This window comes from Mesoplodon densirostris, chromosome 6 (genome assembly GCF_025265405.1).
Source record: "Mesoplodon densirostris isolate mMesDen1 chromosome 6, mMesDen1 primary haplotype, whole genome shotgun sequence".
In the NCBI taxonomy this organism is placed as follows: Eukaryota; Metazoa; Chordata; class Mammalia; order Artiodactyla; family Ziphiidae; genus Mesoplodon; species Mesoplodon densirostris.
Window position 1 is genome coordinate 121,236,317 of NC_082666.1, and position 144,179 is coordinate 121,380,495.

At 37.7% G+C, this 144,179-nt stretch overlaps 2 protein-coding genes and 1 long non-coding RNA gene across 13 annotated transcripts; 2 read left to right on the forward strand and 1 right to left on the reverse strand.

Annotated features, from left to right (window-relative positions):
* The first annotated feature begins 13,321 nt into the window (after positions 1 to 13,321).
* On the forward strand, positions 13,322 to 73,431 carry ADAM28 (ADAM metallopeptidase domain 28). Of its 7 annotated transcripts, none has more exons than XM_060102562.1 (25): positions 13,322 to 13,435; positions 21,111 to 21,214; positions 25,308 to 25,384; positions 26,883 to 26,961; positions 27,802 to 27,954; positions 28,772 to 28,848; positions 30,470 to 30,662; positions 32,407 to 32,478; positions 33,374 to 33,445; positions 38,068 to 38,237; positions 41,098 to 41,182; positions 48,178 to 48,308; positions 51,136 to 51,313; positions 52,280 to 52,369; positions 55,328 to 55,523; positions 58,424 to 58,526; positions 60,554 to 60,713; positions 61,634 to 61,714; positions 62,255 to 62,333; positions 67,860 to 67,968; positions 68,877 to 68,955; positions 69,720 to 69,776; positions 70,245 to 70,307; positions 71,183 to 71,245; positions 71,793 to 73,431. In XM_060102562.1, exons 1-25 carry the CDS (start codon positions 13,384 to 13,386, stop codon positions 71,811 to 71,813), a joined length of 2,544 nt encoding a protein of 847 aa, XP_059958545.1. In that variant the 5' UTR covers positions 13,322 to 13,383; the 3' UTR covers positions 71,814 to 73,431. The 7 variants fall into 7 exon arrangements, with proteins under 7 accessions (XP_059958545.1, XP_059958546.1, XP_059958548.1 ...); XM_060102563.1 differs by having other exon boundaries at positions 27,802 to 27,939; XM_060102565.1 differs by lacking the exon at positions 70,245 to 70,307 and having other exon boundaries at positions 69,720 to 69,784.
* LOC132492752 (uncharacterized) lies at positions 69,452 to 94,878 on the reverse strand. Its single transcript, XR_009532861.1, has 4 exons — positions 94,818 to 94,878; positions 93,468 to 93,532; positions 72,810 to 72,926; positions 69,452 to 69,569 (listed from the first exon to the last, which is right to left on the reverse strand). It is a non-coding gene; the product is annotated as an uncharacterized LOC132492752 (long non-coding RNA).
* Positions 94,879 to 99,377: 4,499 nt separating this feature from the next.
* ADAMDEC1 (ADAM like decysin 1) lies at positions 99,378 to 121,097 on the forward strand. Of its 5 annotated transcripts, XM_060101362.1 has the most exons (14): positions 99,378 to 99,685; positions 99,918 to 100,036; positions 100,594 to 100,670; positions 108,491 to 108,569; positions 109,988 to 110,064; positions 111,237 to 111,423; positions 111,602 to 111,661; positions 112,354 to 112,425; positions 112,920 to 113,089; positions 113,452 to 113,533; positions 114,248 to 114,378; positions 115,595 to 115,772; positions 118,811 to 118,894; positions 120,352 to 121,097. In XM_060101362.1, the coding sequence occupies exons 1-13, from the start codon at positions 99,598 to 99,600 to the stop codon at positions 118,889 to 118,891; spliced, it is 1,401 nt and encodes a 466-aa protein (XP_059957345.1). In that variant the 5' UTR covers positions 99,378 to 99,597; the 3' UTR covers positions 118,892 to 118,894; positions 120,352 to 121,097. The 5 variants fall into 5 exon arrangements, with proteins under 5 accessions (XP_059957345.1, XP_059957346.1, XP_059957350.1 ...); XM_060101363.1 differs by lacking the exons at positions 118,811 to 118,894; positions 120,352 to 121,097 and adding an exon at positions 117,850 to 117,981; XM_060101365.1 differs by lacking the exon at positions 99,918 to 100,036 and having other exon boundaries at positions 99,616 to 99,685.
* The last annotated feature ends 23,082 nt before the right edge of the window (positions 121,098 to 144,179 follow it).

Below are 144,179 nucleotides of genomic sequence, written 5' to 3' on the forward strand. Positions count from 1 at the left end.
AGGACCATAAGCTGGTATGAAAATTTAACCTTATTATACACTAAATTTATAGATATATTATGGTCCATTTCTGGACTATCTAGTCGATCTCATTTATCTGTCTGTTACTCTGCCTGGACAAGACTTTTAAATAGTGTAGCTTCATGATTTAAATCTGGTGAAAATTTGCCCCTCCTTGTCCTCACTTTAATGAAGGGGTGTTTACTAAAATGAATAGAGAATTATTAATCAAGGAACTCAAGAGCATGAACAGGACTGTTTAGGGACCCCTTACAAAATTTTGACAGGTAAACTTGTGATGTATTTCTCTAGGTATATGGGTCAGTGATATCATTACGACTTGTCTGCACACGTAGACAGTGTTCACCTGCAGATCAGTATTTCTCCTAATCAGCTTTTCTACTATAAATGTTCTTACTCCTTGCCACCCAGCTTCTTTCCTAGGAACAAGAAATAACAATGTAGAAACTTCAGATAACTCCTTGGGTTCTGTGAGTCATGTTTCATTCTATTCATCCTGACCCCATTCACAAGGTTGTTCCTGATAAATACCTTTCCTATATATAGTAAGACACGTGCTAAGGTTTGCACCTAACAACTCTGCTAAGTCAAGCAACCCTGGCAGTGATTCATTAGAGAATTGCATACTGGAGACATCTGAGATTGCTTCTGGAAGTCTCTGTGATCTATGAAGACAGTTCAAGACAATATTTGTACATGAAGCTCTCATCTCCCATTCTGCATTCTACTTATTCTTCCAAGTATGTTCTCCTAGAGCTGTACCTTTTTCTTTTTTTAATTTAATTTTTATTTTATATTGGAGTACACTTGATTTACAATGTTGTGTTAGTTACAGGTGTACAGCAAAGTGATTCAGATATATATATATATATATATATATATATATATATATATCTGTGTATATATATATCCATTCCTTTTCAGATTCTTTTCCCATATAGGTTATTACAGAGTATTGAGTAGAGTTCCCTGTGCTATATAATAGGTCCTTGTTGACTATCGAACTGTTCCTTTTTCTTTCAAGTCCTGCCATTTGTGGTCATCTTCCAGGTGAAAACGACTTTGGTCAATTTTTTTCTATATTCTTGTCTCGAAATTTCTCTGTGCTTCTTGTGCCACCTTGTCACTACACCACTGCTCTCTTTTCAGGCTTTCCATTGTGCCTTCCAGAATGACTGTGGCATTGTTTACAAAACCTGTGTTACTTTTGACATCACTTCACTTCATTCATCTCTAGCAAGGATAATGTACATCTGTAGCTTTTTAGTAGACAGTCCTCATTCTATTACCTCCTGAGTATGCAGGAAGCAGTGTTCAGTTTTCCTAAGTTTCCCAGCTATTGGTATCTTTCCTCTTCTACACGTGTGCAAATCTTTTTTCCTTTGAAGCTGGGCAGCACTCTATATTTACTTAGCCTCCGAGCTACTTCTGCATATTCATCTACAAGTTAGCACACTTTTCACAGATTTTCTGCTTTCAAACCCTAGTTTCTACCATCATCCAAGTGAGTACAATGTTCATGTAATCTGATAAAAAAGCTGAGCTTATCACTCAGTTCCTTGACATTCTGTTGCATTTATCTTCCCCTTATGTCATGCTCAGAAATAGCTTCATCCTCAACCTGTTCATCGCTATAAAATTCTCCAGTTTTGGAACATTAAAAAAAAGTTTTGGGCTTCCCTGGTGGTGCAGTGGTTGAGAGTCCGCCTACCGATGCAGAGGACATGGGTTCGTGCCCCGGTCCGGGAAGATCCCACATGCCGCGGAGTGGCTAGGCCCGTGAGCCATGGCCGCTGAGCCTGCGCGTCCGGAGCCTGTGCTCCATGACGGGAGAGGCCACAACAGTGAGAGGCCTGCGTATTGCAAAAAAAAAAAAAGTTTTTGATTTCTAATTTATTATATAAAATTAATAATGTTCACTTTAGAAAAATTTAAGAGAATTTAAGTATATAAAGAACATACAACTCACCAGTAAGCCCAGGATATTGATAATTTATAAGTTATATATCAATCTACCTCTATATCGATCTATCTATCTATCCGTCTCTCTATCCATCCATCCATCCATCCATTTATTGTCTATAATGTGCATGTTATCTTTATCTTAACAATTTATAATCCAGAACCTTAGTTTAATCCATTTATAAACCCTCACATAAACAATTAATATTTGACAAAGGAGCCAAGAGTACTCAGTGGAGAAGAGACAGCCTCTGCAATAAATGGTTTTAAGAAAACTGGATAATAACACACAGAAGACTGCAGTTGGACCCCTATCTTATACCGTACACAAAAAATAACTCAAAATGGATTAAAGACTTAACTATAAGACCTGAAATCACAAAACTCCTAGAATAAAACAGGAAAAAATATTCTTGGCAATGGTTCTGGCAGTGATTGTTTGGATTTGATGCCAAAAGCAAAAGCAACAAAAACAAAAATAAACAAGTAAGACTACATCAAACTAAAAAAATAAAAAATAATAAAACAAAACTGCACAACAGGTAAACAATTGACAAAATGAAAAGGCAACTACAGAATGGGAGAAAATATTTGCAAATTATATATCTGGTAAGGGGTTAATAACCAAAGTATATAGGAACTTATACAACTAAATAACTAAAAAACATACAGTCCAATTAAAAAACGGGCAAAGACCTGAAAAAACATTTTTCCAAAAAAGACATACAGACGGTCAACAGGTACATGAAATGATGTTCAACATCACTAATCATCAGGGAAATGCAGAACAAAACTACAATGAGATATATCACCTCACGCCTGTTAGAATGGCCATCATCAAACAAACAATCCATAGAAAGTGCTGGTGAGAATGTGGAGAAAAGGCAACCCTTGTGCACTGTTGGTGAGAATGTTAATTGGTGCAACAACTAAAGAAAACAGTATGATGATCCCTCAAGATATTAAAAATAGAGCTACCATATGATCCAGCAATCCCACTTGTAGGTATTTATCAAAAATAATTGAAATCAAGATCTCGAAGAGATGTCTGTACTCCCCTGTTCAGTGCAGCATTATTCACAATAGCCAAGATATGGAAACAATGTAATGTCCATTGATGGATGAGTGGATTAAAAAATTTATATATGCATACAATGGAATATTATTCAAGCTTAAAAAAGAAGAAAATCCTATCATTTATGATAACATAGGTGGACCAGGAGAAGGTTAAGCTAAATGAAATAATCTAGACATGGAAAGACAAATACAGAATGGTCTCATTTATATGTGGAATCTAAAATCATCAAATTCATAGAAGAAGAGCTTCCCTGGTGGCGCAGTGGTTGAGAGTCCGCCTGCCGATGCAGGGGACGTGGGTTCATGCCCCGGTCCGGGAAGATCCCACATGCCGCGGAGTGGCTGGGCCCGTGAGCCGTGGCCGCTGAGCCTGCATGTCCGGAGCCTGTGCTCCGCAACGGGAGAGGCCACAGCAGTGAGAGGCCCGCGTACCACCAAAAAAAAAAAAAATTCATAGAAGCAGAGAGTAGAATGGTGGGTATCAGGGGCTGGGGGGGAAGGGAAATGGGGAGTTTATGGTTAAAGGGTACAAAGTTTAAGTTTTGTGTGGTAAATAAGTTCTAGAAATCTACTGTACAGAACAGTGCCTAGATCTAACAATACTGTATTGTATACTTAAAATTTACTAAGAGGGTAGATCTTATGTTAAGTGTTTTTACCACACAAAATAATAAAAATAGTAGTAATAAACAATAATTTACAAAGGAGGTGGGGAGGAAGCTTTAGGAGGACTTGGATATATCTATGGCCTTGATAGTGGTGACGGCTTCACAGGTGTATACTTATCCCCAGACACATCAACTTGTATACTTTGAATATGTACAGCCTTTTACATGTCAATTATACCTCAGTAAAGTGGTTTAAAAAAAGAATCTGCTGACTTAAATGTTAATCAAACCTTCATAGAAACATCCAGAATAATATTTGAACAAATATCTGGGTATCATGGCTCAGCCAAGTTGCCACATAATATTAACCATCACATATTTATAAGTTAAATTCTAAATCTTAATTTCTTCAAACTGTTCTCAGTTCCTTAGCATTCAGTTGCATTTATCTTTTCTCTTCTTAAGCCACTGTCAGGAATGGCTTTATTCTTGACCTATTAAGAGGATCTGCTCAACACAAAATTAATTTATGAATAATTGGATGGTTTTAATTCATACATATAGTGCATAAATGATCACACGTTAATAAGTGCATGGGTTAGCAGCTCTGCTTGGTTAAGTCCAGAGAGAAATCAGAAAGGATCACCCAGTCCTATATTCTTATTCTATCAAGCTTACAGAGTACTTCTTCTCAACCCAGAAGCATGTGACACAGAAGTAGAGTTTGTAGAATGACTAAGTTACAAATAAATAAATGTGTTGAATGTGACTCCGGGAACAATGTGCTTCCATACAGTTTGTATAAAAGTAAGGACAATGCCTTCAGCCTCAAGGTTTTTGTTGGTCCTGGTTTTCATGTTCCCACCAGGTCAAAAGATGAACAATAGGGTCTGAGAACCTACTCAAAAAACATTTACTCAGAACTTGCGATCAGCAGCTTGCTTTCACTTCCAGGTGTTTCAAGTTCATTTTAATTAACCTGTCACAGCTTTGGGCATTATGACTCATGTGGCCATCCCTTCCTTTCTACAGTGGGCCCAAGATGTGTAATCCTGAGTTGATCCTCTTTGTCTGGCAAAGGATCTCTTGGAGGGCCCTCTTTGATATGCAAATGTAGGGCTAGCAGGAACACATTTTTCTAGGATTAGAGAATTAGTGTATAACCAGTTCTTTTTTTTCTTTTTTTCAATGATGAAATAGCTGCAGTGTGGAGTACATCTCTGTGAAGAGAGTGACAATTTAAATTAAAAGCCCTGGGCTTTCTGGAAGGAAAGTCAAATCCCAATCTGTATGCTCAGTGTATGATTAATTTTTTGTGTTAACTTGGCTAGGCCACAGTACTAAGATATTTGGTCAAACAATATCCTGTTCCTGTGAAGATATTTTTGCACATGACATTAACATGTAAATCAGCAGACTTCAGCAAAGGAGATTACCCACCTTAATATGTACAGGCCTCATTCAATTACTTGAAGGCTTTAATAGAAAAAAGAATGACCTCCCCTGAGAAAGAGAGCATTCTGCCAGTAGCCGGCCTTCAGACTTGAGCTGCAATCCTAACTCTTCTGGGTTTCCAGCCTGCTAGCATACCCTGCAGATTTTGGACTCGCCAGCCTCCACAATTGTGCGAGGCAACTCAGGGAATACTTCAGGATATGAGGACCAAAGACAGAGACCACTGAATTAAATAGCATGTGGGAAAAGGGAATTTAAGCTGGAGAACGGGCTTTAGACAAGGTTTTAAGTTTGATTGAGAAGAGTTGATTTGAAGCAATATGCAGCTGCCACTTCCTTTAAATCTAGCTATCCTTCCGTGAACAAGCAATGTGAACAATAGCTAACCAAGTCAATGTGAACTAAGAACCTTAGTGCCTTATTTGGAGCACCATCACTGTCCAGGGAGGGTTCAGAGCCTGTAAAAATACTTCTATATTATGGACCAGTTCTTCCATCCAGTGACAAAACAGTTGCAATAATAGACCAATCAGAATCCAGTTCTCAGTCTCTGCTTAATATCTTGAAAAGGCATGACGTACTTTCAACTATGTAAATCTGTAAGAGTTTTGAATGATTTGGGGAATGGAAGGGTGTATACAGAGAAATATAATGGGTTTCCTGTTAACTGTGTAATGGGGTCTCAAGTGGGTTACTAAAAACTTTTCTAAAGTTAAAATATACATCAGAATTTTATGTCAAGAGATAAAATAATTTTTGCTCCAATTTTTTACTTTTTAATTTAAATTCATCAATTTAAAAAACATTAACAAATATTTATTGGGCACTTTTTCTAAAACATGCACAGTTCTAAGTGTTAGAGCTAACTTACTGAACCATTACTTCATGGAATTTACATTCAAGTGGATGAGAGAAAGGCTTTAAAAATGAATAAACACACAAATACATAATGTAGAATGTTGGTGTGTAATAAGTGCAATGGAGAAAAATGAAACAGAAAGGGTATGAGTTGTGCTAGAAAAAAGAAAAATGGAAATTTCTGATTGTTACACCTCATTGAGAAGGCAATTTTTTTTTTTTTTTTTTTTTTTTTTTGCGGTACGCGGGCTTCTCACTGTTGTGGCCTCTCCCGTTGCGGAGCACAGTCTCCGGACGCGCAGGCTCAGCGGCCATGGCTCACGGGCCCAGCTGCTCCGCGGTATGTGGGATCTTCCCGGACCAGGGCACAAACCCGTGACCCCTGTATCAGCAGGCGGACTTTCAACCACTGTGCCACCAGGGAAGCCCAAGAAGGCAATCTTTGACCAAATACTTGAACTAATAATCCAGGTACCTATCTGAGGGAGGAGTATTTCAGGCAGAAGGAAGGGTCAAAGCAAACGCTGCGGCAAGCCTGTGCCTGATTATTCAAGGAATATGGAGTCATCCAGTGTGGCTTGATTAGCGTGAGCAAACGCTGCGGCAAGCCTGTGCCTGATTATTCAAGGAATATGGAGTCATCCAGTGTGGCTTGATTAGCGTGAGCAAGAAGATGAGCTCAGACCAGAAGGGAGTCAGAGTACAGGTCCTGTACAGCCTTGAAAGTCATTGTAATGGATGGAGTTGAGTTTAATTAGGATGGTGACGATTTTTCAGTCAGTCTGGATTTTCACGTGTAGGAAGACCATGAGGGGACGACCATAAGCAAACTTTCTCTACCTTTGATTGTAAATAAGAGGAATGAGATTTCCCTATGGGAGTTTAAATGTGAAATCAACACATAATGAATCAAAACAGATATAAGCAGAATGCCTCCCTGGTCCCTTTGGAAAGGATTACTGTTTGACTAGGGGACCTTATCCATAAAAATAGAGTAGGGAGGGAAATTTGTAGTTAGGCCAATCCAGGCTCTCTCTCTCTCTCTCTCTTTTTTTTTTTTTTTTTTTTTGCCATATCAAAGCACACATATTGGATCTGAATTTTAGTTTTTATACCAGATGAGGGGTAGGGGAGAGTGTAGGTCAGCAATGGAGCACAGAAAAACTAGAAGAATCACAAATATAAAGATGGACAATGTCTATTCTCATTCCACCTGGAAGACAGTGTTCCGACAGCCCTATCTGCTTGTTAAGATTATGCAAATGATGCATCAGTTTGATTGGACTCAATAAATCTCTGTGATGAGCTACTGCTTTTTAATTTAGATAATGTATGATGAGAGGAAAGGTCACTTCATGTTACTAAGAGCCTAATGCAATGTAGCAAGTCTTAAATAATAGCTAGTAATTCAGGGTGATTCAGGTTGAGAGGAGTTATTGGCTGATTATAACAGTTAAACTTAAGCAAGAAAGTGAAATCTTACGTAAACATAGTACCTGAAAGGAGATAACAAAAACCTCTTGGCTTTCGTATATAAAAATGTAGTTACAGGGCCTCCCTGGTGGCGCAAGTGGTTGAGAGTCCGCCTGCCGATGCAGGGGATATGGGTTCGTGCCCCGGTCTGGGAGGATCCCATATGCCGTGGAGCGGCTGGGCCCGTGAGCCATGGCCGCTGAGCCTGCGCGTCCGGAGCCTGCGCTCCGCGACGGGGGAGGCCACAACAGTGAGAGGCCCGCATACCGCAAAAAAAAAAAAAAAAATGTAGTTACAGAGCTTAAAAGCCAATAGCTTTCTTTCTTTGTGTTACACTATCTACTTAACACAGGTGGGAACATAATAAGTTAGAAGAGGAAACCTTAAGGCTTTACCTTTGTTCTGGTTTTAAAAGACTAACAGGGCTTTTCTCTCTTTTTTTCTAAGACTCAGCTGCTCATGGCTTGTAGTTCAGGGACTCTGCTTGTTTTTTGAGTGATCCTCCTTCAAATCATTAAATCAGTGTGCAAACATATATTCATTAGCTACTATTTTCTAAGCACTATGTTGGGGTCTTGAGGGTGCAATGATGACTAATATGTATCCTCAAGGAGAGCTCAATTTAGGGGAGAATAGGTCTATAGTTTTGAAAAAATATTTTGATTTTTGTGTTTACTTTATGTAATTTTTAAATTATAAAAATAATAGTAACCACTACTTAAAAATTAAGAAATACAGAAAGAAAAGAGGTAAAAACACTCATCTTCCCAGCACATACAGAAACACCTCCCTAAATATTTGGGAATTTTTTTGCTTTTTTTTTTTTTTTTTTACTCCAAATAGGTTTTTGAAATTTTTATGTAGTTCATCTTCCCAGCACATACAGAAACACCTCCCTATATATTTGGGGATTTTTTTGCTTTTTTTATTTTACTCCAAATAGGTTTTTGAAATTTTTATGTAGTTGTGACTGTTTTGTATATAAATTTGTGGCTTCAGTTTTGTTCTAATATTATAATGTTAAGATTTCCCATAATATTACATTTCATTGTAAGTGGTTTAATATGTTATTGAGTAGGTATGTAGTTGACTATATGCCCATCTTTTTATTTTTGGATATTTAGTTTTAGCTTTATTCCTTAGAGATAATGTAATTAACATCTTGAGAGATAATGTAATTAACATCTTGATGCATAAAACCCATTTTATATTTCAGACAATTTTCTTAGAATGATTCTCAGTGGTTGAATTACTTGTTTAAAATAGAAAATATTTTAAAATCTTGAATTTGATGACCAGTCTGTCTTCCTTTAAACTCTTAAGTTTGTATTTTTGTTTGTTCTGTTATAGAGATGTGATCCAATAAATTTTCAACATGTGTACAGTTTGTGTATAGAGCAGGCAGAAGGAATGTATTCAGCCGTGTTAATGCCTGAGTTCCTTATGCTCTACAACATGTCCTTTAATAGCGTCTCTGGAAGCTATTTAATTTACTCAGTGCCAGCTCTGTGTAATTCATTTCTGGGCACAGGGAAAACAAAGGTGGTGCCTCAGTATTCACTGACCCTATAGTGTGTCTTTGGGTTGAAGGAATGGTACCTCTCTGTCTGTTCCAGGAGCAATTTGTAAGAGCATAGCAGTGTAGGAATGTTTTAATTAAATAAAAACATATTGAAGAAAGATCCTACACCCAGTGGTCCCAAGATTTGTCACACGTGCTCAGAAAAGATCAATACTGGGACTTCCCTGGGGGTCCAGTGGTTAAGGCTCCACACTTCTGCTGCAGGGGACGCAGGTTCGATCCCTGGTCAGGGAAGTAAGATCCTGCAAGCCCAGCAGCCAAAAAGAAAAGATCAATATCAAGTCTTTGATAATTCAGTGACACTTCCTTCTCTAGGTTCTAGGTTGTGGTGAAGATGATTCATGTTAATACAAAGCAACTGGCACATTCTAATCACACAGTAAACATTTGCTCCTTTCTCTCTTCCTGTAAGAAAACTTTGCATCCGCTTGGTCTGAGTAGGGTCAAGTAGGTGGTGACTGAATCATCCTTTTCTCCCAGTTCCAATACTAACATCATTTGGTCTTTTTTCTGTGTGATGTTCTTTGAACTAATCAGAATGGAAAGCAGAAAGAATAGTGAGAATTCCGGGCTGAAAAGAGATTTTTGTTAAGTTCTTTTGAGGAAAAATACAGTCTTCCATGTGTGCTATTCCTCTTCGCCCTTAGTGAATAGGGACAGAGCTATAATGGTCCTGGGAGGTGAAACAGTGACAGTAAGTTCTTCCTGGAGCTTCAGTGAGAACCCATCTTGGGCAGAGTTCAAGACTTGATCTCTCATTCATATGATTCAATGATTCTAAATAATTACTGTTGAAGAAATTTTGAAAGCCTTCAATGACATAAACATACAGAGAACACAGCAGAACGATTATATTTATTAAATCAGATACAATCTATGAGTCTTAGTAACCTACCCATAATTGGGTCCTTTTCTTCCCATGATCCCACTCTCAGTTTTAGATCCATCTACTCCTAAGAGGTAAAGATAAGGTGTTTTAAACCTTGAACACCTCCCCTATCCATTTATCTATGTCTGTTTCTCCAGAAGTTTCTTTTTTGAGGTGTGCAGCAGGGAGGAAAATAAGAAGAGAGGGTATCCTATTGTGGTACAGATACTCCACTCCAAGAAACACTTCCCAAAGCATCAACGAAAAGGCAGAGCTCAAGACCAGGTCCTCCCTGATACAGTACATTGGTCCTCATTGCCTGTCTCCTGCTTGGTGCTGTGGGGTTCTTTCACTATCAACCTTTCCCAGCCAGCATCCCTAAAGGATTTTCTTTTTCTGATCATCATCTCCCAGTGAACTGTGGCCCTGAAGGATGGAGGAGGATCTGAGTAACTCCAACGCTACCAAAAAACAATCCTTCATAAGCTACACACTGCTGGAGTCCCTGCAAAAACTCCCTTAATACGTCTGGAACTCAGTTTCTGCATATGTAACTTGGAGTTGTTGATACATACATCGAAAAATTTTAATAGGAACTAGCGACACCACATACAATGAACTTCAAATGGCATCAGGCATATATTAAAGGGAAGGGGCTTTACAAGTGTCTTATACATTACCATGCATAGGAACTACACAATCTGGAACACCAGTTCAAAGTAGTAATGTTCTAACCTGTATCCAGATCAGATTTTGTTCCTCACTGTTTTTAATCAAATGATTAAAATGGATCATCTTGTTAGAACCCTCTCGTTAGGTGACATTTAACTAAGAGAAATTTGTGTAGGATAGAGGATAAACATTTTACAAGCGCTTTTCAAATATATATTATCTATCATCTGATCCTTATAAAGTCCAGTGAAGTAGAATGCTGGAAGTTATTTGCTGCATGACTTTGGAACTTAACTTTGTCCATAATCAAGATTTAAGAGAAAGTTACATTCCCAGTGTAATAAAGCAAGTGGCAGAGTAAGAACTTGAGCCTATATTTTCCCACTCAAGATCCTGTGCTGATATCACAACAACATCTTCCCATTCCCCCAGGCACTCTTTGCTCCAAAAATACCAGAACATCACCAGCCATAAACTAATGTGTTATGAGACATCCTCCTCACTTCTTCTCACAGTTGGTTCTTCACTGATCTCACTGTTCTTGCCTCCAGGAAGCCTTCCTTGCCCTGACAGGGTTTCGGCGTAGAGGTCACCTCTGACCTCTGACCTCTATGCCTAAATCTATCATAGCACTAAACACAAGGTACTGTGATCTACGGACAGTACTCACTTTGCACAACTTCATGGTAGCCGTTCTTGCCTATCTGCCTCACCAGACTGTAAGCATCTCAAAGGAAATGATTGTGTTTTCAGCCATGACCTCAGTGTCCTACGCATAAGATACTAATGAATGTGTACAGAATTAATGGAGAAGAACCATGTAATCATTTAAAAGCACATGTATTCTTTCTGTTCCCTGAAAAAAATAAACCAGTAGAACTTGGATGGAAGAGACAAGACACCTGTGAGATTCCCAATCCTGATGGCTGAAATGTTCAATAACTAGATTAAAAAATTCCCTTATGCTTGTTGGCCAATATGTGTATTATCATTTAGAGATATCCCTTTTCATTGCAATCACTAGTATAAGAATGTGCTTCAGAATCCATAAAATGATGCATAATTTTAGTGGACCAGGAATGGGTTTTGTAATAATACTTCAGGGTTTTTTAGTAGGAATTGTATATTTATTTCTCAACAGAAATATAACTGGGTGTATAAATCAGCTGCATAAGTAGGAAGCATTAGAGTCTGTGAGTAGGAGATCAGACAACACCAGGTCCAAATTCCACTCCTACCACTTACTAGCTAGGTAACTTTAGGCAAGCTGCTTACTCTTTTTATTCTATAAAATGAGGAAAACTGAGTCTTAATCTTCTGAATTTTTTATCTTTTTAAACCCCAGTTTTTTTTCATATACAAAATATGGGTAAGATGATATTTATCACACAGGAGTATCATAAGAATCAATATGATAATAAGTATAAAGGACCTGGAACTTAGTAAGCAGCTCTAATTAATATTAGCTATACTGTATGATATCTGGGCATGCCAACTTAGACTCACTACCACCTGTGACAACTCCTGAAATTTTCCTGGAAGTTACATTTTTTGAGTCTTAAAGGCTTCCCCCAACCCCCTTTTCTTGGTTGTTATTGACGATACAAATACCCTTGGGGAGCTGAGAAACCTTGAGCTAATAGAGTCCTACATTCTTATTTCATGATAGTTCAAGCTCCCTGAGATCGCCATTGTGGAAGAACAGGCTAAGGATACAAAATAATTGGAAAAGAGAGTTTTATATAATAATGGGATTGGATCAGAAATTGCTTCACTGAACCACATATATATGTGAGAGGATAACCTTCTCAATAAATTTTTGCCAACATAGCAAATACATATATAAATACATATACATGTATTTATTTATTTTGCTTTTTATTTTTTTTAATTTTTATTTAGTCTTTTTTTAATTGAAGTATAGTTGCTTTACAGTGTTGTGTTAGTTTCAGGGGTCCGCAAAGTGATTCCGCTACATATATATATATATATATATATATATATATATATATACTTTTTTTTTTTTTTTTTTTGCAGTATGCGGGCCTCTCACTGTTGTGGCCTCCCCCGTTGCGGAGCACAGGCTCCGGACGCGCAGGCTCCGGACGCGCAGGCTCAGCGGCCATGGCTCACGGGCCCAGCCGCTCCGCGGCATATGGGATCCTCCCAGACCGGGGCACGAACCCGTATCCCCTGCATCGGCAGGCGGACTCCCAACCACTTGCGCCACCAGGGAGGCCCTATATATATACTTTTATATATACATGTTTATATGTGTATATATATATTTACAAATATATATATATACTTTTTCAGATTCTTTTCCCTTAGAGGTCATTACAAAATACTGAGTATAGTTCCCTGTGCTATACAGTAGGTCCTTGCTGGTTATCTATTTTATATATAGTAGTGTGTACATACACATATATTTATTATACACATAATAAATACACACATTTATCAAGCTACATTGAAGCCATTATTGCAGTGGCTTATTGGAATATAGTATTTTATTGGAAATGTACTACTTCTGAGTGGGGAATATGGGGAAGAAAGAAAGAGGAACAATAGCGTAGGATCAAGGGACCTTAGAGCCAGACTGCAGCCAGAACTTCCGCCTGCTGTGCCATTGTCACAGGACCATAGCTCTGAGGTTGTGCAACACCTTGAGTAAACACTTCCTGAAGCAGAGACAAGAATGAACCCTGAGGTTTCATTCTGTCTCATTTTAGAGGAAGCGACAGACCCAGCAGTGCACGTCTGCTTGAGACAGGAGGACAGACAGCAGGCTCCTGGGATCACCCAGCATGTGGCGAGGGCTTCTTTTGACAGCCACTTTCCTCCTTTCTCCACTTCCAGGTAGGTGTTTAACTCCTTTGCAGGTTCTGTTAAATACCCAGGGAACTGCTTGCTTTTCTTCTTCTCCCAGTATTTTTTTTAACCAATTTTACTAACCAGTTGATCTGGTTTAATTTGTTGCTTTGGGGGGGGCTCTGACTGATTTAAACATTCAGTGTAAAGGAGAGGCAAGCAGACTTCTTGAATCAATATTTACACGTCTGATCTGAGAACACTTAGAAATCAAAGGGGAAATTTCATTCAGCATCATTTAAACAATGAATGTGATCTTTGCATCAAAGAATGGAATGCACCAAAATCAACATTGTCAGTTTTTAGAGCAGTTAAGATAAGGCAGATTTGACTGGTTATTAAGGTACAGAAGGCTTCAGAAAGTATGTTATTATTATTAGGGCCAGTTTGATTTGTCCTATTCCTTTTGATCACATTTTTATATTTAGTCCTTTCATTATTGGTGATGATAAATATGATGAATTAGAAATAAGTAGTGGACCCATTTCATGTTTATAAAGCACTGTGATATCACTTGATCAAAACAATGTTGCCCTTGAACTTATGTTGATCATTCACTTCCATTTTGCTGGTTAGATCAAACATTTGTCGACTGAAAAAAAAAAAAGCACAATGTGAGAGTTGTGAGTGAAGTTTTATTTGGGGCACAATGAGGACTATAGCCTGGGAGACAACCTCTCAGATAACGCTGAGGAACTGTTCAGAAGTAGGGCAGGGAGATCAGTTTTATGTGTTTTGTTGAAGGGGGAACCATGGAATCGAGCATACATTTTGGCAGGAGGTTGCTGCTAGTCACGGTGAGCGGATGTCTCCATTAATAATTTTAGAGCTTTTCTACATATGAGAAAATGCAAGAAATTGGGTTCATAACATCTTCTCCTAAAAGTATCGAATTATCTGAAGGTCTGTTCTGCCAGTTTTTCCCAGAGTACAGAGTGCCTCATTTCTGATCTTTGCCAGCCCTGAACTCCTGTTTCAGGCTGTGTGTTGAAGGTCAACTACTGCAGTGGCTAGTGACTTCATTCTTTTTTTTTTTTTTTTTTTTTGTGTGTGTGTGTTACACAGGCCTCTCACTGTTGTGGCCCCTCCCGTTGTGAAGCACAGGCTCCGGACGTGCAGGCTCAGTGGCCATGGCTCACGGGCCCAGCTGCTCCGCGGCATGTGGGATCCTCCCGGACCGGGGCACGAACACATGTCCCCTGCATCGACAGGCGGACCCTCAACCACTGCGCCACCAGGGAAGCCCCAAGTGACTTCATTCTTGTAGTGCCAGATGGCGAACAGCAATTTTTAGTTTAAGTTGTCAAAAGTAGAGTAATATTACTTCCTAATAATGTTATATCTAGCATATCTCTCCATCTCTGATGAATTCTCCAATTAGATTTTGGTTAAATTCGATTGGCTAACACATTTCCTTTGTTTATTTCTACTTCGAGAGCTTATTGAAATTCAGCACATTAGCTTCAGTGCGTGAGACTCCTTCCCTGGTAAACCTTTTCCTGGGCTTTAGAATGTTTGCTGGGACCTAGAAATGGGGACAAATTATCAACAAGAAGGATGGGGTTAGGTAGGGATATATTCTCCTGTGCCTTTTGCCCACTCAGTATTTTGTCACTAAAAGCGACTTTCCTTTTACGCTGGTTTCTGATTTGTTTTTCAGACTTGGGAAAGTTTTACTTAATATCTTTTGGTATAGAACTGTGCTAGGAATTTAAATTATTGACTTAAAATTCCTATTTTTTGAGTCAAAGTTAATAGAAATCTTCTTTCCCTACATTCTCCAAAAGTAGAATCACTGAACACTCTCTGGGACACTTTGCTTGGTTGAAACATAAGAATTGTTTGTGTACTAGCCTTACCCAACAGCATAAAGATCAAGCTGGATCTGTTAACAGAATAACATAGCTACCAGTGAGGTCCACCCACATTATAGCCTTTTCGGTGAATTTGGGCATACCAACTGATTCTGTTCTCTTGTCTTTGCATTCACATCATTTGCCCCAAGAGACAAAACATTTTTAGAGGTCATGTCTCAAAGTGTGACATCTCTGAATACTTGGTGAGAAGGGGACAGAGGTTCTGAAGTGGCTTTTGTGAGGATGTGGGGACGAACAGAAAGCTGCCTTCCCTTATCTTCCATCTGGAACAGAAAGCTGCCCCCTCTTTTTTATTTTCCATTGTGTATTTTCAAGAATGTCTCCATGAATCCACCTGCCAATTCAGGGGACATGGGTTCGAGCCCTGGTCCGGTAGATCCCACATGCTGCAGAGCAACTAAGCCTGTGAGCCACAACTACTGAGCCCACGTGCCACAACTACTGAGCCCGTGTGCCGCAATTACTGAAGCCCATGAGCCTAGAGCCCGTGCTCCGCAACAAGAGAAGCCACGGCAATAAGAAGGCCATGCACCACAATGGAGAGTAGCCCCTGCTCGCCACAACTGGAGAAAGCCCGTGTGCAGCAACCAAGACCCAACGCAGCCAAAAAAAAAAAAAAAAAAAGGAATGTCTCCATGGTCACTGAAACAACCCTGAAATGAAAAACCCACTGAAATGTAAGATGTAAAGCAATTTCCATTTTCCCATCTCCTCTTTTTGTTTCTCTGCCCCCATCATCCAGATAATAAGTACGTGCCCCTCCAACCATGACTTCTGCCCAGTTCTTACATACGCGAAATAAAAAAATGAGGTCAAATCAGGCCAACTGTTTGTAATGAGCTTTACAATCCCCTGAGAAAAATAACTTATAAGACTTCATTGTAGGAAAGGGAAAAAAATTTAAAGAATGTGACAGGTGCTTGGGGGTGAAGAAGTAGGGAGAAATTTCTTTACTTCAGCAGAATATTCAGGGGGTACAGTACTTTCTGAAATTATTTTATTTCAAATTGCAATTTCTTCCTGTCTTCATAAGCCGACAGGAAGACCCCAAAGAGTATACGTAATTTGATCTTTAGAGCCAAAGTGATAGACGTAATTAGGATGTGTTTTTTCCCTTAGTGTTTGTACTCACTTTTACTGCATGAAGTTTAAAATCACCAGATAGCTTGATGGGGTACAGAGAATTCCAGAACTTAAGTCCATGTCATTGCATAAGCCCTGATTCAGGGCTTAACATCATGTGTTTAGTTTGAAAAGACATTGCTTTCAACAGTTTTGAACAGATTTGAAGAAAAATGGAAATATCAGTATTATGTACAAAGGGGCTAAACTCTAAAATGGCTCCAAACACATTAAAAAATAAAGTAGCCATCCAGACTAATGTCTGGTGTATTAATCTTATCAACAAGATTTAACTTTTCTAAAGACAGAGGGAGGGAGGCAGAGAGAGAGAGGGAGATAGAGGAAGGAAGAAAGAGAAAGAAAGAAAACGGTTGGAAGGAAGGATGAAGGGAGGGAGGAAGGAAGGTGAGAAGTTTCCAGAGTAAAAGAGAGTAAAGAGGGCTTCCCTGGTGGCGCAGTGGTTGAGAGTCCGCCTGCCGATGCAGGGGACACGGGTTCGTGCCCCGGTCCGGGAGGATCCCACATGCCACGGAGCGGCTGGGCCCGTGAGCTATGGCCGCTGAGCCTGCACGTCCGGAGCCTGTGCTCCGCAACGGGAGAGGCCACAACAGTGAGAGGCCCGCGCGAAAAGAAAAAAAAAAAAAAGAGAGAGTAAAGAGACATGAAAACGAGATAAAATACCTGACCCTAGAGTGGATCCTGCACTGGAATGGGGAAAATGCTATGAAGGATATTATTTGGTCAATTGACAAAACTGGAATACTGATGGGAGATTAGATAAAAGTACTGGCTCAGTGTTAAATGTCTTAAATTTGAGAGCTGTGCTATGGCTGTGTAAGAGAAGATTCTTGTACTTAGGAAACACTCAAGTTTGTAGGGATAAAGAACCATGATGTATGTCATGTAACTCATCCTCAAATGTTTAGAAAAAAGCGTGTGTATGTGTATGTATATTTATATACATATGTATATGTAGATACACATATGTATATATGCGAGAGACTGAGAATATTCAAAATCTCAGTGACAACAACCTCAAAATATTGGTGGCTTACAAGAATACTTTGTCACTCATGAACATGTTGGCAAAAGGGTAGATCTGTGAATTAGGTAAATCTGGGTGAAGGAGATAAAGACATTATTTGTACTATTCCTATTCCTGCAATTCTTGTATACATTTGAAATTATTGCCAAATAAAAAGTGTTTAAAAGTACCCCCCCCAAAGATTTCACTTTTCTAAAACTAATAAACAGTGAAAATAACTATCTAACCCAAAGCCAAATAACAGTTTTCTTTTTCTTGATCTGGTTTTGCTAGTCAAAACTAATCCATCCTGTGAGTTCTGTGGGAGAGAGAAAAGCAAGTATTAAAGTGAATTAGTAGAAACATATTGTGTTTCATCTCAGATTTGTGTAATCCCTGGATGACAGTTAGTTGTGTTTGTTCCACAGGCCTCAAAATAATTCGTCTGCTGTTATTCAGCTGGGAGGAGACTGCACCATCACACCTTAGGATGAATGAGCCACACAACACTTAGGTCTATTGCCTCTCTTTAACTGCTGTATAATTTGTTGTATCTCAGATCTCATTCTTTCAGGGCCTTCTTGGTTTCAGAAAAAGAAGGGCCATTAAGATAACAGAAATTCTATCTGTTATCTTTAGAGAATGTACCCTGTTGCAAGAATGTGAAAAGCTGGAAATCTGTTCACTTCAAACTGAAGAAAGTGAGAGGTTGCTGGAGGCGTTTTAAAAAATATTCTGGTTTAGTTTATTCATTGATTTGTTTTGGTTGCCATTTGGAAGTGCTTGGCCATCAAACAAACAGTTGGAAAGAAATTTCTCCACTGATTTACATGTTTAGACTCCATATTTCATAGTCAGTTGGGAAACATTAGCATTTAGATACTAACTAGAGGCATGGAGATCAGTGTGTATATTAGAGAAAACTTGTGTTGGTTGGATTGGCCTGTCCCCTTCTCACCACTTCTGATGGGGGGCATGTGAGTGTTGTCCCTTTCTGCTTTTTTTTTTTTTTTTTTTTTTTTGCGGTACGCGGGCCTCTCACTGCTGTGGCCTCTCCCGTTGCGGAGCACAGGCTCCGGACGCGCAGGCTCAGCGGCCATGGCTCATGGGCCCAGCTGCTCTGCGGCATGTGGGATCTTCCCAGACCGGGGCACGAACCCGTGTCCCCTGTATCGGCAGGCGGACTCTCAACCACTGCGCCACCAGGGAAGCCCCCTTTCTGCTTTTATAAAAAGAATTAGTTGGGTAGTTATTATTTTATGAACTGAGGGCAGCTTAGACTAATATTTCCCATCAGAATAATGTGTGTTTCATACAGCATTTTTAGAAGAGTTACTCTGGTTGCAATGTTGGTGAATATATGGCTTCATGAGCTCCATATTAATGGGACTAATTGCATTGATTGAACACAGTCCACCAGACAGCATGCGGGTGCCTTATGGTGTACTCAGAGAGTAACAGGAGACTGTACGGAATTGTGTTGCTACCGTCAGTTAATTTCTGGCAAGAGTAATTTTCTTACTCTTGGCATCTTATTATTTTGAAATAATTACGATAATTAGGAAAATTTTCACTCGATGGAAAGAAAATGGCTGATTGACTGTTCCTTTAGGATCTTGAACCTCACTTATTGTTTTAAAACGAACGTTATCATTTTCCTCTACCAAAAATTAATTAAATAGAAATAAAAGATGCCCAGTGATCAGCTCTATAACAGCAAGAAGTAAGTGACTGAGGGAACTTGTGATGTAGTTCTTGAAGTGTGACTATGTAATGAGACATTTTATCACAAGGTTCTGATTAGAGCATTATTGAAATGATGGTCACCTATTCAAAGAGATCATTGGAGATTCTGTATTTATTTGCATAAAGCTGTAGACTACTTGAACTCTGCTTCAAGATCATTTAATCTGCCCCCCCTTTTCACAATTAAAAAACCCAAACTAAACCCAAAGTTAATGTAGTCTAGTGTTGATGCCATGGCTTTAAGTGTTTTTGAATTATTTTTAACAGTAAATCTTGAGCCAGTGAAAGAAACGCCATTTCATCACTTTAACATTCCATTTTTGACCCAGTGAGCTTTTAGCAAATTTAATCACTTTTTCTATTCTTCAAAGTTAGATGCAAATGGCTCTTGAATGGTCAGAAGAATGAAAGCCATCCTCAAATGATAAAAGAAAATTGATATCACTAGGAATTTTGAGAAGTTTCTACTTTAGTTTCTGAAGAAACTTTAAAAAAATAAGCATTTATTCTCTGGAGCATCACTGGGATAAGTGTACATTCATGCAAAGTGACTAATGAAAAATACTGTTTTATTTGCTAAACGATCAACCCCAGTCACATAAATTTATGTTACCATAGAATTTAGGTTTGCCTATTTTAATGAGCTAGAATTACCCTCTAGTCATTTAAAGCCTTTCCAGTTCCAGTTAGGAAACTGCTGGGTTGGGGCCATACTGTGGATCCCTGTTCCCCTGTACCTACATTCTCTGTGGATCTGCAGCCCCTTGACCTCTAAAGAGCTGGTCTGTTGACATTTCCTCAGGCACTTCTTTATACAGAGCAGGGACTGGACCATATGGGCAAATAAAAAAGAAAGTAGAAAATTCAGCATCAGCTTTGGGAAAACTGAATTTCTCTAAAAAAAATAACTTCTAGAAACAGCATTGAAATGAGAATTCAAGATGCCAATAGTAGGTTGACTCTTTCCAATTCTCTTTCAGTATAACTGCAGGTTCAGAAGTTTTCCTTCCAGGCCAGTCCTAGTGTTCTAATTGTCTGCTCCAAGTTTCATATTTTTCATGTTTTGTATTCAAAAATGAAGGTATGGGGCCTCCCTGGTGGCGCAGTGGTTGAGAGTCCGCCTGCCGATGCAGGGGATACGGGTTCGTGCCCCGGTCTGGGAGGATCCCACATGCCGCGGAGCGGCTGGGCCCGTGAGCCATGGCCGCTGAGCCTGCGCATCCGGAGCCTGTGCTCCGCAGCGGGAGAGGCCACAACAGTAAGAGGCCCGCGTACCGCAAAAAAAAAAAAAAAAAAAAAAATGAAGGTATGTCTGTACTGCAAAAGTCAGCCCATTCTATGGAGCTGATATTGGAGCCTTTTCTTACTGATTTCATTTCTTTCATTAGTGTAAAATATTGCTGTTGGAAAACCCAAGAAAAATATATTAGAATCTGAAATGGCATCCATTAGTTATTTCATTTTTATGACACTGTGTAGTTTCAGAGTGCTTAATTTGATTATTCTGACACTGATTAGGCTCTTAGAGGATTAGTTTGGCTTCTGTTCTCCTGTCCTGGCTTTTGCCTGTACTATTTGCTACCTTCCTCTAGGGGACACAAAGTGGTAAAGAGTAGCGGGAAAATTCCAAAGAAATATGTTCACTAAGCTGAGAAACACCGGTAAACTTTCAGTGGGAAAATATCTGAAGATATAGATTAAAGATCTGAGAGGAAGAGTAGGCTTCTGATTTTGTTGAACTTTTCTGGTGTCTGCACTTTTATAACTCTCTCACATAACTCAGTTAAAGCCCCTGCGTGTGGCATCATTCATCAGAAACGCTATCAAGATGACCACTACCGAAGAGCTTATGTTCTGCTTAGATGAATCTTCTCTCTTTTTTTTTTTTGCTCAGTAAATTCTATAAAAGAACTCCCTGGAGTGAAAAACTATGAAGTGGTTTATCCCAGAAGACTTCATCCACTACATAAAAGAGAAGTCAAGGATCCAGGTCAACAGGTACAGCTTTTGATTTAATAAAGAATTTTGAATACACGCACACACACACACACACACACATGCATATATATAACTATATTTAATATGTAGATACATATACATATTTTTGTATATATACATACACACATTTGTGTTTTTTAACCTGTCTTATCTTTATTAATCTTCACGATAACCCAACATTCTATTATTAGCTTTATTTTGATTTTAAAGTTCTGGCAGTTGAAATAAACTAACTGTCCAAGGTCACACAGAGGGTAAACTTTATTTATGGTAATTTATCTTATTCTGTTACTTCTAGAGAATTTGATGCAACTTCTTTTATCTATCTCTTTATATATCTCTATCTATCATCTATACATACACACATACAAACAAAACCGTGAACACTAAAATTGAAGTAAAAAGTAAAATATTGTGGGTGAATAAATGCATATATGTGTAGTAAATTAGGATTAATTACTGTAATTGAACATAAAATTTACCTCTGTTTTTTCAAAAGAGTCGGCTATTAAAGTTTGTAGAATTCTTACCACTTGACAAAACACACGTTCTCAGTCAAAAGAGGAAAGCTAAAACATGATGATTCATTCCACAGCAATTTTCTAATTACCTACACCTGGAAGTCTTCTGCTGGGAGCCAGGAAAATACAAATAAATGAGACATAAATGACAACTTTTACATCTACTACATCTACCTATTGTAAGATGAAACTCACTGGAAGCTCATATTCCCCAACTGGACAAAGTTCCTCACAAATTATTTTTTTCTAAAGCAAACACATGTGTAGCAATAGAACCCAGAGTAGACTCTGTTTCCCAAAATAATTGTCTCTCAACAAAATGTTTCTGCTAAATTTATATAGGACCCATATGCACTGGATTCCCTGTCAATATGGCTTTCTTCAAATGCTTTCTGGCAGTCTCTTAAAAATGCCAACTACATTTTTCACTGAATATTTTGAGGTGAAAGCCAAGTTCCTAGAAATTAACTTTGTGGTTTCTGTGTTGAGACTCTTGGTCTTCCTTGTGCAAGTAATTGATTAGCAATTACTTGAAACATTTAGAATTTAGAGTGCATGGGACAGAGGGGATCCCTGTATCTACACAGATCTCAGTCTGGATTGATCACTTCTCAAGGCAGTGAAGAGGAGGACTCTTGTACTTATTATACCACTGTGCCCTCTGCTGGACCAGAGAACTAAGGCACCAACATTACCTGTCAGGTATGCCAAGAGCATGGCCCATCTTTCTGACTTCATCACACCTGGACACATTACTTAAGATTTGAGCTAGAAAGAAGTAATCCTCTGAAAAATTTTCTGGAGGAGACACTAACAGCCAAGGCAGAATCTTAAAGATTTGATTCATGATTGTATTCTTGATTGTATTTTACATACATGGCATAAGGAGACCTGAATAAGCGTTTGTTGAATAAGTGAGCAAATGAGTAAGTAAACACATAGACAAATGAATGAGTGTAAGTGGAATACATTTCCTATAAACCTACATAGATGTACAGTCAACACATTCTCAGTCAAGGTCCCTAATGTTGAAACTTACATTCTAAAGGTGGTCACTATTCTTTCTAGGATTCAGTCTTCAGATCCCATGCTTCCTTAGAGGCCAAAATCATCTTGCTGTTGGTCTATGCCTTAAAACAGAATATCTGGCATCACAATGCCTCCCCTATTGGGAACAATGTCAGGCCTTAGCTAGGTTCACCAGGGCTTTCAGAGGCCTGGGATTACTGTATGTTATCACAGTAGTTGGGCTACAGGGTTTCCTTTGTGTATTCACAGGCATCATGTTGACTTTACAGTTCTGTTTCCATCTCAGAACCATACAGGACTCTAACCGTCCCAATCCACCCACTAGACCTTACCCATGGCATTTCCTGGAGGAAATTTTTATTTATATGTCCCTGTGTCCAGTCAGTCTTACTCAGTGGGCTCCAAATCATTTCCTTCTAGTGGAAGCTCTCCAAATCAAGGTGCCTATTTCCTCTCCCAACCCATAGCTCAGAACCTAGATAGAATACAAATAAGACACACTTCTTATTAGCAGGCATTGTTCTCCACCATGAGCTTCTACTTGAGAAGTACAGTTATAACATTACCCAGTGCACCCTCTTTCATATAGTCTCTGGTTTTCTTCTTTGCTGTTTTCTTTCATCCATACCCTCCATGATAGTATTGGCTAAAACTCCCATTACCCAATTATCTTTGCTGAAACAACCTCCAAATAATACTTTATCTGAAAATCTACTAAAATCCATTGCTGACGGAAAACAGATTATCTGGAAGGCTCTTCTGTATGGACGGTCATATCTGGTATCCTCCTAATATTTTCATTTTATCTGGCCTTTCTTAAGCCTGAACAAGAAGTGCTGACAACAATTCTCCATGACGTTTGTTTTCAACCCTCAGGCTTTTTTCCAGCTCCTGTTATTCATGAAAGTGAACTGAATTATAGCAGCTTCCCCTCATCTAGACCCACAGGGTAGGATATTTATAGTCTGAGATTTTTGACACCAGAGACACACTTCAATAACTGAAAATTTAAAGGAAATTTTAGCTGAAATAACTGACCTTGGAGATGGCAAATCCCTGCACAATATTCTGACCAGATGGCTCTAACTTTTTTTTTTTTTTTTTTTTTTTTTTTTTTTTTTTTTTTGCGGTACGCAGGCCTCTCACTGTTGTGGCCTCTCCCATTGCAGAGCACAGGCTCCGGACGCACAGGCTCAGCAGCCATGGCTCACGGGCCCAGCCGCTCCACGGCATGTGGGATCTTCCTGGACCGGGGCACGAACCTGTGTCCCCTGCACCGGCAGGCGGACTCTCAACCCCTGCGCCACCAGGGAAGCCCCTTTCTTTTTTTTTTTTATCAACAATTTTATTTTATTTAAAAAAATTTTATTGGAGTATAGTTGCTTTATAATATTGTGTTAGTTTATACTGTGCAGCAAAATGAATCAGCTATATGTATACATATATCCCCTCTTATATGGATTTCCTTCTCATTTGGCTCTAACTTTCTATTGTCCCTGGATGAGCTCAGGGCCTTTTCTCTCCTTCAGGAGAGGGAGGAGACAAGAAAGCTTGACCTTAGGTGCAACACAGTAGCGGAAGCATCACTGAGTCCATAATAACTGGTGCTCTATCGCGTTTGCTCTGCCATATTTGATCTCTTTAATAATAACAAGGTCCTGCTACTTCCCAGTGAATTGGTAGATATTACATGTCACCATGGCTAATAACCCTGTTTTATAGGACGAAGTCAGAATTCAGTACCTGATAACATCTTCTTTAAAATTCTGTATAGACCTATCTCCTCCTGTATATATAAATCTAAACTTAAACTAGTTCTCCTTTTCCACACAGTTTACTAGAAGGGACATTTTCTTCTCTTTCTGAACACTCGAGACTCTGTTTTCTTCCTGATGACTTCTTCCTGCCTTAGGGTACAGATTCATGTTATTTTGCCCATATTCTGCCCTCCATGTAGCAGTGAGAAGACCTCTAGACCAAATCATCAGTTGAGAGGCTTGCAGGTCTTTGGGTCTGTGTGCATAGTAGTACTTCTTCTCAAATAACTTCCCCACCCTGTGTCACCTGGCTAATTCATATTTCAGCTTACATGTTCCTTCCTCAGGAAAGTCTTTCCCTGCCCTTAAGACGTTAGACATCCTACCGTGCTTCCAGATTCATACCCCTTATCATATAACTCACTTTTATTGTCTGTCTTTCCACAATATTATAAGCTTTCTGACAGTACCAATGTTTCCTGCTCAGAGGCCAGTTTCCAGAACTTAACAGTGCCTGGCATATAACCCACACTCACATCCTCTTTGTAGAATGTGAGGCTGCCTGGATGGATAGATGGGTTTGTATAAAGGTCTCAGATAATTTGTCTCTTCAGCTGGCAGTTGTTTGACTTGTTAACAGAGGCAGAAGCAGACATCTGGAATCATAGAGACCACTGTTAAAGAAAAGCAGGCATCGCTTTCTAATGATGAGACAGGTGGACCTAGCCAAAGGAATCTGTGTGTGTATGTTTTTAATCACCAGTAAGTGTTTGTGCATCTTTACAGGAACAATTTGAAACTGAATTGAAGTATGAAATGACAGTTAATGGAAAAATCGCAGTGCTTTACTTGAAGAAAAACAAGTAAGAGTCTTTACTTCTGATACTGTCCTCACCAACAGCCAGTTAGCATGTGGCAACTGTGATAACTGAGTCTGTTACTACTTATGACGCCCACAAACCTTGGCTCATCAGCTTTTACTCTCAACTGACCCAAGGGCTTCCGCGAGCATTTGTTCGTACTGAAGTAGTAGAGACACTGAGTAAGGTAACAGTTTACTAGCGTTCTGCTAGGTGAAGTCATAAAACACAATGAATGAGGTGCGAGTAGACGTATATTTTATCAACTTCTATGAAACAGCACATAGATTTTTAAGTCTCCCCCATGCATCACTGCATTTTGTTATTTTAACACTGCAAGATTAGATATTTTAAAAAATTTGCAACTATTTTCATCAGAAAAACAAGACATACATAAGTTAAATAAACTCTAGGGCCAAAAAACAAGTCAGTGGTAAAAACTGAATCAGGGTCCCGATTGCAACGCCAATGCTGTTTCTACCTAGCCAACCACTAACCCTCCATTTTCTCATACATTACATTTTCCTGTATTCCTTCATTCTCTCCATTCAGTTCATTGAAATTCAACATTCTTTTTCAAATTTCACTACCTCAGCTCTCACCCAGATTTTGATCATCCTATATCTAGACTATATCCAAAGTAGTCTTTTCCTAATTCTATGCTTTCAAGCTTTTTTAATCCCTCAATTGTTCAATATAGGGCAATGAGATTTTTTTTTTCCCTCAAATAGACTATCACCTTTTGCAAAAAGTCACAACTGTCGAGAGTTTGGAAACAGTGTGGCACAATGGAAATAGTACAGGCTTTGAATTCAGGCAAATCTGGATAGGATTCTTTGCCACTTGAACTGTTTAATCTCCTCTGAAAAATAAGGAGAGTAATATTTATCTGGTAGGATTGTTGAAATGATTAAATGATATGTGTAATAGGTCTATCCCAGCGGCCAGGTTAGAGATGGTACAGAATACATATGAGTTACTTCCTTTTCTCCTCGCCCTGCCACTTTTAAAAATATATTCAGACTCCTATTTGCTGGTGGATCATTGAAAGCACTCTAAGAAGCTCAGTGAGAATGCTGAAAGAGCCCCAACTACCCAGTGCAAGTCAATTTTCAATACACTTTCCACTGCTGCAACTGTTAACAGTTACTGGTAACTGACACGGACTGGGTGGAAAAGGCAGTCATCCTTAGCTGCGGGGAAGAACATTGCTGTTTTCAGTCATTTTTATCAACTTCGCCCTACTTGGTTCTATTTCTTCCTCAAATCTCTCCTCAGACAAACATGCAGAGTCTGATGAGGAAACAGACATTGTTCCACAGTACTCAGGCATGTCCCTGCCCTCCCCACTCTCTCCAGTTTAAGCCTCCCTTTCACGCTTGGATTTGCCCTGAGGGGCTAAGAGGTAAAACTTTTCTCCACACCCAGGGAACGCTCTCGTTTTGATCACTGGACTTTGCAATTAGCACGAGTAAACATGACATTTCCCCCCCACCCCCAGGGGTCTCCTTGCACCAGGCTACACGGAAACATATTATAATTCCACTGGAAAGGCGGTCACCACGAGCCCACAGATCATGGTAAGACAGAGTATCCTAAATTCATTGCTAATGGGCATGTGACCCACACACTCAGAGGCAGTGTCATTGCCAATTAGTGAAAGTGAAATGGTGTTAGAGCAACGATGTTTTTTTCACAGTAGTAATTTCTTTCCTTTAATTTTTATTTTATATTGGAGTATAGTTGATTTACAATATTGTGTCAGTTTCAGGTGTACAGCAAAGTGATTCAGTTATACATGTATGTATATCTGTTCTTTTCCAGATTCTTTTCCCATATAGCTTATTATGGAATACTGAGTAGAGTTCCCTGTGCTATACAGTAGGTCCTTGCTGATTGATTATCTATTTTATATGTAGTGGTGTATATAAGATGTGGTACCTATATACTATGGAATATTACTCAGTCATAAAAAAGAATGAAAAAATCCCATTTGCAGCAACATGGATGGACCTAGAGATTATCATACTAAGTGAAGTAAGTCAGAGAAAGACAAATACCATATGATATCACTTACATGTGGAATCTAAAAAAAAATTGATACAAATGAACTTATTTACAAAACAGAAACAGTAGTAATTTCTTAATAGATCCTCTAACATTTTTACAGTTTGACAAGAACAAATGTATTCCTTGACCACCATGGTAACCCTTTAAGGACTCCTTATAGGAGAGTGAGCAGAAAGAGCTTCTTATTTTCATTTGAAAAGTAAAGAATTAAATGTATCTGGTGTTCTTACTCAGTGCCAATCGCCTCTCAGGATCATGGAGTCTCTCAAACTCAAGACTATTTCCTCAATGGTAGAATTGTAGAATTCTATGTTTTCCCTAAATAATTTCCACTCTGGACTCTTATTCAGAGAAGAAGACGGATGAAGTGGTATAAGGAGTGCTGTATCCTTGCCGTCTATTCTGAGGAAGTTTTTCAAGCGTTTTCCTCCATAGCAATGCACAGAGGTTTATGTGGGCCAATACCTCACCTGTTCCAAAGCAGAAAGGTGAATTTGACTGAAGTACGTCCATGTGAAAAAGTGCTAAGACTGAGCATTTTGCTTCGAGTGGATACAGGGATGTTAAACTAATCTAGTTAGTCTGGTGGCACTCTCTGGATAAATCAAGAAATAACAACACAAACTGAATAATCCATTCATTGGAAAGAGCTCATCAGTGTTAGGAAAATTTAATGAGCAATTAGCCAAGGGAAAGAATGAATGTCTGGCGTTTTGGGGGCTCAGGTTTTAAACTTATACCTGTGAGTTTGTTTTTTCCCAGACTGTATTCATCCCTGTTATCCTCCTTCTGCAAGAACAAAATTTACAACAGTGTTTAGTTAATGCCCCCTAAGCATTTGGGATCATTAGCTAAATAGTAAAGATTTTAACCACAAAAGGCTGCTTTAAAAAAAATTTTTTTAGGGAGATTTCCCTGGTGGTCCAGTGGTAAAGAATCTACCTTCCAATGCAGGGGATGAGGATTTGATCCCTGGCTGGGGGACTAAGATCCCACATGCCGTGTGGCAACTAAGCCTGCATGCCACAACTACTGAGCTCGCGTGCCTCAACTAGAGAGCCCACACACCACAACTAGAGAGAAGCCAGCACGCAGCAACAAAAGATCCTTCATGCCTCAACGATGATCCTGCATGCTGCAACTAAGACCCGATGCACCCCCCCAAAAAAAAAGAAATTAAAAAAAAATTTTTGTTGTTCAGCATAAAATGATTTGAAGACATTATAGATCTTGTTTCAAGATTTCAAATTCAAATTTAGTAGCGGGTCTAAAGTACGTGCACACTTTTCCTTTGTCAAACCCCTTTTCCCTTTTGTCTAGGATGACTGTTATTACCAAGGACACATCATTAATGAAAATGTTTCTGATGCTAGTATCAGCACATGTAGGGGTCTAAGGTAAGGCTTCATAATGGTTTGTATGTACCTGTGATGATGGGTGTGTGTGTGTGTGTTAATTACCTAAAGAATCTCAAATATAATAAATTATACTATAGTTGAGTATGAATTCTAAGGACTCAAAAATTTTGAAATTTGAAGGAAACATGGCTTTTCTTGGTAGTAGTTTGTAAATTACACCTCTAAATTGCTTGCAGAGTTGTTTTTGTTTGTTTGCTTGTTTTCAAAATATAGGTTTTTGAGTCCCAGTTTTAGAGTCAGAATCTTTAGGGAATGGGAGCGCCTCTCGTCACTCTAAACTCTCTCTAGTGTGTCCAATCCATGCCTATGACGTCCATTTCTTTTGGAATGTTAATGACTTGTCATGTATTTGTCTACAGTAAGATATCTCTTCTGATGCCCAGACTTCATTATCTCACTTCCTCTTCCATATCTCCATATCTCTCCATATCTGGATATCTTAAGGAAATCTCAGTCTTAATATACTCCAAATCAAACTAATGATATTCTCCCTCATGTGGTGTTTTTCCAGTGTTTCCCATCTCAATAAAAGATACAGTCAACCAACCACCTAATACAGAAACCTAGGTTCCTTGATGACTTCTTGCCTTTCAAATACACATTTTCAATCCATTTCACAAGCCCTATTGATTATATGTTCTAAATAGTCCCTGGGATTATTCACTACATTCTCTCTACTGCCACATCCTAGTCCAAACTGCCATGATCCTTTAGGCAGACTATTGCAACAAATCACCTAACTTATTTCCCCAGTCCACTCTTCTGCTTCCATGTATGCTTAGTCCAGTCTCCCTGCTATATATTCTCAGACTTTTTCTTCCTAGCAATTATCTGCCATAATTGCATGTATTACGTATACATCATAAAATTGTATATATTTGTGGATCAAATGTGATTATTCGATCCACATCCATCTTCCTTATTTGGATATAAGCTCCATGAGATGAGAGACCACGACTCTTTTCCTTTTACCTTCTGCCCTTGCTCCAATGTCTAATGAATAATGGGTGCTCCCTAATTCATGGTTAAATGAATCTTAGCTCAGGGCTTTAGCAGAGAGAATCGAGAAGAAATTGATAATATTCATTGATTATGTGCCTTACGTATTATCTCCTTCAATCTTTACAACTATCCTATTAGGCAGTTATTATTATTCTCATGTTAGAGGTGGAGAACTAAGGCTATGTGCGCTTAAGTCATTTTCCCATGGGATCACGGATAATAAGTGATAGACCCAGAATTTTAACTCTCTCTATAAGACTTCAAAGTCTCTTTTATTGTCGGTGTATCTTTAGAGCAGACCAGGCATGAGAATCGGAAGGACACTTGACTGAGAGTCAGGAATTTTCCATTCTAGCACCAGTTCTGACACAGGTTAGCTATATGACTGCAGTAGTTACTTCTCCCCAGCTAGTCCAATTTCCTCATAGAGAAAATAAGTTTAGGTAATCTCGAAGAGTCTCTTCGGCTATAATGTTATACTATATTTTACTGCCATGAGCTTGGAATGCTTTGGCATTGGTCATTTTTTGAAGTCGGCAAGTCTTGAGTGCTCAGAACTGGAATATTTTTAGGAAGCTTAGATTCTTGTGTTTTTCAGGGGCTACTTCAGTCAGGGAGATCACAAGTACTTCATTGAACCTTTAAGCCCCACAACTCAGGATGAACAGGAACATGCACTCTTCAAGCACGATCCTGATGAACAGAAGACTAACAGCAACTGTGGGATGGATGACATGTTATGGGTACCTGAAATTCATCAGAAGGCAGTCCCATCGGCCACCAGTCTTGTTGTATGCCTTTTATTTTTTATTTGCAGTGCTCTCATGTATCTCATCCTGGCTGCTCTGGGTTCCAGTCTTAATAGCTCCAACTGACTGAAGCTTTACAGTCATTGTTGAAACTAGTAGGTTACAGAGACATGAAAACCTTACTGTACATTGACGATTTATTTAATGAGTGTGTAAGGATCAACTATTATTAACAACATGTTATGTGCAAGGGTTAAAAAGATGCATAGATAGAATGCTGGCCTCCTAGAAGCAGACAGCTTTCACGATACTACACCATACAACAAAGGTGTAAAGTATTACTACTGCTTTGAGGTAAAATACCCTGTTGTCTCCATGAATGAATCTGTTCAATAAACCTTTCTGGAAGTATTGCCATAGGTGCTGGGGATATAGCAGTGAGCAAATTAAATATCAGATCTTCCCACAGGAACTTGGAATATTCTTTCATACCTGGAATTCAGCTTCTGGTCACAGAAGGAAAATGAATATTGCTTGAAACTATAAAATATATACACAAAAACTTTGTCATTAGTACCTTCATTTTCTTTAGGATACACTTCACATCCAGTCATCTCTTCTATTGATACATGTTCTCAGAATGCATGAGCACTGGACAGAATAGGTTTGAATAAAATACAATCTCTGTTGGGTTTAATCTGCTACGGGTTTAAATTCTACCAGCGGTATGATATCTAAGAGTCCAGGAGAATCACTCTGAGCTATATGTTCCTATGAACGTTGATCTCCTGGTTTAGCTGGGTACAGGCCTCTCGTCTTTCTGTCTCAATTCCTTGGTAACTGTGTGCAAATAACCTCGCTCTCATGACATCTTACTGTTTGGTTTTGCTACTTCTTCTCAGTTCCTCTCACTGTTATCCTGCCTCTGATGGACCACTAAATATTAGAGGCCTCATGTAATTCAATATTGGGTCCCATTCTTTACTTTATCTACACATTCTTCCTAGGTAATCTCATCCGGTGCTATGTCTTATTTAAATAGGAACTCTGCACTAATTACCAGCAAATGTATATCTCCAGCCTTTGCCTTTAGAGGCCAGACTGTTACAAGTAGCTACCTACTTCATGCATCTAACCCTTGTCTGAATTTCTCATCTGGCCTTGTATCAATTTCTACTGATTACAGAGTTCAAGTACCCAGATCAGTAAAAAATCTACTGTGAAACATGTTTTTTGCTTTTGTTTCATTTTGTGGAGAGAAAGAAACTGAAAATAGGAAGGCTTGGAATGTGGGAAGGAGATCAAGCACTGTCTGAGAAGAAAAGGACAGGCTGGGTGCCGCGGTGGCTCTGGGCTTTGCACCATTGGTAAAGGAGGGTGTATTCACTGGGATAGGAATAAAAGGCAACCAAAACCGAACAAAACCCTAGGAGCATGCTGAAGTTAACATGCCTCTGTTTCACAGCAGGCTAGCGGAGAAAGTCCACCGTTCAAAAAATATGAAGACTTTGGTTTTATTCTTAGCACTCAGTCGTGTAATCCTTTACACTCTTTGGTAAAAATGAAGGGGCTAGACTAGAATATCACCAATGTCTCTTCTACCTCTGACATTCTGAGCCTTGTCTATAGATGATTCTGGATGGTTAGTTAGAGTCAAAATGGTAATATTGTCTTTCTTCATTCCCAGACCAACCAACTCTTACAAAATTACTCATTTAAAATTTAAGAATGATTCTTGCAGAGAAAGATGTTGTCTTAGTAATCTTCTTTTTTATGTTTATTATAGAAATCCAAAGACCAGAAGGCGTGGGAACAAAATAAATACATAGAATATTTTTTGGTCCTGGATAATGGTGAGGTAATTATATCAGATAAATGTGTCTTTTAAAATGCTATACTACATAAATTTATTATGCAGGATATTAAATAATGGATAAGTTTTTAAAAATAATGAGCATGATCTATTCTTTTTTACAAATTGTTATGAACCTAGGAAATATGACATATAATTAGACTGATATGATCTTACCTTTTAAGGAATGTACACCTAATATGATATGCATAAACTGATTATTTTGCACTATAATGCTCCTTTCTCATTGTCTTAAGAGCCCCAAACTTATTTTCCAATTAAATTCCTTTGTCACTTTGTCTTCTGTTAAGTAGTTAAATCATTGGTAAATTAAAGTTTATGCTCATCAGGGAGTGGTAAATAAAAAAAAATACTAATGGATAGAATTTTCTGAAAAAGATGATTTTTTGGTAATATTCATTGTTAATCTTCTTTTATAAGAATGCATTTTATATATTGATTATTCTAAACCTGAAGTCCACATGTGTGCTCTCAAAAGGAAAATTTTTGTGTTATGATAATATGAGTAAGTTAGTTCAGAACCTAAAATTTTGACCTCTCATTATACTAAATTCACTTACTGCTCATATTTTTTAAAATAAGTAGACTATTCCTTGCACTAGTGCTCCTCAGCTTAGGAAACCATGGTATTTAACTGAAAATATGTCTGCAATAGCTCCTTAGAGCTTTACACTGAGCTAGTACTTCAGGGGACAAAACATCATCTCTTCTCCCAAACTGCTTTAATTTAGGTAGAGAAATAAGGAAGTGCTTTGTTTTTAATGTTTAAATGTTAACTTTTATAACTGATCATTAATTATAGTAAGTAAAATAAAGTGAAATTGTTTTTTTTACCTTCCATTTATATTCATTTCTATCAATGTCTATATTTTGTCTGTAGTTTAAAAAGTACAATCAAGATCAAGAGGAAATAAGAAAGCGGGTGTTTGAGATGGTCAATTACATCAACATGGTATGATATATTTTATTAAGTGTAATTTTAACAATTTGCTAGGCGGTGTCATTGGGTGTTTCTATGAATGCTCATGAAGCAGGGAAGAAAAGCCAATAGTCCTAAGACTAATACTGCTTACTGGCTCTTGAAGGGTGACCACAACTTTGGCAACTTAATTGAATATTAATATTACATGATAGAGAAGTATACATACTCACCACACTATTCTCAGGTCCATGAAGGTATAGGAGGTGGTTTTGTTTCATGGTTTTTGCTTTTCTAAAACCCAGTAAGAAAATGCTGACATACAAATCCCAATAGAAAACCAGTCTAAGGAAGAAAACGGAAAGCCAACCAACCAACCAACCAACCTAAAAACAAAATAAGCCAAGCTCTGGTACAGTAGCAGCTTTCAATACCTAATCTCATTTAATCCTTGAACAATGCTAACATATTATTAAACATAATTTATAGCTAAGAAATTAGTTTCTAAGATGCAAAATAACTTGCCTAAAATCACAAGGTTAGGAAATGGTAGAGAGAAGATTTCAACTTAGATTGGTTAGATTTCCAAGCCTATTTCCATTGTACGACTGTTGATTCGGTTCTTTAAACATGATTTTATTATCTAATTTCTAAAAACTTTTAAAAAATGATTTTTATATCCTTTCTATTTAAATCTTGTTAGTTCCCTATTAGTTGAACATATGGTTACCTACTTAGTTGAAATGGCTGAGTCACTTGTAGTCCTGCAAATCCTCTGAGGATAGAAATAAAACGAAGGTGGATACAATGACCAAGGTCATATCTCATCTTCTCACCACAAAGAGTATGCTGACTCCTCTTAAGGAGCCCCAAGAACTGGCCATATTTATTGAGCACCTACTTTGTGTCAGGTACTTTTCTAGATTACAGAAATAAAATAGGGGACAAAACTGACAAATATCCTTTTTTTCAAGGAGTTATTCTTCCCTTCAGGAAGTTAGCATCCTTGTTCAAGGAGGCAAACAAAGAAGTCAAATAAAGAGTATGTAAGATGGTGATAAGTGCTATAAAGAAAAATAAAGCAGAGTTTTTAAAAAGAGAGAGAGAAAGGGAGAGAGAGAGAGAGGAGAAAGATTGAGATATCTTGGGTACTGTGTTAGACAGGGAAGTCATTTCTAATAGGGTAACATTTGAGTAGAGACTTGAAGGAAGGGAGAGAAGCCTGACCCTAGGCAGAGCAAAGGACCTGAGGGCAGAACCTAGATTGCCTTGTTTGAGGAATAAGGGGAAGGCCATTGTGGCTGGTTGTAATAAGCCAGGGCTAGGGTGGGAGATGACATCTAAAGGTAGCAGTGGCCAGAACCTGAAGGCCCTGTGGGTCTGCATAAGGACTTTGTTATTCTTTCTTTTTTATTGAAGTATAGTTGATTTACAATGTTATGTTAATTTCTGCTGTACAGCAAAGTGATTCAGTTATACACATATATATATATACATTCTTTTTCATATTCTTTTCCATTATAGTTTATCACAGGATACTGAGTGTAGTTCCCTGTGCTATAAGTACGATCTTGTTGTTTATCCATATTATATATAATAGTTTTCATCTGCTAATCTCAAACTCCAAATCCTTCCCTCTCCCACCCCCCTCTCCCTTGGCAACCACAAGTCTGTTCTCTATGTGTATGAGTCTGTTTCTGTTTCGTGGATAGGTTCATTTATGTCATATTTTAGATTCCACATATAAGTGATAACATATGGTATTTAGCACTTTGTTATTCTTAATGAATGAGGAAGACATTGGAAAGCCTGAGCTGAGGTGTGACATGTTCAGATCTGTGTTCTTAAAAGATTACGTTGGCCATGCTGTTGAAAATAAACTAAAGGAAAGCAAGGGCAGAAACAAGACCAGGTAGGGGAATCGTGTCATAATTCAGGGCAAGAGAAGATGGTGGCTTGAGGAAAGGCAGTGATGGGAGACCTACTGAGAAGATCTGATGTCTGGATAGAGTCAACTGGGTTTATGAGGTGGGTGGAAGATGAGAAGCATGAGAAAAAGAGTGGAGTAAGGTGACACCAAGGGTTTTGACCTAAGCAACTTCAAGGATGAGGAACAGTGGTGGGGGATATTGGAAATCTATCAGAGGAAAGGTTAGGATTTCCATTTTGGACACAGCAACTTTGAGATATCTCTTTGTATAAAAATTTCTAGGTGGAAATGCTGGAGATACAAGATTGAAGTTCAGGGCAAGAGATGGCAGGTCCAGGTCCATAGATATAAATTTATGTTTTTAGCCCATATAGATGGCATAAGACACAGGTTAGCAAACTGTAGCCTGTGGACCAACTCTGGCCTGTTGCCTTTTTATAAAATAAAGTTTTATTCAAACACAGTCATGCCCATTTGTTTACATTGTTTATGGTTGCTTTCCTGCTACAATGCCCAAGGTGGTGAGTAATTGCAACGAAGACCCATGGCCTCAAAGCCTAAAATATTTTCTACCTGTACCTTTGCAGAAAATGTTTGTAAAATCACCAACGGAATGGGTGTAGATAAGTAGGAAAATGACACAAAGATATATACTCGAAGTACTTCTCTAAGGAGGAGTAAGAGGGGAGGAGGTGAGAGTGGAGGTGAGACCAAGGATTAGGCAGTGAGATAGGAGGAAATCCAGGAGAAGTTGTTATTCTAGAAGCTACTTGAAACAAAAATCTATCAAAGGAAGACATGATCAATGATGTGAGATGCTTCTGAGGACCAGGGACTGGCCACTGGATTTAACAAAGTAGAAGTTATTGGTCTCCTGGATGAAGCAAGTTTCTGTGGAGTGTAAAAGCATGATTCCAGGGAGTCCAGGAGACAATGAAAGAAGTGGAATTAAAGACAGCCAATAAAGAAGTTTTGTTATAAATGGAAGCAGAGAAATGGGGCATAGTCATTGGAGGAAGAATCATAAAGAGAAATTCCGGTCCCGCCACGATGAGGCATCCTTTTTATGCTGATGAGAACCATTGCACGAAAGGCTAAACCCTGACAATGCTAAAAAAGATGGAATAATTGTTGGAGGAATCTCTTTGATCTGGGGAGAGATGGCAGGTCCAGTGCATGCACGGAGAAGTTGGCCTTGGGCTCACAGTTCATTCATATAGTGAGGAAGGGGAAGCACAGGTTGTTCGAACAGGTGTTGACCAGTGGGTGGCCGGGGTGGGAGCTTGTGGAGATTCTCTTCTGGTTGCATCTATATGCTCTTCGATGAATTTGGCAGCAGGGACATCTGCTCAAAGTGAGGCTTTCAAAGAAAGTGGCAGAATTTTTGAGAAAGAAGAGCAAGCATGAAAACATGTATAGAAGGTTGTGAGAGTGAACGGGTTTTGGAAATGCAGCAGGTTTGCTGGAGGGTGGTTCAGACCACTTGAGGTTAGTGGTCATGGCTTCTAGGTGAAAGCAGCCAACATCATTTGTTCTCCCCTGTCTGTGTTCGGGGCTTGATGGAGGAGAGACAGAAGGAAGAGTTTGTTTTAACCGGGATTGGAGTTTTGTCAGGTGAGTAAAATAAAAGAGAGGAATAAGGAAGTTGGAAAAAAAATCAAAGGCAAGATTTTAATCTGATTAGATGTTTACTTTGCTTTTGGTGATAATTGCATTCCTCAACACTTTTCTTGTTTGTTTTGAAAAAATATCTCCTCAGGTTTCTCAGCAGAAAGTTGCCCCAGGAGAAAGCCTGTAACTGTGTAGTTTTTTTTCCCCAGCTTTATTGAGATATAATTGGCATATTACATTGGGCAAATTTAAGGTGTTCATTGTGTTGATCTGATATATATTGCAAAATGATTAGGTTCGCTCACCTAATAGGCTGGCTAACACCTCCATCCCGTCACATGATTCCATTTCTTTTTTGTGATGAGAACATTAAAGATCTACTCTCTTAGCAATTTTGAAGCATAGAATACAGTATTATTAACTTTAATCACCATGTTGTACATTAGATCCCCAGAACTTACTCATCTTATAACTGGAAGCTTGTACTCTTTGACCAACACTGTGCAGTTTTATAAACTGTAGTAGTAATTTAAGTTTTCATCTTTAAGTGTATTGTCTCATAAGCTTAACTAGTTATTTCTAAAGGTTACTCTATATGCATTGTAGATTATTTGGTTCAGTCCAGTTTCAAGTATTAGAGGTCCCTTACTTTATTGTAACTCACATACGCAGGACTTTTTCATGTAGCCTGTTCCTTTTCTGATGTCCAAATCAGCACTGAGTCAAGCTTGCTAATTCTGAAAAATTATGACTCTGAGGAAGTTACATAGCATTTGAGGAAATATATTTATAGTAAAGTCATAGTCATGAACTACTAGCAGGAAATTATATTTTTTGAGGTTGCAAGCAGGAAAAGTTTGTTTCAATAGACCCTTTGTCCCAAAAAAGGGAGATTATAGACCTGAAATATCTAAGGGTGTCTGTCTTGCCTACAAATGGGGATGCTAGTGTCTGCCAAAAGAGATGGTAACTTCCATTTCACAAGTATGTTTGGAAAGAAGGTTTTTACGGTGCTGTTGTAAATAAGTTTCAAAATCTAAAGTACACTGAAAATATTAAAAGATAATAACACCATTATGAGTTGTTACTTTGCCATTTATTCTCTTTCAAACAGCTTTATAAAAAGCTCAATACTCATGTTGCCTTAATCGGGATGGAAATCTGGAATGACAAGGATAAGATAAAGATATCCCCCAATGCAAGCCTCACCTTGGAAAATTTTGCTAAATGGAGGGAGGGTGTCCTCCTAAGAAGAAAGCGTCATGATGTTGCTCAGTTAATCACGTATGTATAGATTTTCCCCTTTGTATGTTCTGTGGTATTTGCCATAGACACTTTTCAAAGCCTTGGCAAAGCAAATGGTATCTCAGGTTACAGGTTTACACATAGAGCGTTAGAAGTTTAAAAAGTATTCATTTGGATCTTATGTTGCATGTGCTCTTACTTTTGTTCCAACTATTTCTTTTTCTTTTTTTGTTTTTTTTTAAGAGAGAGGCTAGTAAGTGAGCAATGATTCATAACAAGCTTGTTTGTTTTGATTGTGTATAACAGAAAGGAAAGGCGGGTTTAGATAATGGCAAGAGGGATTTAGATTCAATGTTTTAATAGAATGGATTAGCTTTACGCACCAATCAGGACAAACTTCTAGGACTGAAGGAAAATTGAACGTGATATTCTAATCCCATACTCCTACCATCCTGACGAAATGACTAATTAGTGACTAATTTAAAAAATAGGGGAAATAAATCCAACAGCTATAAGTGATACAAGACTGCTAAGCATATGCCTCAAGACAGTTCTGCTGGATGGTTTGCAGCTGGAATCAGAGTGCAACAAAGAGTGACTTAAAATTACTTGAGTTTCACTACCTAAGAAAACAGTGGGTGTCATGGGAAATAAGTGGACTAGGTCCTGTCAGAATTAATTAATATTCTGTGCTGGTTATCTATGACTGTATGATGCATCAGCCCGCAACTTCCAGACTTAAAATAAGTCTTTTTCATTTATATGTCTAGTGCCTTGCCTGGGGTGCTGGTTGATCATCTCTTTGCATATACAGCTTTTCATGTGGCTAACTTGGACTTGCTCCAATATGGCAGTCTCAGGTTTCTGGATATCTTAACAAGGTGACTAGCTTTCCCCAGAAGCATTCTAAGAGGCCCAGGAGAAAACTTCAAGGCTTGTTATGACTCAGTCTTAGAAATCACACATCACTTCTGGTGTATTCTGTTGGTCAAGAACAAGTCATAGACGTATCCAGTTTTAGGGAAGGTGCTACACAGGATATGAATACCACAAGGCTGGCTCATTGGGTTAACTAGCTGCCACAGTTCCTTAATTTGGAAAGATGAGTTCCAGACGCAGGGGCCCACCACAAGACATAGCTCATTTGGGGGAGTGGTTTGGTGATTTTCCAGGGTCTCGAAGGAAGTGAGTAGTAAGGGAATTCAACTCTTACCAGACTGGTCCCAGGACAAAGCTAAAATGGTAGTTGAATCCAGTATTGTGAAGTAATAGGGTAGAGAAATATAAATTATAGACAAGATGACAGATGTATAAATAAAAAATAGTAATCCAATATCAAGAGTAGATTTCCTGAATAGACCAGAATAAACAGGATAAAAGAACTAAAAAGATAAGGGTGGAAGGAAATAATTGTCCTTTCATGTGTAAATTGAAAGCCTTACCATTTACCTGACAAATGAACAAAATATACCTATACCTGGGCATAACCAAGTATGAATCTTAGAGTCCAAATATACTCTATCCACTGAAAAGAGAAACCGAAATAGTTAATCCCATAATGGAGGAAGATTTTATTTTTTATAAATGAGCTAGTAGTAAGAATTAAATCCACAAAAATGTAGACTTAAGTATAAATAATTTTACAGTATAATCTTAAAAGAGAATATAAATGCCATAAATCTTTAAAATATCATGTATGATACCAAATATCATTACAGAATAACAGATATTGAAATCTCCATAGGGGATGGGAAGTGGCAGGAAGTTCTCTCATTTCCTCGTTTTTCATGTGGCAAAATGTGTACTTGCCATTCTTTATGTTGATAAGTGGGAAAATATAGGTTCAACTTTTTATGTAAAGGCACCTACTAAGGGAATTTTAAAAATGATGCATACTTGCAAATTTCTAGATGCAAACCAGGGTCAGATTCTTTTTTTTTTTTTTAATTTATTTTTGTTGTGTTGGGTCTTCATTTCGGTGCGAGGGCTTTCTCTAGTTGCGGCAAGTGGGGTCCACTCTTCATCGCGGTGCGTGGGCCTCTCACTATCGCAGCCTCTCCTGTTGCAGAGCACAGGCTCCAGACGCGCAGGCTCAGTAGTTGTGGCTCACGGGCCTAGTTGCTCCGCCACATGTGGGATCCTCCCAGACCAGGGCTCGAACCCGTGTCCCCAGCATCAGCAGGCAGACTCCCAACCACTGCACCACCAGGGAAGCCCCAGGGTCAGATTCTTAACAGACAATAATAACAGAATAATAATAACAATAAAAGCACATGGAATTATTAAAAATTGAAAGAAAAAATGAAACAAAACCAAAATAGAAATTAAAATTACTAAAGACCAAATATCTTATCTACGTAAGTAAATGCCAGTGGTTCAAATGTCTCTCCAATAGGACAAATATTGCAAATGCATAAATGCTTCAATAACACAAATACTTCTAGAATGAGCCCAAACTTAAATCAAGCTACAGCTAAAACAGTGCTAAAATAAAAGTAAACATATATAAAAATACATGAGAATATAAATTAAAGCAAAACATGTTTGATCTTAATTTATATATTTACATAAATTTATACATACATATGTGTATATATAAAGCAAAACATTTGTTAGAAAAAAATCCCCCTTTATTTCCTGACAAGAGATGAATTCCACAATGAAAAATATAAGAATCATGAGTAAGAGATATAAAATATTAAAGTGATTACTCCCAGATGCTTGGAATGAAAACCATCAGATTTAAAAAAATGCCTTCTGCAAACTCGCTGAAGGAAATATTTGAGTGATGATTCACGATGTGAGTTTCTCTGTTAATTAGTTAGGGTTCTGGATGAACTGTCTATAGAAAATATATACTTAGAGTCACAAGCTTTATCAATTTCTCTCTTTTTCGCAGGGCAAGTGAATTTTCTGGAACAACTGTGGGCCTTGCTTTCATGTCTACAATGTGCTCTCCATATCATTCTGCTGGCATTGTTCAGGTTTGTTTAAACTGTTGGTTCTACAGCTCAAGCCTGTCAAATGCTGTTCTGCTGCATCTATTGAGGAGGTCATGTAGTTTTTCTCCTTTGGTTCTTTGGCATGGTAAAAAACAGTGACTGAATTTCTAATGTTGAAACAATCTTGCATATCCAGTGTAAACCCAACATGGTCATAATGTATTATTTGTATATATTGCTGGAGTCAGCATTGTAACATATGTAGAGGATTTTTGCATCTATATTCATGAGGGACATTAGTCTGTAGTTATCTTATCCTGTAATGTGTTTTTCAGGTTTTGTTATTAGAACAAATATCAGGGTAAAGCTGGCCACATAAAATGATGTGCTCCCAACTCTTCGGTTTTCTGGAATATTTGAGTAAAATTACTATTATTCCTTCCTGAAATGTTTGGTGTAATTCACCAGTAAAACCATATGGGTCTGGCATTTTTTTGTGGAAAATTGTTAAACTACATTTTCCATTTCCTCAATAGATCTTGGACTTCTCAGGTTATTTATCTCTTCTTGAGTGAGCCTTGGTAGTTTGTGTCTTCAAGGAAAGTTGTCCATTTCATTTAAGTTGGCATATATTTGTCAATGATATTCCTTTACTATCCTTTTAATATCTGTAGGATCATTCATGATATTAGTAATTTGTGGGTTTTTTTTCCCATGATCAGTCTGGCCAAAGGTATATCAATTTTATTGATCTCAAGGAAACAGTTTTTGCTTTACTGAGGCTTTCCTAGTTTCAATTTCATTGATTTCCGCTCTTGTCTTGATTATTGATTTTTTCTGCATTCTCTGCATTTAATTTGTTACTTTTTCTAGTTACTTAAGGGAGAATTTTAGATTGTGAATTTGAGGGTTTTCTTCTTTTCACATATAATCATTTAATGCTATAAATTTCCCACTATGCACTACTTTAGCAGCATCCAAGTTTTTTGGATACATGTGTTTTCATTTTCATTAAGTTAAAAATATTTGCTAATCTTTTTAATAAATTTATTTATTTACTCGTTTATTTATTTATTTTTGGCTGTGTTGGGTCTCTGTTGCTGCACGCAGGCTTTCTATAGTTGCAGCGAGCAGGGGCTACTCTTCATTGTGATGTGTGGGCTTCTCATTGCAGTGGCTTATCTCTGTTGCGGAGCACAGGCCCTAGGCGCATGGGCTTCAGTAGTTGTGACACGCAGGCTCAGTAGTTGTGGCACACGGGCTTAGTTGCTCCACAGCATGTGGGATCTTCCTAGACCAGGGATCGAACCCGTGTCCCCTGAATTGGCAGGCGGATTCTTAATCACTGCACCACCAGGCAAGTCCTCTTAATTTCTTTTTGACTCATGTATTATTTAGATGTGTATTGTAATAATTTTCATTATTGACTTCTTAGTTTAATTCTGTTATTCTGTCATGGTCTGTGTATTCATTTGTTAGGGCTGCCATAACAAAAATACTATCACCTGTGTGGTTTAAACAATAGAAATTTATTCTCTCACAGTTCTGGAGGCCGGAAATCCAAGATCAAGGTGTCAGTAGCTTTAGGTGACAAGGTATCTGAGGCTTGTCTCCTTGGCTTGATGATGACCACCTTTTTGCTGTGTCCTCATGTGGCCGTTTTTCTGTGCACACTCATCCCTGTTGTCTCTTCCTCTTCTCATAAGGACATCAGTCTTATTGTATTAGGGCCCCACCCTTATGACCTCATCTAACATAATTATCCCTTTGAAGATTCTATCTCCAAATAGAGTCACATTAGGAGTTAGGGCTTCAACATATGAATTAGCGGGCAGGACACAATTTATTTCATAATAGTCTGGGAATATACTTTGTAGAATTTTGATGTTTTAAATTTTTTTGAGGTTTGTTCTTGGTCATTACCCCATATGAACTTCAAAAAGAATGTGTCCTGCTGCTGTTGGAGGGTTCTGTAATTGTCAATTATGTCAAGTTGACTTATAGTGTTGTTCAGTTCTTTTGAATCGTTTATGGAGAGAGTGTTTAAGCATCCAAGCAGAACTGTAGATGTGTCTGTTTCTTCTTTCAATTCTATAAGTTTCACTTCATGTATTTTGAAGCTCTTTTGTAAAGTGAATACACAGAGTTGTCATGTCTTGTTGGAGAACTGATCCATTTATCATATTATGTCCCTCTGTTTCCCTGAAACATTCCTATTCTGAAGTCTACTTTGTCCAAATTCAGTATAATCACTCCAATACTTTGTGGCTATAGTGTACTTGATACAACCTCTTCCTTACTTTTATTTTTAGCATATGTATTTCTTTACATTTAAAGAAGGTTTCTGCTAGACAGTATATACTTGGATTTTATGTTTTGTCTAATCTGACAACCTCTGTCTTTTATTTGGTATGTTTAAATAATTTATATGTAATATCATTATTGATATTGTTGGATTAAAATCTTTCATTTTGCTAGATGTTTCCTATGCCATCTCTTCTATTTTTTCTGCCTTTTTAGGATTGAGTATATAAAAAAAATTTCATTTATCTCCATTATTAGCTTTTTATTGATTTGTTTCTTTTTAATGGTTACCCTGGGGGTTATTGTACATCTCTGCTTGTATGTTTTACCTTGAAATGATATTAACTGGTTCACATATAGTATAAGGACTTTACAAGGGAACACCTCTAATTACTCCCTTCCATCCTTTGTGCTATTTTAATCAAATGTTTAACTTCGCATATACTATAAATACAATATACATTGTAAGTAATTTTTCTTTAAAAGTTATCTTGCTGTGCAATTTAAAATGAGAAAAAATTAGTTTTCCATGTATCTTGTCTTTACTGGTGCTTATTTTGGTTACATTCCCAACATTCTTTTTTTTTTTTTTTTGTGGTATGCGGGCCTCTCACTGTTGTGGCCTCCCCCGTTGCGGAGCACAGGCTCCGGACGCGCAGGCTCCGGACGCGCAGGCTCAGCGGCCATGGCTCACGGGCCCAGCCGCTCCGCGGCACATGGGATCCTCCCAGACCGGGGCACGAACCCGCATCCCCTGCATCGGCAGGCGGACTCTCAACCACTCGCGCCACCAGGGAGGCCCCCCAACATTCTTCATTTCTTTGCGGAGAGAATATTTCTCTCTGGCATAATATGTTTTTTTCTTCCATAAGAATTTTTTAAAAATATTTCTTATAATACAAGTCTCCTGTCCATTAATTCTTTCCATTTTTTTAAGAAGATGACCATATCTCTCTTTCATTTTTGTATATATATTTCACTGAGTTTACAATTCTGGGTGGACAGTGTTTTTCTTTCAGCACTTTTAGTGATTTCACTGTCTGCTGGAGTTCCTAACGGGCAATCTGCTGTAAACTTTATCTTTGTTCTTCTCTAATGTGTGTGGGTTTTTTTTTTTTTTCTGATTTTAAGGTTTTTCCTTTGTCCTTAATTTCTTCAATTTGATTATAATTATAATTATGTTATAACTAAGGGGTTTTTGTGGGGAGAGGTAATTTATCCTACTTAGTGTTCCTTTGTCCTGAGGCTTGGTATTTGTGATTAATTTTGGAAAATTTTAGGCCATTATGTCTTCAAATATTTCTTCTCTTCCATTCTCATCCTTTTTACTTTCTGGGGTTTCAATTACATATAAGTAATTGAACATACATGTATGATCATTCTGTATTACCCCACAAAACTTGTATCTCCATTGTTTGTTTCATTTTGTTTGGTTTTTCCTTTTTATCATTTTTTTCGTGTTACCATTTGGGTAATTTCTGTTGAAATATTAAATCCACTGATTCTTTCCTCAGCTATTCCGGATCTACTGTTAAGCCTATGGAAGGCATTATTCATCTCTGTTACTGTCTTTTTCAATTCTAGTGTTTCCACTTGATTCTCTCTTATGGTGTCCAATTCTCTGCTGAAATTTTTCATCCAGTCTTATATGATATTCATCTTTTCCACTGGAGCGTTTAACATATTAATCATAGTTATTTTAAAGTGCCTCTCCGATAGCACTAATAATCTGAGTCTGGTTCTGTTGATCGGCAGGGTATTGTTTTTTCTTGGTTTTTTTTTTGGATGCCTTATTACTTTTAGTTGAAAGTTAGGCATCTCGTGAAAGGCGATAGTCTGAGGTAAATAAATTTTTTCTTTTTTTTGGCCACTTCTTTCCTTCTTCTAGGACTTCAGTGTGCGGATCTGAATCAATCTAGCAGGAGTTGAGCTGGGTTCGGGATTTTCTGGTTACTGTGGCCATCCTCAGTGCAACACAGATGTTAAATTCCTTTCACATCATTTTGTGTTTAGAATGAAGGATGGTTTGCCAGAGGTTTTCTCACTGTGTGTTCCACACTCGTCTTTAGGGCTTTACTGCACCTCACAGGGAGTCTCTTTAAGCTGTTATCCATCTCCCATCAATCGGTTGTTGTTACTTGTTACTGGGTGATTGTTGGACTTTTGGTGGGAGGAGAGCATTTCCTTTTGTTCCCATTAAGCTCACTCTTAGGCAAGTCCTGCATCTCTTAGTTTCTGGCATGGGTCCTTCTAGTGACCCTGACCCACTGCCAGACGGTGGAGACCTCTAGTGACGTCAACCCAGCAGGCATTCCTGCCCCCTCTGCCACTCCCCTCCAGTGGTAGAGGTTTTTTGGTTTGGGTTTTTTTTTTTCCCTTTCTTTTTCTTTTTCACAGTTGCACTGAGACTTCAGCAGTGCCTTAAGGGTGACAAGATTTGTTGCCCTTCTCTCAGAAGTTGAAGACCTTAGTTAGGGCTAGGACTAGAGTAAGCCAAGTGAGGCACTTAGCTCACCCTGGTGCTGGTCATGTTTGCTCCATTACAGGGATAAGGGAGAAGAATCGTGAAGGGGTTTCATGCCTTTGCTACTGCTGTTCTGCTCCCCCAGGTCAATACCATGATGGAGGATTTCCCAGAACTCTCACTTAGTGACATCATGTGGAGAAAAATCTGTGAATAGGTGGGAATTTCTCTTATGTCTGAATTCCTCACATTTTGCATATTCTCTTGCTATTCCACAATCAACATTTATCCGTTTTTTGCGGGGTTTTTTTTGGTGTTTCCACCACATTTTTTTAATAGATCTTTATTGGAGTATAACTGCTTCACAATACTCCACTAGCCTCTGTCACACAACAAAGTGAATCAGCCACATGCACACATACATCCCCATATGCCCTCCCTCTTGAGCCTCCCTCTCACCCTCCCTATCCCACCCCTCTAGGTCATCGCAAAGCACCGAGCTGATCTCCCTGTGCTATGCTGCTGCTTCCCACTAGGTGACAATTTTACATTTGGTAGTGGATATATGTCGATGCTACTCGCACTTCGCATCAGTTTTTAATGTTTTGTATGAGTTATTACTGGCATCTGGTAGTGTCTGCCCCAGGTAAACAGAAGTTCACGTCCATCTCTCCCACTAGGTGCCAGCCTGTCTTTCCTTAGATTTCAGCTTTGTTGCCTTGTGGCCTCAGCTCTAAGATTGGTTCTAGAAAATTGTGAATCTGACTACAATAAGTTTGGGTGTGATGCTCTGTCCAGCTTCCTATTATCTGGTGATGGGAAACAGGGGTCAGGGAATTCTCATCTGACTTTGTCTAATTTCAGTTTTCATCAGGCCCTGGGTCTCAGCACTTAGGCTTTCTCAGTGATCCTGCATCCTTTCAATGGCAGCAAAACTCTACTTTCTGACTTTTGCAGATCATTCCTGGAAGAGAGTTTCCTGGCCCTCCTGCAATGGCAGAAAACCTCAATTGATATCAATATAGGATCCTAGGCTCAGGATTTTTGTCTGCCCTCTCTCTTAGGAGTAGAGGTTTTTGTAGTTTTGTGGTGTGTGTGTGTGTTAAACTCATGCCCTATCTGTAACAGGTCATCAGTTCTGCTATAGGTTGTTGCTACTTCTCCCATCAGTGAATATGTATATATCTCTCCAATATATCTTATGAGTCTGGGTTTATGATAGGCTTCCTATCATAAACAGAGGGAGTAAAATATGTATTTTAAAACTTGAAAGTACCTACCATAAGATTGGAAGAGAAACTAGCCTACTTAAAGCAATAGTTAATAATATATGATAGTAACATCCCTAAGATGTTATGGAAAAAACCTGAACAAACTTTTTGGCCAACCCAATAGACTTAAAACTGCAGTAGGAATCCAGAGGAGAGGATTGTTGATGAAGAGTAATGTGGTCAGGAAAAGTTGCATTAAGATGAACCTCAAAGCTTGGATTGGATTTAAGGGGAAGAGAGGATGGAGGTAATTCTAGTAGAAAAAACCATGTAAGTTATGAAAATAATTATTTAAAGGAAGGTACCCTAAATTTGAAGGAACCTCAAATAAGGCAATCTGGAAAGTGTCTATTTAAACACATTTCTTTTTTTCTTAAATTGTTTGGTTTTTGTCCCCACTGAAGACACTCCATCTTAATAGGTAGTAAGGTTACCAGGTTCACCTCAACAGGATGAAACAATATTGTGAGTGGTAGGTATTAACTTCCTGTCTCACATAAGTGTTCCTTGTTTGCCAGCCTTGTACTGTGCCTGATGGACTTCTCTATTTTGTTCTTTGAAATGAAGTACATAAGGGAATCAGTTTTCTGTGGGTGGGTGTTATTGGCATCAGTTTTTTAAAATTCTAACTTCTTATTACTGTTGAAAAAAAGGTTGTCATTATCCATCATGGCAGGAAATAACAAAAATTTTCATTATAGGGACCCATTGACAAGAACAGAGAGTAGGCTGTATGCCTTGTGATGGGGATTCAGTACCAAAGGGGTGTGTGTGTTGGGGGGAGAGACAGCAAGAGGTACAGAGACAGAGAGACAAAAGGGCAGAGAAAGTCAGGGTGAGAGGCAGGAGAGAGGGGAAGAGATGGGTAAGGTGAGGAGACTGAAGCTAAAATCAGACTCTCTACTCCACACTTGACTACAGTAAAAATACTTAATTATGTCCTGAGTGATAATTCAGTTTGCAAACCAGAGGATCTGTCTCCCTATTCTCATCCTCAGGACTACAGTCACAACATGCTCAGCGTTGCAGGGACCATGGCCCATGAAATGGGCCATAACTTCGGAATGTTTCATGACACCTATGCTTGCAAGTGCCCTTCTACAGTATGTGTGATGGACAGAGCGCTAAGGTGAGCCTTTCTGGGAAGATGCTATTTATCTGTGTTTTGGATTCACTCTGGGCTGTCATCTTCAGTGACATGTTCAAACTTGCAAATTATTAAATAGCAGTATCAGGACAAAATCATGGATGTGTACCTCTAACAAACTACCTTGTACCTCATCTATGTGTAATGTTTTTCATTAACTGAGACATAGTTTAAACATACTGTCTCTTTGCTGTTGGGGTGATGTGTCACTTTATCCTCATCTTAGCTACACAAGATCTGGGTTCATAAAATCATTAGCATGTATCACATTTTCAGTGAATTCACATTGGGTGGTGGTAATGGAGAAGTTTTAGAAGAAAAATGTAATTAAAGAAGAATGAAATTAGAACACTTCCTAACACCATACACAAAAGTAAACTCAAAATGGATTAAAGACCTAAAGGTAAGGCTGGATACTATAAAACTCTTAGAGGAAAACATAGGCAGAACACACTTTAACATAAACCACAGCAAGATCTTTTTCAATCCACCTCCTAGAGTAATGAAAATAAAAACAAAAATAAACAAATGGGACCTAATTAAACTTAAAAGGTTTTGCACAGCAAAGGAGACCATAAACAAAACAAAAGACAACCCTCAGAATGGGAGAAAATATTTGCAAACAAAGCAACCGACAAGGGATTAATCTCCAAAATTATACAAACAGCTCATGCAGCTCAATATCAAAAAAAAAACCAATCAAAAAATGAGAAGATCTAAATAGACATTTTTCCAAAGAAGATATACAGATGACTAAAAAGCACATGAAAAGATGCTCAACATCATTAATTATTAGAGAAATGCAAATCAAAACTACAATGAGGTATCAACTCACATGGGTCAGAATGGCCATGATCAAAAAATCTACAAACAATAAATGCTGGAGAGGGTATGGAGAAAAGGGAACACACCTACCCTGTTGGTGGGAATGTAAATTGGTGCAGCCACAATGGAGAACAGTATGGAGGTTCCTTAAAAAACTAAAAATAGAGTTACCATATAATTCCACTCCTGGGCATATATCCAGAGAAAACCATAATTCGAAAAGATACATGCAACCCCAATGTTTATTGCAGCATTATTTACAATAGCCAGGACATGGAAGCAACTTAAATGTCCATCAAAAGAGGAATGGATAAAGAAGATGTGGTACATATATACAAAGGAATATTACTCAGCCATAAGAAAGAATGAAATAATGCCATTTGCAGCAACATGGATGGACCTAGAGATTGTCATACAGAGTGAACTAAGTCAGAGAAAGACAAATATATGATAACACTTATATGTGGAATCTAAAAAAAGGGTACAAATGAACTTAGCTACAAAACAGAAATAGAGTTACAGATGTAGAAAACAAACTAATGGTTACCAGGGTGTAAAGGGGGAGCAGATAAATTGGGAGACTGGGATTGACATATACACACTACTAGATACAAAATAGAATATAAGGACCTACTGTATCACACAAGGAACTCTATTAAATACTCTGTAATGGCCTATATGGGGAAATAATCTAAAAAAGAGTGGATTTATGTATATGTATAACTGATTCGCTTTGCCGTATACGCGAAACTAACACAACATTGTAAAGCAACTATACGCTAATAAAATTTTTTTTAAAAGAGAAGAATGTTCTCACAGGAAGATGATGAGAGTCTTTGAAAAGAGGTTACACATTCCTGCCACACCTTAGGCAAAACTGCCCTGGAATTTTATTTTTAAGAACCCCACAATCCCTTTTATGTGTTCATTTCCTCTTTTTGTATTTCCCTCTCCCAGCTCATTCAAGCTAGGGTTAGTCTCCCATGCCCTTCCACAAAATAGCATATGGCTGCATGCCAGTTACATATCTTATGCTATCTCTCACATATATTACTGCATTTTTAAATTTTTTAAAAAAATTTAAGTATAGTTGATTTACAATGTTGTGTTAATTTCTTCTGTACAGCAAAGTGACTCAGATAGGTAGACATATATATTCTTTTTCATATTCTTTTCCATTATGGTTTATCACAGGGTATTGAATATAGTTCCCTGTGCTATACAGTAGGCCCTTGTTGTTTATCCATTCTATATATAATAGTTTGCCTCTGCTAATTGCAAACTTCCATTCCTTCCCTCCCCCCCACCCCCCCGTCTACTGCTTTTTTTTTTTTTTTTTTTTTTTTTTTTTGTGGTATGCGGGCCTCTCACTGTTATGGCCTCTCCCGTTGCGGAGCACAGGCTCCAGATGCGCAGGCTCAGCGGCCATGGCTCACGGGCCCAGCCGCTCTGCAGCATGTGTGATCTTCCTGGACCGGGGCACGAACCCGTGTCCCCTGCATCGGCAGGCAGACTCTCAACCACTGTGCCACCAGGGAAGCCCGGCTACTGCTTTTTTAACCTCATTGTTATTTGTGGAATGAAGAGAGGCTGTCAATAGAAATCCCTCTGAAGGAAAATGAATTCTTAAACCTGTAAATAAATATAATTTTAGTGCCTTTAGGACTTCAAAACCAAAATGATCGAAGGCTGAATGAACTTATCTGGATAAATTAGAAGGATTTTTAGTTTATTAAACAGCAGCCTGGATGTTCTATTTTAAGATGTGACCATACCTGCCTTGTTCATTAAGCTGGAGGTGTTTATACCTGCCCGGGTGGGCTAATTCAGGCGCAAAAATAAGAGCTCATGATTTAGCAGCTGGTGAGTGTATTCCCTTTGATCTTTTGGGTCACGTTTTGAGTGTATGACACCCAGTGTCTGATATTTCTCCCTATCTGCTCAGCGTGACTGTATTCCATTTTCTTTTTCCTTACCTTTACAGCTTCTATATACCTACGGACTTCAGTTCCTGCAGCCGTGTCAGCTATGAAAAATTCTTGGAAGATAAATTATCCAATTGCCTCTTTAACGTTCCGCTGCCTACAGATATCATATCCACCCCGATCTGTGGGAACCAGTTGATAGAAATGGGAGAAGACTGTGACTGTGGGACCCCCGAGGTACCATCAAGTTCTTTCTAAAATGATCTACTTTGTTTTTCAACTGCTGAGAGATAAACTATCAAAGAATGTGTGCTTCACTAAAAAAATCACACTTCTTGTAACTTTGTAAATGTTTGTTTGTAGACGTTTGTTAGGCCAACTTTGCGACTCAGGGCTTTTTACCATTCGAAGTGCCTGGCTTGGTCCCATCCTCTTGACAGGGCAGCCAGGATTCTGAATGGGACCTTTGCCCCCATCTTATTAACACCTAATGCCAGTACCAGGCCAAGCTCTCAGGGGGTTGGCCTTTCAGTAACTTCAGAATAGGATTACACATTTATCCCTTCTGTGAGAAAAAGGAATCTTTCCCAGAGGATGTTTGTTTGAATAAGGGCAAGAGTTTTAACCCTAAGAGTTGGTAACTGTAAATATCTCACTCTGAGGTTCCCAAAGTAGGAGTTTCCCCAAAGCCTGTGCAGATGCCTAATTTCTCAGAAGCAAGGTGGGGAGAAGAAGACAAAGTACACTGCTTTACAGAGAGCTGAATTAAATGTCAAACTTGAATAAAGAACTGTATTCTTAGATTTTCAGTACATGCTCCTGAGATTAAGTTTACTGCTGGATAGATACAAAATTGATGAGCTGAACTAATTATGTTCTGTAACAATTTAGAGGAATTTGATTTTCAAAAACTGTCCCTTTCTTTTGTTTTCTCTCCTATTTCACCAAAAATAGACCATGTTTAGTATTACTATGGGAGATTGGGGGAACTAGAAAAGCTATTCAAATAAAAAAATGATGTAAGTAGAATTCAGATAAACTCAGTATTGCTAACGTTAAACTTTTTTTTTTTAATTTTCCCCCAAATCATTTTCAAACTGTATCAAAGAAAGGTCTGTGTGATGAATAAATTGTATTATGAATTGTGTCAAAATGAGACCAAAAGGTAATCTTGCATTTGCATTTGTTTCTGGTATTTCTTAGGAATGTACCAACGTTTGCTGTGATGCAAAAACATGTAAAATCAAAGCAAATTTTCAATGTGCGGTAGGGGAATGCTGTGAAAAATGCCAGGTAAGATTATTATTTTATTCTATCTTAATAATTATGATTACTCTTTGTTTTTTTCTGAATTAAAATCTTAGGGATTATGTTAAATGAAATAGGCAAAGTAATATTTTTCTGTCTATAAAATAATGTTACCTACCATCAAGTCCTCACTGAGTACTTTGCAAAGATGGGCTCTTTAATCCTCCAACAGCCCTTTGAAATATATATTATTAAATTTTGTTTTCGAGCAGACAGAGTCTCAGAACAGATAATGTACAAAATAATACAGCCACTAAATGGCAAAATCCAAGTGTGATCAGTTCCAAAGCCAATGCTTTGTTACTCCCACCTGCTATTTCTTCTGATGCCGTGAGATCCTCTTGGGCCAAATCCAGTAATTGCTTGCATATCCCTTTTGTCGGCAAAAAATTAATCAGTCAATCTAAGAAAGAAATGGAAATTTTTATTCTAGCCACATTGAGGATTATAACCGGGGAAGAGCATCTCAGAAAGCTCTGAAAACTCTTGAGCCAGTTAGAAGTCAAAGCACAGTTGTGTAAGTTTTTTGAGACAGAGGGCTGTACGTTAAATGGCATATTATTGATAATTTACACAATCCATATCTAAGCGTCACCATGGCCCCTTACAAGATCAAGAAGGAATGTTATCTTTTAAGGAGTTATCTTGTTGGTGCTGGGAGTATGTCTGTCTTTATGGTTGAGCAGGTATTTCTGCTGATGGGGAGGTCTGGTCAATGCCTAATGCAGGTACACAGTGCACTGTATGGGTAGAGAGGAGGTCAGAGGGAGAGACAATTTATGTTTAAATTTTCTTTGTCTTGCCATAAAATATGAATTTTATTTCCCACTTTAATATGGTGTAGTGGAAAAGCTTTTAATTTTAATAATATAGGGGCTCCTCTATCTTCAACCTTTGAAGTCACTTCCGGGTGAAATTCTTAGAAAAAAGACATAAGATGAGGATGTCGTGTCATTTTCTCTGTGGGGCTTTTTTGACTTTCTCTTCCAGTTATAGTTCAGCATGTTACATTCTGCTGTTGCAGAGAATTCTCTATTATGATTATTTGTTTTTGTGTCTTCTTAGTTAGACTGATTCTTAATGTCTGGAGTCTGATTCATGCTCACCTAACACAGAATTGCGTTCATTTTAAAAGCCCAATAACCATCTGTAAAAGAAATGTGCAGATGGCATGCCAGGTTATAGGCAGTGTTTGAGATAGGTTGTTTTTTGTTTGTTTCTTTTTTCTTTTTTTTAATGTTGGAGGGAAAGAAATAAAGGAGGCCAAAATGAAGAAAATTTGAGAATTTAAGTAGTATTCAACAAGTATTTATTAAGTCTTGTTTGTTAGAGATTATGGGTGATAAAGAAAACTAGTATTTGACTTCAAAAAACTTGCTATTTCTTTAGGGTGATGATATACATAACTAAAACGATGAAAATATGATACATGATTAAATGCTCAGATAGATATTATAATGACAGATGGCCATTATATGGGTAATAGTTTCCACATATATTTTCACTTAATGTTCATAATGACCTTATAAAGTTAATACTGGATAGGGAAATGGATTTTCAGAGAGATTAAATCCATTTGCTAAGGGTACATATCTAGCCACTGGCAGAGCCAAGATTCAAACCTGTATCTTTCAAATGCAAATTCAGGGCTCTTTTCCTACCACATGTAGAAAAGAGGGACAGTGATTTGCATTGAAGAGGTCAGAGGAGATTTTAGATAAATAGAAAGAAAAAATTCCAAGTGAGCAGGCAGGGAGAAAGAAGAAAGAAAAGAAGATATATAAGCATGGTTTTTGTGACATCTGGTAAGAAAGCTAGTCTGACTGGAGTAGCGGGGGCTTGAATTTGGAGGGTCTCATATGCTCTGATGAAAATTTGGATTCTTTTAAAAATATTTATTTATTTATTTGACTGTGCTGGATCTTAGTTTTGGCACATTCTGTCACCAGCGTAAAGATATGGAAAGTCTTTTTTTTTTTTTTTTTTTTTTTTTTGCGGTACGCGGGCCTCTCACTGCTGTGGCCTCTCCTGCTGCGGAGCACAGGCTCCAGACGTGTAGGCCCAGCAGCCATGGCCCACGGGCCCAGCCGCCCCGCGGCATGTGGGATCTTCCCGGACCGGGGCACGAACCTGCGTCCCCTGTATCGGCAGGCAGACTCTCAACCACTGCGCCACCAGGGAAGCCCAGGAAAGTCTTTTGATGATATGAGAGCATGCCTTCTCACTTCAACTAGAGAAGGGTATGCTTCCAATATCCACACAGCCTTCTTCAGATTTGTATGAATGGCAGAATTTCTTTTCCTAAGGTTTCTCTGAGCTCATAAGAGCAAGACTCGCAGTAATAGATCGCAATGGAATTAACACATGAAATGAATATTTGGTTGTTCCCTCCTTCTGATAAATCATTCCATAGAAAGACGTGAGTTGAAAAGAAATATCTGAACATACAATAAAAGGAATTAAGGATTAGGAAACTGTATGCCTGGGAAAGTCTCAGAGCATGCTGATCTGGGCTTATAAACTTATCTTCCTTATTATGGAAGATTTACTTCACCAATAAATCTCTGAAGCTGCAGATTTACATCGCCTTGAAAAGCTTGTCAAAGATGCGTTCAACAAAGGGAGAAATAACTTCCTTCTTTCCATCTAAGATATTGCTCAGTTTTCTTCTGTAGTTTTTCATTGTTATTTCTATAATGTTTGCTCTACAAATTCAGAAATATTGATTGCTTAAAGACTCAGGGCTTGGCCAAAGTCAATAGAAGAGACATCATAGGAGATGGCTTTAGCTTATACAATGAAAACGTGAACTAAAATAGAACGATGCCTCTAACTACGTTGCCAAAAAAAGGCCACAGGGAAAATATTATTTGAATCAATTTGAGATATTAGGGTTAAGTCAGGTGGAAAAAAAGCTTTCTCTCCGATTTTATTTCCCTATAGTTTAAAAAGGCTGGCGAGGTGTGCAGACCAGCAAAACATGAGTGTGACCTGCCCGAAATGTGTGATGGCAAATCTGGTCTTTGCCCTGATGATCGATTCCAAGTCAATGGCTTCCCTTGCCAAAATGGGAAGGGCTACTGCTTGATGGGGATGTGCCCCACCCTGGAGGAGCAGTGCACCGAGCTGTGGGGACCAGGTAGGAGGACACACCCCAGTGATGCTGGCACTACCTTTGTACATACAAAGGAAAATCGTATCGCTCCAAGTGACAGTGTTTAATCATGGCCAAAGTAGCATCCTGTCCCTTTCTTCCATCTTAGAAACTGTGCCACTGACTGCTCAAAATCCTGGGTAAGTGGAGAATTTTGGTGTTACTAGATTTAGCAAATAAAAATAAGGACAGTCCAGTTAAATTTGAATTTCAGATTAACAGTTTTTTTTTAAGTTTCAGTATGTCTCATGCAATATTTGGGTGAGACTTATGCTGAAAAAAAGTCTTTATCTGGAATTTAAATTTAACTGGATGTCCTGTAGTTTATCTGGCAGCTCTAAGCAAAATCCTTCCCAGTTAAGCAGACCCTTGGAATTTTGTGTGTGTGTGTGTGTGTGTGTGTATCGGGGTGGAATGCAAAGGAGCAGTGAGGAAAATTGAAAGTTTTTAAAATGTTTATTTTGTCCATAATACCAGAATTTTAGAGGTCATATTCTCTGATTATACCATAAAAAAGAAATTAAAAATAAAAGCATAACTTAAGAATCTTCAAAGACTTTAAACCCAAATTTAAATTATGCTAAATAACTTGATTAGAAGAGCAATTTTTAAAATATCAATTCTTTGGACTTCCTGGATATGATGTATATTGTGTACATATATTTAATTTTCATACCATTTTCTGCTACATTTCCAGATTACTACTTAAATGGCTGAAGGACTATTTTTAACAGGGAAAATACATATTCCTAAAAATATTTGAAGAAGGTTATCATATGCTGGAAACTTTCCGTAATTCCTGAAAATATACATAAGACAAGATGAAGGAAAGCAACAAAAATCACTGATTGACAGTACACCCAGAAAAAAAGAAACCTGGGAAATAAATTAACAGGAACCTAGAAAAACCCCTGAATGAAAGCCTCTGTATCAGGCTAGGGTGAGCTGAGACACAATTTGAGGAGAAAGCTTGATACCACTGGTGCATCAGGAAGTGCCCTGATGGTCTGGAATTCGGTTCTGGCTCTCCTCCAGTTTATAGGTAATGCAGATGGACGTGCTAAGTTACAGGTGCAAGCAAAGATGGCTTTGCTGGTTAAAGACCTTGTACTTCCTTGGCTAACTTCAGTATATGGCAGAAACCTGGGGAAAGGAAATCTTCAGCACAGAGATGAAGCTCTGAACATCTCCTTTGTTACTTGGCTATAAATCACTGCGATAAAAACTATTACTTTCTTCTTTTTGCCTGACCCTTCAATATCACCTCCCTTACAAATCTGTAAGTTTTCTAGTACCTAGACACTGTTTTGTTCATAGTTGTTATTCCCAGTGTATCCTAGCACAGTGCCTGACTTTAGTAAATGTTCCAAGTGATCTATTGAATTAATGTTGAATATATTTATCCAATATTGGAATAGAGAAGAACTTTCAAATCATATATTTAGGGCTTCCCTGGTGGCGCAGTGGTTGAGAGTCCGCCTGCCAATGCAGGGGACACGGGTTCGTGCCCCGGTCTGGGAAGATCCCACATGCCACAGAGCTGCTGGGCCCGTGAGCCATGGCCGCTGAGCCTGCACATCCGGAGCCTGTGCTCCGCAACGGGAGAGGCCACAACAGTGAGAGGCCCACATACTGAAAAAAAAAAAAAAAATCATATATTTAAAGGTGGCCTTTATAAAAGACCAGAAAAATAGATTTGCCTAAATAAAATTTTGAATTGTACAATTCACAAGGATCACACATTTATTTTAAATTAGTTCAAAGTTTGAGAAGTCTTGTAACACATATAAGGGGGAAAAATCACTGTCTTTAACCTCCTATAAATCATTTGGAATTCCAAATATTGAAAATGTGACCAAGGAATAAACAGGCAATTCATCATAAAGAAGCACAAGTGTTTAATAAACATTAAAATCATTTTAACTCACTAGCAGGAAGTATGAAACACTATTAATACATCAGCACATGCAATATATGGTAAGAAATATAAATGAAGACAAGTTAATCTTCTATACTTGTTAAATTGCAAAGCTTTGTTACAGTTAATGTTTAGTGTTGGTGAGGATGTGACAAAACACTTAGTTTAATGTGCTCTGGTAAGAGTATGAATTAGTACAATCTTTTCACAGAGAATTTGGAAAAATGTGTGTGCAACCTAAAAAGAAAATGTGCTCATTTCCTTAGCAATAGTACCCAGGTATTATTTATTTACAAAGGATTTTCAGCCAGCATTTTCTTTCTGAACCATGTACTACAGACCAGGCACTCTTCTCAGTGGCTCACATATATTAACTCATTTAATTCTCATAATAACGCTGTGGGGGAGGTACTATTATAGAATCCTCATTTTTACACAGAGCAAACCAAGAGGTTAAGGCACTTGCCAAAGATCACACAGCTCTTACTTAACGCCTGAGCTCTTAACCACTGTGTTGTGTTGCCCCAGTTGATGGGGACCTGAGGAAGATTACCTGAGAAATTAAACATGCGATGCTCATCTCTGGTGCCTGGCAGAGCAGACGTTTGACTAAGCACAGCATGTACCTGTCACAGCTGCACCCTCCAGCAGGATAACATTCCAGTATCTGCTGTGGGCTGCTACTACAATAACTACGGCTCTTCCAGCTAAGTCTTCAATCATCCAGATGGTTCCAAATATTTAGATAGCCATTATTCAAAAATAGCCTATCCAAAAGATTGTTTTAACTCCAGCCATCTCTCTTGATATCAAATTAGTGCAACCTATATTTCCAAGAAGGGTCAAGGGGATGATGCTAAAATCGTATTCCTCATGCTGGTTTTCTGTTTCATGAATCCTTTATGGCACTGAACTATTTATCTCTTTTCTTTTCAACTGTGTGCCTACTGACTACGCCTGGTCCCAGGAACCCAGGTTGCAGATAAGTCATGTTTTAGCAGGAATGAACGAGGGTCAAGTTATGGGTACTGTCGAAAAGTGGATGACACACGCATTCCCTGTAAAGAAAAGTAAGTGGCCTTGTTATTTGAACCTTAGTGCTCATTTTGACATATTCTGATTTATCCCATTTAAAGAGAAAGTGAATTTGGACATTATTCATTTGATAAACATTCATTGAGTGACTATTATATGCTATATTTTAGGCTAGGCAGTGAGTTAAAAAGACAAATAGAGAATGATCCCCTTTTTCCAGTCTCTCATAATGGATGCTTCAAAGGACACCAAGTACAGCTGTTGTTAAATAGAATGAATGTTTGAGACCGAGCATGCAATAGTTAAATGGGCCTGGCTGGAAATTTGTAAACTGATTCTCCAGTATACTTTAGATGCTTTTCCATCTAGTGTCTTTCATTATGATTCTAGGGTATAAATATGTATCTACTCAGAGAAATAAGCAATATGATGATTGTACAGTTTTATTTAAACTTGCCATGGCATTCCATAAAGAAAAAATACAGTAAGGGAAAGATTGACAATTTACCTAAAGAATTTGTTTTCCTTTTTGTGTTGATAGTCTGAAAAAAATGATAGAACACCATAAGCAATGAACTTGAGATTTTTCTATATATTTTCCTTTGATTCTGCAATTTTAAGATGACTTCTAAAATTCAAATGATAATAGATTAAACTTTATTCCTGCTCCAAATTTTACACATACAAACTAATGTGTAACCAGAGATTGAATGAAAAAAATCAGCATTTCTCAAAGATTTTCTATTAAAATAATACTGATTTTTCTCAATGATAGATGTTACCAAACAAACTATATTTTGGACAGAAGGTCATCTCTTGGGGAGTCTAAGCCTCAAAGATAATCATACCCTGTGGGCTCTTCTTTACAGGAAATCAGGGAAGATTATGTAAAAGGCAGTATGTGTGGGCGAGTGGGGTGGGAGTGTGGCAATATTTAGTCTGAGAGGTCGTGACAGGGAAAAGAGACTAGGGTAACTCCATCTGACCTCTGTAGAGTGTATACACCCTTGTCCTGTATAACTTTGTGTGAACACTGGATAATTTCTGCAACCAGAGGCACAAGCATTTCATTTCTTCCCACAGGCTGACCTCCTGGTCACTTCTTGATAGTCTTTGGCTGTAGTGGGAAGTAAGCCTGCAAGTCCCTGTGTCCTAGAGCTTTCCTCATAAAGCTCTACCTAAATGATTCAAGAAAAACACCCCCCTCAAGTCTGGAGAGAATGCATGCCTTTCTCCACTCCTCAATGGTATTTTCTAAAAGCCTCAGAGACATGAGAAGAATCTGATTCTACCACTCTCAGAAGAGTTTTTCACAGCATTCCTCTAAATTCTGCATAAAGCAATTGATTCCAATTTTGTTGGCGATGACTTTCTTCCCCTTGCTAGTGAAGGCAAGGCTTTAGGGAGCACTGAGCAGTTTCATCTGAATTTGCAGGGGTTCTTCCAGTAACACATGATGCCTTGGAGTGACAACCAAGGCTCAGCCTTACACTGATACAACTATAGTCGAGAGAATTATTCTGCTGTCCTTCATGGCAGTAAATAACCTGAGCTGAAACATGACAGAATCTGATTTCCTAGGCGCCCTCCATGATGTTAGACGTCCATCCTCCTTATAGCTTCTTGCTCCATCATACGTAGGATCTCCTTTCCCAAATGTTTCTCTCAGTCTGTGATGGCTTCTCCGACTCCGTCATATTCCAATAAGCAAAAAGGAGAAAATATTGAGAAGAGGACATATACCTTCACGTAAGGCCACCCTCAAGAATCTGCAGTTAAGATTCTGCTTCCTTCCCATTAGCTAGAATTTAGGCAACTGGCCAAACTTTGGGAATATGGGAGACATGGGATTTTTCTTTTGAGCAACATTGTGCCTTGCTATTATTCAGTGGTTCTATTACTGAAGAATAAGGGGGAAATTGGTATAAAGGAGAACTAGACGTCTCTGCCATAGGGGGAAATACCATTAGTTAAATATCGATAGGGAGCTGATTTACATTTGTATAAAACTGCATTTTGGATCCTGCTATTTCAAAGGCAGCAAATTTTGGCTTTTCTTCAGTGATGCCATGTGTGGGAAGTTGTTCTGTAATGGTGGGTCAGATTATCTGCTCTGGAAAGGACGTATAATAACGTTCCTGACATGTAAAACATTTGAACCTGAAGACAGCAGTCAAGAAATCAGCATAGTAGCCAATGGAACCAAGTGTGGAGAGAATAAGGTACACTGAAATGGTGGCTTTTACTCAAAATGTTCTGGTTGTTTGTTCATTTTGTTTGCTTGCTTCTCAAGGCCTCCTTGTGCTTCATGGAGCACAGTTTTCAAAGCAATGTTTATGCCATTCATGTATACGTGACTGCATTCTTCCCTTCAATGTTATGTAATAAGTACCTATTATGTGCTTAGCACTAGGTTGTTAAATTTAGGTAAACTTTATTTCCCCCAAATTGGTACGGTCTCAATAAATGAGAGCTATTCTGATGATAATAATGAAAAAAATCATAACAATATTATTTTTACATAAATGATAATTATCTTAATATTGGAGATGATGTGATATTACCATGTTTTCCATAGTATTTTTGTTTAGGATGCGTACCTTTTTTTTTTTTTTTCCTGTACGCGGGCCTCTCACTGCTGTGGCCTCTCCCGTTGCGGAGCACAGGCTCCGGACACAGGCTCCGCGGCCATGGCTCGCGGGCCCAACCGCTCCGCGGCATGTGGGATCCTCCGGGATCGGGGCACGAACCCGTGTCCCCTGCATCGGCAGGCGGACTCTCAACCACTGCGCCACCAGGGAGGCCCTAGGATGCGTACCTTGTACCATGTGCAATGCTTAGCTCAGTGCTCTCAGTCTTCAGAGTTGGACTAAAGAGGTGCATTAAAGATGACCCATGAGATATGACGTGAAGTAAGGAAATCTTCTTTAAAGAGGACTTCCTAAATATTTTATTATAAAAATTATCTAGATTCCATGTTCCTATTTTCAAAAGGATTCGGTGATTTCCCTAATAAAAAGGCAAGTTTGATAACAATAATAGTAGCTAAAAATACAAGGCTAAATATCAAAGAGTCAACAGTTTGCAGAACTGAAACCACTGGACATTCATGTCTACTTTGTGTTTTTCATATCACTTTCAGGTTTGCATTAATGCAGAATGTGTGGATGTCGAAAGAACTTACAAATCGGCCAATTGCTCCTCTAAATGCAAAGGACATGCTGTAAGTCTTGACAACATTTCCCCAAGCTTGCTGAATCTTGTGTCATTTTAGGTCAGACAGTTTGGATGATGTTAAAATGATGTTTCAGCGTTGAATGATTAAAATTATTACTGACTCCTCACTAGTTTGATTCAATGAAATATTCCTTCAAAGAACCTGGTACTGGGCTTCCCTGGTGGCGCAGTGGTTGAGAGTCCGCCTGCCGATGCAGGGGACACGGGTTCGTGCCCTGGTCCGGGAAGATCCCACATGCTGCAGAGCGGCTGGGCCTGTGAGCCATGGCCGCTGAGCCTGCGCATCCGGAGCCTGTGCTCCGCAACGGGAGAGGCCACAACAGTGAGAGGCCCGCATACAGCAAAAAAAAAAAAAAAAAAACCTGGTACTGAAATTCCTATTACTGATTCATACATTACGTAGACAGTTGAAAGGCTACAGAGCAGAGGCCATTCTTTTTTTGGATTGGACTTAATTATGGATGAATCGACCCTCGGGTTGGGGATTAGTCCAGTGAGAAAACTAACAGGATCATTGCTCCTCTAGGTGTGTGACCACGAGCTCCAATGTCAATGTAAAGAAGGATGGGCCCCTCCTGATTGCGATGGTTCTTCCGTGGTCTTCAGTAAGTAATATTGCACATCTAATGTGAGAAAATTACTCTCCTCTTCCAAGCTTTTATTTCCTGTTATGTAAGATTTCACTGTCTTTTTCCCACTCCTCTTGGAATTCCTATTCTGTAGATATTGAATCCACAATATTAATCCCCAAAGTCTCCCCAGCAACTTTTTAATCATATTTTCCACATTCTTATGTTTTTATGCTACATACAAAAAGATTTCTTGAAATTTTATATTTGTCATTTTAATTTTCCAAATTTTCTTGCTTTATGACTGTTCCATTTTCATAGCAGCCTTGACTGAATGTATACTAGATATAATATCCTCATAAAACTCTAAGAATATGACATAATTTTTGTAGGTTCACTTTGTTCTCTAGATTATCTCTATTTCTTTTGAGTTGAGTTGTTTTTTCACCCTGTCTCTTGTATTTCCCTGCGCTGTTTTTCTTCAGTATGTATGATCCTTCTTTGAATGTGGGATTAGGTTGACTTGCTCTTTATAACTACTACTACTACTACTACTACTACTACTAAAATCTTTTCTTATTTTTTGGCCATTTGGATTTTGTTTTTTGCAAAGCATTTGTTCAAGCCATTTTGTTTATTCTTCTATTGGGTGTCTCCCCTGACCCCTTAATAACTTGTGTAAGTTTTAATATATTCTTGATATAGCTATTTTTTCAGTTATATATGCTGCAAATAACTCCATTCTGTGTTTTCTCACTCTCTTCGTGATGTCATGTTATTAAAGAAGCTTTTTTAATTATTATTATTTTTAATCTATTTTTGGCTGCATTGGGTCTTTGTTGCTGCTCGCGGACTTTCTCTAGTTGCAGCAAGTGGGGGCTACTCTTCGTTGAAGTGCAGGGGCTTCTCACTGCGGTGGCTTCTCTTGTTGCGGAGCACGGGCTCTAGGCACGCGAGCTTCAGTAGTTGTGGCTCACGGGCTCTGGAGCACAGGCTCAGTAGTTGTGGTGCATAGGCTTAGTTGCTCCGTGGCATGTGGGATCTTCCCGGACCAGGGCTTGAACCCGTGTCCCCTGCATTGGCATTAAGGAAAATTTTCCTATCCTGAAGTTATGAATGTATACCCATATATTATCTTCTAAGAAGGATTTTTGTATTGCCTTTTCAAATTTAAGTCTATAACATATCTGGAATTATTTTGTGTGTGATGCAAGTGTTCAATTTCGTTTTTATCTCAGATAGATGCCCAGTTGACACACCATTATTCATAAAACAGATCATCCTTCCTTAATGCTCTGTAGTGCCAGTTTTCTAATAAAGCACGTGTGTCCATGCACGTGTGTTGTTCTGGGTTATCATCTATTCTTTTCTGGTGGTCCTATTTGGCTATCCTTATGCCAGTATAACACTCTATTATTGTATCTTTAGAATAATTTTGTTATCTTATAGGAGGTCCTTTAACATTGTTCTTCAAGAATGTCTTGGCTATTAGCTTTTGTATTTCCACATATATTTTACCATCAGATTCTCAAGTTACAGAATTCCTGTTGGGATTTTAATTTAGTGTAAACTACATCTATAGATTTACTTGTGGAAAATGAGCATATATAAAATATTGAATTCCAAACCTATTGACATGAAATATCTATCCATTTACTTAGTCTTCTTTACCCAATAATAGTTAATGGTTTTCACCACAGAAATTTTACATATATTTTGTTTGTTTTATAAGAAATTAATTTTTATTGTATTTTTAAATGGTATTTTTTGAAAAAATATTTTTCAACTGTTACTAGAATATAGAAGGTCAACTAATTTTTGTATATTTATTTTTATATCAAGCACCTCTGCTAACCTCTCTTAATAATTTTAGTAATTTATTTGTAGATTCCATTAGATTTTCTACATATTCAATCATTCTGTTTCAGAAAAATGACAGTTTTGTTCCTTCTCTAATCTTCACAATTTTAATTTCTCATACTTGTTTTCCTTCACTGAGTAGTACTCTTGTGCAATGCTGAATAGAAATAGAGATAGCAAGCCTCTTTGTCTCTTTCCCAATCTTAGGAAAGACTTTCAGTATTTTGCCCTGTTGTCTGAAGGTATTCTGTACATATTGGATCCTCTTCATTTGATCAAGAAAATTCACTTCTATTTCTAGTTTGCTAAGAATTTTATCAAATACTTTTTATTTATTGGTTCAGATTTTTACCTCTTTACTCTGTTGGTATTGCAAAATAAATTGATATTTGAACATTTATCTAACTGTGCATACTTTGGATAAACCCAACATGGAAATAGCTTTCACGGATACTGATTGATGATGTTTGCTATTATTTTATGTTCATGAGTGATGCCTGTACTTGCTAAATTTGAGTATCATGGTTATGCTAGACATATTAAATGAAGTGGAGCATTTTCATTGATTTAAATTCTCTGGAAGAGTTTGTATAAGAATGGAAGACTCTTTCCTTAAATATCTGGTAGAACTTGTCAGTAAGCCATGTAGGCCTAGAATTCTGGACAATATTTTAGTTAAAGATTCAGTGTCTTTAGTAGCTATAAGGCCCTTCAGGTATGTAATTTCTTCTTATGCAAGTTTTAGTATGTTATATTTTTCCTAGACATTTTCCTACTTCACCTAAATTTCAATGTTTTGGTTTAAGATTGCTCATAATACTCACTTATCTTTTCAATATCAATAGTATCTGTAGCATTGTTTTTTCTCTTTTTTTATATTATCCTAACAAAATTTTAAAACTTATTCTTTATGATTTGTTTCTTTAACATTTTTTTTGCTATTTCAATTTCTACTTTATACAATTCCATTTCCTTAAGTCTATTTCATCTTTAAAAGAAAAATCTTGAAAGGAATCTTTGGCTCATTAATTTTCAGTTTGTAGACCATATCGTAATTGGTATTTTCATTATCATTTGTTTCAAATTATTTTCTATTTTCTATTTGCTTTCTTCTTTGGCCCTGTTTAGACATATATTTCTTAACATACATGCATATGGAGATTTTCTAGCTTTTGTTAAATTAATACTTAGTATAATTCCATAGGGATCAGAAAACCTACTGTGTTGAGAATATGCTGAAATTTGTTGACACTTGCTTTATGACCCAGCATATGCCCATATTGTAAGCGTTCTATGAACACAAAAATATGTGTTCTGCACTTATGCGCAGTGTTTTCCATATGTTTTTAATGCCATGTTTGTTAATTGTGTGTAATATATTAACCCTTCCTGATATCTTGTTTGTTGTACCAATTACTGAGTCAAGAGTGTTAAAACCCCCCCACCATAACTGTGAATTTGGCTATTACTTCTGGTTCTATCAATACCTATATATTTGAGACCATGCTGTTATCTACAATAATGTTTAGAATTGTATGTCTTCCCAGTGAATTAACACTTTTGTTATTATGAAATGCTTGTGTGTATCTCTAGTCTTCTTGCCTTTTTAAGTCCACAGTTCCTGGAGAAAAATATAGCTGTACCATATTTCTCTTGGTCCCTTTTGCTTTGGTGTAACTTTTTCTTCATACTTTTACTTTCATCCTTTCTGAATCCTCGTTTTATATCTGTCTCTCATTTAAAAATATACAGATACATTTAAAAATTTTGGTCTCAATCGGTTTTTAAAAACTTAGTCCATTCACATTAAATGTAATTACTGATATATTTGGGTGTAATCTACAATCTTATATTATATGCTTTTTATTTGTCCTGCCTGGTTCCTGTTCCTTTTTCTCTCCTTTCTTGTTTTCTTACAGACTTACTGAGGATTTTAATCACTTCATTTTTATTTTTATTAATTTGGAGATTATACATGTATTTTATATTCTTTTAGTGGCCAGCATAGAAGTTTCCATTTATTATTTTTAATAGAGACTTTACATTTTAGAGCAGTCTTAGGTTCACAGCAAAACTGAGCAGAAAGTACAGAGATTTCCCCTATATCCCTGCCCCACACATGCACAGTCTCCCACCGCTAACATCCCCCAACCAGAGTGGAACGTTTGTTACAATTAATGAACCTACATTGACATGTGATGATCATCCAAAGTCCACAGTTTACATTAAGGTTCACTCTTGGTTTATTTACTTTTCACTCCTTTCTGCATTTCTGAGCTTCCTTTTATGATCGTTTTCCTTCCTGTGTTTCTGAGTTCCTGCTTTCTCACTCCAAAGTAATTTTCTCACTCCAAAATAATTTCCCCCTATTTCTTCAGCACTTCTGTGCTTTTAGGAAGATTTTTTTTTTTAATTTATTAGTTGTTTTTAGTGAGAGAGCTAGTCCAAATTTCCTAGACCACCATTTCCAGAAACACAAAGGGCTGTATTTTTTGACTGACATCTTCAACTCTAAACCTGCTTCCTGTTAATTGTTATAATACTCTCCATCTGCCTGATGCCCCAGCTTTACCTCTAGACTGCATCCTTTCAAACTATGGATGTCTGTGAAGTACTGCCAAGTTCCTCTTTATTTCCTCTGGACCGTGTCACTCTTTTGAAAATAGCTACAATTCTGTTGTTAGTGCAAGTACACTTTAAAAATTCTGAACACATCTATACTGTTTCTAACACAGATGCCTCAGAACTTTATTTCCTTTGACTTTTTGGGTAGGAATTTTTATGGAGGGTAGAGAGTATTAGGTATCTGAACGGTTATTATCTTACCTAGAATTCTGCTTCTGAGGTCTCTCTCTCTCTGCACGCATGTGTGCTCACACTGTGAACTTTTCTTGCATTTATGCAAAAATCATTCTTATTATTCATTTACTGATCTCCGCCGTCTCTGTAATAAGAGAGCAGTAGCTGTTTGCATTGCTCTTCAAACGTGTACCTCCTGGTCTTTGTGCTTTCAGATGATTGTAAGAGAAATGAATACATGAGATAGCAAAAGATGGAAGTTGCATTCATTAATTAGATTATTAGGTAAAAAACACCCTATAAACCAAAAAACTTTGTTAGAACCATTCCCCAATTCACAAGGTCACCTAATTTTTTTGTCCATAATAATTCCACTATAGAGCAAACATCAGGACACTCACTTATATCCTATCTATCACTTATCAGTTATCCATCAATTCTCTTTTTCACGTCTCAGCTTTTTACTTGCTACTAAGAGGAATATGATTTCAAGTCTTCAGATTCTTTTCACTGGTGTTATTCCAAGGCTGAATTTTAATAATGTTTCCCTCCTCTTCTGCATCCTCCTTACTTCATATTCTTTCTGATCTCCCAGCCCTTTGTTTTCAATTTATCACAAACGTCATCCCTTCTAAGAATTCCCAGTAGTATGATGCTTTACCTACCTCATGTAAAATGTTTTCCCTAGACAGCCTCTCAATTTCTTCTATCTAAATAATATTATAATAATCATTATCAAAATATATTTTCATTTTACTGGCTATGAGAGATTCTCCAGGGACTGCATGTCCTTTGGGGGAAAAGGTAGGTGGAGTTTGTGATAAATAAATAAATAAGGACTAGTGTGATGTATATTTGTGAATTTCCCATATTCTCACGAGGCCCTCGTTCTCTTGGTTGCAGATTTCTCCATTGTGGTTGGGGTGCTGTTCCCTGTGGCCGTCCTATTTGTGGTGTTTGCTATAGTAACCCGATACCAAAGCACCAGAGGAAAGCAGAAGGAAGTCCAGAGGTAGGCATTATCTTGCCTTGGGGACGTTTTTGGCCTCTAACTCACTTTAAATGTAAGGAATTTTTATCCAATTTAATTTTAGTTTACTTCAAATACTCAGAAATAAGTACAGATACATTTTTCTTGGACCAGAGGCTAGTTATTCTTTTTACTGGGAAATTCTTCACAGTAAGATCTCCTTTTTTTTCTTCTGTTAATCACCATTTATAATTAATAATAACTCTCATTATTAAAGATGTTTCCAAATACAGTATCTAAAATGTACTGATCATAGCTTTATGACAAGGACTCTGCTTAGCCCTTTTACATATATTATGTCATTTAATCTTCATAAGGAAATAATAGTTACTATTATTTCCATTTTATAGATGAAAAGGTGTTATAGATTGATCCTCACAACAATCCTGCAAGGTCAGGCATTCACTTTTTTACTGATGTGGAAATAGAAGCTCAGGGAGATAAACTAACATGTTCAAAGTCTTACAAAGTAAGTAATGGAGTCTAGGTTTACACATAGATCAGTCAGTCTTTCAAAGATAATCTTGACATTACAGTCTCTTTCTAGCATTTTTTAAAAATTGATTTATTCATCCAGAATGGGCTTTTAATAAATACTGAATGAATAAAACGAATCTTTAATTAAATGGCATTATTTACATAAAAGTTGGATTCAGCACCATCATTATTAGGTTTCAGGGATTGGTAGAGAATGGAAAAGAAAATTAGTGGTAATGATTATTAATTACAAGACAAGAAAACCTGCAGGGTGCCCTAGGGAGCAGATGAAAACCCAGTCAATTACCAAGTATGAAACAATGGGCAAAGGACACTAGCAGACTTCTCTTGAATCTCCCTCTCATGGGGAAGGAATTTCTAAGTCAGTTTATATGATATGCTTTCACATACAGGCCACTGTCTACCACTGACACCGGGCCACACAAGCAGAAGAGGAAACCACAGACGGCGAAGGCTGTTCAACCCCAAGAGGTGAACCATAGTCTGTACTGTGTTTGCCCTGGGTCCCAGTTTGTGATTCTCTCACTCTTGTCCTGACCAGCTAGCTGTCATTTCTACTCAGCAGTGTTTTACAAATCCATCTCACTAGTTAGTATGTAGCAAGGACTGTGGCCTCTGAACTACACATTCAGAAAGTTCACCTTTGCCTTTTGTTCAGTGCAAAAGAGTCTCTCTACAATTCAGAGGCTGCTTTGCTGGGGTTCACAAAACGCAAAAAGAATAAAGAGAAAGGGGAGGGCAGACGCCAGCTCTCTCTCTCTGTCTCTCTCTCTCTCTCTCTGTGTGATTCTAGGTTGATTCCTTATTCCTTTTGCAATATCCCAATAATGACAATGATATGTATACTTGTGTAATATGTATAATCCTTAATGCCCTAGTTGTGTCCTGCAAGTTTAAAAATTTAAGTGGCAGTTGCCTAATGACAATGACATTGGTAATAATGTTTTTGATGGAAACTTACCCATCTCTGATAGCTCTGTACACAGCAGAATGCAGCAGCTGGGCCACTGTGATTTTCCATCCAATCTCTTAGTGTCATCTTAGTTCTGAGCTCACATGATCAGAAACGGGTGCTTATTTGGAAGCTGAAATTAGGACACCGATCGTTTCATTTTTACAATTTCATTTCTACTGAATGAAGCATTCTTTAAATTCTGTAGTGCTTTACAATTTTCAAAATTTTCACACACGATTTCATATAAACCCATTTTAAATTTTTATTTTTTTCTTTTTAGATGAAGCTTGACACACCTGACCTTCTGGCAGAAGAGGATGCACCTCCAGCTTCTGTTGTGAGTTGGTAAATTCTCTTAAAAAGCCCTTCCAATCTAACCTCAGGGGAATACTAGTGAAAGACATAACCCACAATGCCCAATTATTTCTTCAGGAGAATGTTCAGATCCGTGTGAATATTCACAGAAAATATGGATTCTTCTGCAAAACTTTTTGAAAAGACGAAATACGAGCTTGCCTTTCCATTATACTACTAAATTTAACCCTTCAACCTGAATTACTGGGTCTGAAAAGCTAATTCATTAAAGAAGAAAACTGATCTGCTTCATAGAATGCCATCTTCATCATATGTCTGTTGGCATTGAGCTTATTTCTGAACTGCATGTGCGCACCTAAGTGAAAGCAATTAAATGTACAGGTTTAGAAGATTCCTAGTTCTCCATTTCTCAAAGTGATTTAAGCCTTTCTGTTAAGCACACCTGTTTTCAAGGCCCCATTTTAAATTTTTTTTTTTACCTTCTTCCTAGCTAATTACAAAGCCAGATTTTTCTCCACCGCCAATTCCTACATCTGTGTCATTCTCTTTCCTTGTGAGTATCAGATGGTCACTGGCTGTGTTTTAAATGTCTCTTGTGCCCAATGTGAAGGGTGTCTTCAGATCTCTGGGTTCCCTTCAGGATATGCTAAGCTAACCTGAGATATCATAGCCCATAGGAATATCTGAGAAAGAAGGCCTACTCACTATCTACAAATTAGAATGGCTATTATTTTTTTACTGTTAAAAATAGTTCTACTGTTACATAATTGTTAAGAAATGATAAATGGTTCTGCTGTACAAGTTGAACTGTCTCCTTCACAGGTTAGTTTCTAGACACTCATTTTGGAGGATACAAAATTGTATTATAAATTAGACTTTACTTGTTTATTCTAGACAGAATAAGGTCTGTATTACTCACAGTTTTCTAGAGGAGGAAGGGTATGAAAAACGGAGCACATGAAGGCAAACCCAGAGTAAAAGCCAAGCATTCATGAAGTAACAGGTAGAGTCATTCGCTCAAGTGGATCCTGAACATATTCCCCTCATACTTGGTACTTTGTTGTGAGTAAATGAGAGGAAATTAAAACTTAAGGTCATTTTTTTTTTCAATAATTTTTACATTTTTGGTGGGAAAACAAGTCATATGCATATGGAGCACTTAACTCCTCATATATTATGTGTGCCAAAGCAGGCAATACTACTGAGAGAAGTATGGTGAGGGGAAAATGAGTGGGGGTAGGAATGGGAAAGGAAGAGGAAGGTCCATTGACTAAGTGGTTGGAATTTGTACTGGACCCTGAGAGCTGGGCAGAATTTAAAATAAGTGACAAGGAGGTAGGAAGGATTTAAATAAGGAACTAAGTATCACAACCATGGGAATTGCACAGCATTTCTAACACCCTCCCATTATTTTTGTCCCTAATATAGCATAAAGACACAAAAGGACTTTCCTCTACTGTTTTCAAGGATAAGCTAATGTCTACCCTGAAGGTAAGAGATCTATAACCAAACTATTCTAATCTTGTAGCCCTCCTAGAATCAAGGACAGAAGTTCTAACCATGTCTTCCTAGAAGATGTTCCCTAAGGACAGTGTCCATATGAGTATATTTTGGGTTCTAGTATATGTCTTCCTTCCGAGCTTGGACAAAAACCAAGAGAAAGAAGATGTAAGGGTCTTTGCTAGAAAGTGATGATGACCCCAATATTCTTTGTTTTCTCAGAAAAATTACCCAGGGATAGTGAGATGGAGAAAATTCTCCACAGAAAAATTACTCAGCATGGCATAATTCTTCTCCTGATGCCCCACCCTCTACAACTGATAAGTGGCCAGGTGGACAGTTGAATCCCAGTGTGATGTTTTTCTCTCCTTTCTCTACCCTCTTATGTTTCCACTCCTTCACGGTCAAGTATCAAATAAGCTACAGAATAGGAAGAGTGACTACAGAGAAATCATTATAATTTCTTAATAGTTCAAAGTTATGTAATATCGAAATTTTTAGGATAAGTTCATTATTTAAGAGTTCTGTCTTTTTTTAGGGCTCCAATCCAGAAGTCTGAAGTAACAGCTAAGCAAGGATTGGTGGGTAAATGATCAAATTAGAAGACTGGACAATCTGGATGGAAGAGAAATGTACTAATATTGCTCTGGACACTCAAGGAGGTTACTATTTCTTGGTTATACTTTGAAGACATAAAACTTTCGAGACATACTCTTGATAATCTTTGTATGAATTAAAATTTTCTGTTCTCTATACTCATGGAAAAGAGGATGGCTCTAAAGAAAGAGCTATAAAGCTGAAATCTCTAAGTGAATTTCCTAACCTTTCCCACACACTCCCCCTTTTTTACTGTGATGTTGACTAATATTTGTTAAAGGGTTTTGAGTACCTTGATTTTCTCATTCAGTAGGAATTAATTCACCCTCTAGTGAAAACAAAAAACAAGAAATCACAGGAAACTGGGAAGGATGGGAGAAAATTGTATACTCCTTATTCCACGACTAGCAATAGCTTAATTGTTTGAACCCTGAAACTGTCAAATTAGAACCCTCAGTTACAAAGAAAATTATACAACCGTTCTCTGGTTTATATCATGTCTTTTTCCTACCCTACATTATCTTTTGGAATTCTTATTAGCTGTGTCATTGGAAGTTCACTACAGCTGATGAAGACTTTATTAATTGTTTTTTTCATAGAAATTTGTATAATTCAGTTACTGGTAAGCTTAAAGTGAACATTACTTTCTAAGTAGAAAAAGTTTTAGTTAAATAAATTAGTAACGTAAACCGGAAGTTGTAAACTGCTGACCAGCAGGATGTGTCTGGACTGCAGATTTATTTTATTTGGCCTCAATGATTTTGGCCAAAAAGTATCTTTTAATGTTTGTTTTGAATGTACTGCCAATATTTAAAACTTGGGATATCTTACGTAAACATCCAGACCTCCAGCATTTTAAAAGTAATCAAATGCTTTGTCAACACTGGAATCACATTGCCCACAGCAACCATCAGCTTAAGACAGACAGGTGATGGAACAAACATTGTAGGTTACCTACCAAAAACGCCTTTCTTGCTTTTCAGAAGCCAAATTTTGTTCAGTTTTCCATATGCATTCCCATTTTCATGCATGCATGAAAAGATAATCTCTGTAATAACCTATATGGGAAAAGAATCTGAAAAAGAATAGATAAATGAATATGTATAACTAAATCACTTTGCTGTACATCTGAAACTAACTAACATAACATGGTAAATCAACTATACTCCAATATAAAATAAAAAATTAAACAAAAAAGATAATCCTAACTCCATCTCCTGGATACATTTCTATCACTCTAAGTCAATCACAATAATCTCATTTCCTTTATCAGTGGTTGATTGATTTGGAGGTAAGTATATTAACCCACCCTACCCCCATCCCCCGCTTTTTTGCCAGTGGGACAAGACAGGAGATATGCTGGGGAATTTCTAGGAAAGGTATCCTTGTCCCTTCTGGCTATTTGGATATCCTATCTGGTATTGTTGCAGCCATGTTGTGATTATGAGGGCATGGCTGCTATACTGAATAAGAGAGAGCAGAAAAATGAAAAGAATAAAACCTGGTCTTTTAATGATGTCATGAACTGGTAGATTAATGACTGCCTGCATCACCATGTACTTTCTTGGGACTTCTGTTGCATGACCAATAAAATTTTCTTTTATTGTTTAAGCCATTTCAAGTTAAATTTGCTCTTATTTGTGACAGAAGCCATCCTGACTAATAAAGTAGCTGCTCCTATTATTAGGGCACATGCTTTCAACTTCGTCATCACTGCTATATACTGCTTCCAGAAAAAGACCTTCCCTTGCCAATGACAACTTTAGACATTGCTTAGCAATTAGCCCTGGACAGTCTGCTATTCTGCTCAACACTAATACAATATTACTATTCTTGATCTGCTAAATAAGTAATATTACAGATACACCAGAAATACATCTACACGTGGAACAATCCTACAGAACACCCACTGAACGCTGGCAGAAGACCTCAGACCTCCCAAAAGATAAGAAACTCCCCACGTACCTGGGTAGGGCAAAAGAAAAAAGAATAAACAGAGACAAAAGGATAGGGACGGGAGCTGCACTAGTGGGAGGGAGCCGTGAAGGAGGAAAGGTTTCCACACATTAGAAGTCCCTTCACGGGCGGAGACTGTGGGTGGCGGAGTGGGGAAGCTTCGGGGCGGCGGAGGGCAAAGCGGAGAGATTCCCGCACAGAGGATGGGGGCCGACCGGCACTCATCAGCCCGAGAGGCTTGTCTGCTCACCCGCCGGGGCAGGCGGGCCTGGGAGCTGAGGCTCGGGCTTCGGTCGGAGCGCAGGCAGAGGACTGGGGTTGGCTGCGTGAACACAGCCTGAAGGGGATAATGCGCCACTACTAGCCGGGAGGGAGTCTGGGAAAAAGTCTGGAGCTGAGGAAGAGGCAAGAGACTTTTTCTTCCCTCTTTGTTTCCTGGTGCGCGAGGAGAGGGGATTCAGAGCGCTGCTTAAAGGAGCTCCAGAGGCGGGTGTGGGACGCCGGGGATGCTGCCACCGCCGCCACCAAGAGGCCTGTGTGCGAGCGCAGGTCACTGTCCACGCCCCTCTTCCGGGAAGCCTGTGCAGCCCGCCACTGCCGGCCCCGGGATCCAAGGAAAACTTCCCCGGGAGAGCACACAGCGCGCCTCGGGCTGGTGCAACGTCACGCCGGCCTCTGCCGCTGCACGCTCGCCCCGCCTCCGTACCCCTCCCTCCCCCCGCCCCGCCGGAGTGAGCCAGAGTCCCCGAAGCGGCTGCTCCTTTAACCCTGTCCTGTCTGAGCAGAAAAACAGACGCCCTCGGGCGACCTACACGCAGGGGCAGGGCCAAATCCAAAACTGAGACCCAGGAGCTGTGAGAACAAAGAAGAGAAAGGGAAATCTCTCCCAGCAGCCTCAGAAGCAGTGGATTAAAGCTCCACAATCAACTCGATGTACCCTGCATCTGTGGAATACATGAACTGACAACGAATCATTCCAAACTGAGGAGCCGTGTGGATGAAAGGCTCTTGGTGCTGCAGCCAGGAGTCAGTGCTGTGCCTCTGAGGTGGGAGAGCCAACTTCAGGACACTGGTCCACAAGAGACCTCCCAGCTCCACATAATATCAAACGGCGAAAATTTCCCAGAGATCTCCATCTCAACACCAGCACCCAGCTTCACTCAACGACCAGCAAGCTACAGTGCTGGACACCCTATGCCAAACAACTAGCAAGACAGGAACACAACCCCACCCATTAGCAGAGAGGCTGCCTAAAATCATAATAAGTCCACAGACACCCCAAAACACACCACCAGACGTGGACTTGCCCACCAGAAAGACAAGATCCAGCCTCATCCACCAGAACACAGGCACTAGTCCCCTCCACCAGGAAGCCTACACAACCCACTGAACCAACCTTAGCCACTAGGGACAGACACCAAAAACAACGGGAACTACGAACCTGCAGCCTGCAAAAAGGAGACCCCAAACACAGTAAGATAAGCAAAATGAGAAGACAGAAAAACACACAGCAGGAGAAGGAGCAAGATAAAAACCCACCAGACCTAACAAATGAAATAGGCAGTCTACCTGAAAAAGAATTGAGAATAATGATAGTAAAGATGATCCAAAATCTTGGAAATAGAACAGACAAAATGCAAGAAACAGTTAACAAGGGCCTAGAAGAACTAAAGATGAAACAAGCAATGATGAACAACACAATAAATGAAATTAAAAATACTCTAGATGGGATCAATAGCAGAATAACTGAGGCAGAAGAACGGATAAGTGACGTGGAAGATAAAATAATGGAAATAACTACTGCAGAGCAGAATAAAGAAAAAAGAATGAAAAGAACTGAAGACAGTCTCAGAGACCTCTGGGACAACATTAAACACACCAACATTCGAATTATAGGGGTTCCAGAAGAAGAAGAGAAAAAGGAAGGGACTGAGAAAATATTTGAAGAGATTATAGTTGAAAACTTCCCAAATATGGGAAAGGAAATAGTTAATCAAGTCGAGGAGGCACAGAAAGTCCCATACAGGATAAATCCAAAGAGAAATACACCAAGACACATATTAATCAAACTGTCAAAAATTAAGTACAAAGAAAACATATTAAAAGCAGCAAGGGAAAAACAACAAATAGCACACAAGGGAATCCCCATAAGGTTAACAGCTGATCTTTCAACAGAAACTCTGCAAGCCAGAAGGGATTTGCAAGACATATTTAAAGTGATGAAGGAGAAAACCCTACAACCAAGATTACTCTACCCAGCAAAGATCTCATTCAGATTTGATGGAGAAATTAAAACCTTTACAGACAAGCAAAAGCTGAGAGAGTTCAGCACCACCAAACCAGCTTTACAACAAATGCTAAAGGAAAGTCTTTAGGCAAGAAACACAAGAGAAGGAAAAGACCTACAATAACGAACCAAAACAATTAAGAAAATGGGCATAGGAACATACATATCAATAATTACCTTAAATGTAAATGGACTAAATGCTCCCACCAAAAGAAACAGATTGGCTGAATGGATACAAAAACAAGACCCATATATATGCTGTCTACAAGAGACCCACTTCAGACATAGAGACACATACAGACTGAAAGTAAGAGGATGGAAAAAGATATTCCATGCAAATGGAAACCAAAAGAAAGCTGGAGTAGCAATTCTCATATCAGACAAAATAGACTTTAAAATAAAGACTACTAGAAGAGACAAAGAAGGACACTACATAATGATCAAGGGATCGATCCAAGAAGAAGATATAACAATTGTAAATATTTATGCACCCAACATAGGAGCACCTCAATACATAAGGCAAATAGTAACGGCCATAAAAGGGGAAATCGACAGTAACACATTCATAGTAGGGGACTTTAACACCCCACTTTCACCAATGGACAGATCATCCAAAATGAAAATAAATAAGGAAACACAAGCTTTAAATGATACATTAAACAAGATGGACTTAATTGATATTTATAGGACATTCCATCCAAAAACAACAGAATACACATTTTTCTCAAGTGCTCATGGAACATTCTCCAGGATAGATCATATCTTGGGTCACAAATCAAGCCTTGGTAAATTTAAGAAAATTGAAATTGTATCAAGTATCTTTTCCGACCACAACGCTATGAGACTAGATATCAATTACAGGAAAAGATCTGTAAAAAATACAAACACATGGAGGCTAAACAATACACTACTTAATAACGAAGTGATCACTGAAGAAATCAAAGAGGAAATCAAAAAATACCTAGAAACAAATGACAATGGAGACACGACGACCCAAAACCTATGGAATGCAGCAAAAGCAATTCTAAGAGGGAAGTTTATAGCAATACAATCCCACCTTAAGAAACAGGAAACATCTCGAATAAACAACCTAACCTTGCACCTAAAGCAATTAGAGAAAGAACAAAAACACCCCAAAGTTAGCAGAAGGAAAGAAATCATAAAAATCAGATCAGAAATAAATGAAAAAGAAATGAAGGAAACGATAGCAAAGATCAATAAAACTAAAAGCTGGTTCTTTGAGAAGATAAACAAAATTGATAAGCCATTAGCCAGACTCATCAAGACAAAAAGGGAGAAGAGTCAAATCAATAGAATTAGAAATGAAAAAGGAGAAGTAACAACTGACACTGCAGAAATACAAAAGATCATGAGAGATTACTACAAGCAACTCTATGTCAATAAAACGGACAACCTGGAAGAAATGGACAAATTCTTAGAAATGCACAACCTGCCAAGACTGAATCAGGAAGAAATAGAAAATATGAACAGAACAATCACAAGCACTGAAATTGAGACTGTGATAAAAAAATCTTCCAACAAACAAAAGCCCAGGACCAGATGGCTTCACAGGTGAATTCTATCAAACATTTAGAGAAGAGCTAACACGTATCCTTCTCAAACTCTTCCAAAATATAGCAGAGGGAGGAATACTCCCAAACTCATTCTACGAGGCCACCATCACCTTGATACCAAAACCAGACAAGGATGTCACAAAGAAAGAAAACTACAGGCCAATATCACTGATGAACATAGATGCAAAAATCCTCAACAAAATACTAGCAAACAGAATCCAACAGCACATTAAAAGGATCATACACCATGATCAAGTGGGGTTTATTCCAGGAATGCAAGGATTCTTCAATATACGCAAATCAGTCAACGTGATACACCATATTAACAAATTGAAGGAGAAAAACCACATGATCATCTCAATAGATGCAGAGAAAGCTTTCGACAAAATTCAACACCCATTTACGATAAAAACCCTGCAGAAAGTAGGCATAGAGGGAACATTCCTCAACATAATAAAGGCCATATATGACAAACCCACAGCCAACATCATCCTCAATGGTAAAAAACTGAAAGCATTTCCACTAAGATCAGGAACAAGACAAGGTTGCCCACTCTCACCACTCTTATTCAACATAGTTTTGGAAGTTTTAGGCACAGCAATCAGAGAAGAAAAGGAAATAAAAGGAATCCAAATCGGAAAAGAAAAAGTAAAGCTGTCACTGTCTGCAGATGACATGATACTATACATAGAGAATCCTAAAGATGCTACCAGAAAACTACTAGAGCTAATCAATGAATTTGGTAAAGTAGCAGCATACAAAATTAATGCACAGAAATCTCTGGCATTCCTATACACTAATGATGAAATATCTGAAAGTGAAATCAAGAAAACACTCCCATTTACCACTGCAACAAAAAGAATAAAATATCTAGGAATAAACCTACCGAAGGAGACAAAAGACCTGTATGCAGAAAATTATGACACTGATGAAAGAAATTAAAGATGATACAAATAGATGGAGAGATATACCATGTTCTTGGATTGGAAGAATCAACATTGTGAAAAGGACTCTACTACCCAAAGCAATCTACAGATTCAATGCAATCCCTATCAAACTACCACTGGCATTTTTCACAGAACTAGAACAAAAAATTTCACAATTTCTATGGAAACACAAAAGACCCCGAATAGCCAAAGCAATCTTGAGAACGAAAAATGGAGCTGGAGGAAGCAGGCTCCTTGACTTCAGACTATACTACAAAGCTACAATAATCAAGACAGTATGGTACTGGCACAAAAACAGAAAGATAGATCAATGGAACAGGATAGAAAGCCCAGAGATAAACCCACGCACATATGGTCACCTTATCTTTGATAAAGAAGGCAGGAATGTATAGTGGAGAAAGGACAGCCTCTTCAATAAGTGGTGCTGGGAAAACTGGACAGGGACATGTAAAAGTATGAAATTAGATCACTCCCTAACACTATACACCAAAATAAGCTCAAAATGGATTAAAGACCTAAATGTAAGGCCAGGAACAATCAAACTCTTAGAGGAAAACATAGGCAGAACACTCTATGACATAAATCACAGCAAGTTCCTTTTTGACCCACCTCCTAGAGAAATGGAAATAAAGACAAAAATAAACACATGGGACCTAATGAAACTTAAAAGCTTTTTCACAGCAAAGGAAACCATAAACAAGACCAAAAGACAACCCTCAGAATGGGAGAAAATATTTGCAAATGAAGCAACTGACAAAGGATTAATCTCCAAAATTTGTAAGCAGCTCAATAACAAAAAAACAAACAACTCAATCCAAAAATGGGCAGAAGACCTAAATAGACATTTCTCCACAGAAGATATACAGATTGCCAACAAACACATGAAAGAATGCTGAACATCTTTAATCATTAGAGAAATGCAAATCAAAACTACAATGAGGTATCATCTCACACCAGTCAGAATGGCCATGATCAAAAAATCTAGAAACAATAAATGCTGGAGAGGGTGTGGAGAAAAGGGAACACTCTTGCACTGCTGGTGGGAATATGAATTGGTACAGCCAGTATGGAGAACACTATGGAGGTTCCTTAAAAAACTACAAATAGAACTACCATATGACCCAGCAATCCCAGTACTGGGCATATACCCTGAGAAAACCATAATTCAAAAAGAGTCATGTACCAAAATGTTCATTGCAGCCCTATTTACAATAGCCCGGAGATGGAAACAACCTAAGTGTCCATCATCGGATGAACGGATAAAGAAGATGTGGCACATATATACAATGGAATATTACTCAGCCATAAAAAGAAACTAAATTGAGCTATTTGTAATGAGGTGGATAGACCCAGAGTCTGTCATACAGAGTGAAGTAAGTCAGAAAGAGAAAGACAAATACCGTATGCTAACACATATATATGGAATTTAAGAAGAAAAAAAATGTCATGAAGAACCTAGGGGTAAAACAGGAATAAAGACACAGACCTACTAGAGAACAGACTTGAGGATATGGGGAGGGGGAAGGGTAAGCTGTGACAAAGCGAAAGAGAGGCATGGACATATATACACTACCAAAAATAAGGTAGATAGCTAGTGGGAAGCAGCGGCATAGCACAGGGAGATCAGCTCGGTGCTTTGTTACCACCTGGAGGGGTGGGATAGGAAGGGTGGGAGGGAGATGCAAGAGGGAGGGGATATGGGAACATATGTATATGTATAACTGATTCACTTTGTTATAAAGCAGAAACTAACAAAAAAAATAAGTAATATTGTCATGGAAACTAAATCCCTAAGCAGAAGAAAATTATGGTATGCTGTTTACTATGAAAGTATCTCCTTGTTAAAATTTAACTCTTTTCTCTCTCACACCTGGTGCTGAAGTCCATACTCTTTTTTATAAAATAAATTTTTTAAAATGTATTGTGGTAAGAACATTTGACATGACATCTGTCCTCTTAACAGATACTTAAATGTACATCAAAGTACTGTTACCTGTAAGTACATATTAGACAGCAGCTCTCCAGTTCTTATTCATCTTGCATAATTGAAATTTTATACCCATTGATTGGCAACTCCCCATTTTCCCCTCCCAGCCTCTGGCAACCACAATTCTGTTCTTGGCTTCCAAGAGTTTGCCTATTTCAGACATCTCATATAAATGGAATCATGCAATATTTGTCTTTCTATAATTCACTTATTTCATGGATTAGCATAATGTCCTACAGGTTCACCCATGTTGTTGCATACGACAGGATTTCCTTCCTTTCTTAAGGCGAAATAATATTCCCCCAAGCCCCTGACAACTACTGATCCTTTTATTGTCTCCAAAGTTTTCCCTTTTCCAGAATGTCATAGAGTTGGAATCATAAAGTATGTAACTTTTTTCAGATTGGCTTCTGTCATGTGGCAATATGCATTTAAGTTTCTTCCATGTCTTTTCATTCTTGATAGTTCATTTCTTTTCAGTGCTGAATAAAATTGCATTTCTGGATGTACTACAGTCTATTTATCCATTCACTTGCTAAAGGATATCTTAGTTGCTTCCAACTTCTGGTAATTATGAAAAAGCTTCTATAGTTATCCATATTCAGGTATTTGTGTGAACATAAGTTTCATCCATTTGGCTAAATACCAAGGAAAGAGATTGCTGGATTGTATGGTTACTCCAAATTGTGTTCCAAAGTGGCAGAAACATTTTGCTTTCCCACCAGCAAAGAATGAGTGTTCCTGTTGTTCCACATCCTCCCCAGCATGTGATACTGTCAGTGCTCTGGATTTTGGCCTTTCTAGTAGGTGTGTAGTCGTATCTTATTGTTGCCTTAATTTGCAGTTCCTCATGATATATGATGTTGAGTGTTTTCATATGCTTATTTGCCAAACATAGCCTTTTGAACTGATCCAGGAACCTTTTATTTTGTTGCAGCTGAAGATAATGTCATAATAAAACTTATATTTGAGTCCTTCTAATATCTCTTGAGATGGTAAGTCTTCCATGCAGTGACTCAGATGACCTCAAATAATACCTCCATTAGCAATAGGTGGGTCTCACAACTAAAGATACAAGAGCTGTTTGGTTTAGACTTCTGCTTTCTTCTTAAAACACAAAATGGAGAAGTAAAGAGGGAAAAGGGAAGCTAGGCTGATACAAATAGGTTTTGTAATTAGAAAGGGATTTTAAAGGACCCATTCAGCTGAATGATCTAATTCTAGGTAAATTTAGTGAGGAAAGAAAACATGCATATCTTGTTTACATTTAAAAATCATCCAGTCATTTCAAGGAAGTAAGCTGATGTGGCACATCTGGCTATTTCTTTAGTCCCAGGAGAACTTAAGGAAGCTGGAAGACTTCCCCAGATAATGTGGGAGTGGGGGTGGATTTGTTTTAAGATTTCTGTGTGCAGCTTTGGCTTGGAACAGGAGGCAGCTTGGAAATCTGTGAGAGGGTAAAAGAGGAACAGAAGGTATTGAGCTTCTCTGGCTGTTTGCCAGCTTTGCCTTGAATACACAGTGTTGTGTATTATATCTGCTCCAACTGCGATTAGTCCTGGTGGATTCAGGGATAAAATCAGGGCAATAGAGAAACCCTGAGCAGTATGATTCCAGAGGAAATGAGACTAACTAATCCTTAACAGTTGCTTTCTCACCTCACCCGCTCTAAACTGACAGAGGAAGTAACATCTAAGGAGTTTATCTTACTAATGCTATTTCTCTAGGGGCAAATGTGAAGGTCTGAGAGCTGTCTGTGGGTGGGGAGTAACTGACTTGTTTCTTTGTATTTGAGGTTTTCCACCCCGTGGGAGATGCATCAACTTCCCACTTTCTAGCTTTTCTAGCTGACACTATCTGAGGCTGTCCTTCTCTATATGCATGTCTTAGTAGAATAAGCAATAGTGTTGTGTAAAAATGAGGTAGCTGACCCAAAAGTAACACATTAGGGAAACAAACATTTCCAAAGACAAGCAATATGTTGGATTACAGATTCCAACCTAGGCAGAAATATTAGAAGAGAGGAGACAAAAATAGTAATAAACATACTAATAGGAGTAAAGGAAGATAGTTCAAATATGAAACTAGAACAAGAAAACATAAAGAAAGGAATCAAGGGAAAATATGAGATATAAGAAAACTTAATAGTTGAAATATACAGAATAAAATAGAATAAATAAGAGAATGGATAGAATTGAGGAACAAATCAGTAAACTGCAGAGACCAAATAAAAAGTTTTTTCCAGAAAGAACCAAAAAATTACGAAGAATTTTTTTTAAAAAAAGGAGAGCCAAAAATTATGGAGGGTAGAAGTAAAAATGTTAAAGTCCAAATAATAGAAATCCCAGAAAAATGATATCTCAAAAAAGGGGAGATAAGTAGATACTTGAATAATGGAGATGAAATTTCCAGACTTAAGAAAGACAAAAGAGCACTATATGAGAAAAGCCATGGAGAGTCAAAGGGGGAAGGGAGGCAAAACATTAAAAAAAAAAAATCTTGCCCTTAGCAAATTTATGACAAATTTAGGAATATCAGAACAAAGAAAAAAATCCAGTGATTCCAATAGAAATAGCATATCACATAGAAAAAAAAAAGATTTTTTCATTGACCTCACATTTTCCAACAGCTGTAATAGATTCATGAAGGAAATACAATAGCAATTTTAAAGTTTTGAAGGAAAAAACTTAGAACTAGGATTTTATACCCAACCAAACTCTATTTAATTATAAGGGTTTGATTCAACAATATTCTCAAGCATCAGGAGTTACAGAAGTTGACTGCACAAAGACCCACTTGAAAAGCCTTTGGGATAAATTAATAAATAAGACAAAAAAAAATCTAGAGTACACCACAAGAAATATATGAAGCAGAGATGACTAAACATCTTGATAAAATGTATGTATCCTAAAAGAAAATAGTTATAGCCCCCTCCCACAAAGTATATCCATAATTTCCCTGATTTGAAAGTCTGGATCAATTCTATTCAAGAAAACTTTCGGTTATGATGGAAGTATTCTACATTTTCACCCTGTAAATGGGAGCCACTAGCCACATAGCTATATGTTTGAGATATGGCTTCTATGACTCAGAGACTGAATGTTTAGCTTGTATTTAATTTTAATTAATGTTAATCTTAATAGCCACATGTGGCTAGTGACTACTTTTTGGACAGTATAAGTCTAGAAGATATCAATAAAATGTAAAACTTGGGAAAGAGCAAGGAATATGAAAGCCAGGTGAATTCTCATCTTATTTGGGGGGAGAAATAGTTATCAACTATTTAAAAAGAAAGAAAGAATTTGAAAAGATGAAAACAAGGACAAAAAATACCAATAGTAACAATAAATATAATTAAATTAAACTTACAAGTTAAGAGACAAAGATTGATGAACTGAATAAAAATAAAATGCAGATATGCATAGTTTACAAGTGACACATCTAAAATATAATTTCATGTAAAGTGAAAAGATAGGAATAGAAATATCAGGCAAATATAAATAAAAAGAAACCTGGGGTATCTAATTATCAGAGAATATATACTTTATGGCACAAAAGCATTATTAGGGATGGAGAGGGTAGGGAACAAAGAGAGTTATTGTATAATTTTAAAAGGTACAAAGTAAAATGTAGTATTTTATGCATCTGAACACCTAATAAATTTCTAGAACCACAAGGGGAAAGTGATAAACTTACCTTCATTGTAAGAGATCTCAACATCTTCCTTTTGATTATGAATAGTTCAAACAGACAAAAAATTAGGAAGAATATATAGGTGATGTGGACAATATAATTAACAAGCTAAGACTAATGTAATTATATAAAGGTCTGCATCAAACAACAAGAAAAAAAATCTAAAAAACTATTACAGAGAGATACTAAAAAAATTTGAATACCCAAAAGAAGGCAAGAAAGGAAAAACAAGAGAATAAAAAGCAAATGCATGCAGACTCTGGAGGGGCTCATGCCAGGGAGTGCTTCCTGGGGCTTCTGCTGCCGGTGTCCTTGTCCTCATGGTGGGAGGGGGCCGCCCCTTGCCTCTGTAGGAGGCCCTCCAACACTAGCAGGCTTTTAAAAGGTTACTGCCAAAAGTTGTTTACATAAAAACTCAAAAGAGAAGAGGAACCAAGATGGCAGAGTAGAAGAACGTGTTCTCACTCCCTCCTGTGAGAACACCAGAATCACAACTAGCTGCTGGACAATCATTGACAGGAAGACACTGGAACTCACCAAAAAAGATACCCCACATCCAAAGACAAAGGAGAAGACACAATGAGATTGTAGGAGGGGCGCAATCACAGTAAAACCAAATCTCATAACTGCTGGGTGGGTGAATCAAAGACTGAAGAACACTTATACCACAGAAGTCCACTCACTGTAGTGAAGGTTCTGAGCCCATCAGGCTTCCCAACGTGGGGGTCTGGCAACGGGAGGAGGAATTCCTAGAGAATCAGATGTTGAAGCCTAGTGGGATTTGATTGAAGGACTTGTACAGGACTTGGGGAAACAGAGACTCCACTCTTGGAGGGCACACACAAAGTAGTGTGCACATCAGGACCCAGGGGAAGGAGCAGTGACCCCAGGCAAGATTGAACCAGACCTACGTGCTGGTGTTGGAGGGTCTCCTGCAGAGGCGAGGGGTGGCTGTGGCTCGCCGTGGGGATGGGGACACTGGCGGCGGAGGTTCTGGGAAGTGCTTCTTGGCCTGAGCCCTCCCAGAGTCTGTCATTAGCCCCACCAAAGAGCCCAGGTAGGATCCAGTGTTGGGTTACCTCAGGCCAAACCACCAACAGGGAACCCAGCCCCACTCATCAGCAGTCAAGCAGATTAAAGTTTTACTGAGCTCTCCCCATCAGAACAACAGTCAGCTCTACTCACCACCAGTCCCTCCCATCAGAAAACTTACACAAGGCTCTTCGATAGCCTCATCCACTAGAGGGAAGACAGCAGAAGCAAGAACTACAATCATGCAGCCTGAGGAACAAAAACCACATTCACAGAAAGATAGACAAGATGAAAAGTCAAAGTGTTATGTGCCAGATGAAGGAACAAGATAAAACCCCAGAAAAACAACTACATGAAGTGGAGATAGGCAACCTTCAGAAAAAGAATTCATAAAAATGATAGTGAAGATGATCCAGGACCTCGGAAAAAGAATGGAGGCAAAGATCGAGAAGATGCAAGAAATGTTTAACAAAGACATAGAAGAAATTAAAGAACAAACAAACAGAGATGAACAATACAATAACTGAAATGAAAACTAAACTAGAAGGAATCAATAGCAGAATAACTGAGGCAGAAGAACGGATAAGGGAACTGGAAGACAGAATGCTGGAATTCACTGTTGTGGAACAGAATAAAGAAAAAAGAATGAAAAGAAATAAAGACAACATTCATTTCTGGGATAACATTAAACGCAGCAACATTCACATTATAGGGGTCCCAGAAGGAGAAGAGAGAGAGAAAGGACCAGAGAAAATATTTGAAGAGACTAGAGTCGAAAACTTCCCTAACATGGGAAAGGAAATAGCCACCAAAGTCCAGGAAGCGCAGCGAGTCCCATACAGGATAAACCCAAGGAGAAACACGCCAAGACATAGTAATCAAATTGGCAAAAATTAAAGACAAAGAAAAATTATTGAAAGCAGCAAGGGAAAAAAGACAAATAACATACAAGGGAACTCCCATAAGGTTAACAGCTGATTTCTCAGCAGAAACTCTACAAGCCAGAAGGGAGTGGCATGATATACTTAAAGTGATGAAAGGGAAAAACCTACAACCAAGATTACTCTACCAGCAAGGATCTCATTCAGGTTCGATGGAGAAATCAAAAGCTTCACAGACAAGCAAAAGCTAAGAGAATTCAGCACCACCAAACCAGCTCTACAACAAATGCTAAAGTAAATTCTCTAAGTGGGAAACACAAGAGGAGAAAAGGACCTACAAAAACAAACACAAAACAATTAAGAAAATGGTCATAGGAACATACATATCGATAATTACCTTAAAGGTGAAAGGATTAAATGCTCCAACCAAAAGACACAGGCTTGCTGAATGGATACAAAAACAAGACCCATCTATATGTTGTCTACAAGAGACCCACTTCAGACCTAGGGACACATACAGACTGAAAGTGAGGGGATGGAGAAAGATATTCCATGCAAATGGAAATCAAAAGAAAGCGGGAGGTAGCAATACTCATAACAGATAAAATAGACTTTAAAATAAAGAATGTTACAAGAGACAAGGAAGGACATTACATAATGATCAAGGGATCAGTCCAAGAAGAAGATATAACAATTGAAAATATACATGCACCCAACATAGGAGCACCTCAATACATAAGACAACTGCTAACAGCTATAAAAGAGGAAATTGACAGTAACACAATAATAGTGGGGGACTTTAACACCTCACTTACACCAATAGACAGATCATCCAAAATGAAAGTAAGGAATCAGAAGCTTTAAATGACATAATAGACAGATTTAATTGATATTTATAGGACATTCCATCCAAAAACAGCAGATTACACTTTCTTCTCAAGTGTGCATGGAACATTCTCCAGGAGAGATCACACCTTGGGTCACAAATCTAGCCTTAGTAAATGTAAGAAAATTGAAATCATATCAAGCATCTTATCTGACAACAACACTATGAGATTAGAAATGAATTACATGGAAAAAATGTAAAAATCACAAACATATAGGGGCTAAACACTACATTACTAAATAACCAAGAGATCATTGAAGAAATCAAAGAGGAAATAAAAAAAAAATACTTAGAGACAAATGACAATGAAAACACGACGATCCAAAACCTATGGGATGCAGCAAAAGCAGTTCTAAGAGGGAAGTTTATAGCTATACAAGCCTACCTAAAGAAACAAGAAAAATCTCAGATAAACAATCTAACCTTACACTTAAAGGAACTAGAGAAAGAAAAACAAACAAAACCCAGAGTTAGCGGAAGGAAAGAAATCATAAAGATCAGAGCAGAAATAAATGAAATAGAAATAAAGAAAACAATAGCAAAGATCAATAAAACTAAAAGTTGGTTCTTTGAGAAGATAAACAAAGTTGATGAACCATTAGCTAGATTCATCAGGAAAAAGAGGGAGAGGACTCAAATCAATAAAATTAGAATTGAAAAAGGAGAAGTTACAACAGACACCACAGAAATAAAAAGCATCCTAAGAGGCTACTACAAACAACTCTATGCCAATAAAATAGACAACCTGGAAGAAATGGACAAATTCTTAGAAAGTTATAACCTTCCAAGACTGAACCAGGAAGAAATAGAAAATATAAACAGACCAATCACAAGTAATGAAATTGAAACTGTGATTAAAAATCTTCCAACAAACAAAAGTCCAGGACCAGATGGCTTCACAGTTGAATTCTATCAAACATTTATGGAAGAGCTAACACCCATCCTTCTCAAACTCTTCCAAAAAATTGCAGAGGAAGGAAAACTCCCAAACTCGTTCTAGGAGGCCACCAACACCCTGATACCAAAACCACACAAAGATACTACAAAAACAGAAAATTACAGACCAATATCACTGATGAATATAGATGCAAAAATCCTCAACAAAATACTGGCAAACAGAATCTAACAACACATTAAAAGGATCATACAACATGATCAACTGGGATTTATCCTAGGGATGCAAGGATTCTTTGATATACACAAATCAATCAATGTGATACACCATATTAACAAATGGAAGAATAAAAATCATATGATGACCTCAATAGATGCAGAAAAAGCTTCGACAAAATTCAACACGCATTTATGATAAAAACTCTCCAGAAGGTGGGCATAGAGGGAACCTATCTCAACATAATAAAGGCCATATACGACAACCCATAGCAAACATCATTCTCAATGGTGAAAAACTTAAAGCATTTCCTCTAAGATCAGGAACAAGACAAGAATGTCCACTCTCACCACTATTATTCAAAATAGTTTTGGAAGTCCTAGCCACAGCAATCAGAGAAGTAAAAGAAATAAAAGGAATACAAATTGGAAAAGAAGAAGTAAAACTGTCACTGTTTGCAGATGACATGATACTATATAGAGAGAATCCTAAAAATGCCACCAGAAAACTACTAGAGCTAATGAATGAATTTGGTAAAGTTGCAGTATACAAAATTAATGCACAGAAATCTCTTGCATTCCCATATACTAATGATGAAAAATCTGAAAGAGAAATTAAGGAAACACTCCCATTTACCATTGCAACAGAAAGAATAAAATACCTAGGAATAAACCTACCTAGGGAGACAAAAGACCTGTATGCAGAAAACTATAAGACACTGATGAAAGAAATTAAAGATGATACAAACAGATGGAGAGATATACCATGTTCTTGGATTGGAAGAATCAATATTGTGAAAATGATTTTACTACCCAAAGCAATCTACAGATTCAATGCAATCACTATCAAGTTACCAATGGCACTTTTTACAGAACTAGAACAAAAAATCTTAAAATTTGTATGGAGACATAAAAGACCTCAACTAGCCAAAGCAGTTTTGAGGGAAAAAAACGGAGCTGGAGGAATCAGACTCCCTGACTTCAGACTATACTACAAAGCTACAGTAATCAAGACAATATGCTACTGGCATAAAAACAGAAACATAGATCAATGGAACAATATAGAAAGCCCAGAGGTAAACCCACGCACCTATGGTCAACTAATATGACAAAGGAGGCAAGGATATACAATGGAGAAAATACAGTCTCTTCAATAAGTGGTGCTGGGAAAACTGGAGAGCTACATGTAAAAGAATGAAATTAGAACACTCCCTAACCCCATACACAAACATAAACTCAAAATGGATTCGAGACCTAAATTTTATACCAGGTACTATAAAACTCTTAGAGGAAAACATAGGAAGAACACTCTTTGACATAAATCACAGCAAGATCTTTTTTGATCCACCTCCTACAGTAATGGAAATAAAAACAAAAATAAGCAAATGGGACCTAATGAAACTTAAAAGCTTTTGCACAGCAAAGGAAACTGTAAACAAGACGAAAAGAGAATCCTCAGAATGGGAGAAAATGTTTGCAAGCCAATCAACGGACAAAGGATTAATCTGCAAAATATATAAACAGCTCATACAGCTCAATATTAAAGAAACAAACAACCCAATCCAAAAATGGGCAGAAGACCTAAATAGACATTTCTCCAAAGAAGACATACAGAGGGCCAAGAAGCACATGAAAAGCTGCTCAACATCACTAATTATTAGAGAAATGCAAATCAAAACTACAATGAGGTATCACCTCACACCAGTTAGAATGGGCATCATAAGAAAATGTACAAACAACAAATACTGGAGAGGGTGTGGAGAAAAGGGAACCCTCTTGCACTGTTGGTGAGAATGTAAATTGATACAGCCACTATGGAGAACAGAATGGAGGTTCCTTAAAAAACTAAAAATAGAATTTCCATATGATCCAGCAATCCCACTACTGGGCATATACCCAGAGAAAACCATAATTCAAAAAGACACATGCACCCCAATGTTCACTGCAGCACTATTTACAATAGCCAGGTCCTGGAAGCAACCTAAATGCCCATCGACAGATGAATGGATAAAGAAGATGTGGTACTTATATACAATGGAATATTACTCAGCCATAAAAAGGAATGAAATTGGGTCATATGTTGAGATGTGGATGGATCTAGAGACTGTCATACCGAGTGAAGTAAGTCAGAAAGAGAAAAACAAATATCATATATTAACGCATGTATGTGGAACCTAGAAAAATGGTAGAGATGATCCGCTTTGCAGGGCAGAAGTTGAGACACAGATGTAGAGAACAAACGTATGGACACCAAAGGGGGAAAGCTGCGAGGGGGTGGGGATAGTGGTGTGATGAATTGGGCGATTAGGATTGACATGGATACACTGATGTGTATAAAATTGATGACTAATAAGAACGTGCTGTATAAAAAAATAAATAAAATTAAATTCAAAAATTAAAAAAAGAGAAAGGAAACAGCAGAATAGCATATTCTCCCCACCAAAATAACAATACCTAAAATGAAAACAGGCAAAATGCCTAAAATAAAGCAGCCTAAGCAGATATATTAGAAGAGAGGGTCCAAAAATAACAATAAACATATTAATAGGCATAAGAGAAGTTACTCCAAATATAAAACTCCAAAACTCCAAAGTTACTCCAAATATAAAAGAAAAGATTTTTTTAAAATAAGGAAAAATATTAGGCATGAAAAACTTCATAGTTGAAATACAGAATAAAATAGAATAAATTGTGGAATGTATGGAATTGAAGAACATATCAGTAAATTAAAGAAATGAAGTAGAAAAAATATTTCCAGAAGAAGTTTAAAATTTGATTTACATCCGGAGAGACATATACTCAATAGTACTGTAAAATAGAATTGACTATAAAAACACATATCATGTAAACACTCTTTAAGAAAGTTAGTGTGGCTATATAAATATAAGAAAAAATAGATTTTATACAAGAAATACAGCTGGAGGGCTTCCCTGGTGGTGCAGTGGTTGAGAGTCCACCTGCCGATGCAGGGGACGTGGGTTTGTGCCCCGGTCTGGGAAGATCCCACATGCCGCGGAGCAGCTGGGCCCGTGAGCCACGGCTGCTGAGCCTGCATGTCCAGAGCCGGTGCTCTGCAATGGGAGAGGCCACAACAGTGAGAGGCCCGCGTACCACACACACACACACAAAAAAAAATACACGAAACACAAACTGAAAAGCATTAAGGGAGAAATAGCTAAATCCACAATTATGGTAGGTGATTTAAAATACCTCTTTCAGGCATTGATGGAACAACCTGGAAAATTTTAAGAGTACAGTTATAGAAGACTTGAACAACACTACCAACTAGACAACTAGTATGACCTATTAATAATGAGTACAGTATTATATTCATAACCACAGAAAATACATGATTTTTAAGAGAACATGGATTTTTCACTAATATGTTGATGAATGTCTCATATATTTCAAAAGACTGTAATGTTACAAAAATTTTCTCAGAACACAACAGTAATATATTAGAATTTCATTAAAATGGGATATATTGGAAAGCTCCAAATACTTTGCAATTAGGCAGCATGCTTCAAAATCTCATAAATTAATAACAAAAATAAAATTAGGAGATTTTCTTTTTTCTTTTTTTTTTTTTTTCTGCAGTACGCGGGCCTCTCACTGCTGTGGCCTCTCCCACCGCGGAGCACAGGCTCCGGACGCGCAGGCCCAGCAGCCACGGCCCACGGGCCCAGCTGTTCTGCAGCATGCGGGACCCTCCTGGACCGGGGTACGAACCCGTGTCCCCTGCATTGGCAGGCGGACTCTCAACCACTGCGCCACCAGTGAAGCCCAGGAGATATTTTTAACTGATATTTTTATCTCTTTTAAATAAATGAAATAATGGATAGTGCTGAGAAATGTATAGTTTCCCAATGCTTGTTAGAAATTTAAAATCAATTCAAATAATAAAAAATTAAAAAGAAAATAAATTAATTAAAATTAAACTTATAAAAATTAAGGAAAAATGAGGGACTTCCCTGGTGGTCCAATGGTTAAGACTTTGCCTTCCAATGTAGGCAGTGCGGGTTCAATCCCTGGTCAGGGAGCTAAGATCCCACATGCCTCATGGCCAAACAATCAAAACACAGAACAGAAGCAATATTGTAACAAATTCAATAAAGACTTTAAAAATAGTCCACATCAAAAAAATCTTAAAAAAAATAAGAAAAAATGAAGTGGCACACAAAAATTAATAAAGGAATGAATAAAGTAATAATTTGATTTGAAAAGAGAAATTTGGTAAAGCTTTGATAAACTTTTACCGAACATATCAAGTATAAAGAGAAAGCAGAAATTACTAATATCAAGAATCAGAGTGATGCCATCACAACAGACCCTTTAGATGTTAAAAGGATAATAACAAAGTAGTATGAAAAGTTTACAGTAAAAATTCAGCAGCTTAGATAAAACAGAAAAATTCCTTTAAAAACAATTTAATTTGGAAGACAGAGTAGGTGTACTTTTCCCTATTCCTCACATGAAGTACAACTAAAAACCGTACGTGGAATATATATAAAATAAACATAATAAGACTCAAAGGTGGAGAGAAGACAGAATATCTAGGACCTTGGGCTGCAAGTAAGGACGTAATGGTGAGTTCCGCGGGTTTTTTTTCACCCAGATTGTATCTGAAGAAGCCATCAACTTGGAAATGTTAATGGACACAGACAAGAAAATCCTCAACAGAAGTCTGTTCATTTTAGTCAAAGAACCAGGAACAAGACAGGTTAGCAACACAGAAAATTTTAAATGCTCTACTCTGGCCAAACACTACACAAATATTTATGGCTACACTCCAACTACATCAGCAAAAGCTGAATGAACCCTTTGACCCCCATACTGGGGGGATGTCAGACAAGGCTAAGTGGAGGCCTGAGCTTTTTTCATTCTCACCAGGCAGTAATGATCATGACAGCCCCCTCCCCTTGGTCTCAGTGGAAATGAGGTAGAGAGCCTTGACTTCTACTCCTACCTGGGGATAATGAAGGGCTCCCTCCCCACTCACTGCTGCAGGGTTGTCAGAGGAAGCTTAATGGAGAGTCAAGATTTTCATCACCTCCCGGGTGTAACAAGGCCACCTTCCTTAACCGAGGTGTCAATGGAGACCATATGGGGAGCAGTAACAAGGTGCTCCTACCTCTCCAGAGAGGGAAGTGTCAGTGGAAACCTAGTGGAGAGCCAGAACCCCCTTGAGACTACCCAGGAATGATAAGAAGCATTCCCACCTTTAGGTGTCAGTTGAGTTAGAGTGGAGAATGTGGATTTCTACCTGCAGTAGGAAGTAATCAGGCAGTGTCCCCCTTCTCCTGCCAGAGAGGTGTTGGAAGAAGTCAGCTAAAACAGAAAGTTTAAGTAATATTTAGAGTTTCAAAGCATAATATCTCCAAAGCCCAAGTTTTAATAAGAAATTACTCATTATACCAAGAACAGTGGGTATCTCAAACTAAATGATAAAAAAACAAAACCAAAAATCAGCCAGTATAGATGAAAACACTGAGATGACAGAGATTATAGAATCATCTGACAAAGATTTTAAACCAGTCTTTATAAAGATGCATGAAACAGCAACTATTAACATGCTAGAAACAAAAGCCAGTATTTAAAAATCACATTAATAGACTAAAGAAGAAACATCAAATGATATCAATCAATGAAGAAAAAATTTAATAAAATTCAACTGTAGTGCATGATTAAACCCTCAGAAAAAAGGAATAGAAGGGAATTTCCTTAATTTGTTAAAGAACTTCTAACAATTTTTTATATTTAATTATATAATATTATATTTAATTATATTTAATGATGAAAAACTCAGTGTTTTCTCCTAAAACTGGGAACAAGGTGAGGTTATCTGTTCTCGTCACTCTTATTCATCAGTGTAGTAGAAGTGCTAGCCAGTGCTACAAGGCAAGTAAGGGGGAAAAAATCAGATCAGAAAAGATAAAATAAAACTTTATTTGCAGATGACATGATGGTCTATATAGAAAATCTCAAGGAATCTACAAAACAATCCTAGAATAAGTAAGTTCCACAAGGTTGCAAGATACAAGATATAAATAAGTTTTATTTCTCTATATTACTAATGAAAACAAGGAAGCTTAAACTAAAACTACAATCCCATTTGCAGTTTCTTAAAAAATTAAACATGCGTGTAAGTCTAACAAACATATATAGGATTTATATGCTGAACAATAAAAAATGCTGATGCAGTATATCAAAGAAGATTTAAATAAATGGGGAGACCTACCATATTCATGGTTAGGGAGACTTAGTATAGTAACATGTCAATTCTTTGCAAACTGATACATGGGTTCAACACAATTCCTATCAAAATCTCATGAGGATTTTTTTCTATATACAGACAAGATAACTCTAAAATTTATAGGGAAAGGCATAGAAATTAGTATAGCTAAAACAATATTGAAAAGGAAGAAGTGAAAAGATCAATTTACCTAATTCCAAGACATATTATATAGCTAATCTCAAACTCATTTTAATAGGTTTTATACATTTTTTTCTCTAGCTCATGAACATATTACTAGTGGGGGACTGGTCTGATACAGCCTAGTCCGCAATAGCTGGCAGTTTTCTTTGGTTGATACCCAAAATACTCTTCTCTTACCCAATTCTGTATTTTCTTTTCCCTCATGCACCATTCCACTTACTGTTCAGTGTAATTTTCCTCACAATTATACTATTGAATCTCACCTCCCAAAACCCTTATACAAAGCCTGGAACATAAGCAATTCTAAATATTTGTTGAATGAATGAGCAAACCCAACTGAACCCTCTCTCATTCCTTTTACTTTATTCAACTGAAAATATACTTACCCCTCAGCTTCAATCTTTTTACCATCTGTCATAACTGAAATCCCACTCTCCATTCAATGACCTTGTTACCTTGCATGCATTTTAGGGATATTTCCAACATACTCCACATATTTCCCACATTAATTGGGAAAACTGCTAGTTCACCAAAGATGGCTTTAAAACTATTGCATTTTCACTTTTACTTCCATTAAGTTTCATGTTGCTCAGCTATCACCTTCTACTTTTACTTATCTTTGATATCTAACAACTTGATGATAGCTAACAAATACACATTAAAGCTGTGTGATGTAGCTGTTCACCAAACCCATTTTCCTTTTCCTCTGGAATCGTGTAGCTGGACTATTGTCCCAGCCTCCCTTACAATTAAATGTGACCCTGTAAGTTCTGGCCAATGGAGTTCCAAAGATGTGATGTTATTTCCAAGCCTAGCTCCATAAATGCTCCACTCTTTCTCTTCCTCCATCTTTCAGATGGATGTTGATGTCCATGGTAACACTGAAAGTTACGTGTTGAAAATGGCGGGGCCTCGTCATCCGGTGTCTCCGAATGACCGTGTGGAGCAGAACCCCTTGCTGCTGATTGGACTTTCAGTGATCTATATGTTGTGTACAGCCACTGAGATTTAAGATTTACATGTTACTATCCTTAGTTACCTTTAATAGTGCACCGTGGTACTTCTCTGTATCAATAAAGTCTGCTCTAACTTTAGAACTTTTAGTATTTAAAGACCCAGAAGCATAATAACATTATAGTTCTTGGATCTTACTGCAAGGCAAAACTTTAACTCTAGTGGTATCAAGACTTACTGTCATTTCAGATAACTTAGGTACTGAATCTATTGTCTAATATGAAATTCTTGTACATCTAACTCTTTCTGTGATTTATAACCTTAGTTGTTTCATTAATACTAACTAAACAATCTTTTTACCTTTCCTTAGTCATCTCCCCTTCCATTGTTTTGAATAATTATTCTGAGTACTTATTTATTTATTCTTATTATAGTTGATTTACAATGTTGTGTTAATTTCTGCTGTACAGCAAAGTGATGCCTTTATACATATATATACACTTAATTATTCTAAACCCTCTCTTCTCATCTCAAACCTCTCACCCAACCCACTAATTCCTATCCTCTCATATTCTTAGAATAGGCTTCTTCCTTGAAGCATTTGAAGCCATCATGGATCCCTCCCACAATAAGATATTTGAAATACTTTAGTTCTCATATTGAGCAACTCTTCTCCTATGTCAGTGACTTAGGAGACATATATTACAGACCTTCTGGATGACTTGAAGTAAGTCTCTTTGAGTCATCTATAAAATGGGAATCACAATCTTTGAACTGACTACTTAGATCTATTATGATTACCAAATAAAAGAATGTATGTAAAATATTTACATTTTAAGGGATTATTGTAATTTTTATCTATGTTGCTGTTCTATTTTCATTTCTAGTTAGACACTGTTTAAACATCTTCCCCAGTCATCAAGTATACTTTATTATGAAACATTTCAGAATGTTAAGTTGTTAAGCTTTATTGGAACAAAATTCTCTGTGGTCAAGATGTTGGTCATGTCTTAATTTTATGATCATAAATTAAGTCCTATATTTAGTAAATCCTTGGATATTGTGTTCATAAGGGTACATGATATGTCATTCCTTATTCCCTCCAGATGCATCAAGTAAACAATGTCTTCACTATTACTTCCACAGTTTTAATTTATAGACTGATATTCAACTATTTAACAAACAGCATTAGTATCTCAGGCAGATAGTTCAGTTTACAAACTTCTTTTCATTGAATATGAATATTTTTGAACATCTATTATCTTCAAGGTGCTGTGCTCTTGAAAGATACACCAGGAGATATATATCCTGCCTTTAATGGTTATAACTAAACAGTCTGATCAACTGACCAAATGGGTAGATGTCATCTATAAGATTCATACAGTTGCTCAAGCTGCACCTTAGAACTCATTCCAGATTTTTCTATCTTCCTTAGTTGTTACATCCAATCAATTAGCAAGTGTGACAATTTTATGAGCTAAATATTTCTCAGATAGGTACCATTTTCTTTAAGTCCTTTAGCATTTGTCTCTCCATAACTTGGCCCCCTGCATATCTCAAAAGCTTTATGCCATATGCCTATTACTTTTTACATTATGTTCAAGTCATGGAGAACATATTGTAGTTCTACACACATATTATGATTTTCTACATATCCATGGCTTTTCTCACATAGTTTTCTCTCACAGAATACTCATTCCCCTATTTCTTTTCCAGCTAATATTATCTGACTCTCTCTGTGCACCAAATGATGTATTCTAAAATCTACCTGAATGTAGTGCACAAGCCTCAATCATAATGTTTACCATTTGTATAAACTGATGTAAATTTGTAATTTACATTTGTATGTGTAAATTAATCTCTATTATTAGACTTTGTTACGGGACTATCACAATACTAAGGATAGTATCAGGGTCATCTTGAAATGCCCAGAAATGTAGTATTAATTTAATATAAACTCAAATTTAACATGATCTCAATAAATATTTAACTTACCTTGAAATACTAGCTGTATAAGTAACCAAAAATTAATGTGGTGTTTAATAGTCTGAAAGCAGACTTTTCAACAGCAACACTAGTTGTCAAAAAAAAAAACAGTAAAATAGCTCACAAATGCTGAGACATTAATTGTCATTCTAAAACTGTATTCCCAGCTAAACCACCATTAAAGAATAGGGTGAAATAAATACTCTCAGAAAAAATTTTTTTAAAAAACCGCAGTGTTTACTCTAAGAAATGATTTGCCAGAGACTATGTTTTACAAAGACATTTAAAAAAATACTAATGCTAAAAGGATCTATAAGCAAAGAAGGTGGTATGATTGTGAGTAATTTCAAATAGTATTATCTGTATAAAACACAAACTAATGATAATGACTAACTTACTGGTGAAAATCATGGTAGAGCTAAAATACCTGACAACAACATGTAAGATGGCAAGGGGTGGGATGTTGATAAGAGTTACACCATCCCAAGGTCTTGTATTATTTGATGGCAGAGATGTTAATTAAGATTATATTTTGTGAAATTTTAATGGTAACTACTATAGGATATATGTAGACAGTTGATCTTCTGGACCAGCATATATATATATATATATATATATATATATATATATATATATATGTTATAGAGAAAGCTTAAATGACACAACAGAATGTAGAAGAACAAAAAGAAGCATAAACATGGAGAGGTAACTATAAAACTTACAATCCGATGCTAGCAAACTCCCAAATGTATCAGTAAAAACTAAGCTCAGTAGTTAAAGAGCATAGATTTTTAGATTGGGAAAACTCTGCAAGTGGGGGTGTAATTTGGAGCTAATTCTCTGAGAATTACCAGATCAATGTATACCAAGAAGCTCAAATTGTTCTACCTTTTTAACTAAATAATACCATTTCTAGTAAGTTATCCAAAAGAAGTAATCAGAAATTCAATCATAGAAATATACACAAATAGCGACATATAAAACATAACACGCAAGGCAATATTCTAAAGTCATTAAAATAACATATTAATATACAATAGGATGACAATGTTTATGCTATAATGCTACGCAAAAATTAACAGGTTCCCCAAACCTTTTCTACAGTAAGAACTATAGTTTATAAAGTTTAATTTCCTTTTCTTTTCTTTTCCTTTCCTTCCTTTTACTAGTGCATGGAAGAGAGATGAAAATAAGTTGTCAAAATGTTAACAGAAGTCACTTCTTGCTGTTGGGCGACCAACTTTTTTCCTTAGTATACTGATTTGATGCTTATGACCATGAAAGTGTATTATTTTTGTAATCAGAAAAATAGTTATTTTCCTTCAGTAGAACTCAAAGTGCGTTTCAAAAATACTTTATATGCAGTATAATTTGAGGCTAGCACTATCAAGAGAATTTACATTTGCACATTTCCTTATAGTTTTACGTGTGTGTGTGCGTGCATGTGTGTGTGTTACCTTGTATGAACTTTATAAGAAACTTAGAGTAGGTAGCGTTATCATCATCCCCTTTTCACAGATAAGGAAAGTGAGGGTCAGAGAAATTATATCCTAGCTTATAAAACTTTGCCTGGTGCTTGTTTTACAGATTGTTTTCTCTGTGCCAATTTTTCAAAATATGTACAGACTACTGAAGTATTTTCTAACTGTATGGATCAATTTCTACAACATTACCGAACGGCATGAGCAATGGCTGAACTTAATGAATATGCAAATATATGCACACACATCTCAGTCTCAGTTGGTACTTTCCCACTACTATAGGAGCACCGGGGCCAAGCAGCTGTCCAGATGTGACTCCTTAAGCTGTAACCACAGACATAAACACCTCTCATAAATGAGGAACATTCTCACGATCTTGACACTGCAATCTCTTAGCAACTTCCCTGTGTCATTAGGAAACATTCCTCAATCTCCCAAAGAAGGTTTGAGGTTTTTAGCTTTTTTTTTTTTTTTTTCCAATTTGTAAAGAGAAGTAGGGGAAGATCAAACTGGATAGCTGGGGGGACCAACTCTTCATGGTGTGTGGGACGTCTCAGCTCCCTACAGTAGCCAGCATGTCTTTGGTCCTGCTTCCCACCCTCTGGCTCATCGTTCAAGCTCAAGGTAAGTACTAATATATTGACAGTTCCAAAGAATTGTTTCATCATTGTCACATCTTTCCAGAATAGGGAGAGAAAACTAAAGAAAAATTCTTGGTTATCAAAGCTGAACTGGAGGAGTAACTTGTTCTTCTCAATATTTCCCTTCTCAATGGAAATTGTCTTCCACTCAGTTTCAAGAAACCAACCAACAAAAACCTTTAAATATTTTGTCAGTATTACCTCTCTTTCTCTAGCAATAGCCATAAAGCAGACTTCTGAACTACAGCCCTATGAAGTAGTTCGTCCTAAAAAACTACACATTTTACACAAAGGAGAGATACAGAACAACCAGACAGAGAAACATGGCAAAGAGGTAAGCAGTGGGATGACTGTGGGATTTTGCTGTCAACTAAAGAGACAGTAAAGGACCTTTTTACTAGTAGAAGTGATGTCACAGTCAACATCTAGTAGTTCAGTCTTGAAGCCCATTTACACGAATGTTCCCCTTTGCCCAGGAGAGGGCATAGGATTCTCTAAATGCTTTTACAATTAAGCAGCAGGAAGGGAGTTAACTCCCACACTGGATCAGAAAAAATAAAACAGTTTGGGTGTTTCTCCAAGTCTGTGGGGGGAACAAAAAAAAAGGAGGACAGACGGCAGTATTTCTAGGAGGAGATATTACTTGCGAAGCCCACCAAACCCATGTCTTCTCCCTACCCTCACCCCCTGGCCCCACTGAATTGCCTTTTGTCTATAATAGAGAAATCATATTATCTCATTAATTAATAAGATTTAAAAAATGTATTATAGATATTAACTTTCTGACTATTACATTTGTAATTATTATTCTATACAGCTACCTGTATCATTATAATTACTTTAGGTAGACTCATAAATATAAATTATCATTATATTATTAAATATTTTTAGGAAAGATATGAACCTGAACTTCAGTATCAGATGATATTAAATGGAGAAGAAGTCATTCTTTGCCTACAAAAAGCCAAGTAAGTTGTATTTCCTGCAAGTCTAATCACTGGATTATACCTAAGAGAATGTGGAAAAATAAATCTTCTTGAGACTCTATATACTGTAATTTGAAATAGAAGACATGAAGCATATTGAGCATTAGATGCTAATAGGTGGTGTTAATATTATCTAAGAAGTTTGATGTTTCCCTAGGAAATTATATGCAAAAAGTAAAACAAAGAGAGTTGCACAAATGACTTGATTCCCTACTGCTTTTGGAATTTACTGAGAATAATTTCCACCCAGATAAACTGAAACCTTTGATGTGACTTTCCATTACTTTTTGTTGTTGTTGTTCTGTAAAGCATTTTTATTTTTTTTTAAACATCTTTATTGGAGTATAATTGCTTTACAATGGTGTGATAGTTACAGCTGTATAACAAAGTGAATCAGTTATATGTATACATATATCCCTATATCCCCTCCCTCTTGTGTCTGCCTCCCAACTTCCCTATCCCACCCATCTTAGGTGGTCAAAAGCACCAAGCTGATCTCCCTGTGCTATGCGGCTGCTTCCCACTAGCTATCTATTTTACGTTTGGTAGAGTATATATGTCCATGCCACTCTCTCACTTCATCCCAGCTTACCCTTCCCCCTCCCCGTGTCCTCAACTCCATTCTCTACGTCTGCATCTTTATTCCTGTCCTGCCCCTAGGATCTTCAGCACCATTATTTATTTATTTATTTTTAGATTCCATATATATGTGTTAGCATATGGTGTTTTTCTCTTTCTGACTTACTTCACCCTGTATGACAAACTCCATGTCCATCCACCTCACTACAAATAACTCAATTTCATTTCTTTTTATGGCTGAGTAATATTCTATTATATATATGTGCCACATCTTCTTTATCCATTCATCTGTCGATGGACACTTAGATTGCTTCCGTGTCCTGGCTACTGTAAATAGAGCTGCAATGAACATTGTGGTACATGACACTTTTTGAATTATGGTTTTCTAGGGTGTATGCCCAGTAGTGGGATTGCGGGGTCGTATGGTAGTACTATTTTTAGTTTTTTAAGGAACCTCCATACTGTTCTCCATAGTGGCTGTACCAATTTACATTCCCACCAACAGTGCAAGAGAGTTCCCTTTGCTCCACACTCTCTCCAGCATTTATTGTTTGTAGATTTTTTGACGATGGCCATTCTGACTGGTGTGAGGTGATACCTCATTGTAGTTTTGATTTGCATTTCTCTAATCATTAGTGATGTTGAGCATCCTTTCATGTGTTGTTGGAAATCTGTATATCTTCATTGGACAAATGTCTATTTAGGTCTTCTGCCCATTTTTGGATTGGGTTGTCTGTTTTTTTGATAGTGAGCTGCATGAGCTGCTTGTATATTTTGGAGATTAACCCTTTGTCAGTTGCTTCGTTTCTAAATATTTTCTCCCATTCTGAGGGTTGTCTTTTCATCTTGTTTATGGCTTCCCTTGCTTTGCAAAAGCTTTTAAGTTTCATTAGGTCCCATTTGTTTATTTTTGTTTTTCTTTCCATTTCTCTAGGAGGTGGGTCAAAAGGATCTTGCTGTGATTTATGTCATAGAGTCTTCTGCCTATGTTTTCCTCTAAGAGTTTGATGGTGTCTGGCCTTACATTTAGGTCTTTAACCCAATTTGAGTTTATTTTTGTGTATGGTGTTAGGGAGTGTTCTAATTTCATTCTTTTACATGTAGCTGTCCAGTTTTCCCAGCACCACTTATTGAAGGGGCTGTCTTTTCTCCATTGTATATTCTTGCCTCCTTTACCAAAGATAAGGTGACCATATGTGCATGGGTTTACCTCTGGGTTTTCTATCCTGTTCCATTGATCTATCTTTCTGCTTTTGTGCCAGTCCCATACTGTCTTGATTATTGTAGCTTTGTAGTATAGTCTGAAGTTAGGGAGCCTGATTCCTCCAGCTCCATTTTTCTTTCTTTAGATTGCTTTGGCTACTCAGGGACTTTTGTGTTTCAACACTACTTGTGAATTTTTTTTGTCTAGTTATGTGAAAAACGTCATTGGTAATTTGATAGGGATTGCACTGAATCTGTAGATTGCTTTGTGTAGTATAGTCATTTTCACAATGTTGATTCTTCCAGTCCAAGAACACGGTATATCTCTCCATCTGTTTGTAACATCTTTAATATGTTTTATCAGTGTCTTATAGTTTTCTGCATACAGGTCTTTTGTCTCCTTAGATAGTTTTATTCCTAGGTATTTTATTCTTTTTTGTTGCAATGGTAAATGGGAGTGTTTCTTTAATTTCTCTTTCAGATTTTCATCATTAGTGTATAGTAATGCAAGAGATTTCTGTGCATTAATTTTGGATCCTGCAACTTTACCAAATTCATTGATTAGTTCTAGTAGTTTTCTGGTGGCATCTTTTAGGATTCTCATTGTATAGTATCATGTCATCTGCAAACAGTGACAGCTTTACTTCTTCTTTTCCGATTTGGATTCCTTTTATTTCCTTTTCTTCTCTGATTGCTGTGCCTAAAACTTCCAAAACTATGTTGAATAATAGCGGTGGGAGTGGGCAACCTTATCTTGTTCCTGATCTTAGTGGAAATGCTTTCAGTTTTTCACCATTGAGAATGATGTTGGCTGTGGATTTGTCATATATGGCCTTTACTTTGTTGAGGTAAGTTCCCTCTATGCCTACTTTCTGGAGGGTTCTTATCATAAATAGGTGTTGAATTTTGTCGAAAGCTGTTTCTACATCTATTAAGAATATCATATGGCTTTTATCCTTCCATTTTTTAATATGGTGTCTCACATTGATTGATTTGCATATATTGAATCCTTGCATTCCTGGAATAAACCGCACTTGATCATGGTGTATGATCCTTTTAATGTGCTGTTGGATTGTGTTTGCTAATATTTTCTTGAGGATTTTTGCATCTATGTTCATCAGTGATATTGCCCTCTAGTTTTCTTTTTTTGTGACGTCTTTGGTTTGGGTATCAGGGTGATGGTGGCCTCGTAGAATGAGTTTGGGAGTGTTAGTTCCTCTGCAATTTTTTGGAAGTTTGAGAAGGATGGGAGTAAGCTCTTCTCTAAATGTTTGATAGAATTCACCTGTGAAGCCACCTGGTCCTGGGCTGTTGTTTGTTGAAAGATTTTTAATCACAGTCTCAATTTCTATGCTTGTGATTGGTGTTTACATTTTCTATTTCTTCCTGGTTCAGTCTCGGAAGGTTGTGCTTTTCTAAGAATTTGTCCATTTCTTCCAGGTTGTCCATTTTACTGGCATACAATTGTTTATAGTAATCCTTCATGATTCTTTGTATTTCTGCAGGGTCAGTTGTTACTTCTCCTTTTTCATTTCTAATTCAGTTGATTTGACTCTTCTCCCTTTTTTTCTTGAGGAGTCTTGCTAGTGGTTTATCAGTTTTGTTTATCTTCTCAAAGAACCAGCTTTTAGTTTTATTGAACCTTGCTGTTGTTTCCTTCTTTCTTTTTCATTTATTTCTCATCTGATTTTTATGATTTCTTTCCTTCTGCTAATGTTGGGGGTTTTTGTTCTTCTTTCTCTAATTGCTTTAGGTGTAACGTTAGGTTGTTTGAGATTCTTCTTATTTCTTGAAGTAGGATTGTATTGCTATAAATTTACCTCTTAGAACTGCTTTTGCTGCATCCCATAGGTTTTGGGTGGTCGTGTCTTCATTGTCATTTGTTTCTAGGTGTTTTTTGATTTCCTTTTGATTTCTTCAGTGATCTGTTGGATATTTAGTAGTGCATTGTTCAGCCTCCATGTGTTTGTACTTTTTACAGTTGTTTTCCTGTAATTGGTATCTAGTCTCGTAGCATTGTGGTTGGAAAACATACTTGATATGACTTCAATTTTCTTAAATTTACCAAGGCTTGATTTGTGACCCAAGATATGATCTATCCTGGAGAATGTTCCATGAGCACTTGAGAAGAATGTGTATTCTGTTGTTTTGGGATGGAATGTCCTATAAATATCAATTAAGTCCATCTTGTTTAATGTATCATTTAAAGCTTGTGTTTCCTTATTTATTTTCATTTTGGATGATCTGTCCATTGGTGAAAGTGGGGTGTTAAAGTCCCCTACTATGATTGTGTTACTGTCGATTTCCCCTTTTATGGCTGTCAGTATTTTCCTTATGTATTGAGATGCTCCTATGCTGGGTGCAAAAATATGTACAATTGTTATGTCTTCTTTCTTGGATTGATCCCTTGATCGTTATGTAGTGTCCTTCTTTGCCTCTTGTAATAGTCTTTATTTTAAAGTCTATTTTGTCTGACATGACAATTGATACTCCAGCTTTCTTTTGATTTCCATTTACATGGAATATCTTTTTCCATCCCCTCACTTTCAGTCAGTATGTGTCCCTAGGTCTGAAATGGGTCTCTTGTAGACAGCATATATACGGGTCTTGTTTTTGTATCCATTCAGCCAGTTGATGTCTTTTGGTTGGAGCATTTAATCCATTTACATTTAAGGTAATTATAGATATGTATATTCCTTTTACCATTTTCTTAATTGTTTTGCGTTTGTTTTTGTAGGTCTTTTCATTCTCTTGTGTTTCCTGCCTAGATAATTCCTTTAGCATTAGTTGTGAAGCTGGTTTGGTGGTACTGACTTCTCTTAGCTTTTGCTTGCCTGTAAAGATTTTAATTTCTCCATCGAATCTGAATGAGATCCTTTCTGGATAGAGTAATCTCGGTTATAGGCTTTTCCCTTTCATCACTTCAAATATCTCCTGCCATTCCCTTCTGGCTTGCAGAGTTTCTGTTGAAAGATCAGCTGTTAACCTTATCGGTATTCCCGCCTATGTTATTTGTTGCTTCTCCCTTGCTGCTTTTAACATTTTTTCTTTGTATTTAATTTTTGATAGTTTGATTAATATGTGTCTTGGCGTGTTTCTCCTTGCATTTATCCTGTATGGGCCTCTGCACTTCCTGATTAACTATTTCCTTTCCCATATTAGGGAAGTTTTCAACTATAATCTCTTCAAATATTTTCTCAGTCTCTTTCTTTTTCTTCTGGGACCCCTATAATTTGAATGTTGTGTTTAATGTTGCCCCAGAGGTCTCTGAGACTGTCCTCAATTTTTTTCATTCTTTTTTCTTTATTCTGCTCTGTGGCAGTTATTTCCACTATTGTACTTCCAGCTCACTTATTCGTTCTTCTGCCTTAGTTATTCTGCTATTGATTCCTTCTAGAGAATTTTTAATTCCATTTATTCTGTTGTTCATCATTGTTTCTTTGCTCTTTAGTTCTTCTAGGTCCTTGTTAAATGTTTCTTGTATTTCTCCATTCTATTTCCAATATTTTGGATCATCTTTACTATCATTACTCTGAATTATTTTTCAGGTAGACTGCCTATTTTCTCTTCGTTTGGTGTGGTGGGTTTTTACTTTGCTCCTTCATCTGCTGTGTATTTCTCTGTCTTCTCATTTTGCTTAACTTACTGTGTTTGGGGTCTCCTTTTCACAGTCTGCATGTTCGTAGTTCCCATTGTTTTTGGTGTCTGCCCCCAGTGGGTAAGGTTGTTTCAGTGGCTTGTGTAGGCTCCTCGTGGAGGGGACTGGTGCCTGTGCTCTGGTGGATAAGGCTGGATCTTGTCTTTCTGGTGGGCAGGACCACATCTAGTGGTGTGTTTTGGGGTGTCTGTGAATTTATTATTATTTTAGGCAGCCTCTCTGCTAATGGGTGATGTTGTGTTCCTGTCTTGCCAGTTGTTTGGCATGGGGTGTCCAGTGCTGTAGCTTGCTGGTCGTTGAGTGGAGCCGGGTCTTAGTGTTGAGATGGAGATCTCTGGGGGAGCTCTCACCGATTGATATAGTATCTATGAGGGGCAGGGAGGTCTCTGGTGGTCCAATGTCTTGAACTCGTGTCTCCCAGCTCAGGTCTGAGACCCGGCTGGAGCACCAAGACCCTCTCAGCCACATGGCTCAGAAGAAAGGGGAGAAAAGAAAGAAAGAAAAGAACACGTAAAATAAAGTTATTAAAATAAAAAGATATTAAATTAAAAATTTTTAATTAAAAAAGAAAAAGACGAGAGCAACCAAACCAATAAACAAATCCACCAATGATAAGAAGCACTACAAACTATACTAAGATAAACATAAAAATCAGAAACTAGTCAGTCACATACAGCAAACCCCAAGTCTATACTTGCTCTTAAAGACCACCACCTCAATTTTGGAATGATTAGTTTTGTATTCAGGTATTCCACAGATGCAGGGTACATCAAGTTGATTGCAGAGATTTAATACGCTGCCCCTGAGGCTGCACAGAGAAATTTCCCTTTCTCTTCTTTGTTCACACAGTTCCTGGGGTTCAGCTTTGGATTTGTTCCTGCCTCTGCATGTAGGTCACCCTCTGGTAACTCTTCTTCATCCAGACAGGAGGGCATTAAAGAGCGGCTGATTTGGGGACTCTGGCTCACTTAGGCCAGGGGGTGGGAGAGGTATGGAATGCAGGGCGAGCCTGCAGTGGCAGAGGCCGGTGTGACATTGCACCAGCCTGAGGTGCGCCATATGTTCTCCCAGGGCAATTGTCTCTGGATCACCGGACCTGGGCAGTGGCGGGTTGCACAGGCTCCCAAGAGGGGAGGTGTGGATAGTGACCTGTGCTTGCACACACAGGCTTCTTGGTGGCAGCAGCAGCAGCCTTAGCATCTCAAGCCAATCTCTGGGGTCTGCACTGATAGCTGTGGCTTGCGCCCATCTCTGAAGGTTATTTAGGTGGTGTTCTGAATCTCCTCTCCTCGTGCACCCCAATACAGTGGCCTATTGACTCTTAGGCAGCTCCAGACTTTTTCCCAGACAGCTGTGGCACACTTAGCCCCCTTCAGGCTGTGTTCATGCAGCCAACCCCAGTCCTCTCCCTTGGGTCTGAACTCCGAAGCCAGAGCCTCAGCTCCCAGCCCTCACCCACTCTGGCGGGTGAGCAGAGAAGCCTCTCAGGCTGGTGAGTGCTGGTCGGCGCTGATCCTCTTTGCAGGAATCTCTCCACTTTGCCCTCTGCACCCATTGCTGTGCTCTCCTCCGTGGCTCTGAAGCTTCCCCCCTCTGCCACACACAGTCTCTGCCTGCAAAGGGACTTCCTAGTGTGTGGAAATTTTTCCTCCTTCACAGCTCCCTTCCAGAAGTGCAGGTCCTATCCCTATTCTTGTCTCAGTTTTTTTTTCTTTTGCCCTACCCAGGTACATGGGGAGTTTCTTGCCTTTTGGGAAGTCTGAGGTCTTCTGCCAGCGTTCAGTAGGTGTTCTGTAGGAGTTGTTCCACATGTAGATGTATTTTTGATGTACTTTTGGGGAGGAAGGTGATCTCCCCACCTTACTCCTCTGTCATCTTGAAGGTTCTCTCCTCCATTACTTTTATAATAACATATATCTAATGCTCATTCAGGGCACACAAGTTTGAGATAGATCCCAGGGTATGGGGCTCCACCAAGTTCTATAATAGTCAGTAAACTTCTCCCTGAATGCAGTGGTCCTTCATGTGTATTTACGACCCAACACCCTACAGAGATCCTTTGGAGGCTAGATCCTTGGTTCAAAGAATCCCAAAATAATCCATTTGAAGGTAGAAAAATTCCTATGTGATTTTTCTATCAGAAAAGTATTTCAGGGTATTTATTTCCTCAGATCTAAGAGGTATAACTAATGCTTTGATTTGCTTCAGGAGCAGACTTCTGATGTTGGAAAAGGACCAGTGGTCAGAATGCCAGCTCTTTCTCACTGTAGACATTATCATTCCTTTAGTACTGATGATCTTACAGGAATATTAGCCTTTATTACCACCATGAGAGTATCATGCAGCTTTCTGCTCTCTACAGGCATCTCCTGGGGCCAGACTATCTTGAAACATATTACTCACCCAGAGGAGAGAAAATCACAACAAGCCCTCAGAACATGGTAGGTTCCGAATGCTTTCTGGGACTCTTACTTGGATCTGCTGCTTACATCATAAGATTCATAGGTTCAAGGGCAACTTAAAAAAAAATTAAAGGACTTGAAAACAGGGTGATCATCTAAGACCAATGAGATAACAGATGAAAAAAATTGTATCTTTTTTAAAAGATAGGAGTAGTAGGAGGCTTCCAAGTGTTGCATTTTTAGAAGCAACCAAAAGTCTGCTTTCCCCTAAACCATCTTATCAATAGGTTAGAAATATTGTCCCCTAGGTACTTGAAAGGTCATGTCGCTGTTTACTGTTTTCTAATGATATATGCATTTATCCTGAGATCAGCAAAGGTATATCAATTGTTTAATTAATATAATTTTTTATCTGGTTAAACTACCATCATATGAATAACGCCAAGGTGTAGATATCAGACATAGAGAATCAAGGCCAAGGGAAAAACAGGAAGAGAATATAAAAAGACTCATTCATAGAGTATTACCAAGCTAAGCGAGTTTCTCAGAGCCACCCTCCATGGTGCCCCAAACATCTGTTTCTATAAAAAAACAGACAAGACTTATGCCACAGAATGACTCTCCATTCCCTTCTCAAGTCAAGACTCTCATTTCATGGATGTCTGGATTGTTGCTAACATTGACCTCTGGGGAAAATATCTGATAAATTTATTCATGCTCAAGTGTGAATGGCCAGTGATATCTTAATGTGATACCTTTTCCAAGTCGTCTATAAGAAAATGTTTATGATGACAAGGTTTCTTACAAAGGAAAGAAAGACACATATGGATTTTCAGGCCCTGAGGCAAGTCAGTTTATTCTCAGCAAGAGTTTATTCATTAGCTTTCTTGGATCATTCTACATAAGTGACCCACTACTTTGCTTCTACGAAGCGCCAACCATGTGTGTATCTCTAGTTGTAGACAAATTCTTTGGGCTTTGGATGCTGGTAAAGGGATGCCACTAACACACTAGTTAAAATAATGAGTTGGACCAGTTAGTCTGAGGGGCTCGGGAGTGGTGGTGTGGCCCCTTGAGGACTCTAGAATCTGGAAAAATGAATACCTCATTTTATTGATATGGGATGCACAGTGGAGCTTGCACAAGGGAACTAAATTCTCAAAAGTTGACACTCAAACCTGAGAGCTCTTGGGGAGTGCTATAGATCCCATGGGGGAACTGGCTACTTCTCAAATGCAGCATCCACTCTTGCCATGAGTCCATTTAGATTCAAATTCCCCATGGAGTAGTTCATGAAACCTCTGAGGTTCTCAATGTTTTTGTTTCTGGGAACTGGTCTGGCCACAGCCACTACTTGAAGAACTTTCCTACATATTCAAGATTAAGAGCTTTCAACACAACTGTGATATGTTTATTTTTGTAGTTACAAAAAATAAACACATTTTTTCCAACCTTAGGAACACTGCTACTTTAAAGGACACGTCCTAAATGAAAAGGATTCTGTTGCCAGCATTTCTACTTGTGATGGGCTGAGGTGAGTGCCACTTGCAAAAAATGTTAAACATCAAGCACCATTTTGTTACACAAAATTGAGTCTTTCTGAACACCATATCTTCTTACTATCTTGGTAAAATTGTCTCCATTGATAAAATGTTGAATATATGTGGTTAAAGTGAAGAATAATGTATCATCCTTGCACTCATTATCTGCAGTTCTAGTAAAAGTTAAAGTTAGCAATTTTTAAACAAGTACTACATTCTGGAGCTTGATGATATCAGGATCCATTTTCATGTTTATCACCCACTCTACCACTCACTTCCCAAAACCACCTGTTTCAGTTTCTTAAGGATTCTACCCTGCAAATGTCATGGTTGAACATAATTTTTAGAAGTTTGTGTGTATGGGTATGTGTGTGTGTGTGTGTGGTATTTCTGTTTACTAAAGTAATTCTTGCCAATTAGGGGAAATTTGTAAAGTGTGAGAAAGCACAAATACAAAAATATCCACCATAAAATTTTACCTCTGAGTATCGCTATTATTAATATTGTCATGGTTGCTGCCTTTTATGCATATAGACAAATATATATTTTACATGATTGAAATATGAAATAAAATATACATGATTCTTCTGCCAACCTGGGACATACCACATGACATCATAAGCCTTTTACCAGATCATAAAATACCTTCATAGATGTAATTTTTAACAACTGTGTTGGCTTTCTAATATTCTATCATATGGATTTACTTTGTATTTCTGAACTAATTTTCCTTCTAAGAAGAGAAAATCTTTAAGTTAATACTAATTACAAACTGTTCCTCTGGCTGATCTGCTCATCATACTTTCTCTCTTCTGGGGTTCTTGGTATTCTAAACATGCCTTTACTGCATTTTCCATTATATGCCTGGGACCTGCCAAGAAATATTTGCTAAGTATGAAAATAAACTATGGTGTAAATTCCAAATTCTTTGGGATAGCTTCATCTTAATACATCTTGTTCAGAATTCTCTAGGTAATTAAAATAGGCTCTGTTTTAGTATTGATAAATACTGAGTATAACTTATGTTAGCAAAAGTTAGCTGCAAGGCCTACAAATGAAAACTCTATGTGTGATCTTGGGATTCAGGGAGAGGTATCCCTCCACTCTGGTCAGTGGATGTGACTCTGGCAGACAATCTTGAAATATGAGCCTCTGTATCTCACAGGGGATACTTTACACATCACAATCAGAGATACATGATAAAGCCTCTGAAAAACACAGACCAAGAAGAACATGCTGTCCTCGTATACAACCAGGAGGAGCTAGACCCAGCTAATCACACCTGTGGTGTAAGAAATGTTGGCGGGAAACAGAGCCTTATTAGAACCTCAAGGTCACTCAAAGGGCCGGAGGTGAGTGCAGCTTTCCGACCAACATTCATTTCAGCAATGATGTATGAAATACTCGTGCACCCAGCAATGACTCGTATGAGTAAAGCCCAACCCTTATTTACTTATTTAAATCTCTTTGTAAGCTTTTTTAATCTCTTAGGTTGAAGATATTAACAATGTTCTTTCACTCTTTGTAAAGAAAGACTTTCTTCAGGCTGAGAAATACATCGATCTCTTTTTGGTGCTGGATAATGCCTTTGTGAGTACAAAATATAAGTACTTCTTGGCCAGTTAAGTCAACTTTTAAGTTCTCTTATCAAGCGGACACAAGCAATAAACTATTCTAGCTGTAAATACAAAGCCTGTCCACCTGATTGTCTTGTCTGTTCTACCTGTTTTGTCAAAAATAGTTGTCATTCATCCCCCCCTTTAAAATCTTCTGCCAAAATATTCAGATATTGGAAATATACTTAATGCCAGATAGCAACAGTAAAACAACCACAATAACTAGAAACATAAAAGAATGGGTTATTAAAATCTTTTTAAAGTTCTCACTATAATACATATAGACATAAAACTATATATACTTTACAAATTATGTTCATATGGTCAAAAATACTAGAATCTGTGCTTCTAACTCTCAAATACTGCTTTATAACCAAATTTTAATAATATTAAATTGGTTTAAAAACATTGAAATTAATTTGATTTATTCAACTTAATTTGAATTGATATTTTATATGAATGCCAAATTGTTCCCCTGCCAAAAACTTCTTACATTTGAATTAGAATTTGTTGAAATAGATTCTTATGTAAGATAGACGTGGAATGAACAGACATTTATTTACATTGAAATGTGTAATTTTTCTTAGAATGTAAAATCCTGTACCCCATCAGCTTCCTCACTTTAATTTGTGGTTTTAATTACTCTTTGCATTTTGTGTTTTACAGTATAACATGTATAATAGGAATGTAACTTTGATAAGAAGCTTTGTGTTTGATGTGATAAACCTACTCAATGTGGTAAGATATTTGTTCTCTAAACATATATTTCCACACAGGAGCTTAGGGCTTCCCTATGTGTTCACCAAATAAGGAGCTGGGAGAGTCACAATGGCTTAAGGCCAGCAGTTTTGGGAAATTTAGCAGATAATGATCAACAACATCAAGGTAAAATCACATATACTGTAGCAAAGGCAACTTCTAGGTTTTCTGTTTTCAAAATTCGGATACATTTATCCATCACTTGTGGTCAGTAAAATACTAAAGAAATCTCTCCTACTATATAGCACAGGAAACTATATTCAATATCTTGGGATAAACCATAATGGAAAAGAATATGAAAAATAATATATATATATATATATATATATATATATATATATATATATATATATATCTGAGTCACTTTGCTGTACAGCAGAAATTAACACATTGTAAATCAACTATACTTCAATCAAAACTTAAAAAAAAAGAAATCTCAAACATTTTCATGAAGAAAAATGTTCTTTCCACAGATTTATAATACCATAGATGTTCAAGTGGTCTTGGTAGGTATGGAAATCTGGTCTGATGGTGATAAAATAAAGGTGGTACCCAACGCAGATGTCACCTTTAACAACTTTCTGAATTGGCATCGTTCTAACCTGGGGAAGATGAAGATCCATGACCATGCTCAGCTACTCAGGTGAGCACACGCTGGACAGGGCCAGGCCTATTTTGGCAGAGAAGATAGTTATCCCAAAGGTTTCTTGGCAGAGATTCCTGTTCAATTCTACCTCCCTGATCAGTTATCAGAGAGCCTAAAGTTCTACTAATAGCAGTTCACCTGTGAGATTATCGGAGACCCATGTCAGAACACTAAAATCGACTCTTGGATGTGGGATAGCCAACTGTGGTCATTATAATGCTATAGAACAGCAGAAGCTTTTCTGGGGCCTCATGAATATGAAAAGGGTAGGGGAACTAGGGAAATCTCAAACATAGTTGAAAAAAGCTGATGGTTCCAAAGATTCAAATTCTGACAATGTACCTGTAACTTTCACACAGTGGAGTTGGCTTCAAAAATCGAATTACAGGACTGGCAGCCTCGAATTCCTTGTGCTCCCCATCGTCTGTTGCCGTTATTGAGGTTTGTAAAAATATAGCTCCATGAGGTTCTATAACCTCCAGGAAGACAAGCACAATGTCTTATTCAGAGTTAGCACAATGTACATTTGCTGAGTCAGTAAATAAAAGTAGAAATGAACCTCCTGCTAGATCACTACACTGAAGATTCCTTGGATTATGAAACAGAATATCTCTTTACATTGACCATCCCAGATGTTTCATTCTTTAGTTTGTGTTAGGGAGTAAAAACAGGAAGACTGGGACATAAAGGGAATCCAGGTACCCTCTGGGGCCCGAGGCAACTTCAAATTAATCATCCCTAATATCTATGTCCAGGAAGGTCAGACAAAGTACATGCTGGTGTCATATGGCCAAACACTACCAATGTCATAGGCATCACGGCAATAGTTTTTGGAGGTCTTTGAGTACATACTATGGTGTATTTTAATACTTCTTATGAAGAATGGAGTTATCATAATTTAACCATGGTTTACCAAGAATTCATCATTAATTCAGCAAATATTGATTGAGCACTGGCTCAATGGTTAGAGTCCCAGGAGGCAATCATTTCAAATGTTTATGCAACAATTTACAATAACCAATGACAGGGGAAGAAGCTCAATGATTCAATAATTTTCATCTGTCAAACTATTTTTTGTAACACTGAACATTTGCAAAAATTAACAAATAACTGAATAAAATCAGAAGTAATAGATATTTCTATTTTTTTTTCCAGGGTAAGAGAAAGAATAGTGTCTCTCTTGTAGGAGTGGTGGCACATGAGTTGGGTCATGTCCTCGGTATGCCTGATGTTCCATATAACACCAAGTGTCTCTCTGGGAGTTGTGTGATGAATGAATATCTGAGGTGAGCCCTTGTCACCCTAGAGAAAAAAATATTTCTTAAATCTTAAAAGAATTCAGATGCAGCCTATATAGTTGGATGGACATTTTTTTTACGTACGGCTGTGTTTCCTGCTAATTCACCCTCCAGCTTTTTTTTTTTTGGCCGCACTTCACAGCTTGTGGGATTTTAGTTCCCTGACCAGGGATCAAACCTGTGGCCCCTGCATTGGAAGCACAGAGCCTTAACCACTGGACTGCCAGGGAAATCCCCACCCTCCAGCTTCTTGATGTATAGGACTTACTAGCTAGCAGAGTTCATTATTTAAGATCTCCAAATATGCCAAGATAAGAGTTTATAAGTATAGTGACCATGTTATTTTAACTTAAAATAATTTTAGCTTAAAATAATATATTTTCTAAAAATATTTATCTAAGGGCCTCCCTGGTGGCGCAGTGGTTGAGAGTCCGCCTGCCGATGCAGGGGATACGGGTTCGTGCCCCGATCTGGGAGGATCCCATATGCCGCGGAGCGGCTGGGCCCGTGAGCCATGGCCGCTGGGCCTGCGCATCCGGAGCCTGTGCTCCGCAACGGGAGAGGCCACGACAGTGAGAGGCCTGCATACCGCAAAAAGAAAAAAAATAAAAAATAATAAAAAATAATAAAATAAAAATAAATAAATAAATAAATAAAAATAAAAATATTTATCTAATTAAGATGATGACAACATCCTGATAAATTCCCATCACCAATCAATTCATTTTTATGTTATTAATAGTTGCCTTTTAATTCCAGGCACTTTGCAAGGACCTGGGATAGAAAAATGAAAAAACATACCTTGCTTTTGAAGTGTTCATAAATAGAAAGATAAATATGTCCATAGAACCTCTAATTCTGCAATTATTTCCTTTCACTATTCATTGTTATTATCGCTACCTCTTAGCCCTCGGCGAGATGAGTGAATGATAACAAATGGCGAGGCTCATCACTGCTGCCCTTTAGGACAGAAGTGAATCCACACGGGAATTTAAATTCTTCCAACTCTACAACTGGGTGTCTACGAAAAGAATTTTCCAACCAGCATAGTATGCATGCTCTATCACGCTCCACATATAACATGGTCCATTTATACTAAATTTGGAATTTTCACTGAACTACGTAATATAGTTAGACAAGTCAGATTATCATGTTCACTTATCACTGTGTGTCATGGTATTTCTCATTTTTCTTCTGGTTACAGTTCAAGATTCCCAAAGGATTTCAGTACAGTCAGTCGCTCACATTTTAAAAAATATATTTTATCTCAAAAACCAAGATGCTTGCTGCAAACACTGGTTCCTAAAAATATGATGATAAAACCAGTGTGTGGGAACCAACTTCTGGAAGTAGGAGAAGTCTGTGATTGTGGCTCTCCTGAGGTATGAAAATACCCACGGTTTAAAAAATGTACTAAAGAGTTATTGTTGCATAAGAATTATACTGTTTTCTTTTTCTTTTTTTTCCTTTAAAATGTTCTTTTGGAAATTCTTTTTAAAGACAAACTTGGCATCTTAGTAAAAAGTAGGCTTGCACTTGTTTTCAGTACTGCTTTTAGTAATCTTTTGAAAAGCATTTCAAAGCCAGGATACCCTTATGACATGACTGTATGAAGTTCAGTGTAAAGAAGTAAATCATTAACTATAAGATGTCACTTATGATCTTTCCTAGATATATTAGTCAGAAATTCCTAAATCACATAAAGTCACAGCTGATCATTTGTTGAGCAATAACAATTAAAAGTCTAGAAGTAAGTTCTCTCTATAGAAAAAGAGCTGGCCTTCTCTCATCAAACCAGTGTGTGAACGAGGAGAAATTAAAACAGAAGCAGAAAAAAGAAAAATCACACAAACCTGTAGAAAATGGGTTAACATAGAACGTCTAAGATAATTACTATACTTCTGCTAATCTTCATAAAAATCTGACCCCTTCAAGGCATCAGTGTACTCTAAAGGATGTCTCTGATAGAATGTTTACTAGCAATCCCAGATTAGGTTTCTAAAAGAAAGCATTCTATTTTCTTAGCAATCTTCTTTTACTTTTAAGATTAAGAAAATGAGTTACTATTTGAAGAGAATTGTTATGTGTCAATCTGCAAAATGCTTTTATAAGCACAATCTCCTTATTACTCACAACAAATCTACAAAATAGGTTTGTTATTTTCCCAATTTAGAAAAGAAGTGAGATGCAGAAAATTTAAGTAACTAGATCCAAGGATACAAAGCTAGCAATTGGTGAAGCCTACTGCAGCCCAAGACTTATCCATTACTTTAAGAGGCTCTGTGACAATGGGGAAGGCATGTAATCTCTCTATGCCTGAGTTTATTTATTCAGAAATTTTAAGCTATTGAATTATATTAAAAGTTTACATGGTGCAACTTAATCATTTATAAAGAATCTTGCAAATATTCTCTTAATTATAATGAGAAATGAAATTTTACAAATGATGTGATACCTTACAATAAGTTAGACTTATGTTTATCTCATTCTTACTTCCTTACATTCCCATGTGGTTTCTTGGGTGGAAGATCATTGAAGTTGTTCACAATCTTTGGTATTTCTAATTTCAGCAGGTAAATAACGTGTATTCAGTACATACAGACACACATACAAAAAAAAAGAGAGAGGGAAGGGAGGAGGAGAGGAGAGAGAGAAACTACTATATATGATGTATAATATCTAATATTCTTTAAGTATATCATCCAACTGCTATACTGTTTCCATATCTTGTTGATTTTCTTCTTCTGTAGTTGAATAAAATCAGAGTTAGAGAGTTCGAGCTTACGAACAACTGGATTTTTAAACAACTGTTTTCTTATCTAAAAAGTAGTGTATATATACTTTATATAGTATCCTTTAGTGAAAAATCCAGTTTTCCATGATCTTATATGCTATTTTATTATTTTTATGTACATATGCAGGTATTTTTCTAGATTTAAAAAATAATTCTATCTGTCTGTCTAGATATTATCACACAACCGGAATGCTACTTTAATGACTGTAACTATGTAACACACTTTAATATCTTTAATAGAAAATTTCTTCACTGGCTTTTTTTTTTGCAGTGTTTACATAGCAATTATTCAGTGCTCATTCTTCTAAAAACTCCCAGTAATTTTTTTTTTTTTGTCAACCTGTCCACAAATACAATTGAGATTCTGGTTGAAACGTGTTAAGTGCATTTTCACAATATTAAGTATTGTCTTAAAAGACAAGTTGCCTTTGAAGTTTTTCAGGGAAGTTATATAAAATGTTCTTCATGCAGTTCTTGCACATTTTGAAAGTTTATTTTGAAGTATTTTCAATTTTTTTCTTTTTGCTATTAATATGTGTAATGTTTTCTTTTTTATTTAGGTTCTAATTTATTAGTGTTCTTGACGTTATTTTATTGTTATCTTAAACAGCTATCTTAGTGACTCATTCAAAGTTTTTAGAGTTGATCCTCTCTTTTTTTCCTAGGTCAAGAATTGTACCACATATGAATAATGAAAGTGTGATTTTATGTTCCAATTATTATACTTTCATGATTTTTTCACTCATAGCATTTGTCAGAATTTACATTAAAATATAGCCTATGAGTAATTTTTAAAATTAATTTTTATTGGAGTATAGTTGCTTTACATAGCTTATAAATAATTCTTGTCTTATAGTTTACATTATTGAATATATTTTTGCTATTCATCAGATAGATTTTCTTTATCATAATGATGCATAACTCTGTTCATAGTTTACTAATATACACTTAAATAAGTAAATAATGGCTACCTAATTTGTACTAATTTTTGCCATCTATCACAATAATATTAGTTGTTTTCTCCCCTCAGCCTTTTAATATGATGGATTATATTACTTTATTCTGTACGGTTGACAGAATTTTGCATTGCAAAATTCTTGCATTTTTGGTGACAATAAAACCCTGCATAGTTTGTAATAGAGTTGTTATATTAATAAGCTAGTGTTTTACTAATATTTTATTCAAGTTTTTGCATTTGTATTCATAAATAAGAATAGTATGTATGTGTATATTCATTACCAAATCTCATTATAGAAATTACGCAGGAGTGGTAAAATGAATTGAGGATTAAGAAAATTTTTTTCTCTATTTTCAAGCTGTTTGAATAGTATAGAAATATTGTCCTTTGAACTTTTAATTAACTTACATGTAATACCATGTGGGCAAATTTATTTGGGATAATTCTTGGATAATTCTATTTTTGTCCTTTTTAGGAGGTAGTTTTCACTACTCAGCATTTTTTCTATTATTAAATTTCCTTGGTCATTTCCATTGGAATTTGTATAGCAGAGTAATTTAGTTTAGAAAGTGAAATTTCACTGTCATCTTGTACCAGAATTCTGTGCACCTAGTCTACAGGAAAAAAAAAACTTGAACCCACTTTCGCATTGTGTGTGTGCTTTAAAGGAATGTGCCAATCCTTGCTGTGAGGCCATGACCTGTATGTTAAAACCTGAAGCTGACTGTGGAAAAAACAATAAACCATAACACGTAAGACTTTTTTTTCTTTCTTTGTTTCCAAATATTTTCATACTTCTATGTGATTTAAGAAAGATGTGACACTGAATTCTACAATACACTAAAACACAATTTATTTTACATTTTTTAAATGACTCAGTTTCAGAAATGAAAAATACCATCAATATGAACATAAGTAACTCAGAGTTGTGTGTATACTAATATAGTAATGAGAAGAGTGGCTACTTTACCATCTATTAGATCAGGACTGCTGAAATCTGTGCTAAAATTTGTATAAATTTCTATTAGATAGTTATAAGTTTAATACAAAGTAATATGACAGAAAATTTTATGTAAAAGGGTCTCAATTGAAGAGCAAATTTTGTTCTTAAGTGCTGATCATTGAAACTTGCAGGGTAGTCAGAAAATAACATTTAAGAACACACTACAAGATTTAGCAATTTTATTCCCTTCAAAATGGCTCAATAATTCATAATTCACTTATTTTTGTGTTTTACACACTCCTACATGAGTTAGACTAGGAAACCTAATTGTTCTGAATATATACCTTTCAGTGAAAAACAGTCTCCAAATCTAAAAATGGCAACAACAACAAAAAGTTATAAATAGGGGAAAGGTTCAGGATAAATTATATTAAAGGAGTTATTCTTTTTTTTTTTTTTTTTCTTTTTGCGGTATGCGGGCCTCTCACTGTTGTGGCCTCTCCCGTTGCGGAGCACAGGCTCCGGATGCGCAGGCCCAGCGGCCATGGCTCACGGGCCCAGCCGCTCCGCGGCATATGGGATCCTCCCAGACCGGGGCACGAACCCGTATCCCCTGCATCGGCAGGCGGACTCTCAACCACTGCGCCACCAGGGAGGCCCAGGAGTTATTCTTATAAATCCCCACCCTTTCCTGAATTTCCTGAATCTTTTCTGGGACGGAAACTGCAGAGAGATTATAAAGGGAATAATCGACTCAAAACCCACTGACTATAACTTCCTCAAGGAAAGGATCAGAAGGGTCATAAGATGAGGAGCATCATTCATTCTCTCACCAAGCATCACTGCACTCAGCTGAACCCCTGGTGTGATCCACTCTGCAGGGAATGCTAGACATTAGGCCCATTTTCTTCCTCTGTCACAGAGATCAGAAGCATAGCATCACAAAAAATATCCATTCAACTCTTTAGGGGCTTGGAATGATAGGTGGGCATGCCCCATTACCGGGCAAGGTTGGCAATTTAGTATCATGGAAAGAAAATTGGACTTGGACTCAGGAAACTTCAATTCTTTTCTTAGTTCTTCCCAAAACTAGGGACTTTAAGCCAAGTTATTTAATTAGTTTTCTCACCTGTAAAATGAAGCTAATGATATTGTCTTTCAGTAGGGTTGTTAGCATTTTAAAAATTCTGTAAATATTTATTATTATTACATAATATTTTATAGTTTATAATAACCATGGCTTCCAAACTTTTTTCTTTTGATCAGAGAATGAATCCAAAAATCCACTTCATTGAGATGCTACTTGCCAGGACAAGAATCAAGAAATCTAAACATGCCAGGAATCTTGCATATTCTCACTGTTGTCCTGAGACATATTTTGCTTTTCACTTGTCATTATGCTTCCTATATTTTTACCACTCCAGCCAACAGGTCAATAAATGTATTTAGAGAAGCTGCATGTTTTCTAAGCCTGATCTTTAGTGTATTTTTAAGGACCCTGAAGCTGTTGTTTAGCTCTGCTCTTTGGAGAACAAAAGAAATTAGCCTTTGACTAAAACACCTCAAAATGTTCTGCTGAATTATGCAGCTCAATTCAGAATTGTAAAATGACAAGTGACATGTGTTTTAACCCCACTTTTTTTTTTTTTTTTTTTTTTTGCAGTACGCGGGCCTCTCACTGTTGTGGCCTCCCCCGTTGCGGAGCATAGGCTCCGGACGCGCACGCTCAGTGGCCATGGCTCATGGGCCTAGCCCCTCCGTGGCATGTGGGATCTCCCTGGACCGGGGCACGAACCCGTGTCCCCTGCATTGGCAGGTGGACTCTCAACCACTGCGCCACCAGGGAAGACCCTTATTAAGCATTTTAATTTTGTCATGTGTAATCCTTTCACCATCACATTTAACATTAATCTGGAGAAGTCTGCATTGCTTACACAGGAATTTAGCCACCAAGGGATGCTTCATTCATCTATTGGCTTAATGAACCACAATGTCAATGAATAAAAGCAAAACTTTTTGAGGATTTTCTGTGTGGTCATTTTCAAAAATGAATATTTTCTAGCTTCACTGTAGGTCTGTGTTAGACGTTAAAGCCTCACATAATTAGACAATTTTCCCTCTGGTCATTTGACGGCATTGCCACAGAGAGCTGGGTATCGTGATGGAGATGGAAAAGGTCACATCATATTTTAATGCCCAAAATGAAACGACTTAAGGCCAGTCGCAGAAGACTAGACTTCTTTTTGAAGTTTCTCTAAACGCTTTTTAACAATTAAAATAATTGCCCACATTTCCACTGATGCCTGGGTTGGGAGAAGAGGAACTTAAACATACTTCTAAAGATTAGGTTTTGAAACAAGCAACCTTCCAGAAAGCCCTGCTTGCTGGTGTCGGCTGTCTTCCCCTTCCTTGCTTCCATATTATTGGTGGGTTTGTAACTACAAGTGTTACAGTGAAGCTGCACATCTGATGTTGCTGGTAGCCCTGCTGCAGCCAGGACTTGTCAATATCCCCAACTGTCCACTGGTCTGATACAAACTCCCACCCAAATCTTCCAAGGAAAAAGGGTTTCTTTAGGTTTATTTCTCCCCTACCTCATGCTCAGATAGAGGCTTCTTATAGTAAAACTGCTTGACCTGCAAGGATTATAGCCAGTGGCATGCTGGAGACAGCTAGTATTGGTTGTAAAACACAGCCATTACTAAAAAACCAATCTGTAAAAAATGTATAATTAAATACATTATATTAAAACCTATATTAGAGCTCCCCAGAGAAACACCATACATACTATATTTACATTTACTCACTCTTTATGATAGATATCATATACATATGATAAATAAATACATATCTACATCTATATTTATATCTATCTATCTATCTATCTACCTACCTATGTAAGAGAGAGAGAGAGATTGAATTTTGTTGTGAGGAATTCGCTCACACAATTATGAAGGCTGAGAAGTCCCCAGATCCACCATCTGGAGAGCCAGGAGAGCTGGTGGTGTAATTCAGTCCAAGGGCAGTAGAAGTTGAGATGAGGTGTCCCAGCTCAAGCAGGAAGGCAGGAAGAAAAAACAGGAAAATTCTTTTTTCTCCACCTTTTGTTCTGCTCAGATCCTCAACAGATTGGATGATGCCCACCAACCTTGAGGAGGAATCTGCTTTACTGAACCTTATGACACCCCGTGGTGCAGTCAAGTTTACCCATAAAATTAGCAGTCAAGTTTACCCATAAAATTAGCAGTCACAAAAGCAAAGGACACACTGAAAACTTATCACTTCCTATTATACTACATATTACTATCCTGTGCTCTTCTTGTTGTCTAGGTCTACCATAATCATGTGATGGAAATCTCATACAGATCTTCCTTGATTTATGATGGGATTATGTCCCAACAAACCCATCGTTAAGTTGAAAATGCAGTTAATACACCTAACCTCGTAGCTTAGCCTCGCCTACCTTAAATGTGCTCAGAACACTTCCGTTAGCATACAGCTGGGCAAAATCATCTAACAAAAAGTCTGTTTTACACCGAAGTGTTTAATCTTGCAAGTAGTTTATTGAATACTGTACTGAAAGTGAAAAACAGAATGACTGTCTGGGTACAGAATGGTTATAAATGTACGGGTTGTTTCCCATCATGATTGCATGGCTGGCCGGGGGCTTTGCTTCGCTGCCACTGCCCAGCATCTTGAGATAGGATCATACCACATATCACTAGCCCGGGAAAAGATCAAATTTCAAAATTCGAAGGACAGTTTCTACTGAATGGGTATCGCTTTTGCACCATCATAAAGTCAAAAAATTGTAAGCTGAACCATCATAAGTCTGGGACTGTCTGTATACCCGTGTGCTACTCTGTGTAGTGTGTACACCTCTACTCTGTGTTCAGCGACGTCACATTAGTAGCTTTGAAATGGACCCTGGTGGGAGAATTTTATTATAGAAATAGGCAAGTGCTATAAATCACTGATTGTTTTGTACATTGTCTATACTTCAGAAAGTGATGGAGAAGTTTTTTATAATGCAGATTCAACCTAAAAATAAGTCTTTAGGGCTTCCCTGGTGGCGCAGTGGTTGAGGGTCCGCCTGCCGATGCAGGGGACACGGGTTCGTGCCCCAGTCCGGGGGGATCCCGCGTGTCGCAGAGCGGCTGGGCCCGTGAGCCATGGCCACTGGGCCTGCGCGTCCGGAGCCTGCGCTCCATGGCGGGAGAGGCCACAGCAGTGAGCAGCCCGCGTACCGCAAAAAAAAAAAAAAAGTCTTTATAGCAATTACAATGTGAATAGCACAAAAAAGTTAAGAGACTATTCTTTCAGTATTGGAAAACTATTATCCACTTAAACAAAGTCACCCACATCTTTGACAAATGAGAGAAATTCAAATATATATCTTTGTTGTTTCATTTTTGTTCATTTGCATAAACAAAGATACAAGTTCTGATATTCATATCAGAACTACCCTCATTCATCATTTGCAGCAGCTAGTTTGGCTACAGACACAATTGTTCAACAGAAATCAAAGAAAGCATCCTGTGAGAATCCAAAGGCTGTATGGAATTTACAATAAAGAATATTGTATGTGTTATTATTATTTAAAAATTATGACACACATTCTTTATATCAGTAAAATTTATAATAAGCATATGTACTTATGTGCAAACATGCCTTTTTTTCCCCCTGAGAGCCAGTTGTTAAAAATTTACCAATGTATCACTGATTAGAGCATTTTATGTCTAAATTATTTTTTTTTTTTTTTTTTTTTTCTTTTTGCGGTATGTGGGCCTCTCACTGTTGTGGCCTCTCCCGTTGTGGAGCACAGGCTCCGGATGCGCAGGCCCAGCGGCCATGGCTCACGGGCCCAGCCGCTCCGCGGCATATGGGATCCTCCCAGACCGGGGCACGAACCCGTATCCCCTGCATCGGCAGGCGGACTCTTAACCACTTGCGCCACCAGGGAGGCCCTATGTCTAAAATTTTTAAGTCATACTCATGTGACTTAAAATCACTTTGTCCAGGGTATATCAGTGTAATCAGAATGCCCAGGTCATGGGAATGGATTCTAATAGCCCAGAAATATGATCTCCATCCCTTTTCCACTCTCTTCTCACCTACTAAGTCCATATACATAGTCTGGTCCTTTCCTCTTCCTTTCAGTGTTGGTTTTTTTTTTCCTAAAAGATCCCTAGTGTTTTTCTGAAATTTGCCTTGATTAGGGCTGCTCCAGTCTATCCAACATGGGCTTATATCTATAAACCTCAAAGGCAAGAGTCAGGATTTTGATTTTTTTCCACCTTAAAAGATTATTCTCCCTCAGTTATTGAGACGGTATATAAATACATGGACTAGAGTTGAAGTAGGGAGGACCCCTTCCAATTCTACTTAATAGCATCTAAGCTCCAAAAGCTGATGTATATTGCGGGGGAGGGGCAACCCCTAACTCCAAGTGGCTTCAGGCTGTGAGTCCCAAGCCCTTGCCTAGCTAAAATGTCCTATTACATAATTTTAAATTTCTAAACAACTCCTCATTTTGTAACCAAAAGTGGGGTCTAGCGCTTGCTGCTCAAAAGCCAATAAAGAGGCAAGGTTGGTGGAAAGGAAAGTCTGCTTTATGTTGGATGCCAGCAACCAGGGCGGACACCTGTCCAAAGGCTGACTCCCCGACACTGACAATCGGAGGCAGGGCTTTTATAGGCTGAAGGAGGAGACAACATGCAGAAACAGCACAGTCAGCTCTGACCGTCATCTTGAAATTGGTCATGAGGTAGTCTGACCACTGCCATCTTGGTTGCTTTAAGTACAGTTAATCTTCAGTTCTAGGGTTGGTTTGTTCCCATTTCCTTGAGGCCAATTCTTGGAACTGTGGCAGCTTATGTCATGGCTACAGTCTGACCATCATGTAGTTAGCTTCTTCCACCTGGTGAGGGTTTCAGTACCTATAAGACAGCTCACAGGATATGGCTCATAATATTATCTATAGCCCTTGAGTAGGAACTAAGGGTCCTTGATTAATGTTTAATGACTAAACTATTATTATTTGGTCTCCTTTGACCATTTTCCTTTGTTTCTGCATTTTCTCACTTCTCTGATTAAACTTATTCTTTGGCTAAAGTTTTTCCACAGATGAAAGACAGGCAGAGGACATGGGGGGCAAGGACCATAGGGTCCTGCTCCGTTTCTATTTGTCATGAAAAGATAGCATCTTCAGAAAAGTCGCTTAGAGATTTGGACAATTTTTAAAGGCTGGGTATAACTGGCATATTACCAAATAACCAATTTAAATAGAAGTTTTCCCATTGAATTTATCAGGAGACATCAAACTATTGGGGAAAAAAATGGCTGTGATAAAGACTTAAATACTGTTTTTGGAAACCTTCAGATGATTGGCATGTTGGTAGACCAAACATATGGATAGTTTGCTTTTGACGTTTGGTAATATGCAGACAGTCCAACAGTTAAATGTGATGTGTTTTTAACACCTAGAAATTACTTTTCAAAGGCATAATTTTGTTTCCAACCAAGGCAAAATCAAAACACCACCATACATCTGTTCAACGCTGTAAGTTTTTCAAAGTATTTTTATATCTTTTACTTAGTTTGATTCTTAATGAAATCAATAAGAGGTATGCATGAAAAATATTATTTTTATTTCATAAGGAAATAATCTGTGGCCAAAGAGGTTGTTTAGTGATTTATCTAGACTTCTATAGGAAAGTCTGACAGAACTCAAACTCAAGTGCCCCGAGTCCCAACATCAGATCACTTACAAATAATTTAGATTTTTACCATTTTATCCTCCTTTCTGATGGGATTATCTCTGGAATGGATGAACCTCACATCTTAAAGCATTCAGATGGCATTTCTATATTAAACCTTAGAGTGTGTCATAAATCCTAAGAGAACCTAGGATGTTGGAAAATTAATTTGAGCTCAAAGGCCTAATGTCTACAGATAGTGCTCAGTAATCTGCTTTCTAAAGACACTGCAGATGTTACTTCTGTTTCCTCCAAAGAGCTTCCTTTTGAAATACATGTTTCAGGAAGTCTTGAACTATTGGAATCAGTTTTTACATTGCCTTTCTCTGTCTTCCTTGTGATCACATAGTTAGTCCACAAATTCTAAGAGAAAAATGAAGGCATAGAAACAGAGGGTCAGTAAAAGCTCACCAGGGACTTCCTGGGTGGTCCAGTGGTTAAAACTCCACGCTCCCAACGCAGGGGGCCCGGGTTCGATCCCTGGTCAGGGAACTAGATCCTGCATGCCGCAATAAAGGTCCCACGTGCTGCAATAAAGGTCCCACGTACCGCAACTAAGACCCGGCGCAGCCAAATAAATAAATTTTTAAAAAATAGAAGAAGCTCACCAGAAGAGAAACAGTAAGAGAGAGGGGAAAGCGAGGGAGTAGAAGGAAAAGAAATCTACTCTCCTCAATGGATATATTAGAAAATACCCTTTCTAGGTGGCTACCACTCTGTACCAGGTGACTGGAAAAATCATTCTTCATCTTGACCATCAAATATCAATATATCAGAATATTAGTTACTCACAGCTATTCAGCTTTGCCTATCCCCAAGTCTACCACCACCTAGGGACAGCCCAAAATTGAGAGCTTTTAATTTCTGAAATCAAATTAATTGGGATTTTTGGCATCTTCATAGACAAATAACAATAATCAAGAAAAGATAAACCTGTAAGAGGGAGAGAGTGCCCCTACATATCTTAGGGGTAAAAAGAGACGTGCTGTTTTCTCAGGTATAATAAGGTCCATGGGATACAAGAAAGCAGTGAGAAATCAGGGTCAAGGGTAGGTAATAATGTTTCTGTGGACAGACAGGGAGAATCAAGGTTTGAAAGGTCAGTGCTGTGGAATCATATTAGAACTACACAGTTAGATCAGCTATATAGAGATTGCTTATAAGGAATCTAATCCATCATACAGGAAACATGTATAACTCTTCAAATATTCTGGAGCCCCTGACTGTCCTCCTGGACTGGGCTCACTCATTTTCCTTCTGCTGATGCACCACGAAAATTCCTGATATAGCTCTTCCTCACCTGTTATCGACACAAGCCAATCTTAAATAATGAAAAATAATGACTTCTTTCTTGTTTCTCTTGGCAGACCTAACTAAAGTGCTTTTTGAAAAAACTAACTTTACTATAGACTTAATAATAGGAAGAAATAAATAGCAGCATAAAAAGTAAACATAAAAGATAGGCGTCTTCCCACAGTGGCTTTTCTGACAAGCGCCAGTCCAAAGGACTGTACATCTTCATGTACTTTGCCCAGGGCCCTTCCTCCTCCTCTTTATTTCCACGGGAGGGATTCCATTTTATTATTAACTTTTTATTAACTTTTCGTCCTGAATTTCTGATCCTTATTCATCCCTAAAAATCCCACTTAAGAACCATCTGCAAGGCCCTCCCTGTAAGTTTCCAGGAAAGCCGCTTACTTCCCTGCAGGAGACTCTGTTCCAGGAAAGCTTTGGACAAGGAGTCGAGTTCCGGTGACAGGGAACAGACAGCAGATCTGCTCAGCCCATTGGCCTTAGCGACACAGAGCAGGGCGGGAGGGGCTCTCCGAGGCCGGCTGATGGTCAGGACCTCCCGGGAGCAGGGACTTCTTGCCTTTCCCCATCTTTGCATCTCAGTCTAGTCCCCTTTTCTCCTGCATCAGAGAGGCTGTGACCAGTGCGCGTTGCTGAACAGAGTAAAGGACTCCAGGATCAGGGCAGGTGGACTCTAGTCTGAAGTCTGGAAGCTTAGAGAGGGGCACAGGCAGGGCCAGGATTTGTGGACTCAACGCCGGCTTTCGCAGGTGTGGACACTATTTAGGGTTTTACGCGCCCTCGTGTGGCCACAATATATATAGCAGCAGAGCCCAGGTCGAAATCCTCTGTTGACCTAGTAAATCCTCAGCGCTAACACGACCCTCAGAGAATGCCTTTACGACACGCCTCGGAACATGCTGGTGAAGCATATGTGACCATGCCACCGTGGCAGAGAGAAGAAACCCAGCTCCAAAGAGAATTACTTAGGACCTGTCCCTGACCTAAGTCCTACCTGTAGCCTTTACTACCGGTCCAATCTGCATTTCCTTCAAGTCATCTTAACAAAGTTGATCCACTGGGGTTGAAAGCTGCACCCCTGGCCAAGCTTTATCCATTCAGTTCAATACAACAAACTGCTCTCTGGTTAACTGTTGAATGAGGAAGTTGGTATCTTGGTTCTACTTGCGTTTTAAGAGTTTGCAAGGACACCCTTCCTTATTCCTTTCAGATTTGACCAGTTTCCCACCTAAGAAGACTCTTTGAAGGAGCTCAGAGGACAGACAGCATGCATGCTCTGGAAGTGGTCTCCTCCCAGCACTGCTAATGTACTGCACATACACACATATTCACACACCAAGCTGACTGCACTGATTACCTGGGATAATTACCCACGGGGTTTACAGATTCCACACAGCTGTCACTCAGAGTCTGGGCAGGGGGTATAAACCACAGGATTATTGTCCCTAGTCAGAAACACAAAAGGAAAGGTCAAATACTGAGGACACTCTGGTTTATTTCCCAGGGATACAAGGAAAAAAAAACTGGATCAGAGGAAATCAGAGGTCTGAAGATTGTTCTGGCAGATTGCTTCTGCTCTGGCAGAGTGACATATGTCAGAGACTTCAAGCATTTGGGTTGCATTCCCAGACTCGCAGGCCCTAGAGGTAACCTGGTTCATTCAGCCAAGAGGAACCCTGCTAAGCCCTGTGGGGTGGATGTTCCATTTAGTGGGCTTTCAGAAAGTTTAGGGCCAACAGTAAACACTGAATCACTAGGATACATCCTCTATTCGCCTAAGAATTAAAATTAGTCCAGCCATGCTATCTCCTATCCAAGGGTTCATCCAACTTTTCCTTTCCCCTTCTACTCAAAAGGGAAGCTATCTTCTCAAATCCTACACAAGCTCCCTCCTTTCTCCTTAAACTCTAGCCTGGAGACACAAGAGGCAGGATGACCTGCTCCCTTGTTTTTCCTTGTTAATTCTACCTAGGACTTGAGCCTTACCCCTCATTCCATGCCTGTGGACCAGAAATCTCTTGGATTATGGCTATCCATGTACTACCATTTTTTGAGCGCTAATATTCTGGACACAAGTCCTTGTCAGATATATGTATTACAAACATTCAGATAAGTCAGAATATGAATACATATATATATATATATATATATACACACACATACCAATTGGGTATAGTGGAACTTGCCTTTTCATTATCTTAATGCTATCTTTCCAAGATTCAAAGTTTTTAATTTTAATGAAGGCTAATTTATGACTTTTTTAAATGTTTGTTGTTTATATTCGCACATCCTTCTTCCCTTAGGGTTGTTAAGATTTTCTCTTACGTTTTCTACCAGAATTTTTATTATTGTATTGATGGTTTTTACATTTAGCTCTATGATGCATTTCAAGTTAATTTTCATGCGTGGTGTTAGGTAAGGTCCAAAGTTCACTTTTTCCATATATATATATATATATATATATATATATATAGATAGATAGATAGATAGATAGATAGATAGATAGCCTGTGGTTCCAGCACCATTTGTTGAAAAAAAGTATCAGCTCCTCATTGAGTTTCCTTGATGCATTTGTAAAAACAGAAAATCAATGGTTTATATGTGAGAGCTCGTTTCTGGACTCTATTCTGTTTCATTGATCTATGTATCTAATCTATGACCTTGCTCAACTAACTTATTCATTCTAACAGCTTTCTCCCCCCTGATTTAAATACTGCCTTTTCTTATTGTATGTCGTCTAGAGGACTACAAATCCCAATGCTCTTCATTGCTGTGTCACATTATTTAGGATCTAGCGGCTATTCCTAAATCAGTTTGTGCAGCCAGTTCAGTGACCGCCATTCAGTCTGGATGTGGCATGTGTGTTCTGTTCCACATCCTGGTGCCTCACTCTTTCCTAATGCTGCTATGTGATGACTTCCTGTCCCGTACACACGCCCTCCCACCAAGAACCAGGCTGATATGACCATCACTCTGTCTTCCCCATCCTCCAAGTCAGTGGCATCATCTATATTTTGCTTTAGGCAACATTGCTAGCCCAGTAATTCAATTTAGAGACTGGCGATTCCAGCTTTTACCCTAAAGAGGGCTGTCTCCATGGAGGGAAAAAAATCTCATATTCCATAATTGATGATTTAGGATTTGTATTTTTTTGCTTTATTATTTGTTGTCTATTTATTTGATTGTTTATGGCAATATTTCTTCCTTTTGTAGAATAAATAGAAGTACAGAAGAAATTGTAAATTTGAGGAAGATGGACTCATGTTTGGAATATGCCAGGGTATTTTGCACAACTCAGCTACAAGAGGACATCTTTTTTGACCACAGTACATGTCGACCTCTTGTCTTACATAGGGATATCCACCCAAAAGGATGTGATGGTCTTCGCTGAAATGAGGGGCCCGGGATTGAGTGCAGAGATGTATTATATGAAAAATAGGGGCTAATTTACTTTTTTAAAAAAAGGGAAATACAAACAAACAATATTCAACAAAAAAGTCTTCTCTAAGAATGTGAGCAAAGAAAGATAAAAGCTTCTGCTGAAAACTGGGAGATAAAGTTTCTCATGGTCTGCTGCCAGGGTTGGGATGGTCATTGTGTGGAGATTGTTACCTGGTTTATTTTTCTTGTATTTATGGAACTCCTACTGTGGGCCAAGGGAAAAAAAAAAAACAGCAGGCACTTGCTGCAGGCTCCTATTTCAGGCAGCAGAGAGAATTCTTTATTTCCCCCTTAACCACTCCAAAAATGCAAATGGAAAAGAGGGCACCACCTCCTGTGTCCATCAGCAAATACCAGGGCCCACCACCATCCTTCATCACCCCAGGCCCTGTGGCCTCGAAATTCTGATGATGTATAGCATTATGTTGTTTTCTTAAAGCATCAGCCAGCAGGTGTATTGACACTCGGTTGGCACCCTCCAGAATTAGGCTCTGCGCAAGGGAAACTGAACAGGGCAGATGTCTGGGAAACTGGGAAGCAGTGGCAGGGATGTGAAACTCACCAGCCACTTGCAAATAGCATGTGGTTAGTGACCATATTTCCTTGGTGCTAAGGGTAACATCCTTTCACATTTTAACATTTATGAAGTTGGGATATTGCTTGTAGTATATATGGATGTATACTTTTACACACACACACACACACATTTGATGAGGTAGTGTTCTGTTTTTCTCTTCAATAACTATAATTAAATCAATGCTGTAGTTTACCAGCATGTTACTTGCCAATGCAGGAATGCACTCATTACCGTGTCAATTCTCACAATGTGTTAATGATACTAGGTGCCTGTTTTTTAAAGCCATATGTCAAAGTGATTAGTGCCTTTCTCTTTTTCATTAAGAAAACTTAGAGCATGCTTCTCTTTTATTAGGCAATTGTGACACCTGCTGTCAGAAACAAAGAACTTACTTCCCAATTCCTTGCTGGTCTTTCCTATGGAAAAGAGATAAATATTGCTAGAACATGAAAACTTCTAGGAGAAAATGAGCAAATAACAGTTAATTTTTCCTGACCATTGAAATTCCAGTATTAAGTAGGTAGCATTATGTGTTGAATTATGTGTTTTTTTAATGTAAAAAAAAATTATGTTTGTTTTTTTTTTTATTGTAAGCAGCCCAAAGCATGTCTCTGTGTCTCCCCCTTGTTTTTTCCTGAGGATTTGGTGATGAGTGATTTAGTGACCACCAGATGGACAAATATTTGCAGACTTCTACCCATTCTTGGAGCAGGTAGATAGCACACTTCTATAGTTTCTAGTTCCTTTTGTATGTTTGTCCCTATGTTTTGTTTTGAGCATTTTCTTTTCTTTTAAATTTTTATTGGAGCTTAGTTTGCCCATGGGCTCTGTGGGTTAGGATTTCAACAGGGCACGGTGGGGACAGCCCTTTACGGTCTGGGGTCTCAGCTGGAAGTACTAGGAGTGACTAAATGCCTGGGTGTCAGAGCAATTGAGGCGATGTCACCCATGCATCTAGCGGTTGATGCTATGGGCAGAGACCTCTGTGCTCTATAGACTGGGACACTTATCTGCTGCTTCCCCACAGCATGGTGAGTGAGCATTAGCATGCGGCAGGTCCTGGATCCAAAGGCGTCCAGAACCAGGCAGAAGCTACATGGCCTTTTCTGACACAGTCCCGGAGGCTGTATAGCATCATGTGTGCTGTACTGTATTGCTTGCAAATGCACCCCTGTGATCAGTCTAGATTCAAGAGGAGAGGTCCATGTTCAGAGAATCTGTGAACATGTTTTAAAACTACCACATCTATTTAATTGTGTGCCCTGGCAGTTCATTTCTTAAAATCAATTAGTAGAGTACCATTGTATGGCTGTGCCATACTTAGTGTAATCAATTTAACCTTTCATAGATATTTAGGTGGTTTCTAGTTTGTGGCTATTATGACTATAACTGCAATAAATATTTGTGTACAAGTCTTTCTATGGACATACATTTTAATTTCTCAGAAAAATACCAAGGATAAAATTACTAGGCCATATGGCAGTATATATTTAACATAAGAAAGTAACACAATGTTTTCTAGAATATTATGACTTTGTATCCCCATCAGTTTATATGTGACAATTCAAGTTACTCCACATCTTCACCAACAGTTAGTATCATTCATCTTTCTCAATTTTAGTCATTCTGCTACGTATGCAGCATTATCTCCATGTGATTTTAATTTGCGTGTCCTTATTGACAAATGTTATTGAACACATTTTTGTATGCTTATTGGCTATATCTATTTTCTTGTGCAACGTGTGAGTTCAGATCACTTGTACATTTTTATTGTGTTGTGTATCCTATTATTGAGTGATAGTAATTCCTTATGTATCTGGACATAAGTTCTTTGTCAGATATACTTATTACAAATATTTCCTCCTAGGCTATCTATCTCTTGCCTTTTCATTTTCTTAAAGATTTCTTTCCAAGATTAAAAGATTGTTGTTTTAGCATATATGTGGAACCTAGAAAAATGGTACAGATGAACTGGTTTGCAGGGCAAAAATAGAGACACAGATGTAGAGAACAAACATATGGACACCAACGGGGGAAAGTGGCGGGGTAGGGGTGGTGGTGTGATGAACTGGGAGATTGGGATTGACAAAGATACACTAATATGTGTAAAATGGATAACTAATAAGAACCTGCTGTATAAAAAAATAAAATAGGGCTTCCCCGGTGGTGCAGTGGTTGAGAGTCCGCCTGCCGATGCAGGGGACACGGGTTCGTGCCCCAGTCTGGGAAGATCCCACATGCCGCGGAGCGGCTGGGACCGTGAGCCATGGCTGCTGAGCCTGCACGTCCGGAGCCTGTGCTCCGCAATGGGAGAGGCCACAACAGTGAGAGGCCTGCGTACCGCAAAAAAAAAATAAATAAATAAAATAAAATTCAAAAATTCCAAAAAAAAAGGATTGTTGTTTTAGACATGTGGTTGCCAAAGGGGACAGAGAGGCAGGGGAGGGCTGGACTTGGAGTTTGGGGTTAGCAGATGCAAATTATATATAGGATAGATAAACAACAAGGCCCTACTGTAGAGCGCAGGGAACTTTATTCAATATCCTGTAATAAACCATAATGGAAAAGAATATGAAAAAGAATAGATATATATGTGTAACTGAATCACTCTGCTGTATACCAGAAACCAACACAACATGCTAAATCAACTACACTTCAATAAAAAAAGGGGTTTATTTCTTTTTGTTTTTTTAAGAATTTATGTTTTAGAGCAGTTTTAAGTTCTCAGCAAAATTGAGAGAAAGGGAGATTTCCCATATAGCCCCTGCCCCGACATGATATGCACATAGCCTCCCCAAAGTCCTAAACCAGAGTGGCATATCTGTTACAGCCGAGGAACCTACACTGACATAGCCGAGGAACCTACACTAATGTGTCATTATCAACCAAAATCTACAGTTTAGGGCTTCCCTGGTGGCACAGTGGTTGAGAGTCCGCCTGCCGATGCAGGGGACACGGGTTCGTGCCCCGGTCCAGGAAGATCCCACGTGCCGCGGAGCGGCTAGGCCCGTGAGCCATGGCTGCTGGGCCTGCACGTCCAGAGCCTGTGCTCCGCAACGGGAGAGGCCACAGCAGTGAGAAGCCCACATAATGCAAAAAAAAAAAAAAAAAAAAAAATCTACAGTTTACATTAGGGTTCAGTCTTGGTGCTGTACATCCTAAGGGTTCGGACAAATGTATAATGACATGTATGCATCATTATAGTATCTAACAGAGCATTTTCATTGCCTTAAAAGTCCTCTGTGCTCTGCAGATCTTTTTCCTCCTTGCCCTAACCCTTGATAACTACTGATCCTTTTAACTGTCTCCATAATTTTGCCTTGTTCAGAATACTGTATATAGAGTTAGAATCATATAGTAAGCACCCCTTTCAGGTTGGCTTCTTCACTTAGTAATATTCATTTAAGGTATTTTCATGTCTTGTCATGCTTGAGATCGCATTTCTTTTTAGCACTGAATAATATTCCATTGTCTGGATGTACCACAGTGTATTTATCCATTTACCTACTAAAGAATAACTTGGTTGTTTCCAAGTTTTGGCAATTATGAATAAAAGAGCTAAAAACACTCATGCATATAGGTTTTTGTGTGAACCTAAGTTTTCATCAACTTTGGGAAAGGAGTGCAGAGGGCAAATGCTGTATTACATGGAAAGAGTATATTTAGTTTAGCAAGAAGCCACCAAATCATCTTCTAAAGTGGTTGTACAATTTTGCATTCCTACCAACAATGAGTAACGGTTCCTGGCACTCCACATCCTCATCAGCACTTGGTATCCTCAGTGTTCTGGATTCTGGCCATTCTAATAGTTGTGCAGTGTTATCTCATTGTTGTTTTAACCTGTGTTTCCCTGATATATGGTATGGAGCATCCTTTCATATTTTTTTCTCCCGTCTGTAGATAGTATTTGCTGAGGTGTCTGTTAAGGACTTTGGCCAATTTTTTAATGTGGTCATTTGTTTTCTTACTATTGAATTTTCAGTTCTTTGTATATTTTGGATAGCAGTCCTTTATCAGATGTGTCTTTTGCAAATATTTTTTCCCAGTCTGTGTCTTGTCTTCTCATTCTCTTTACATTGTCTTTTGCAAAACAGCAGTAAATTTTAATGAGGTCCAGCCTTACCTTAATACCTAAATGTTGTTTAATCTCCACGTATTTGGGGGTTTTCTAGCTATCCTTCTGTTACTGATTTCTAGTTTGTGGTCCATGAGCAGATGTATGATTTCTATTCTGTTAAATTTGTTAAGGTGTGTTTTATGGCCCAGAATGAGGTCTATCTTGCTGAATGTTAGGCATGAGCTTGAGAAGAATGTATATTCTGCTGATGTTGGATGAAGTAGTCTACAGATGTCAACTTTATTTTGTTGATTGACAGTGCTGTTTATTTCAGCTATGTCTTAATTGGTTCTCTGCCTGCTGGATCTGTCCATTTCTGAGAGAGGAGTGTTGTGTCTCCAACTATCAACTATCAAGTGGATTTATCTATTTCTTCTTGCAGTTCTATCAGCCTTTGCAACACACTGTTGTTAGGTGCCTACACAGTAGGAATTGGTATACCTTCTTGGAGAATTGACCCCTTTATCATAATGTAATACTCTTTAACTGTGATAACGTTTGTTGCTTTGAAGTCTGTTCTGTCTGAAATTAATATGGCTACTCCTGCTTTCTTTTGATTAGTGTTAACATGGTATTTTTTCTCCATCCATTTACTTTTAAGCTATATATATCTTGTAGATGACAAGTGGATTTCTTGTAAATGACATAAGCTTGGGTATTGTTTTTTGATCCACTCTGACAATTTCAGTCTTTAAATTTTAATTGATAACATTTGGACCACTGACATTTTTTACAGCTTTAATTTAACATATATATATATATATATATATATATACACACATATATATATCACACAACCATATATATGATATATACATAAGCATAACATAATTGAATACATTGTTGATAATATCATTTTGAGCAAATTGTTATCCACTAGATCAATTAAGAATAAGAATAAAACTTTTAATTTACCTTCAATTACTCCTCCTTCAATGCTTTTTCCTTACGTATATCTGAGTTTCTGACTTGATCATTTTCCTTCTTTCTGAAGAATTTCTTTTAACACATTTTGGAAGGCAGGTGTACCAGCAAAAAAGTCCTTCAGTTGTTTTTGTCTGAGAAAGTCTTTATTTCTTTTTCACTTTTAAAAAGTAATTATTCTGGGTATGGAATTCTAGGATAGTTGGTGTTTTCTCTCAATACTTTGAATATTTTACTCTACTATTTTCTTTCTTGTATAGTTTCTGAGATGAAGTCAGATGTAATCTTATCTTTTGCTCCTCTGTAGGTAAAGGATTTTTTCCTTTGGCTTCTTGAATTTTTTTTTTTTTTTTTTATCATTTCCACTTGCTTCAAGGTATTTTTTAAATTTTGTTTGTGATTTCTTATTTGATCATTGGTTGTTTAAGATTGTGTTGTTTAATTTTACTTTCCCTCTCTTTATGGGACTAAAATTATATACATATTAGAAATCTTGACTTTTTCCCATAAGTTGTTGAAATTTTATTTTTTTCAGTATTTTTACACTCTGCTCCATTATAGACATTTTCTATTGTTATATCTTCAGGTTCACTGATCTTTCCATTTGCATGCCTAATCTACTGTAAATCATAAGCAGAAATTTAAATTTTGAGACCAATTTTTTTATTTCTAATAATTCCTTTTTTGTACTCTTTGTATCATTCATCACTTCATTAACTTCGATTACTTTTAAATCTTTGAACATATTCCATATCAATGTTTTACTGTTCTAGTGGGCTAATTCCATTATTTCTGTGATTTCTAGTTCTTTTTTTATTGGTTGATCTTCTCCTGGTACTGGCTAATATTTTTCTCTATCATGTTTAGTAATTTTTATTGGATGCCAGGCATTGTAGATTTATACTGTTGAATTCTGGGCTTTGTTGTTCCTTTAAAGTGTACTGGGATTTTTTTTCCTTAATTTCTCTTTCTGACTGTTCGTTATTAGTGTATAAGAGTACCAGAGATTTCTGTGCATTAATTTTGTATCCTGCAACCTTACCAAATTCATTGATTAGTTCTAGTAGTTTTCTAGTGACATCTTTAGGATTTTCTATGTATAGTATCATGTAATAAGCAAACAGGGACAGTTTTATTTCTTCTTTTCCAATTCCTTTTATTCCTTTTTCTTCTCTGATTGCTGAGGTTAGGACTTCCAAAACTATGTGGAATAAGAGTGACGAGAGTGGAAATCCTTGTCTTGTTCCTGATCTTAGTGGAAATGCTTTCAGTTTTTCACCATTGAGAATGATGTTTGCTGTGGGTTTGTCATATATGGCCTTTATTATGTTGACGTAGGTTCCCTCTATATGCATTTTCTGGAGAGTTTTTATCATAAATGGGTGTTGAATTTTGTCAAAAGCTTTTTCTGCATCTATTCAGATGATCATATGGTTTTTATTCCTTAATTGGTTAATGTGGTGTATCACATTAATTGATCTGCATATATTGAAGAATACTTGCATTCCTGGAATAAATCCCACTTGTTCATGGTGTATGATCCTTTTAATGTGTTGTTGCATTCTGTTTACTAGTATTTTGTTAAGGATTTTTGCATCTATGTTCATCAGTGATATAATACCTAGGAATAAACCTACCTAAGGAGGCAAAAGACTTGTACTCAGAAAACTAAAAACACTGATGAAAGAAATCAAAGATGACATAAACAAAAGAGAAATATACCATGTTCTTGGACTGGAAGAATCAATATTGTGCAAAGGACTATACTACCCAGAGCAATCTACAGATTCAATGCAATTCTTATCAAATTACCAATGGCATTCTTCAGAGAATCAGAACAAAAAATTTTACGATTTGTATGGAAACACAAAAGACCCCGAATAGACAAAGCAATCTTGAGAAAGAAAAAAGAAGCTGGAGGAATCAGGCTCCCTGACTTCAAACTGTATTACAAAGCTACAGTAATCAAGACAGTATGGTACTGGTACAAAAACAGAAATATAGATCAATGGTACAGGATAGAAAGCCCAGAGATAAATCCACACACATATGGTCACCTAATTTATCACAAAGGAAGCAAGAACATACAATGGAGAAAAGACAGCCTCTTCAATAAGTGGTGTTGGGAAAACTGGACAGCTACATGTAAAAGAATGAAACTACCTAATACCATACACAAAAATAAACTCAAAATGGATTAAAGACCTAAATATAAGACTGGACACTATAATAAAACTCTTAGAGGAAAACATAGGAAAAACACTCTTTGACATAAACCACAGCAAGATCTTTTTTGACCCACCTCCTAGAGTAATGAAAATAAAAACAAAAATGGGACCTAATGAAACATAAAAGCCTTTGCACAGCAAAGGAAACCATAAACAAGATGCAAAGACAACCCTCAGAATGGGAGAAAATATTTGCAAATGAAGTAATGGACAAAGGATTAATCTCCAAAATATACAAACAGCTCATGGAGCTCAATATCAAAAAAGCAAACAACCCAATTAAAAAATGGTGGAAGACCTAAATAGATATTTCACCAAAGAAGACATACAGATGGCCAAGAGGCACATGAAAAGATGCTCAACATCACTGATTATTAGAGAAATGCAAATCAAAACTACAATGAGGTATCACCTCACACTGGTCAGAATGGCCATCATCAAAAAATCTACAAACAATAAATGCTGGAGAGGGTGTGGAGGAAAAGGAGCCCTCCTGCATTGTTGGTGGGAATGTAAATTGATACAGACACTATGGAGAACAGTATGGAGGTTCCTTAAAAAACTAAAAATAGAACAACCATATGACCCAGCAATCCCACTACTGGGCATATACCCTGAGAAAACCATAATTCAAAAGGACACATGTACCCCAATGTTCATTGCAGCACTATTTACAATAGCCAGGACATGGAAACAACCTATATGTCCAACGATAGATGAATGGATAAAAAGATGTGGTACAGGGCCTCCCTGGTGGCGCAGTGGTTGAGAGTCCGCCTGCCAATGCAGGGGATACAGGTTCGTGCCCTGGTCCGGGAGGATCCCATATGCCGCGGAGCGGCTGGGCCCGTGAGCCATGGCTGCTGAGCCTGCGCATCCAGAGCCTGTGCTCCGCAACGGGAGAGGCCACAACAGTGAGAGGCCCGCGTACCGCAAAAAAAAAAAAAAAAAAAAGATGTGGTACATATATACAATGGAATATTACTCAACCATAAAAAGGAATAAAAGAGTGCCATTTGCAGAGACATGGATAGAACTAGAGCCTGTTACACAGAGTGAAGTAAGCCAGAAAGAGAAAAACAAATATCGTATATTAACGCATATATGTAGAATCTAGAAAAATGGTACAGATGAACATATTTGCAGGGCAGGAATAGAGGTGTAGACGTAAAGAATGGACATGTGGACATGGGGTGGAAGGGGAGGGTGGGACGAATTGGGAGATTAGGTTTGACATATATACTCTACCGTGTGTAAAATAGATAGCTAGTGGGAACCTGCTGTATAGCTCAGGGAGCTCAGCTTGGTGCTCTGTGATGACCTAGGTGGGTGGAATGGGGGGGTGGGAGGGAGGCCCAAGGAGGAGGAGATGTGGGTGTACATGTGGCTGATTCACTTCGTTGTGCAGCAGAAACTAACACAACATTGTAAAGCAATTTTACTCCAATAAAATAAAGAAGAAAGAAAAGAAAGAAGGAAGGAAGGAAGGAAAAAGAAAGAAAGAAAGAAAGAAAAAAAGAAGGAAAGAAAAGAAAAGAAAGAAAGTGTACTGGACTTCCCTCTGATAGTCTTTTCAGCATGGACTCTAGAACTTTTAGCATGGATCTAGAGTAGCCTTTCAGAGCATGAATCTAGCACTAGCTTAGCCTTACTACTAAGATGTGATCCCTCCTTACTCTACTGAATGTTCTGAGTGATGAACAAAGTCTCTCCATTCTGGTTCTGAATTTAGCTTGTAGAATTACTAGCTGAGCTTTTGTAATTGTTTGGTTTATTACTCCTCTGTAATTATTCTTTCTCCAGAAGTCGCTATTTTCCTGATTCACGAAGTTTTCTGTTACACACATGCACAAATTTTTGTTCATCCATAAACTCAATGGACCCAATGTGCAGATTTCTGGAGCACTTTCTCTGCTACACTGATCTACAAATCCTATCTTCCTAAGGATTCTCCCACCCAATTGAACTCTCTCAATTCAGCAGAACCATAGGCTATGTTTGTGTTTCCTCTTCTTGTGCTGCATTTCAGGTTGAAATCAAGGTTACTGTGGGGCTTCCTTGTTTGTTTCCCTTATTTCAGGGAAGCCTGTTGTCTAATTTCTAAAGATATCATTACATATAATTTGCTCTGTTTTCTGGTTGTCTATAATATAAACCCAAATTTCGATACCCCCAATGAGGAAATTGGAAATATTTGGACCTATTTTTTTCTTATTCCATTCATCAGTTATCTGTGGATTTTGGAGAAAGGAACACCTAAGTTTAATTTGTCACCTTAACACCTATAGTTTCAAAGCAGTGAAGAATAACATTTTAACCATAACATATGGTATTTGGATGCAGTTATCCTAACAAAACTTTGTTCTTATTGTAAAATATAAGAAAAATCCAATCCCTTTAAATAAACGCTAAATTCAAAGATAAAACGCATCACGAACTTATAAACATAAGTGTACCTCCCACTCACAGAAACTATTCCATGTACTCCATTTCTCATCACTAGATAAAAGGGCAGGAAGAAACTTATTTTAGAGCCCTGTACATCGATCTCATGATTGAAATGCAATCATTTCCAGTTCTTGAAGTTCTTATTCAAACCAGAACTATATGTCTCTGTATTCACAGTGTTTTTCCATTCAGTACAGGCATACTGCAGGTTCAGTTCCAGACCACTACAATAAAGTGAATATCAAACTAAAGCAAATCACATGAAGTTTTTGGTTTCCCAATGCATATAAAAGTTATGTTTACACTATACTGTAGTCTATTAAATGTGCAATAGCATTATATCCAAAAAAGTACATACCCTTATTAAAAATATTTTATTGCTGAAAAATGCTAAGACTGAGACTTAAGTGAGTCATAGCAGTAACATCAAAGATCACTGACCACAGATCACCATAAGAAATAGAATGAAAATGAAAAAGTTTGAAATACTGAGAGAATTACCAAAATGTGACACATAGACACAAAGTGGGCAAATGCTGTTGAAAAAACGGCACTGACAGACTTGCTTTATGCAGAATTGCCACAAGCTTTCAATTTCTAAAAAAACACAATATCTATGAAGCACAATAAAATGAAACACAATAAAATGAGGTATGCTTGTAAATATTTTTTGTTTGTTTTATGGGAATTCTACATGCCTGGTCTGCATGCCTTGGCCTGGCCACTTATTCTTTCTGAACTTCACTACTCATAGCTTAAGACATAAGGATAATTTCTATTTTACTAACTTACAAGGTATTACCAGGATCACATGAGATAATCTATGAGGTGCCTATTTTTAGATGAGCTATATATATGTCATACACACGTTTGTGTAGTCCCAATGTCCTTGACATAAGCCATTATAATGTATGTGAGAGTATTTATTTTACTAAGAAGTTACTTTGATAGTGTATATCCTGAGTCTCTCTTCCTGAAAAGCATTTGATTTTAACTATATGGAGAATTGGAACATTTGCATGCATTTCATTAAGAAAAGTAATGGGATCTCCAAATTAGTATAGTCAAATACTTATTCATTATCCTCAGATTTAAATTAGCTTTTTAAAAATCATATATCTCCCTTAATTGGTAACCCACAGTAAAAAAAAAAAAAAAAACTAGTAAATATGAATATCAAAGCTTATTGCCTGGTCTCTCTCTTCTAATCTATCATCCTATCCATACCAACCTACTTATTCCTACACTGGGTAGTCAAAAAAAATTGTTAAGGTAATTAATAATGATACATAATACACAAAGATGAAAACATCAATTTGAAGCAAGGAACAAAAAAGTAAACCTCTGGGCTTTTAAATATTCATCTTTATTAATTTTGTCCTCAATGTGAATAAGAGGTGTTCTGGATCAGAGAGAGATTAGTTATTAGTATTTCCATAATAATAGCTGTGTTGTTTCCTTTGCTTCACTCTTACCCCAAGACAATACCATGAAAGCCAGATGGGAAAACTTATTTGAGTGGTCAGATAATACTCCCTAAACAAGAAATGGAGAAAAATGGATTTTCTCAGCTGTCTCATGGCTGTCTTTCTCTCCAGTCCAAAAAAAAGACAGAAAAGCCTTTGTTCCTTAGAGACAGGATGGAAAAGTTTCTAAGTTCTTACTCTAATCTTTTGGAATATAAATATATTACTCCAAAGGCCAGAGATGCCCCAGACTTTCAGGCTTCGATGACCTATAGATATATCTCCAAGGTCCCAGGTCTCATTTTCCATTGAAATGTTAACGCATACTTGTACCTATGGAATTAGATAAATGTCACTGGAGTTCTCTCGCTCTCTATACTGGAGTATTATCTTCTCATGGCTTATTCTTAGGTCAGGGTACAAAATTTCTACAAAATTTATTCAGAAGACCCTTGATCTGCAGAAACACAAAAAAATTTTCTCTATATTCCTCAGTCATACAATGGCAAGATCATAAAATTTATATGAACAGCAAAAGTAGGCGAAAGTAGCTCTAGGTTAAGTCCTTGAAATTTCTCTTTTAATAAATCTCAGAAATCAACTAATTTCCTAGTTAAGAGACTCCCTCTTTAGAGTAAACTACATATACATATAGTCCTGTGCACATACACACACAGAAAACAAACATGCAGAAAAAAATCCATTATTTTCACTCAAAAAAAGTGACTATGTTTTGTTTTGTTTTTGTTTTACTTCCACTTGGGAAATTAAAATAAGCTTCACAGAAATTAAAGAACCAAAATATTTTGTTGTAAAATAGAGATAAAAACTCATTAGGTTGACTTAAATGTTCTTTTGATTTTACTTTTTCAGATAAAGGGCTTTTTGTCCAGGGCATGTTATTGAAGTCAGATTTCCTTACTAGGAACAGAGCATTTTAGAGCTAGAAGAACCCTTCAATATTTAACAACCCTAATGGAATCAGAGCTAATTTTAGAAAAAGTATCTCTAGGATACATATTGATTTGTAGTACTGACAAAGTTTGTGTTTCTTCAGAATTATATATTTCCAGTTACCTTTCTATGTTCTTATTACCCAGATGGGCTTTCTAACTGATTTAAATCATAAATCTTTTAAAATTATTATATCTTTTTAAAATTTTAATTTATTTTCTATTGGAGTATAGTTGATTTGCCATACTGTGTTAGTTTCACGTGTACAGCAAAGTGATTCAGCTATACATATACATATATCCATTCTTTTTCAGAGTTTTTTCCCATATAGATTATTACAGAATATTGAGTACAGTTCCCTGGGCTATACAGTAGGTCTTTGTTGACTATTTTATATATAGTAGTGGTATATGTTACTCCCAAACTCTTAACTATCCCTCCCCCCACCTTTCCCCTTTGGTAACCATAAGTTTGTTTTTGAAGCCTGTGGGTCTGTTTCTGTTTTGTAAATCATAAATGTTGACAGGAGGTAGATGCTTGGGATTTTTTAAAAAGGTATGGACCTTTATTAGAGTCAGTGTGATATCCTGAAAAGCACTGGCTTTGTAGAATACAGACTTGGTTGGAATCCTTACTCTGCCACTTACCACCTGTATGAAATTGGAAAGTGACATTGGTTTACTCACCTATGAAATTACCCCCCATTAATAGATGAGGACACAGGATGTAGAGGCACTGGATGAAGTAGGGTTACATGCTGCAAACTTCTGGCAGTTTAGCAGAGACATATAAATTGCTAGCTGTGTGTGTGAGACACAGTAAGCGCTAAACCCATGGAAAATTAAATTTTAGCACATTTCTATAATA

What these genes read in the sequence shown, in the direction of transcription:
- ADAM28 (XM_060102562.1), top strand. Translation starts at nt 13,384, where the DNA reads ATGTGGCGAGGGCTTCTTTTGACAGCCACTTTCCTCCTTTCTCCACTT. An exon ending in CCTCCTTTCTCCACTTCCAG is followed by an intron (nt 13,436 to 21,110) that starts GTAGGTGTTTAA and finishes TTTTTTGCTCAG; the next exon opens with TAAATTCTATAAAAGAACTC. An exon ending in ATGCACCTCCAGCTTCTGTT is followed by an intron (nt 69,777 to 70,244) that starts GTGAGTTGGTAA and finishes CCTTCTTCCTAG; the next exon opens with CTAATTACAAAGCCAGATTT.
- ADAMDEC1 (XM_060101362.1), top strand. Translation starts at nt 99,598, where the DNA reads ATGGTGTGTGGGACGTCTCAGCTCCCTACAGTAGCCAGCATGTCTTTG. An exon ending in TGATAAACCTACTCAATGTG is followed by an intron (nt 112,426 to 112,919) that starts GTAAGATATTTG and finishes TTCTTTCCACAG; the next exon opens with ATTTATAATACCATAGATGT. An exon ending in GACCATGCTCAGCTACTCAG is followed by an intron (nt 113,090 to 113,451) that starts GTGAGCACACGC and finishes ACTTTCACACAG; the next exon opens with TGGAGTTGGCTTCAAAAATC.